At 39.6% G+C, this 144,179-nt stretch overlaps 6 protein-coding genes, 1 long non-coding RNA gene and 2 other non-coding genes across 16 annotated transcripts; 6 read left to right on the plus strand and 3 right to left on the minus strand.

The window, feature by feature from the left end:
- Positions 1-35,052: 35,052 nt before the first annotated feature.
- On the plus strand, positions 35,053-38,488 carry nppc (natriuretic peptide C). Its single transcript, XM_004561992.3, has 3 exons — positions 35,053-35,316; positions 36,394-36,691; positions 37,946-38,488. Exons 1-2 carry the CDS (start codon positions 35,224-35,226, stop codon positions 36,664-36,666), a joined length of 366 nt encoding a protein of 121 aa, XP_004562049.1. The 5' UTR covers positions 35,053-35,223; the 3' UTR covers positions 36,667-36,691; positions 37,946-38,488.
- Positions 36,563-44,595, minus strand: LOC143412722 (uncharacterized). The gene is made up of 3 exons (XR_013093266.1): positions 44,468-44,595; positions 37,287-37,424; positions 36,563-36,679 (listed from the first exon to the last, which is right to left on the minus strand). It is a non-coding gene; the product is annotated as an uncharacterized LOC143412722 (long non-coding RNA).
- On the plus strand, positions 43,618-50,985 carry ncl (nucleolin). Its single transcript, XM_004561988.5, has 16 exons — positions 43,618-43,777; positions 44,836-44,937; positions 45,035-45,137; positions 45,555-45,686; positions 46,050-46,292; positions 46,502-46,654; positions 46,875-46,952; positions 47,100-47,223; positions 47,627-47,763; positions 47,852-47,978; positions 48,144-48,280; positions 48,488-48,617; positions 48,956-49,089; positions 49,294-49,420; positions 49,748-50,028; positions 50,232-50,985. The coding sequence occupies exons 1-16, from the start codon at positions 43,760-43,762 to the stop codon at positions 50,294-50,296; spliced, it is 2,091 nt and encodes a 696-aa protein (XP_004562045.1). The 5' UTR covers positions 43,618-43,759; the 3' UTR covers positions 50,297-50,985.
- LOC111501601 (small nucleolar RNA SNORA57) lies at positions 45,823-45,962 on the plus strand. The gene has a single exon (XR_002721576.1). It is a non-coding gene; the product is annotated as a small nucleolar RNA SNORA57 (small nucleolar RNA).
- On the plus strand, positions 49,456-49,582 carry LOC111501600 (small nucleolar RNA SNORA75). Its single transcript, XR_002721575.1, has one exon. It is a non-coding gene; the product is annotated as a small nucleolar RNA SNORA75 (small nucleolar RNA).
- A 7,339-nt stretch (positions 50,986-58,324) lies between the features above and the next one.
- On the minus strand, positions 58,325-62,237 carry b3gnt7 (UDP-GlcNAc:betaGal beta-1,3-N-acetylglucosaminyltransferase 7). The gene is made up of 2 exons (XM_004561987.3): positions 61,999-62,237; positions 58,325-60,842 (listed from the first exon to the last, which is right to left on the minus strand). Coding segments are annotated over exons 1-2 (1,224 nt in total). The 5' UTR covers positions 62,001-62,237; the 3' UTR covers positions 58,325-59,620.
- Positions 62,238-69,843: 7,606 nt separating this feature from the next.
- On the minus strand, positions 69,844-101,353 carry armc9 (armadillo repeat containing 9). 4 transcript variants are annotated; one of them, XM_024805206.2, is made up of 26 exons: positions 101,146-101,353; positions 100,727-100,890; positions 100,398-100,523; positions 100,015-100,185; positions 94,992-95,147; positions 94,784-94,876; positions 93,361-93,385; positions 92,673-92,830; positions 92,264-92,362; positions 91,523-91,558; positions 86,813-86,847; positions 86,600-86,711; positions 86,207-86,299; positions 85,091-85,181; positions 84,752-84,875; positions 84,479-84,618; positions 82,947-83,023; positions 82,373-82,447; positions 81,632-81,722; positions 81,334-81,386; positions 80,541-80,639; positions 79,737-79,852; positions 78,875-79,035; positions 78,024-78,129; positions 74,938-75,125; positions 69,844-71,039 (listed from the first exon to the last, which is right to left on the minus strand). In XM_024805206.2, exons 2-26 carry the CDS (start codon positions 100,799-100,801, stop codon positions 71,017-71,019), a joined length of 2,523 nt encoding a protein of 840 aa, XP_024660974.1. In that variant the 5' UTR covers positions 100,802-100,890; positions 101,146-101,353; the 3' UTR covers positions 69,844-71,016. The 4 variants fall into 4 exon arrangements, with proteins under 4 accessions (XP_024660974.1, XP_024660973.1, XP_024660975.1 ...); XM_024805205.2 differs by having other exon boundaries at positions 100,727-100,924; XM_024805207.2 differs by having other exon boundaries at positions 74,938-75,122; positions 100,727-100,924; positions 101,146-101,352.
- On the plus strand, positions 100,687-104,122 carry polr2h (RNA polymerase II, I and III subunit H). Of its 2 annotated transcripts, none has more exons than XM_004561985.2 (6): positions 100,687-100,801; positions 102,272-102,364; positions 102,694-102,777; positions 103,233-103,326; positions 103,492-103,575; positions 103,798-104,122. In XM_004561985.2, exons 2-6 carry the CDS (start codon positions 102,292-102,294, stop codon positions 103,913-103,915), a joined length of 453 nt encoding a protein of 150 aa, XP_004562042.1. In that variant the 5' UTR covers positions 100,687-100,801; positions 102,272-102,291; the 3' UTR covers positions 103,916-104,122. The 2 variants fall into 2 exon arrangements, with proteins under 2 accessions (XP_004562042.1, XP_004562041.1); XM_004561984.2 differs by lacking the exon at positions 100,687-100,801 and adding an exon at positions 101,648-101,841.
- Positions 104,123-105,557: 1,435 nt separating this feature from the next.
- On the plus strand, positions 105,558-117,711 carry mfsd8l1 (major facilitator superfamily domain containing 8-like 1). 4 transcript variants are annotated; one of them, XM_004561981.5, is made up of 12 exons: positions 105,558-105,995; positions 109,891-110,076; positions 110,258-110,320; positions 111,487-111,606; positions 111,717-111,796; positions 111,909-112,239; positions 112,541-112,614; positions 112,778-112,991; positions 113,260-113,382; positions 113,553-113,683; positions 115,520-115,634; positions 115,772-117,711. In XM_004561981.5, exons 1-11 carry the CDS (start codon positions 105,920-105,922, stop codon positions 115,598-115,600), a joined length of 1,479 nt encoding a protein of 492 aa, XP_004562038.1. In that variant the 5' UTR covers positions 105,558-105,919; the 3' UTR covers positions 115,601-115,634; positions 115,772-117,711. The 4 variants fall into 4 exon arrangements, with proteins under 4 accessions (XP_004562038.1, XP_004562039.1, XP_076730501.1 ...); XM_004561982.5 differs by having other exon boundaries at positions 115,777-117,711; XM_076874386.1 differs by lacking the exon at positions 115,772-117,711 and having other exon boundaries at positions 115,520-115,744.
- The last annotated feature ends 26,468 nt before the right edge of the window (positions 117,712-144,179 follow it).

Here is a 144,179-nt window from a genome sequence, read left to right on the forward strand (position 1 = left end):
ATGCAACAGATTTGTACATGCAACCCCCCCACATCACATCACAACCCCCTCACTCCCCTACATGCAGGGTTTTGCCAGTTCAACAGCACCAGGCTTTATTTCTTCATAGAAAATTCTGTAATGGAGAAAGTGTTGATATGGATTTACTTCTTCTCAAATGTGGTTCGTGTACATGACAGTCTGTATGACTATTTATGTGGTTTGACTTGTAAACATGCGGCCAAGCCCCAAAATGAAACAATATGTATACTGCACAAGGGTGGCGGTTTGGTTTGAGACAGTTAAACAGTCATCTGGAGTGAAGGACCAGTTGTACCTACAGTCCTGCAGGTGCTGCAGAACTCAGAGCACAGTCCAAGGTTTATTTTGATAGGGTTAAAACTCTTGAATGGAGACCCCAGACCAACAAAACCACCAGGGAAAATGTGACGCAGAGGTTGTCACTGTTGCATACTGCGAGCTTATGAACTTGGGTTTACTTCAGCGCTCTTATATGTTTTTAACGTTTCTCTGTAAGATGCAAAGACTTGTTGGATCTCTTGATAAGACACCCTGATTTCTGTGTGTTTAAGTCAAATGCTAAAACAGTTAAATACAAAGACATTTTGCATCTATTGGTGAGCCAAAGAAGGGTTATTGCTCTCTGAATTAATATGACTCATATCGCAAGTGCTTTACTCAGAGAAGCTTATCTAAAGATGCAAAAACTTTAGTGAAGCAAACTGGGAAGGAGTGAGAAAAGGGGTTATTCCTTTGGGTGGGGGTTATCAGGGAGGCCCCTGGTCTCCACCTACTCAACATTGTTAATGTTCCTGATGTGTAAGGATTTGGTGGAGTTTTTCCTGTCCTCTATCTTTCAAGAAAGGAAGCTGATTTGTTCTTACTCAGGCATTACTCAGGCCGTGATAAAGAGCCTCCATGCACCCAAAATATCAAACGGCCTTGGTTCATTGGTAGCTGAATTCTAGATGAGGGTCAGCACTGTGCAACTGTGCTGCTCCTAGGTCAAAAAATAGAGTTGATGTCTGAAGCTAAATGGAAATCAAATGACTTAAAATATATGACCTTACCAGATAAGAGTCATCAAACACAGGTATCGTTCTGAAACAAAACAATCATATCCTTGAAAGGAATGATTATGATACAATATCTAGCAAGAGAGTTTACCGTACAGGAAAATGCTCATGCTGACATTTCCCTCCATTATAATGCTGCATTTAGGATCTAACAGGAACACAGCCCGTGCCCTTTGTTTTCGGAAATGAAATCCTTAATACAACCAACAGTAAGAACACACCCTCTTATCTTAGATTCAAATGTTTACCTTGTCACTTTTCCGGAGGATTTGCAACCGCAGTGCAATTTCCTCTCGGTCATTTGTGAGGTGGCAGACAAACAACTGTCATCATTATTTTCTACACAACGTGCAGCAGCTCTTCAATTTGTCATGGTCCTGGGTCGAGCGACCCAGTGTTTGAGTTTTATGTATCTTTTGTATTCATTTATGCCCTAGTTTAGTTCATCTAGTTTATTTTGAGGTTGCTGTTTAGTCCTTTGTTTCTTAGTGTTTGTCATCTCCTGTACGCAGTCTCCCTGGTTCGTGTGTCTACCTGTCATGCGTCATATCTGTGTGGTTATGTTCAGTTCTAGGTTCTAGGTTCTAGGTTCTTTATTATTTGTCACATGCATAGTTATACAAGTATAACACACAGTGAAATGTAGCCTGACACGCTCCTCGACATGTGCAAAAATTGGGGGGGGTGTAGAGGAAGAACATTATATATATATATATATATATATATATATATATATATATATATATATATATATATATATATATATATATATATATATATATATATATATATATACATACATATACACTGGGTGAATGTGCAGTAGTAGCAGCAAGCAGGTGAATTCTGTACATTAATATGAATAGATATCTGACTATTTTACAGGATGGACAATATAAACATATTTAAAATTAAAGGAATTGAAATGTACATTGTGCCTTGGTTTAGTGTCTGGAAGAGTCCTGACTCAGTCAGTTATAGATGATGTGAGAGGGCGGGTGTGTGTGTTTAGGGCCCGGATGGCTTGGGGATAGAAGCTCCTCTTGAGTCTCTCTGTCCTTGCCCGGAAGATGCGGAACCTTCTACCAGATTGCAGAAGTTGGAACAGTTTGTTGCCAGGATGGGACGGGTCCTTCAGTATCTGCGCTGCTCTAGTCCGGCATCTCCTGGTGTAGGTGTCCTGAAGCGGGGGGAGAGCAATCCTGCAGCAGCGTTCTGCTGTACGGATCACTCTCTGGAGAGCTTTTTGGTCCTTCACACAGCTGTTCCCGAACCACGATGTCATGTTCTGTGTGAGGATGCTCTCCACAGCGCCTGTATAGAAAATCCTGAGGATCTTTGGAGAGACCCTGAACTTCCTCAGTTGTCGTAGGTGATACAGGCGCTGCCTAGCCTTTTTGGTCTGGACCTGAATGTGGGCAGCCCATGTCAGGTCTGAGGAGATGTGGACACCAAGATACTTGAAGGACTGCACCCTCTCCACTGGAGCTCCATTGATGATAATGGGCTTGTAGTCTCTGTGCTGACCCCTTCTGAAGTCCACCACCAGCTCTTTGGTCTTCAGTTCAGGTCACGTCTAATCTCCATGTTTCCTGTTTTACTTTGGAAGTCTGTGTCTAATGTCAGTGTTTGTAGTTTCACTTTCCCTGTCCTGTCATTAGGTTCATGCGTATCAGCTGTTCCCCCCTCATGTGTTTCCACTTCCCTTGATCATCCCTCATGTGTATTTAGTCTGTGTGTTTCATTCAGTCTGTGTCACGTCGTTTGTGTTCCCACCCTCCATGTCCTCACGGCCAGTCTTTACAGTCATCGTCATGGTTTTCTGAGTCTTCATAGCTTATCAGTATCTGCTTTCCAGTTTAGTTTAAGTTCAGTTTAGTCACGGTATTTCTGCTTTGTGTGAGACCTGTCATCAGCCATAATAAAGGCTCGCTTTCAGTTTAAGTTTACTCCGGTCTAATAATAATAATAATAATAGATTGCATTTATATAGCGCTTTTCAGGGCCATCAAAGCGCTTCACAATTCCACTATTCATTCACTCTCACATTCATACACTGGTGGAGGCAGCTATAGTTGTAGCCACAGCTGCCCTGGGGCAGACTGACAGAAGCGAGGCTGCCATATTGCGCCATCGGCCCCTCACCAGTAGGCGAAGTGTCTTGCCCAAGGACACAACGACCAAGACTGTCTGAGCCGGGGCTCGAACCGGCAACCTTCCGGTTACAAGACGAACTGCCAACTCTTTGAGCCACGATCGCCCCAAGTCTACTCTCTTGTGTTCGCACCTGGGTCCACCACACACACCACCGCACGGTCTGTCTCCTCAGATCGTGACACAATTGAGTACTATTATTTGGTTACACAATTTAGGATGACTAATTGTGTGCATGTCATGTCTCACAGCTTAGAAACAAGTAGCAATTGTTGTCTTAAGGCCAAGAAAGATGCCAACCGGATTTATTTTACCAAGTGGATCATCATGGCCATATTGGTCCATTTGATTGACCTTTATTATAATTATGAATTTATTTTATTTTCAGTTGCTACAAACGGGACAGACATGACTGGGGCATAGGACAGGGAGAAAGAATGAAAGAAAGAGAGGGAGAGAAAGAAAACCAAAGGGGAGAAGAGACGGTGAGAGGGGAGGGAAGAAAGAAAAAACAAACAAACAAACAAACAAACAAAACACCTGGATCACCTGTATGGAGAAAAAAAAACAGAAGAGAAAACAATTCTGATGGCTAAAGATCCAAACGGGACACAAAAAAAAAAAAAAAAAAAAAGAAACAAGTAGCAATGTTCTTTAACAAGTTTAACCAGCTTTATGTATATCAAGTGTTTACAGTATTCGATCATTCGTGTGTCTTCAAATTTCTGCCTTTGTGGTTATTTTCCATTCAACATGCAGTTATTCTGTATCAATATGCTTTGACCTACCAATATATCTGTAATTTCGTTCCATTAGTGCATTAATTAAATCATGAAAACTGATTTTTGACATTTGAGTTGACTGGATAATTATTATTTCACATTGAGGTGTGATGCCGTTGTGAAAACTGCCATCAAATGGTAAAATAAAAATAGTAAAGGCACCGTGTGGATAGTGAGCTTTTATAATCAATCATCTGTTTCAAAAATCAGGCTGTTTATTGTATACATATTTAATCCTGTATACTTTTTACCCAATAAAAGCAGCAGATTTATAAGATTGTAGTGACCTGCTATAATGTAAGATTTGAAGGTGGTTGCACTAAAAAGAGACAGAAGGCTGAACTGGAGGTGACAGAGCTGAAGATGTTAAGATTTTCATTGGGAGAGACCAAAATAAACAGGATTATGAATGAGTACGTCAGCAGGACAGCTCAGGTTAAGCCGTTTACAGACAAAGGATGAGGTGGTTTAGACTTGAAATTGAGCTCATTCTTGATCTGATCCAATACCGATACCTTGACTATGGGTTGCTGCTGATACTTCGAACCAATCTATTACCAGTGTTAAACTAATAATCTGTATCCCTCACTCAAAGGAAGAGCCTGAGAAGCATTCTCACATCAAGCTGGACTGAAGTAGCTTTCCCATTAGGAAAGTGAAAGTACACAAGTGTCGCCAAGTGTTTTGACTCATGTCAGCTCATTTTGACCACAGTTTACACTTCAGTAAAACACTTTTGCACAACTGCACAACACTGTGACAAAAACAACAACAACGTGCACATAGAAGTTGTTGGTGTAGCTGCATGAAATACCCCCATACCGCTGCATTATTACAACTAGCTGCTGTGGCATGATGACCATGAATTAACAAATTATCACTGATATCCAATTGAATTCAGGATCCGTTTTAAAGTCCTTTTATTGGCTTTTAAATCTCTAAATGGTCTGGCACCTGTTTATTTGTCTGATTTTTTGAAGCCCCACGTCCCCACTCGTTCCCTTCGGTCAGCTGAGTAGTTGCTGCTTTCGGTCCCAAAGTCACAGCTGAAACTTAGAGGAGACCGAGCGTTCTCTGTTGCCGCGCCGATGCTTTGGAATAACCTTCCTCTCCATATTAGACAGGCTACATCAGTGCCAGTTTTTAAGTCTTTATTAAAAACCTATTTTTATTCCCTGGCTTTTAACTCTGTGGGTAACTGACATTTTTATTTTATTTTATTTATTTATTTATTTATTTATTTATTTATTTTTTCATTTTTTTATTGTTTTTTAACTTTATTGCTATGTCTGGTTTTATTACCATGTGCATATTAGTATTGTACAGCACTTTGGTCTACCAGGTGTGTTTTTAAAGTGCTATATAAATAAATAAATGATGATGATGATGATATCCAATCCAGTGATTTGGGTCAGTATCGGACCGATATGTGAGCCAAAACATCCCTAGTTTGGAGAGTTTGGGTTGGTGAGACAGAGGAGGATGGATAGGGTGAGATAGAGCCAGATGATCCTTAGTGCAAACCCTAGAGAGCAGCCAAAACAAAAAAGAAGACTCACGACACACTACATTTAAAATTAAAGAGACAATTAACTAAAACAATGTTTCCCAGAGGTTGCTGTATTTGACTCATTTAACTTAATCCAAACAATCATAAGAATATTATATGGAATTAAATAATTTAAGGAGATAGCACAAAATAGCATTTTGTGCTGATCTAAAGTTGTTGTGAACTCCTATCCAGACAAACCTTGCTCAGTGCACTCACACATATATGCCACTCATGCAAGAATCACTACAGCCACGGTATATTTTGCGTGTGAGTGGGGGGTGAACACGAGTGTAATTGCAGGTTAGCACAGAGCCCTGAGTACGCCGCTGCCGCAGCTGCATAAGATCAGATACATGGAAACCCAAGCTGATACAAAACAGAAACGTCTTAACAGAACAACAAACAGCGGTGGTGGGTGTAAGTTGAGGGCGCCTATTCATGAGTGGAGAGCAACTCCAAATGGATCCACACGACCAAGTTTGAAGAAAAGTTGATCTTCAGCCAGTATGCTACAGAATTTGTGTTTTGTCCTGTACAGGGGGATTGTTACAGCATGCTAGTAGCAAAACAAAAGATCCATCTTGATTTGAGGCTTTGACGAGATGAGGATGAGAAATGGTGACAGGCTGACAAAACGTTGTTTTCTTTGCCTGAAGGTGTGCAGCATGTCGCCATTTAGACCAGCTTGATTTGATTTTCATTTGGAATTAGCCGTTAAGAGGAAGAAAGTTGTGCTTTCATTGGAATCATAGCTCATTGTAGACGCATTTGTCATTCAGGCTTCATCTATAAGACATGTGGCAATTACAAGCAATCAGGGCTCTGGTTAATCAGATGAAAGGCTCCACTGTTTATCATTAAATGCAGGGTATTCAATAATACTTTGTCACCATGGTTATTGTTTGATTAGAAAAGATCAGGGCTAGGGTAAAATGAGTCATTAAGATAGACACAGTTAGAGTTCGGGACATTGTGGTTCTGTAAAAAAAAATCTTTTTCTCTACTCCTGACCATCATTCCACATTTTTCAGGTTTACAGTTCTAAACGTGTTTTATTTTAACCCAAATTTAGACAAGTTACACATAAAGTGGGTCTGTGAAAGACTTTGAAATACCTATACTTAACAAACAAACCTATACTCTATCCATATATTAGTTAAGCAAACCATTACAAATGCAAAAAGTGGAAAACCACATGTGTAATACTTGCACCGGGTAGAAAGGAACCCCATTATTCCAGTGCTGTCACAGCAGATGCTTTGGGCTACATCTACACTAAACCAGATAAATTTGAAAACGGCGTATACATCTGAAAACGCTCCACGTCCACACGATTGTTTTCATTTGTTTTCACAGAGTTGTTCATCCACATTGAAATGGCCGAAAATGCTTACGTTCCAGTATTGCACAAGACGATTCGACCTGCCTCATTTCTGTCTGCCATTTATTTACTTTCCGGCTCTTTGAAACGTCGTGGCAAAATGTCAAGGACAAAAAAACGCGTTTTTTAAATGGACTGACAATGAGGTGGAGTTGTTGCTGCGAGTAACACAAAAGTGCAAAGCTGCAAAAGCAAGTGAGCGTTAAAGAATTTGAAGAAAAGCTATCTGGAGCATGTACAGGCTGATATTAATCTTTAATAGGACTGTCAAAATCGAGCGCAAACAAAACAACTGACCTCTGTTTTCAACCTGCTCCACTCTCAGCATCCTTTTTTGTCACACCGCGAAGGACTGAGACAGGTAACTGAAAAGACAGGAAAAAGTAATGAAGAACAACTTTTACGAAATCTGCACGCCACAGTGTAGATCATGACATATATGAGTGTGAAACCATTAGATTAGAGCTTAAAGCGCATGAATATTGCTATACAATTGCTATTTCATTACGTGGTTGTGGATACAGCCATCTTACAGACCTTCATCAGCATTTCTTTTAAATCAGCCAAACGTTGTAGCTCTGGAATCAACCTTTGACATGCCAGATGGTGCACAGGAAGTGACGTTCATGTTTCTGAACATCAGCAGTGTTTTTTGTTTGAAAATGACAGAAGAAAATGGGAAGTTCTGTAGGACCAAAGCTCTGGAGTGCTATAGCCACCTATAGAATGGCATCAACAGAGTCCAAGGAAAATACATTACAGCACAGGCCACAATATTTGACTGGCAGGTGAACTCTGGTAAGTGCTGAGCCGGACTGCTACAGCAATGAATAGTTCACACCAAAGGTGCTGCCAGAACGTCAGAAATAATGATCTTGGGGTTTATCGCTTGAACTTTAAACCAGCTGAGCATAAAGAGATTGCCAAAAGGAAGTGTATTTCTAACAGGATTTTGAATCATCACTGCTACCATAACCATGTGCTCATGAAAGCAGAGTTTAACTCCACAGTTTAGGTTTACACACATATGGTAGCATTTAAGCTCATACCAGTCGGGGTAGCCTCTTGTGGCTAGAACTTGTGGTAGTCACACCAGTTTCACTGAAGTCATAATGCCAAGTATGGTTAGTGTCACTGCGAATGATTTGAACCTAACGGAGCCATCTCTTTGCAGAACGAGCGCTGAAGCCATCTGGTAAGCTGTATGGTTATGTGCTGGATGATGGTGAAGTCGGATTAGTCTAATATAATTGTCTGAGTAACAGTTTCCAAAGATGTTGAGCGCAGTTTGATGAGCTTTTTCCTGCTGTCGATATTCCTGTCTAAAGGCTGTGGTTCACCGAGGAGGGTGGGCCCCGAGAGTTCGATTTCTTTGCGACAGGCACTGAGTCAAGTGAAGTGATGCAGACTGGTGTATTCATCCAAGAGTGCGGTGGCTAACTACGTGATGATTTGCAGAGGCACACTAACATTTCCTTTCCTAATAGTCCCTTCTCAAATAAGACATTTATAGACTTTCTTTTCCAATAAGTTTTAAACCATTTTCAAAATAAAAATACCCATCCGCAGTGTTTCTAAAGACCCATAAAGTGGTAGAAAAGACCATCCACTCCCACATTTCATATGGAGTAGAAAAGTGATGGCCATACACTGTGATGTGAAAGATTTCACCAGTGTAAGAATCTGTGTAAATACAAGTTGAAAAGGCATCTAAAACAGAGAAACATCCGTAGCTTTTGTGGTTCTCACAGAAATAAAACTTTTTTTATTTGCTCCAATCAACGTCAAAAGATAAAAGTTTGTTGAACCTCTATATACACAAATCAAGTTAACCTGCACAGAGCCATTTCTAGTAAACACAGCTTTGCTTTTGTGGGTCACATGCACATATAAAGTTTGGGAATCACAACCATAAACTGCAGAAAAACAATGATATCACACATATGTGATATCACACAAACATGAGGGGCTTTTGTGAAGACCTGACGGTGTTTTACAAACTTTTCACCATGATGGTGAAATGTTTCACCCCAAAAAATCCAAAGTTGTGCAAGAAGTGTGGATGAGCCTTGATGACCGCAATTAAAACCGTCTGGGATGGCAAATTTTTTACAAGCTGGTTCCACACTTTTCAGTGCTGGTGTTTCTGAAATGTGGCCTGATATCAGTGAGTATGTCTAGTACATGCAGTGGCAATTGCTTATTGTTTCAGGAGGTGGTTTGACTAATTGGATGACTACCATTTCTATGTACTATAACCAATGGTGACACCTTAGAAACTCAAAATTGCCTAAAATTAACAAACTACCAGAATGTAGAATGTATCTTATAAACAGATGATGTCACTCTCATTAAAGACAACCAGATTTACAGTAATCCTTTTTAAAACAGCAGGGGCCCAGAGTCAGGGTGCTTAACTAAAGGCCACATTAACACCAACGGTAAAGACTTCCTGGCAGTGTTGTTAGTTTCAATAAGACACACCTCGCAAATTCTTAAAGAAAAAAGGAATGGAAAGAGCAAAACAGAATTAAAGGTAATTAAACTCAACGGACAACAACACAAATGGCCGCAAGGGAAGTGGCTTGCTTTGAACGTGGAGTTTTGTTTGTACTTGGTTATTATTTTGTTATATACATTGTTTTTCTCTCCGTGAACCTCCTTTCCTCTCTCTCTCTCTGACAGAGGCACACAGTCTAGCTATAGCTTGTTTTTTGCTTTGACTGTTTTTAATCTTTCTACCAAGCTCTTGCTCAGCGCTCCCAGTAATTATTGTCACGAGGCACCATAGGATGAGTGTTGTTGTAAATAAATGTGAATGAAATCGAGAGTTGTCATGTTTCTTGAATCCGAGGCCCTTGCCTCAAACCTCCAAATGCTCTCAGCTGCTAAACACAAAGTTTGTTTTGATGCCGTGTAGTGTTAATAGTTGACTCATGTGCCAACGTCTCAGCTGCAAAAAATGCTGCAGAGCCCTCGAACTCCCATTCGTTTAATTTTGTTTGTGTGGAAAGTCTTGGTGTCTCAAATTTCCACTTTCACATTCAAAGAACAAATGAGAAAATTTGTTCCAATATTAGATGGGCCCCATCTGAACTCTTTTATCGTCTTCTGCTTTTCATTCACACTTACGCTTGACTAAAAATGAAAAAGTCAGATAATGTGCTTGAGCATTGTTTAAGGATACAGTGCTACTTTCAAGGTCTCTTTTTGTTTTTTATTGTAAAGATATACAAGAATATGGATATAGTTACAAAAGTTACAAATGTTTCTCCACCCAAGAGAAGCACCTTATTTAGAAGATGGAGGAGTCGGTAAAATTCCATTAACTGTTTTGGTTAAGATGGGTGAGATTAATATAATGACTCTTCTTTGGCAAAAACATATTGGAAACAAAAGAGTGCCATCAGTGCACATGGACTTGCCGGCTTGAGCTGATTCGATTTTGGTCGCACCAAATGCAAAAATCAGTAAAACCATTATATTACCCAGAACTTTCTATGGATTGTCTTCAAACTTCACAACAATGCACGAGGCCTTGGTGGGCATGAACACCTGAGTCAGCTGAGTGTTTTTTATTCACCACCACTATTTGCGCCCAAGGTCAAAGTTGAGCTTGAAAAAAAGATTTAAGAAACTGTATTGAGTAATCTATGAAAGGTCATGGGCATTTTTCCAGGACGACGCCCTATGTCACAATCACACTTGCATAATCACACTACATGAATATATCTTAAAATGTCAAGTTTTTACAGCTTATAGAAGCCAAAGTTTTAGTATGGGAGGTCCTAGGTCAAAGGTCATGGACACACGAATTAGGTAAAAGCTTTTTTTATGTTGACATCAGCATAAAACGCCAAAGCTTTAATGCTCTTGTTTGTAATTTTATAGTTAATATTTCTCTTTGTTTTCAGATGACAAAGTGTAAATAAACTTATTAAAGTCTCATTTCTTTGTCATTCATTTGTTTTATTTTCAAAGCGACCATATGTCCATCATCTCGTGCTTTCATAAATTCAAGTGTACCATCTTTTTCATTTGTTTGTTGCCAATAAATGAATAATTCGGTCATTTCATCTTCCACAGCAAGTTTTTTTCTCTTTTTTCTTTTTTCTCTTTACTAATGCCCTTCAAAATGGGTGTTGATGAAGAATAGTCCAGAAACCCATTATCACTCTTAATTTGACAAAGCCTTTTATTCATTCCTATACTGCAGAAGCCTTTTGGGTGTTTCTCCCAACTCGAGGCACCACTATTGGGTTTCAAGCCCTTTATTTAGTTCAAATCAACATCCACACCCAGAACAAATGGTCTACCTCAGATGACTTTGAAAACAGATTACACAGGATGAGCCTCGGACTCCAACCGTGTCGCCTATAATCTTTGATAACGCTCCAAGTAGCCTCTTCATATCGTACGTAACAGCAGATCAAAAGTTTTCTTTTCATTTAGCTTTTCTTTTTTTCTTCTTTTTTTGCTGTAGGTCTCCTGTCCAGTCATCTTAGCAAATGAAATGAAAATAGAAATATAAAATGTATTAATGTGGTACTGTAGGGGGGTTTACAATCGAGATTTTAAGTGAATACAAGACATATGACCTCTAATTTTTAGAAGAGCTAGTAATATCAAATGCATGAGTTAGCTAGTTAATTAGAGGCTCAGGTTTTTTGTTAAGCATTTCTCTCTAGATGCCAGTGCACTTCTTTGGCTTACACACTTTGTGTAGACTTAACTTTATATTAAAAGGCTTGTATTGTGTACTTGTATCTGAACAATGGTGATTGTGCAAAAGTGTGCCGCTCCAAGGGGCTGTCAGTCAGACACAGAGAGAGAAGAGGAGGAACGCGGAGGAGGTGAAGAATCACCCTCAGGGAGGATACAGCGCGGCAGGAGACAACATGGTAAAGGCAGCAGGAACACTCCAAAAACGTGGTCGACTGCCAGGAGAAGTTTAGCGGCTCTCGGCTGACACAGCACTTTACTGTTACGGCCACACAAGCACACAAGCTCTCTCTGGTTGCGGCTTACACGGCTTTGCACTGAAATAGGCTCTTCCAGCCTTGTGCCTGTGCACTGCGCACACACATCAAGATCAGATGCAGTCAGACTTGAGACTATCCTTAAAAAAACCAATATGTGCGCACTTGAACTGTCTAAATAGAGCTTGTCAGGTACTATGCAAACAGCCAGTGTTAGACAGACAACACAAAAACCCTTATATGAATGTGTTGCATTCATATAAACATCCTCTTCCTTCTTAAGAGTCCATATATTGGATTGCAATTACCTGCCACACAAGTTCAAGCATATATGTATATGGCTCAACTCACTATGATTCTTTTGGTTTGTTTCAAAGTGTCATACCTTATACTAATACCTTGTATGTCATTTCTTCTGAGAGACATAAAAGGTTTAAGCAAAAACAACAGCTTAGATAGCCTAAGTCGACATTCAACAGGCCAACCCCATGAAATGGTTTATGAGTTGCCAGGGTATGGTTGGATGGAAATTGCATGTATAGTATGAATTGTTTGTAGACTGTGATTGATTGATGATCTGGCAACTTTGGTAACAAAACTTTGATTAAGAAAGCAAAGAAAACTTAGGAATGGATAAAGATTACTGAAGAGTTCAAGGAGAAGTAGCAAAAGAAGAAGGGACCAGAAGATAACCTTAAATTACATCATTTCCTTAGGGATTATTAAAGTATTTTGATTCTGATTTTGATTAAAATTGATCAAAAACTGTAGAGTTGGCACATATGCAGGTTATCACAATGATTTATTTTTGTTTTTTCATATATAATGCAGTGAGTGACATCTGGAACACGTGGAGCTAGAAGCTGTCTGCTGATTCTGTGATTAGCATGTTGACCCCAGCAACTCCTGTTAGCATTGTCCTATCACAGCAAGAGCGCTTTGGTCTTTTTCCTGCACTGGATTTCCTCCCACAGTCCAAAAACATGCATGCTAGCTTACCTGGTGATTCAGCAGGTGTGGAGCCAAGTGTGCAGTTTCTTTGTTAGTCTTTTGAAGGACTGTTGACGTGTCCATAGTGTACCCTGCCTTTTGCCCAATGGCAGGTGGGATCACTTCCAGCACCCTTGCCACCCAAAGATAGTTAAGTGATTATGAAAATGAATGGATGGAGTGATTACAGACACTTAACGCACTCAAATTTTGTAGAGTTGTTTTAAGACAACTCTAAAGTAAATACTAGCTTTCCAAGTAATTTATCACCAATCTGACAATGCTGACAAGAGTTTTAAATGAGCCGTCAAAAATACATTCGACGTTTCCTAATACATTTTCCCTTGCTGCCTGAAGATCATATTTTCATTACCTTTTTTCAAATCATAATTGCAACATTAATAGCTTAAGGGTGAAAGCCCCTGCTTCTTAGCAGGAGCTTTCAGAGGATTTGGATGACTACACAGAAATTGTCAGTTTTTAAGCTCTGACTACAAAAGTTCAAAAGAATCACTTTTACCAAAGACCAGCATCGACAACATCAAAACATACAGCACTGTGCAAAAGTCTTAAACCACCTTTGATTTCTTTATGTTAGAAAATAGTTGTAGTGATTTATTGAAATGTGCAAACGTAGATGGAAATACACTATGTAAGGCAAAAACAGTTTGTGCAATTAGCTTGAGATTCACTATTTGGTTTGACTACCTTTATCCTTCTACAAGCTTTAATGCAAGCTCCTGTCAATTCTTTAATCGGTCCTCAGAAATAGTTCCACAGGCTTCTTCTCTCCAGGACATTCAAAGCTCTTCATTGGATGTTGGCTGCTTTTACTTCACTTCTCTCCCTCTCGAGATTTTCCCACACTGCTTTAATAATACTGAGGTCCGGGCACTGGGGAGGCCAATCCATGACGGTGTTTAATTGTATGTTTTTCTATCCAGGTGTGATTTTACTGCACTGGCAGTGGGTTTATGATCACTATGATTCTGAAAAATGAAGTTGCTAATCAAAGACTTTCCAGGTGATATTGCATGGTGGCTCAAAATCTGATGGCATGTTCTGTGTTCATAAGTCTATTAATTTTGACAAACAATGACACTGCACTGTGTTTTAGACATTCACTGTTGTATCTCTCCCGACCTTTGACATGGCTATTGATGATGATTTGCTTTTTCAATTCAGTCCTTGTGTAATTTGGCATACCTCAGCCTGTTTCCCTTAATTAAGAATGGCTTCTTGACATATTTCTACTGAGAGCATTTTTAATGAGGTTGCAGTGAACAATGCATGAATTGACAGAAAGAGCCCAAAGAATCTCTCAGGTTCTGTATCAAGTCTTTGCTGAATTTGTTAATTTGTTACAATTTCTTACAGACATGACTTTCACATGCTGTTCATCTACTGTGCATAGTTTTTTTTACACCCGCCACTTTTTTCTTTTTTCCTCCACTTGTCGAGTTTCCTCCATTTGTTTTAAGATCACTGTACATTACACACAGTGCTGACATGCACTGAGTTTTTCCCTAGTAGATCTTTGGGAATCACCTCGTTGGTGCCAAAAAAACAATTTAATACCTGCCAAAATCTGTTATCTGTTCATGTATTTAACTGAAGAAAAGCAAACAAATTATGTGTTTTGGAAGTGGGTGCTAATAACAAAATGCCTAAAAATTTAATTTAAAATTTGTTCTTTGCCAAGTTGTCTAATATGTGCGCACTGGTTTAACCCTCGAGTTAGAAAATTAGATGAATGTTAAGTAGCTTAAAAGACCATTTTTTAAAAAGCCCTTTCTCTGGTAAATAGTTGAGGACTGGACTGAAAATGAGTGAAAAAGCAGCGAATGTCCAAAGAAAAAAAGAGCAAGAGAGTCTGGTTCCTTGGAAACAGAATATAAAGAAATGAGGGGTGGCTCAAGACTTTTTCACAGTACTTCATTAGTTACTTCATATTTATTTTTGATGGAAATTGTCCACAGTGGCAAGTTAGTGTATAGAGGACGAATAGAAGTGTCCTACTAGCCTATAACTTTAGAGTTCACGTAACCAAAGTTGCTGCAGACTAACCTCATTCTAAAGTGAACTCAGTCAAAGGTGATATGGTTTTCTTGCCAGTGAGGTAACGTAAGCTAATATTAGCTTGGAGAGACAAAGGAGAAATACTGTCACATAACTGGCTGATTACATGCCAAAGAAACCTGATTTCCACAGTGCTTAGAACTACCATCCGGTGATGTACTGTTTTAGGAAAGTCTACTTCCAGTGCTCCCTGCCAGCTGCTGGTACAGGGACAATAATTTTAGGGAAAGTGTCTCACAAATGTGAGGGCAGCTTCAGGTCATATCAAGAAAAGAGGTCTTGCTTTTACAATCACACATTCAGCATCGACTAAAATGTTTCCCTTCCGCTCCACTAGTATAATACTTATTTGCAGAACCTAATAATGATGATTCAGGGCGACAGGGTGATCTTGTGGTTACAGTGACCCGCACATCATGTAAAGGACAAGGGTTCAATTGCACTAACAGCTGTACATCCTGGCCGAAAGCCCTCTGGTAAGATGGTGAAACTGCTCACTCAGTCACTGAAAGTCACTCTTAATATGACTGCTTGACACATGCTAGCGTGTCCTGAATTAAGTGTGGGCTTTTTAGCATTCTTACAGAAAATCTAAAATGTTGGTCCCTAAAGAAACATTGGGAATCACAGAGCTAAAAGAAATGCTGATAGAATTTATCACAACGCATTTGTTCACTAGTTGTAAATAGCACATCTCATTAGTGAGAATGGTACATTTTATACAATTGCTTACCGGTAGTTAAGAAGTAGGTGAAGGGTGATGTGAAAGAAACTGGGATGGAGGGTGATGATGTCTCGGTGATAGGCCACACAGCTGAAGGTCGCAGTGGAGCATAATGAAACCAGACATGGTCTTGCCTGACATTTAATGTAAATGCTTTCACCTTTGTTTCTGAATAAGATGATGAATCCAATTAAAATCAGTATAATCAAACAATCACTTCTGGCTAGAATTGCAGTGTAGTTTACAATGTACCAAATAATGAAAAGAAAGTCCTGGAGCTACTTTGCAGATGTTAGGATTCATGCTCGAGCCATAAAGTTTTATTTTTACGACGATAAGTAGGATGTCCAAGTGGTCTGGCTGTTCTAATCTCCTGCAAGGCGCATGGTATGTAACTGCGGATGGGTATGTGTCTTGTCTAGTTATTAGTTCTGATAAAATGCTATGTGATAAATAACGTATCTCTAATATTATATCCTGTGTTTGTTGTCATTTACCCCTATGACATCTATAGGCTCCAGCTCCCTGCAACCCTGAACTGAAGAGAATGAATGGGTGAATTGTTATGTGATGTTTCCTGGTCAAAGCGTCTTCTGCTTTAGATGAGGCTCTTTCTAACATGTCACAGTGATTCACCCTTCTGTGTTCATTTTAGGTTCTTCTTCATAAGCAAGTTAACAGATATTTTATATACAGCCTGTCATTTTAACAAAATATTCTGTGCCCTCTGGCCAAGAGTTTGTGATCTTTACCTTTTCACCATTAATCCAAATACAGGAGCAACATATGTTGCGAGGGATCGTGTCAGAAATTCTTGTTTTCTTGTATTTTCTTTGTCTCTGTTGCTCAGGAACAATCAGTGTTACAGCAAATATTTAAGCCTCATTTTACCGGTGCTAATTAGCGATAGCTTTGTAGCTAACTACAAGGTAACAGATAGTTATCTGGACACTAGGCCAGCTTCATTAACCTTACAAACATCACGGGTATTTAGTTCTCTGTCTCTGTATATCAAAAGCTAAAGAAGTGCTGCATGTTTTTTGTTTCTTTATTTTTTTTCTTAAAAATAAATACAGTCAGTACAGTCAGTATTTGTCCCCTTTCAGATTTGTTAATTTTCACATATTTGTCACACAAATGTTTCAGGTGTTTCAGTTCATCAAACAAATGTATTTTATTTCGTTTTCAAATAATGAATGAAGAACTAATGTGAAAAAATAATTACCCCCTTGTTTTTTGGAAAGCTGAGTTCCCTTTCACTGACCACACTGGGGGCAATTTGGATAGGTTTTTTTCCTTAATGAATTAAATCATAATTTAAAAACTGCAATTTGTAATGACCCAAGTTATCTCTGTCTAATATTAAAATTTGTTTGATGATCTGAAACACAAGGAGGCAAATACTTTTTTTATTATTGTTTATTTTTTTATAACTTAACATCACTTAAAAAAAAATTTTTTAACTGTCATCATTATAAAGATGTCTGTAAACCCAAGGTATCCTAACAAAATAACTGATTTGCTTGTACCTTTGCTGAGCAATGTCTGTAGAATTTGTTTTTTATTTACATTTTTACATTTCCCATGTTTTATTTCCATGTGCCAATTCATGCAAAACACAACACAAAGAAAATTAAAAGCCAGGAAGAACTTGATCAGCTTAAACTGTTCTCAAATCACAGTAATTTCTTTAAAGCAACAATGTAACAAATCAGGCCGATGTGTAACATTCTGAAAGAATTAAATATAAGACACCATTTTGAGCCTTTAAATTATTTTAAAGCTTTAAAATTGTGTCTTATTTTAAAACTTTAAAAGAATTTTACCATTAAAATGTTTATGAATTGCTTAATGAGAGTGATATAAGAGCAGCATCCCAGGAGATTTTGAAAGACTGTTTGATTGAAGTAATACCTTAAGAAAGGCATGTACGAGCAGATATACTGACTCAGCTATAGCAAAATAAACAGAGATCATATCTGTTTTTACTTCCAAGCGATTTCTGCAAGTCAGAATATGCAGGAACCTAGATTGGCAGATGTTGCGCAACAAGGTAATCATTACTGTACTGATCTTACACATCAAAAGCCAAGCAAAGAGTGGGGAATAGATTTTTTTTAAGATGCAAGATTGATATCTACCTGTTATCATCGCGCCAGCAAAATGCCACATTTTAATTTCAAGGCCTAGGGGTCCTGCAAAGGAGAAAAAAAATTATATATAAAAAGTAATGATAACAAGAGTGGAGTCTGGAAGCAGTTCAAAGGATGCTGGCACTTTTTTAGTGTGTTATTTAAAGCAAACAATAAGTTAGTGTTCATATGCCCACGGAAGAGTTTACGTGAGGCTAAAAGTAACCAACAATAGCCACAGTCAAAAGCTGGTAATTAGTTATAGCATGTTAGCTACTGTTTACATATTTAAACTGTTTGGATAGCAAGTGCCTGTGTTATTAGGAGAGAAAACCATTGTATGTTTTTGGTACAGTGACGAAAGCTTTGAAGTGGGTAAATGCTGTATTGCCAGTATTTGCTGAAACACACACACATATGACTAAGTACCATTGCACCTTGAACACACAATCATGTACTGTATTTATAAGCAACACCAAAACATGGGAACTGCTCATGAAAGAAGAAGCATGATGTATAAGTTGGCCGATAACAAATGTCAACTTTTGGAACTCCACCCACTGATTGATTTGTGCGTTTTGATTATCTGTTTGGTGTTTTATTAACAAATCCTTCAGATTAGCTGGTAATGAAACAAAGATGAATCACGAAAGGAATGAAAAGGAAATGTGGACGGGAAATGTGAGGTGGGCCAACGCCCTTCAGGACTTTATGGTCATTACTAGTCCCTAATTTGATTCTGCCTTACGGAACAATCAGGACCAGGCTTGACTCTAAGGATGGCGGCTAAGGCCTAGCCAAAGCAAAAGGTCGTCTGCATAGCAACAGGGAGACCGTGCAAAAACAAGCTCACCCAGACCCCTCACAGACCAGCTGACACATCGAGAGGAAAGAGATGTAAAAATTATTCTCCAGTTTCTTGAACAGATCAGACAATAAAGGGGTCTATATAAAAATACAGTATGTTAATCTTCTAGCGTTAACAGCTCTAACTTGTTAGAACATGATGGAAACCAAACTAAGCAAAATCATGAGACACAGTGTCTTTGAGAGAGATGGCAAAGAACTGATGCTCACTGTGGCAAAGCCTGAGAGATGTTGCAGATTTCTGCCACAGTAGAGATGGGAGAAACGACACATCAGTGCAACTTCATGACATTTAAAAGAGCTATGAAATATGTTATGCTGACAATGTTTCTCATCAGTACCCTGGCCAGTTTAACAGCTTTTCCATGAAAATGGTTTTGCAGTATACCCTAGCTGCTGGAGGTGCAGGGATTGAGTGTGGGCAAAGCACCATAAACTGCTAAACTCGGGATCCCAGTATGGTGATAAACCTTGGTGTGCTTCACTCCTTCCTACCGTAAAAGCCTGGTTAGGGTGTCACACCCAGCCAGACAAAGACTGTGCTCTGCCCCTTCTCAAGCAATTATAGTACCTCCATTCAGACAAACCTTTTTTTTTTATCGTATATTATACTACTGGTGTTTTTGACAGTGCTTGCAAAAGTATCTTTAACCAAAGATAGCTTGTATATGGCAGAGTTCAGATTCCTTTTACTTTTTCATAAATACCTCATACAGCATAAAGTTTGATCATCTTTAAGATATTTTCAGACCTGATATGATTGCACTTGAGGGCAATTACAGTGATTTGATTTAACAGAAAATTGTGGTCAGAAGTTTGTCTACACTCAACATGGGCATGAGTGTATCACCATAATTTGGGGCTTTTAATGGTTTCTTTTGAACTGTTCTTTTTCCAGGGTGAAGTGATTGTATGGCCATCTAGTAATGACTTTAAAAAGCAAGAACTGTGTGCACAAGTTTGACACAAAGTCAAAAGTATATACACAGACTCACATTTATACACATACTCCCACTAATATTTGATTAAATCCCCCTTAGCAAGTTGCACCTCAACCTTGTAATAGCAATCGACAAGCTTCTAGCATAATTCTATTGTCGTTCATCTGTAGCGAGTGTAAGCTGTTCCACCGCTGTGTCCCTCAGCTGTTGTCCATGTTCTGGAGGCGGCCGTGAAATTTGCAAAGCAACTGATATGAATCAATGAGAATGTAAAGCTCACTTCTGACTAATGGAAGCAATGCTGGGGTGAGTTGTTGAGGATATCCTGAACTTTGTTGTCGGTAAGGGCTGCTGTTTCTGTCACTGTTAGCTGCTGTTAGCCTCTGTTAGCTGCTGATTTTGCTGTTGTTAGCTGGCTTTAGTGCAACTTTCTTTGAAGAGAATCTAACATTTAATAAACATTTGATAAACTCTCACACGATATGAGAATGTGATCAACCTGTTTATCATGGGGAAAGTAATGCGTTTTTTTAGGACACTCAAGCCCAATGTTCCCTCTAATTTTTCATGTGTCTGAGCGAACGCACAAACTCCCTGAGCGGTCCCTTGGACCACTGTGAGCAACAGCAGACATGTGCACTGTCGTCACGCCAGCATCGAATCCATCCAAGTTACACGGGTTTATTAAAATAAGCAAATTACAGCATTTACATTTATGTTAGACCACCTTTAATTAACTGCTTTAGCCCACTTACAATGAAAATTAAAAACAAAAATCCTGTTCATGACCTGTGTAGTATGTTAGCACTATTGGAAGTAAAAAATAACTTGAACTCCAATTTTGAAAACACAACTTTCTTTTTTTTTGTTATGAAGCTCTGACTTGTATTATGATATGAGTCTGTGGTCTGGGAGAGAGTCCTGTAACTCTCTGTCTGCAAAATACAGTAATGACCAATGTTGGACATTTAATTATATAGTTACTTCTTCAAAAAAGTAACTGAGTTATGCAAACAACAAAATTTTTTGCAGCTGTTTACCTAAAAATGCAGCCAAGGTGTTTGTTTGTTTTAAATAAACATTTGAAACTATTTACAGAACAATCAGGTGTTCTCCATGAAATTTGATGCCACACAAATTATTTGTGCCACTCCAAAAAATAATTTCTGTCCACTATGAGATAAAGGAGAACAACAGCCTGATACCTGCAGGCCTGACAACACAAGATGTATCACTGCTGTAACACCTGTAATATTCAGCAGTCGCCTCATTGTTCTGACACACACAACAAAACTATTGACTACACTACACACTAACTACACAAGATTTGCGCTAAATGTCGCAAATCTCTCACATCTCAAAACACCGCCGTCACTCCTAAAACTTCCTCCACCCTAAACAACTAAATGCCATGTTGCCATATCATTTTTTGATTGGTCCGCATGGTAAATTTTTCAACCAATAGGAAAGGGTGGGGGTTTTTTTGGTTTTGGTTTTGCTCACAGGCGGAGAGTGAGCGTTTTCCTTATAAAACGCCGTTTTTACCGTTTCTTCAGGAAGAAAACCAAACATTGCATATATTGTTATCATAACTCTGGTTTTACGTGGCCTATCAACAAAATTGAAAAAACTGGCATAAAGTCCACACTTTTTCCGTCAATTGTTCCGTCTGTCCTGCTCACATCTCCAATGGTTGTACACATTGCCATTGACGTGGCTTCACTCCACAGCCGCTTTGCTAGCTAAAACACCGGTGTTGGCACATAAGGACGCTGTCATAGCCTGTCAGCGTCGTTGATTATCTGTGCGCAGAGACCGTGCCAGCAGTGCGCAATTGTGCACGCGTGCAGCTTAGAGGGAACATTGCTCAAGCCTAACATTAGCTGGCATAACGTTAGCTTGTAACCAGCTGTTGCTGTTGTTTAGCTCATTCATTGTCAGCTGTCTGAAAACAAGAAGGCCACATGTCTAATCTGCTGAAAATAAGCAAGTGGGACAATATTTGGAATATATATAAGCATTTCTATCCACATTTTCATATAACAGAGCCCTGACCTCTGTTCAGGAGATACTTTGCCTGTAAAAATTCGTTTAACTACTGTTGAATTGAGAAAGAAACTTTATAAATTAACAATATGAATTCAGTGACCTTCAAATGCCTTTGCTTCTGGATCAGCTATTAATTTACCTCAAGGCAGAATTAAATACCAAAACCTCAGTTTAGTAAAGTCGACCGTGTTGTTTTTCGGTCACTGAAATAAGTCATTTTTTTTCTGGTGCTATGCAACATTAAATATGTTGTAACTTTACTTGCAAGTGCTTTGATTCTACTTATTGATTTTGGGGATTTAATTATAATTCTTGGGATTTTTAACATATATAGTGCTTATGGCTAATCTGGATATGGAAAAACTGATGATTCAGTTCCAGTCAGACATAATGTTCAAAACTGTTCAAAAGGGTCTCCAAAGGTCACGGCGCAACTCACTCATGGCCAGTATAGTATGTGACCAGGGGTTGAGAGAAGATTGTTTAACACTGTTTGACGGCAGTCTGAGTATGCCTTTAATGTGGCAGGTCAGACACCCTTTCCCAGCTCTTGGGTTACTGTCTTCCTATCCGCTCTCATTTTAGGCTCAGCTATAGAGTACTGGATGAAAAAGATCTTTATTGAATTAGCTTCTGACTGTAAAGTTAACTGCCGTCAGACTAGGAACTTTTCTCAGGTCTTTGGCCAACAGCTTTCTCTTGATGGATAAGGATCGCAGACCTCACTGCCTTCTCTTTTCAGCAGTATACACTCATTCAAGGGTCGGTCATGTAATTAAATAAAATATACAAGATCAAACAAGATTATATCTAGCAGGTCATACATATGCACTTTAAATGAATAGTGAGGCAAAGCAAGTTTATAAGCCAGATCCAGACTCCTAAACACACTGAATGTGTTGCGTTCACCAAGGCATTCACACTTACTCTTCCAAAGAACACAGAAGTCACTCTAGATGCAAATCAGACACATACTGTAAATATAAAGAGCCTGTATTTTGATCTACATTATATTTCTCATTATAGACTTGTGTGGCCTCTGCGCACGTCTATCTAACTTGACGTCAGAGATCACCAACTGAATAGACGACACATGAAAGGTAGGAGCAAAGGTTATTTTGAAAACCCCACTGCCAGACTGGCTTTGGTTTGTCTGACTTGGGCTGGACCTCACATGGTCACCACGTCACTTGTCAAATGTTTCATCTGGTTTGAAATTGGTCTGGTGTGCAAGTGGCTATAACAGCTCCAAGCTGCAGTTAGACTTGTAAATGCAGGTTTCAGTGAAAAGCAAAGCCATAATGGCACCTCATTTCCAGTCAGCCAGAACATTCTCTCACTTTTCCAGCTGAGTTTTTCACTGGAATCTGGCAATCTAGGTTAACATGGAAAGAAGTTCAGTGGTATGATCGATGAAAAGCAAAAACAAGCTCTTTGGCTTTTGACATATTTGTACAGAGAACATATATCTGAGAACTGAGGACTTACAAGAAATATGTAATTTTTTACAGCATATAACAAGGAAAATCCATACTGATAAATCTCTGCGAAACCCATGAAATCCAGCTGTATCAGGGGCTACCGCAAGGTAATCTATGCTAATGCCCGTTTTATCTGCAGGTCTTAAGTAAATGCTTTTCACTCAGTTTGTGGATACTGATCAGCACACCCAAGTTATACATCAGCAATCCACATACTTGATCCCTTCAGCTTTTTTAAGATTCCATCATACACAAGTGTTGTTCTCTGCAGTAGCAGCCACAAAGCTTAGGTTATTGTTTAAGGATATGTATGCCAAAATGGCCACCGATAGGTAATTAAACCAGCTGCCAGATTCTGGACCATTAAAGCAAAAACCGGCTGAAATTAGTGAAAACACTGTCTGAGCTTCTTACGTCAAACTAGGATTGACGTAAGACTTTCAGTATTTAATTTTTTAATAAATACTGTAAAAGAGCAAATTACTAGTTTTCGAAGTTCATTTTGCAAATTGAAATAATTACAGCGTCGTTTTGGGCCAAGTTTACGCAGAAGCCTTTAACATCTCAGCAAATGCATTATTAATAATAGGACTGGCACAATAATCAAATATAAATGCTAATCTTTTCTGTAGATTTCCCTTTAGACACTAATGAGGTTATTCTACTGTTGCCCTAGCATTTTTAAAACAGAGGACAAAATGGTTTGTGAAAGCTTTTATGGAGTCTGATAGGCTTTTATACTCATTTTCTTATTTTATTCAACCTTTATTTATATAGGATTTATTTTTCCCATTGACACCTGTTCATTGACCTATGGCTTTGAAAATGGCCATTAAGTAATTTCTGCACATACATCTGGACATTATGGATGAGAATTAGGGCCGCTGAAAAAAAAGTACTTTGGAGGTATGACATTTCTGTTCAGGATTCTGGGAGCAAAAGTTTGAATTCTGACTTTAATAAAGTAAGACTTCAAACTTTATTCTTACATTAGTTTATGAGCATACCTGTCATTCTATTATCCTGTGAAATCACTGGGAAATTGTGCAGTTTGAGTCTTTTTTTTCCTTTTTTTTTTTTTTGCCTGTCCCATTTGGTTCTTTAGCCATCAGAATTGTTGTCTGAAGACCAACAAGGATACCCAATGGATTTACTTTGCCAAATGGATCATCGTGGCATTGCCGTATTGGTCCATTTGATCGACCTTTGTTTTTATTATTTATTATATTTTATTTTCAGATGATACAGACAGGACAGACATGAGTGAGGGATAGGAAAGGGAGAAAGAAAGAGGAAGGAAAAGAAAAACAGAAGGGGAGAGGGACAGTGAGAAAGGGGGGGAGAAAGAAAGAAAAAAATCTCCTGGATCACCTGTTGAGAGAAGAAGAATAGAAAACAAGCAAAAAAAAACCAAAGCAACATACTAGACACAACACCATTGCATTAATCTAGCTAAGTGTAAACAGCAGTAAATACTAAATATTCAATGTTGTTGTGCAGCACGCAGGACAGACAGCGCACAATGTGCTTTGAAGTAGCAGCCAAGAAAGGTGTAATTTAAGTCTACGAGCAGTGAACACCCGTGTGCACACCTGTGTGGATCAGCGCGCTTGTATTCAAATGGTTTCCACATGTAATGGTCTGCAAGAGGATGTAGCGAGCCATAGCCCCGTCCCCCAGGGCATGAAGCAGGCATGGAGGAGATCCAGGCCCCAGACATCCAGAGGCCTCAGAGTGCGAGAGCCCAAGGAGGACCACCGGAGGGGCATCCGTGCCACCCTCATGGGAAGGGCTGAGGATCCCCAGATGAGGCATCACCCAATAGCCACCAAGCAGAAGCTAGAGGGGGCTGCACCGGCGTGCCCACCGGCTCTGCCGGCAGCCAGCTGTGCCAGAGTGAACCGAGCCGCAGGCCCAGAGGCCGGAGGCCCGAGGGCCCCCTGCACCCCGGAGGAGGCCTGACCGAGCAACAGGCGCCAGGCCCCGCCAGGTAGCCACCGGGAGTGAGCTGGTACATACCTGAGTGCCCAGCCCCGGACACCAAGAACCACCAATGCACCGACCCCTGAGGGCATCAGTCACTGGCAGGGAGTGTGGTGAGGTGGAGTCTAAGACCCGACCTGACATATAGACACAGACAAACAGGCACACACAGACACAAACATGCGTTCCCACCCTCATGCACACATATACAAACACTCAGCACTCACCCAACGTAAGGATTGACATAAATGGACATGTACACACAATCACACTCCCCAAACATACTCTATACCCCGGGTCCAGGTACCCTCGCCCCCAGAGGGGGAAACAGAACCCAGACCCAAGAGATGTTACCCTTCCCCCCGGGGTGGAGGCAAGCAGACCGTCCCAGGCTCCGCAGCAGCAGGGAGGCCAATCGGACAGCCAACATCTCCTCCCAGCCCCCCGCCCTGATGGCTAGCAGAGAACGGGGGTGTGTGAAGACCCCATACCTCCCTCCTCCCGCTCATGCGTAGTGTTGCTGTGTGTTGTTCTAAAGTGCATTTAAAACAAGGGAGAGCATGGTGCTGCTGCCAGAGAGCAGCAGGTGTTAGCACGGCCCTTCCCGAGAACCCTCAATGTCTACATGGATTTAAAATTGAGAGGTGGGCACCGGCGCCAGAGGTCGGTTTGAGAACACAGACCGTCCACTGGACGCCGTTAACGTGCCCACCCTCAAGGCCCTATATATATGTGTGTGTTATGAGAGTGTAAGTAATGTGGATGTCTAAGTTGTGAGATAAAATTGAGGCACAGGTGGCCAGAAGGGGACAGAGGGGGGGGAATGTCTCCCCTGCACCCTGGTGACACACCCGCACCCCAAGGCCCTACCTGTGTGGGTGAGTGTGGTGGAGCGGGAAGAGGGAGGTAGCTGGGGATGGGGAGGAAAAGGAGGAAGGGGAGGATGCCCCTCCCTAGGGCCAGCTCCCCCGCTGACCCCAGTAGACACCCCCGTCCTCTGGTACCCACCAAGGCAAGGGAGCCCAGGTCCATCCAGACCGGGGCCTACGGTAGCACTGCCAAGCCCCACAAGACCCAGGGCAGCCCACCCTACCCCACCGCAGAGGAAACTGTACCCACCCCAACATTCAATCATCTCCCAGAGTTTGAGAGTCTTTGACAAATCATTTAAAGTGGTAAAAAACATCCTCTAGATGTCGTAAAATGTTTTTCCAAGCCTTTGAATTTCCTTTGTGGTTATCCCGAAACACATTCCTTGTTGTTTTTCAAGTAGAGTAAAGTAGTGATCTCACGTGAAGCTTCTGCAGATGTGGATTTTTAATTTAGCTGATGTTCGGTGACATCACCCCAGGGATGTGTTATGGCCTTTTAGAATAATTTATATATTTATTTTGTTGTTTGTTTTTTAGTTGTACGTGAGTTCAACATTTTTTTGGTCCTTTTTTTGTCATCAAGTGAGCAGTGTTGAACAATCAGTCCAAAGTTTATATTACTGATGGATATTTTAAAGATTCCCTTTCTTTAATTCCACTAAAATCATCAAGGTAGGTAGCACACAGATGGACCCAACACATTAGTGCACAAAAACAAATAATGGCTTGTAAATTGGATTTTTGTTAACAAAGCACTGGATTTTGTGGTTGATGTTTCACCTGGACATTTTATTTTGAAAGTTTAGACAATCAGTATTCTGGGATGTTTCCAGAAGTGTGTAGCGCTTACTAATGGTGTAAGCAGCAGTTATCTTGCTTATGCAACATAATGATGCTAATGTGTGTACGCTGCTTGCACCCTTTCATTTGTATTAAGCTGCAGCCCTTCAATAAGGTGGCCTCTCTTTGTCCTGTGACAGCTTCGATAGGTTCCAGCCCCACCTGTGACCCTGATAAGCAGTTCTGAAAATGAATGGATGGTGTGGTGCAGCTGAGCACTGCAGCAACATGTTCCGTTGGGTTAAGAAAAAAAAAACGGCTGTTAAAAACCACATTCCTCATGACTCACTATAAGTTTTAAAAGCAATCACTAATAAATGAGATATTGGGGAAATATTGGTCTCGAATAAAAAAAATTCATTAGGGAAACAGTGTTTTTGTGCAGTGGCATTTGTCTGGCAATAGGCAAGTCCATTTACAGTCAAGCAAAAAAATTGTAACGTCGAGCCAAGATTATATATCTGTTTTAAAATGCCCTGTTTCCATGTGGTTTTGTCGCAGCTTGTGCAACCCAAACCCCAAACACGTATTTTTCCACATGGTTTGAAAAAGTGACACACCAGAGCTTTGAAATAACATGTCTGCCACCAAGTATGTGTGGTAATGCTGTGAACACTGGAATAAATGCTTCTCCAACAGCCTGTATATTATTCACTTTTATGGTTTTAATGGTAATAGTAACCTTGGCGATGGCATTAATAATAATAAGGGGATTATAAAACGTGAATAATTAATGAATTATGATTGTAGCCACTTATAACACGATGTCATGAGCATTTACATCTTTCCACGCTGAAATCATTGGCTCAGTATCTGGCCATGTTAGCAATTTGTGCATGTCCATTTACAGACTTTTCAACGGCTAAACACAAACCCAGTAAATTAAAACCCAGACAGCATCTTTTGTGGTCCAGAAAACAAAAATCTGGGTAAGAATAGCTTTTGACCTAAGAGCATTTTCATATGTTCTGTCTTCTTGCCTCCAGATTGGAATGTTTTTCTGACTGAGGCAATATGCCATGAGAGCAAAAAATTACACACAGTATTTTTGGCACACAACATAAATATACAAATAGTAGGCCAAATGGCTGGCAGCGTCATTCTGTTACAAGAACTGCACTATTTCTGCATTTAAACCTTCACAAGGAACTTGACCTGTGTCTCTTAGGAATGCTTGGAATTGAGCGAAAATCTAAATTATAATGCCACGGTGGCTCCCCTGTGATATCACGAGATGCTAAATCTGAATCTGAAGTGACTGAAATTTTTTTCCCCTATTAGTCACCTCAATGTCTGCTCAAAACACATCAGTATATTTTGGTTATGGAATTGCAATAAAGTAAAAGCACAAGTGCATGCTTTGGAATAGGCAATAAAACTCTATTGTTCATATGACTGTATTCCACTTGTGGTTTCTTTATGCCTTGTGTTTGGCTTCATGCATGAACAGCAGTACACAATATGATGGAGGGCTTCCACCATTCTCAGGAAAACTCATCTCACATGCTGTGACACCTGCATTAGCTTACAAAAAGTTTGTCTTTGGTTGGGACATATAATGTGCATGTTGATGTGACTGCTAAGGGTGCGTTTTTACATTTTTATTTAGGTTATAAGTTTTCCACAAAAATATCAGGACTAAAAAAATATTCCATGCAACAAATTCACCTGATCCAGCCGGAAATATAAGTTTTATCAAACAAAAGAGTTTCAAGTGTAAGTACAGAGTGGCTCTGTCTGCTGGACCCAAACTGGAAGTTGGTTCCAAAGCACAGAGGTCTAACAGCTGATGTCACCACCTTCCACTGCACTTTTCAAAAGTAAAGCCCTTTTACTCAGATTCTCTACTGGGATAGTGTCGTTACCTTCTATAAGGTCTTCAGGCTATGATGATTTGGGTGCCGTGTCATCTGCTGGTGGAGGTGGCGGTTGGTCTGACCGTTAATCAGCTGTCATCTAGGAGTACTTCATGCTGACAAGCTTTAATGGAGATGCTGACTTCCTTTCCCTGCAGAATTCATCACCTGCCCACAGTGCCAATACTACCAAATGCTTGGCTGATCATGCTACTACTATGACTGACCAGCCAGCCAATCCATGCGACCCGAACCCCACAGACTGTCAAGAAGAAGACAATAAACACCTGACCCAAAAATACAGACGAACTAAAGGCTAAGAAAGCAACCTGATCACCTGCATGCCACGCCGCATGATGGAGTATTTTGCATATTAGTATATAAATTATAAATTGAGTATATAAATTAACACACTTTTGATCATTACAGATGGGCATTTTTACTCTAATGATTTGAGAAACTGGATTTCTGATTTGATGAGCTATAGGCTATAGTCACTTTACACTTTACTTGTACTAAAGTACAAAAATTTACTTTTTTCACAGTATTAAGATATTTATGATGATGCACTAGTGAGTTTGCTCCACAGTAAAACAAGTGTTAACATTTTTGAAATTAGTACCTACCCCTATAATATCAAAAACATCGAGACAGGAGACCCTACCTCCTCTAAAACTAGTTCATTCCAAAACATGTGTGTTTACACAGTCATCATACGCATTTTGTGTACATTAGTCAAGTAGCCCTGTGTTGCCAATAAAGGCAAGCGTGTTGTTGGCACATGCAAAAGGCTTCAGAGCACTTGTGTAAAAAGCATTAAAATTCCACACGCAATAAAACCTTTATTTATAGGACCATAACAGCCTTGTAGTTTGTCTTACATAAACCCAGAGGAGGAATCAAGACACTCAACCCTCCCATAGACACTCAGTGCAACGGCTACTGCAACACATGGTCTCTCCATACGTTTGCATAGCTTCCTGGTGCAAGTAAGTTAGGCTGCTTCATTTTCATTCAGCCACATCAAAGCTTAAAAAATTACTGAAAATTGAGCGGATAAGAGTTTGTGGGAAAGGCAGGGAGAAAAAGGGGAAGTACAAAAGGACATAGCAAAATAGGTGCTCTCAGTAACCCATGTGATGTCATTGGGAAAAGTGTGTAACATTGTTAAACTGTACAAAAAAAGGCAAACTTGTGACACAACACTTGCGACATGAAGAAAGAATGTGTCATACACTTGTTAAAATTCAAAATAAAGGGATTAGCAATCAGTGAAAAATGTTTTGCAAAACCCAAAGATGTCATCATGGACACAAGGTCAGCAGAGTTCAGCTGCACCATATTGCTGTTGTAAAAGCGGATTAGTAAAATAGCTTTCCATGCAATTGAACATCTTTACTGCAGTTACCTTGGAGTGTGAGTGGCCTTTTTAGCAGCAGTAGCTGCTAAAAACATATTTTACATCACATATGCAATGTGATGTGATGCACCTGTGTTGATTATTTTCAGCTTAAATTATTTTTTGCACTAAAGAGTAACATGTTTCAATATAAATGCCATCAACACTGTGAAAAAAAACAAAAACAAAAAAAACCAGCAATAAAAGTTCAGACGTAACAGTATGACTCATGTCAGACAAGTACATCCTGTTGATGATTTTAAAAGCCTTCTTTATTTCAACATTTTTTTATATGAAAGGAACAACCTTCAACTATTTTAGTTAGTTTTTGGACTACATGAGTACAAATGTTGTGATGACAAATTTCATCTACATTTTTTTCTGTTACTCTCACTAACTTATTCTATTCAACATGGACCAGCAGTAAAACAACTTTTGGGCAGGGTGCAAGGGGTGACCTGTGATGACACGGGTTTTCCTGATACAGCAGGATCTGGCAGTGGCCTCCAGGGGTGGTGTTAATAACCCTCTACACAGCCTTCCTGTTCTCAGGTGTGGCCCCTGCCTACCAAACACCCAGGCAGTAGGTGGGTGCCCAGAAACCTGAAGGTGGAGAAAGATTCCAACCGTTCTCCGTTTATAATAAGAGGGGAGTGGACCGATGTGTGCCTCCTGAAGTCCATCATGGGCTCTTTTGTTTTAAGGATGTTCAGCTTCAGGTTATTTTTTGAGTCACAGGTGTGCAGGGCATTCAGTGGGCTGAGAACACAGGCCTGTGGGGATCCAGTGCTGGAGAGAGGTAGGGCCAAGTTGGGCTGATTGAGGCAAAATTAAGAGCTATTTATCATCACCACAGCTTACCTTACTCCGGCAGATTTTATTACTGTCATTTCAGAAAGTAAATATAATGTCAAAACTAAGAACACCCTGTAATTTTAATAACTTGTAGAACCACCTTCAGCAACAATAACTTAAGGAACAGAAGTTTTCTGTATGTCTTTATCAGCCTTTTATGTTTTTGTGGAAGTGTTTTTGTGTCACTCTTCTTTACAACATTACATTAGTTCATTTAGGTTTTTTTGGGATTCATTTATGCACAGGTCTCTTAAGGTCTCGCCGCAGCATCTCAATCAGGTTGAGATCTGGATTTTGACTATGGCAAAGTCCAAACCTCAACCTGATTCCTTTCTTTTTGAGCCATTCTGTTGTAGATTTGCTGCTGTGCTTGGGATCATTGTCCTGTTCCAAACCCCAATTTGGCCCAAGCCTTAGCTGTCAAACAGATGGCATCACTTTTGATTAGAACACTTTGGTATACAGAAGAGCTCGACTCTAATGACTCCAAGGTGCCCAACTCCCACAGTTGGGCACCCCTTCACCACCATGCTTGACAGTTGGTATAAGGTTTTTGTGTTGATATGCTGTGAGCTGCCAAGTGTGATGCTGTGCATTATGGTCAGACATCTGCACTTTGGTCTCATCTGTCCAAAAGACATTGTTCCTGAAGTCTTGTGGTTTGTTCAGATGCAACTTTGCAAACCTAAGCTGTGCTGGCATGTGCCTTTTAGAGAGAAGAAGTTTTCTCCCATCAGCTCTTCCAAACTTGTCTCTACTCTTTTTCTAATTGTACTATCGTCTACACAGTCCGATATTTAGCCCTTGTTTTTTAATTTTTATTTATTTTAATTTTTTGCACTGCTCCGACTTCAGAGTCCAATAAAAACTTTCATTATATTTTTCTTTTTATAGCTTTATATAGCCAAAACAAGTCCATTACTTTCATTTCAAGCAATTAAGAGAACTTCTGCATGTAGTGACAGTGATGAGTCTAGTAAGTTTGTTAGACTGAAGGAAAATGTGACATTGTAATGTTTGTGTCCTGTCTTTGAAGAGAAGCAAAGTCTGGATGCATGTTGCTCTGTTATTACATCATATATCACAGGCCAGTCATCTTGTTCATCTGTTCAGTTTATCAACATCTCTGTTTTATGAGTTTATAGGGCAAAACCATATACTTTATATGCTTTATCAGAGTAATGTTGTCTAATTATACACACAGTATTTTATTTAGCCTTCAAAGTCATAATCTTTAACACACACCATAAGTGATTATTATTATTAACGATCATTTTTTATGGTGTGCAACCAAAAAGAAAGCAGAGTATTGGTTGAAACATGGACACCTAATGATGACACTGCAGCTGGCTGCCATCCAAACATCGTTTTTGCTGCACGATTCAATGCAAATCCAACACACGTTCTGATTGACATTTTTTGGCAGGTATGCCAGCACTGCTACAATAAATATGACATATGTTCTGCAAAAAAATGCAGGTATACACTTTCCATATGCCAAATCTGCTCTAAAAAGCCTTTATAGGACTTTCAAATGCTGGCGATCTGCTGATTAATGACTTAGTTTTACAGTATAGTATTGATCCAGTAACATGTGACTTTGAGGGGTATTCGCTTTTCGGCATAGCAAATACTGCCACTCTGTGTTCCAAAACAGATGGTGCTGCCTGAGATTTCTGCTCCACTATGTGGGGCCTCGACTGCTCCAGAAACACTCCACACTGCAAAAAGTATCTTTTTTTTTTTTTACAAGGGTTTTTGTATTGTCTCAAAATGTGCGCATATCTTTAAATTGGTCAATTATTCTCAGTGAGGTGACTTTTTAATTTAAACTTCCCTTGACAACATGCCGTTTAAGTGTTTTAGTGATTGATTGCAACTTATTTTAAAACATTTTTAGATCATCATTGTTCTAACTGCATATCACCAATTAATAGTGACAGTTCTATGTATATCTTAAAGCAGGTCACACAGCATATGTAACCAACCGTGGGTGAGCTTACGAGTGTTAGGCAACTATACATCAATGTCAGGCTGTTTGCAGTATCAAAAACGCTTCTTTAAAGTTGAACTTTCTTGGTTTACACTGTTTGAAACATGTGTGGTCAAACTTTAAGATTTAACAAGAAACTACTCTCTCAACCCTGGAAGTGAAGCAACTCATGCATGTGTCACACTTCTACAGAAGGGTTACTCTCTTACAGAGTTCCTTTTTAAAAAAATCCTGAGCATCAGAAACTTTTCTTGGACACTTCCAAGGTGTTTCCACCAAGGTGTTTCCACCATATTCCCAGCCCCTATAGCCATCTCCTTTATTCAGTTCTGGCAAACCAGTCATTACTGGTTGACATAAAACAGGTGCAGCAGTGCTGGACACTAAATTAAAAACTCTGGTTTTCTGCCAAAAGTAGACAAACCTGGTGCAAATTGCTTAAATACAACTACATTCATTTATATGTTAAAAAAAAGAATCCCCAGCTGCAGATTAAAGCTAAATTTGTTACACACTTTAGTGCTACAGTAGTTTTTTCCGGTAAGACTTACTTGTAACACTTTAAAAATGAAAAAGCATTCATTTATAGATATGATGTATAGAAGTATATAGCTTGAGAGTGCTCTTTGTTGATTGGCATTCTCTAAACCAGTAAGAGGGGTTGAAAGGCTGCGAGCCATAAAGGCTTTTTCTTACACTAGATTTTATACCGACACCCATTCAACTGTTCTTCTCTGGACTTGTGGTAAAGTAACATAGTCTGTATGAAAACCCATCGTCACTCATTGGTTGGAGTCAGCAGCTAATGCCAATTTTTAAGCCTAAAGTAAGTATAAACATATTGACTTCTGTATAGTTTCACTCATTTGTGCAGAGTCACCCTCCTCCTGGTTTATAGAAGTATCGCTGGTTAAATATCCTGCATATTGACGGCACTCTGCAGACTCACAGGCTAAAATTTAAGAAAGCAGCAGCTTTTCTTAGTGACATACCAACTTTGATTCAAGAATAACAGTATAAATTATTTCTGGACACTGGTGTGGTAATCATTGCTTAGGGTTCATGTCTGTGCCTCCTTTCTGAGTTGGGGGTGACTGTCTGAACAGTCCCACACATCCAGTGTGTGTTGGAGTAGCCACAGTAGTTCTGAGATTCTTCTCTGTAAGTGGACTACCTGATCTAAAGACAGAAAACAAACTGTAAGATACCGCCATGAAACACAAAACCATCTAATTAAAAGGTTTATGGGGAATTGCCATTTACATCCAGACACATGACATGACTTATAATGAGTGTCTCTGTTTTTTTATGAATCAGCATGAACCGTCTGAGGTTTTTTCGGTGTGAATCCCCCTTAGCTGATGTCATGCTCTGATGTGAATAACGTCGAGCAAATGACTTAATGGGGTTGTTTAATAATTCCATCTCTGTATGTTTGCATTCCTCTGTATAATAATAATAATAATAATAATAATAATAATAATAATAATAATAATAATAAGTTTTACCCTTTAAAAAAATAAATGAAAAACACGGGGCTTGAGTGGCGCAGTAACACATCAAATTATTTCTGGTAAAATTCCGCTTTGTGCCTTCCAAAAAAGTGATTAGATGAAGAAAATCACATTTGAATTTCTGGAAGGTATCTAAAAAATGACCTAATTCCTTTAATTCCAGCAGCAGACTCTGAATTTTCGCTTAAAGAAAACAGGATATGTCATCCACGCGCAGCATATTGTATGTCTTTTTAAGATGTTCCGCAGCACAGACGGTTGGCATCCTAGAATTCATTTCACTGCCAAAGTCGCTCTTCAGCTCTTGACGCGCAGCCTTTGAAACCACCTTTGGTTTCAGCTGTTGCATCTCAGCCAGAGGTCTAAAAGCTTAAAGTCTGTGCCTTTTGATAGCTTATAGCCTATATCATTTTCTCTAACACAGCGATGACCGGAGCTTGTGTCATTTGCATTTAATTAATCCCTGGCATGACGTGCTTAGAGGCAGGTACAAAAAACAGTGAATAGGCGAGGAAGGAGAACCATTACGCAGGTTTTCATGACATCACCATGGGCTGGCTATAAAGCGGCGAGGATTAATACACAGAGTTAGAGAAGCACTTGAGGAGCTTTGGAGTAAAAAACGGACTCTCCTTGTGTTTAGAAGCTGATTGGCTGAAGCTAACGTCCTTCGATCTGAACTGCAGCGCAGAGGAATCCCCGAACAACTGCTAGACTTGTCAAAATGAACTTGTCATACTTTGTAGCGTGTGGACTTATGGTCACCTTACTTTCAGTGAGGATGGGGGCAAAACCTTTAACTCAAGCGCAGCAGAAGGTAAGAAAAAGTCACTTGTATTGTTATTACTGACCAGGAGAACCTTTTGATTGGTTTGGACTGAAGCTGCTGGAAGCTGAATACTGAAGAAGCAGCAGCAGCTGTTCTGTGGCACAGGTCCTCCAGGACAGTAGCTTTGCGCATCATATTTCACAATTTGGTTCTTGTTAAGCTGTTGGGGAAAATCTCTCTTTTTCCACACTCAGAGTGTAACACCCCTGTCCACTTGCACTTTATTTACAAACAGACGGCATGTTCAGTGACATGCAACCAAAACAGCCGGTGAAAGTTTGTTTCCGAGCATCCCTGTGATATTTTTAGACTTTAAATCGCCCATATGCGATTTTTTTAAATGAAACCACATATGGGGAAAACATTAAAATTCTTAGTTTACAATAACTCTGAAAAGCTATTATACTGACTATCAACATCATTTTTGGAATTTTATGTATTTATTACTTGTACTCAAAATAAGATTTACCAAACCAAAACAAAATTGTGCGTAAAATCGCAATTACGCATAGAATTGAATAAAGCTGACCCTTTAAAACAATACTCGTTTGAAATAATGTTGTAATTATTTTCTAAGCTCAGTAAAATTTGGAGTGTTGGAGGTCTTCGTTACAGTCTACTTTACGAACAGATAAGTAAGCTACAGGCACCTGTTTTAAGTTTGTTTATTTTTTGTCTTCACTTTGAGAGCGAGGTGTCAGAGTCGGTAACTTAATAAAACAGAAGTACTGCACTCTTCTTCAGGGGTTTCCTTCGAGGTTTGAACCTCATGACTGGAGCCTCTCGTGGATCTTTTCCAAAGTTGTTTTTGGTTAGATGATACAAGTTAATGGATTCTTGAGTGCCGTGCTGTGAGAAAAATGCCAACGCGTCCCCCCGGCCATTACGTTTGTGAAAGCGTTAGAATATATGCCAAGCTGAGGTTTACCTCAAACATTTAGCATATAATGACTACTCTGTTGAAACGGGCACAAACCATAGATTTCACTTTCATCAAAAGCATTTGTCTTTGCACAATTTATTTGCCTGAGGGAGAGATTGTTTATTTATTTTCTTATCTTTCAGTCTCTTAGAAGTTTGCTGGGCGAGGAGCTGACGGAGTTTCTGGAGTCGGAGGAGAGAGAGAGACGGCTCGACGCTGTGCGCACTCGGATACGGTTACTGCGCGATTTACGGGTGGACACCCGGGCCAGAGGCATGTGGGCTCGTCTCCTCAACGATCAACCCCAAAACAGGAAACACAAATCGGGAAGCAAGAAGGCTGGCTCCTCGTCACGGAGTGGCTGCTTCGGACACAAGATGGACAGGATAGGCACCATCAGCGGCATGGGATGCTAGGGTTGGAGCAGCGCTGCAATGAATGGTGAGTGGTCGCTCATATCAGTCCCACTTTAACATTATGCAACATTAACTGTAGCAGCAAACAGTGACATGTAAACAGAGCCCAAAAGCAACAGGGTGAAATGAAATGAAAGAATGAATGCTGAAAGATAAAAGGGAGACAAATTACAATCAGGGATTTTAAAAAAGAATGGCCTAGTTAATTAAATGGACATAATAATCAATTTTTTAATATTGTATTTATTATAATTTCCTGTTGGTATTCCTCGCAGTTAAATGATGATTTTACAGGATTATCTGTCATATACATAAGACACATGTATTTATGCAGCATTGCATGGTTCAGCTATGGAAAATATTGTGGTTCACTACTGCCTTTGACTTAGAAATATTCAATCTAGGGAAATAATCAAGCCTAAACCTTCTAGCATTAGAATCAGAATCAGAATCAGAAAGGGTTTTATTGCCAAATGTTGAGCGGGTTTACAACATTAGGAAATTGCTGCGGTGCTTCAGTGCAAACATACTGTTATAAATACTGTTATAAATTAAGCTTAAATAGACATGAAAATAAAAATGAGAATAAGAATTAAAAGTGCTAAGTAGATAGATATTACCTCCTAGAACAGGATAGTCTTAGTCATCAGTTTAAGTGGATAGCCCGCTTAAGCTGATGTATGGGAAAGAAACCAGTGAGCATTTAGGAAGTCCACTCTTGTATCTGTGCACATCATTATGAATGATCCCATCTGCTTCTATAACACAAGAACAATATATCACATTTAAGAAAAAGGGCAGGGAGATATCGAGGACGGAAGTGGGGTTGCAGAGACACATTCACACACATATTTGGTTGTCAAGATGTTTCTTGGAAACACATTTGTTTCACTAAGTGTTTTTAACATAAACTGAAAAGGGGGCTGTGTGGGTTAATTAAGTACTGGGGAATCTAAGTGACACACGATTAGTCCTGAGGCTTCACACCTTTTTTCGATTTTATGGTAAACTCTGACATCCCTATGGGGGAGTGTTAGTGACTAACAATGGGTGAGTGTGTTTTTCATTGGTTAACACCATACGGGTGAGTTAATCTAAAGTAAAGTGGTTAGATGAGAAGTGAGTTAATGAGTAAAGAACCAACAAGTAAATTTGGAGATTCCCTGACTGATACATGTATTACGTTAACAAAAGATCGAATAAATGAACATGTGTTTATGAGGCTGACCTTGAAAGACTCTGTCTAACCTTTTGCTTTTGTTTTCCTCTCTTTTTCTAGATCTCTGGACGACGTGTTTGTTTGGATGACAAAAGTTGAGTTTGTTCTTACCAGAAGGGGAAAATAAAGAAAAACTCATCATGATTGTTCTATGGTACGAAAGTCACCATGACCAGCATAAACAAAGACTTGGATGACAATACTACAAAATCCTAATATAGACATATATATACAATAAATATGCAGGTATATATACATATATACAGTACATATATGTATAACATACAACATGGTCAACAGATACAAACACAGATGGGTAGTACAACATGGCGGACAATGGTGTAAAAAAAACTACATACCGCAAAGCTGTATATTGTTGCTGCTGCTGCTGTACATTCATGTACTTCATCGTTCCCTGCATAAATGTATTTATGTTTAAAATCTATTTATATGTTTATAAAAAAAAGAGATATTTATAAATATGGATTTTTATTTATGTAACATTTTGGAAATGGATGCAAACTGTAGGTCAGTTCTGTTTGTTGCCTTTTTTCCCCATTTGTCTCAAATAGTTGTAAATGTTTTCGAAAACGATAAAACAGACATTCCATGTGCACTTACATCTTTGATCTGTGCGTCTTTGTGTGTTCCGTGAAACTAGTCAATTCTAGTTTGTGAGCATTTTCTGCCTGGCTTCTGGAGGTTTTGTCAGAAGAGAAACAAAGACTGCCCTGCTGTTAGATGGAGCGCCATTCATTTTTATTCAGTTCAATTCAGTTTCATTTCTATGGCACCAATTCACATAAAACAGTGACCTCGAAGCGGTTTATGTTGTAAAGACCCTACAATATTAGAAAGAAAAGAAAAACCAAGCAATCATTTGACCCCCTTTGAGCAAGCTCTTGTTGATGGTGGGAAGAAAAAACTCCCTTTTAATAGGAAGAAACCTTCACAACCAGGCTCATGAGGGGCAGCCATCTGCTGTAGCCGGTTGGGTTGGTGTTACAAAAGGCACACTTTGGTACAGAGAGCCAAAGTTTAACATTTACTAAAGATTTTATCCTGCTTGGATATTGAAAAAATGTTTCAAACATTAGCAAATATCTGAAACTCTGTGTTATCAGATAACATATTTATATGAAACAATAAAGATTTGTTGGGTGCTGCATCTATACTCCTGCATTCAACCTGGCATGATTGTACCCACACCGTCGAAAGCTCTTGCACAAATTTGCTGCACAAATAGAAGAAAACACTGAAAACTTAAATTTTGACTTAGAGCGATCTTTAGAATTCAGGCAATAACGCTGTAATCCCCAAATAACCCATCATGTTGACCACTAATTAAAAAGATGATAGGAAGCCACATGTTCCTCTAATTCTTCCACACATTACATCCGGTTACCAGTTGGTAAATTTAAATATTATTTAAAATAAGCAGTAAAATCACCTTATAATTATCCATCCATCCATTCTCTTATGCTTCTCCAATTCATCATAGGGAGGAAGGAACAGGATACATCCTGCACAGACAGCCAAACTGTTGCAGGAATAACATACTTTAACATTATATAAAGATGATATATAAGCAAAATGGCTTTTTTATCTCGTAGTTTCCAAACTAAAAGGCTTAAAACAAGACAACAAGCATATAGAGAAAAGCCCATATATGTGCGATATTAAAAAGGAAAACAAACACACCCAGATTATAATAATGAAGCATAAAAAAGACAACAAATTGTGCTCAGTTGTGAAACCGTAAAAAGGTCCATTGCTCAAAGGTTTCATGGTGTAATTACACTAAAGGGGGTGAGAGCCACAAAAATACAGAGAGAACACTTTACAAGCTAATGAATACAGTGAAGTCAATGTAAAAGTCTTTTCAAAGATTTCCTTTCCAATACCGTGAAACATGATATTTATGGTGTGATTGTTGTGAATGTGTGCATCTGACTTTGAGGTTGCTACTGATTTGCAAACTGGAGAGATGCACAGCTGACAGAAGCAAACTGAGAGTACTCGTTTACTGTGAAAACACATTTACAATCATAAATTAGATGTGTTTGTCTCTTTTTTGTGAACCTATATTATTGACTGTAGGAAGGTCATACTCATAGTAATAGAACTTTAAACACACACACATACAAAACAGGCCTTGAGGTGGCCGGTGCTATAGAACTAAAGCCGAATTAAAGTCAATAATTAATTCACTGAAAAGAAAAGAACGTAATATCCAGTACTTGTTCAGAACAGCCTGCCTACCTAGCTGTTACACTACACACTAAGTGTAAACGCTACTCTGGAAAACACAAAGGCAACATGCCCACCTCATGTACCTGGTGTTCAAGAAACATGAGTCACATAAGTCTAAAAAAAAATAAAGGATAAAATAATAAAATGAATGTAGTGTTTGGGGATCGTTATAACACCTTTTGCACCCACCAACAACAAAATAGAACATACACTGAACAACAGCAAGAAATATATCAACACTGCTGTGTTAAATCCAGTGTGTTCAGTGGCAGAGCTTCCAGTTAATAAAAGCTTTCATCAAAGGCCAGCATATAGCCGTACACGGTCACATTGCCATGTGAATTTGTTTACTAGTTTCAATGTTGTTATATTTGATCTTTAACCATTCTAAAATACAGCCACTGAATTAGACACACGTGTTCAGCTGCACGATTAAGCAATTAATTTAATGGTCCAATGACATGACAACAACTCAGTGCATTCAAGCATGTAGATATGTTAAAGATGTTCTGCTGAAATTCAAAGTGAGCATCAGAATGAGGAAGAAAGGGGGTTTAAGTGACTTTGAATGAGACATGGCTGCCGGTGCCAGACAGGTCTGAGTATTTCAGACACTGTTGATCTGCTGGGGTTATCCCACAACACCATTTCTAGGGTTTAAAGAGAAGTTTCTAAAAACAAAAACAAAAAAACAAACATCCAGTGAGCAGCTCTCTAGATGAAAATGTCTTCTTGATGACAAGGGTAAAAGCAGAATTGGAGACTGTTTTGAGCTGACAGGAAGGCAAGAGTACCTCCAATAAACATTTGTTACAACTAGGGTATGCAGAAGAGTATGCACAACATGTTGAACTTTGAAGAAGATGTGCTGCAGCAGCAGAAGACCGCAAAAGCTGCCACTCTTGTCAGCTAAGAACAGGAAACTGAGGCTATAGTTCACACGGGCTCAACAAAAATGGACGACAGCAGACTGAAAAAATGTAAACTGGTCTGATCGGTCATCATTTGGATGTGAGGATCAAAATCTGGCATGCAAGCATGCATCCATCCTGCTTTGTATCAGTGATTCAGCTTGCTGCAATGGTGAGAGGGATATTTTCTTGGAACACTTTGGGCCCCTTGTGTCCACCTGTGTATTGTTGCTGACCATGTGCATTCCTTTATGACCATCTTCTGAAGGTTGCTTCCAAGAGGATAACGAGTCACAAAGCTCAGATCACCCAAATCTGTTTTTCTCAACATGAGTTCATCGTATTGAGATAGTCTGTGCATTCATCAAATCTCAGCCCAGTAGAACACATTTGGGATGTGATGGATTGGAAAATTCACATCATGGATGTGATGCTGACAAGCTGCAACAACTGTGTGACGCTATCATGTGTGACGCTTTTAGTACCATATCACCCCATTAGGGCTCTTTGCTCTCAGACTGCTGGTTTACTTGTTGTTCCTAGAGTATTTAAAAGTAGAATGGGAGGCAGAGCCTTCAGCTTTCAGGCCCTTCTTCAGCTTCCAATTTGGATTTGGAAGACAGACACTATCTCTGCTTTTAAGATTAGGCTTCAAACTTTCTTTTTGATAAAGCATATCAGGTGGATCAGGTGACCCTGAATCCTCCCTTAGTTATGCTGCAATAGGTGTAGGCTGCCGGGGGATTCCCATGATGCACTGAGTGTTTCTTTTTCAGTCACCTTTTTCACTCACTGTGTTTAAACACATCTTTCTATTCAATTATTATTAATCTCTGGCTCTTTTCTACATCATGTCTTTGTCCTGTCTTCATCCATTTACCTTCAACCGGTCGCAGCAGATTGCACCCCTCCTTGAGCCTGGTTCTACTGGAGGTTTCTTCCTGATAAAAGGGAGTTTTTCCTTCCCACTGTTGCCAAAGCACTTGCTCATAAGGGGTCATATGATTGTTGCTGAAAGACAGCAGTGAATAATTGAACAAGAGACAGAGTGACAGGAGGGTTTTTGCAAAGAGGCACACCTATTCATTCTGCAAATTCAGCATAGACACTGCTGTGTAGTTGTATGTACCTTTGTTATTTCAATGTGGCAATTTCAGTAGCTCTTTTTCTTTTGTAGTTGTTGTTGTTGTTTTTTGTGGGGTTTTTTTACACAAAACAGTTTTTTCAGTTATACTGATATGCTTTAAAACCACCAACAGTGGGACGACTGTAATAATTAAACACAGTCAACTACAGTTGTGATCACAAGTCCAGAATGTCACAGAAAGACTAAGAAAAGGGGCAAAAGTTGGACAGAATGCAACATTTTGTACAGGTAGACAGGTAGAACAATGGCTACTCTGTGAGCTTTCTGACTACAAAAGATATTGAAGTTCAAGAGAATGGTTAGATTATCATTATTATCATTATTATTACAAAGAAGAAGGGACCAATAAAGTTACATTATCTTTCTCAAATCAAAGGTAGTTGTAATTCACTGAGACTAGTCCGTAAGACCGAGTGATGTTAAATGCAATGCTGCCTCTGTGTGGTGTTGAGGGTTAATTACTCAAATGTGCTCTTCATGTTGCCCTGGGAATCAGCTGGTTGGCTCCAGGATTCAATTGTGCAACAGAAAAACAATGTATGAATATTTATATTTAAAATTATCTACAATGTAAAAGTAACTTAATGGCAATTAAAAAGAGGTTCCTCCACTGAGGGAAAAAAAAAGCCTAAATATTATTATTATCATTTTAAATGCACGCATCTACCAAAAAGGCAACAAATATCTATTGCTTACATCCTTCCTGTGTGTAGTCATCCTTGCAAAGGCAAACTCCGAGCATGGAAAAACCTTATGTAGAGGTTTTTTTTTTTAAGTTTTATTTTAATGTATACAGTTACATGAAAAACATGTACTAAAACTGGACTGAACTACTATGTATACCCCACTTTGAAGTATTTAGATTATACTATACTATACTAGTTGGGAACTATCGCTGTTTAATAGTGTAGCGTGTACCTCGTGGTGGACTACACGTGGTTGATCGTTTGGCAACCGTGCCGAACCACGTGGCCATGTAAACAGCTGCATGGGATATGTGACAATAAGCTGTATATGGTTTCTGTAGCGTTAAGTCCGGGAAATTGCAGAAAATAGTTTTCTTTAATATTTTAACTGTAAACATCTATAACTATACGTATATTAAAAACTAAACCATGATAATAATAATAATGATATAATAGCAATGTAATTAATACATGTTCATATTAAATACAGACTGTCATAACATTGACTTTAAAGGTTAAACACGGTAGATTTGACAGTGCTGCCTCGTGTTTTTGTCATGTATTTAGTGATATAGTGAGACGAGAATAGTTATACAGTATTTCCTTAGAGTAGTAAAATTCAATGTTTCCTGTATGTGGGGTGAGGCGCGGGCACGACGCAAATACATTAGCTTGTGATTGGTAGAGATAGTCATGTGGGCGGGTCGGCGAGAGCGCGCGAAGAAGGGGAGTACCGAGCGCGTCTTCGTCGTCTCTGTCTTTCCTGTCCAATGTCCCATCGAGTAGGCAGGTCCACGTGCATACATTAGCTATTCTTTTTTAAATTCATCTTCAGACGTCCAGCTTCTCGTGTTTTATTGAAACACACAACAGCACAATGGTGAAGTTAGCAAAGGTAAGATTACGTCATTCTATTTTAAAAAAAATAGTGCGTGCGTTTGTAATAGAAAGAAGGCTTGTGTTTACGCACGAGGCCTTTAAGCAGAAATTGGTGCGTTTGTTTAAAAAAAAGGGGGTGAATTCGCGGAAAAAGAAAATGTCCGCTCAGGTAAAGCAGCGATTGTCGCCTTTTTTCTTTTTTTTTTTTTTTAAATGAATCAACATGGTGGTGGTGTTGCCGCATTTACTACGCCTTTTTCGTTTGCGATCAGCCATGTTTGTGCCTCGCTTTTGGCTCTCTGGCCTGCTAAGCTAAACCGCTGCTTAGTGTGGATTTCGTGCGCGCTCTCGATTTAAGTATGGCGTATAGAAAGACTAAAACAAAATCAATTTATGGCCAGCCTGCCAACCTGTACCAACATTTGTTAGAAAACTGTTGTAAAAACCGAAAATTTGAGCACGCGGCTAGCTTAACCACTAGCATTAGCGCATTCATACCCGGACTTGATTCTAATTTACTTCATTTTGTGGAAATATTGGTAGTTCTCGGTGTGAAGTTTAAATTGCCCCACTTAAAAACTTTGTCACGTAACGGACTTTCTAGATAACTGTTCGGCATATATTTTTATATATATATATATATAAATATAATTTTTTAATGCTTGTCAGCAAATGGTAAAATTACCCAGCATGCTAGCTGACCGACCTCTAGAGCTCCACGTGGGTTCTGTGCCTGCTCTGAGTGACACACGAGGCAAGCAACCAAAACCGAGAAACCCCATCGGCGCGCACAGTTATCATTTGAGTGGCTTATTTTAAACTCACGTAACCGTTTGCCGTTGATGATTTAATTATTGAACAAGCGGCACGGCTCTCCTGTTTTATATTTTAACCGTGGAATTCCACGTGGCCTAAAGCCCCCTCATGTTTGCGGACATGCTGCAGCGGGTGCCATGATTGTTAGACCCTCTTCTTTACCGGAATCTATGCTTGGCTACTTGTAGGGCTCCATTATTGTTGGGTTTTAAAAACATTGGTAATAACAATTTTTGCATTCCGGGATTTCTTTTGAAGGCAGCAAATAAGCAAGCAGCTCAGAAGAAAAAAGCCCCTCCACCCCCTAAAGAAGTTGAGGAGGAATCCAGCGAAGAGGACAGCAGTGATGAGGAAGAAGAGGTACAAAGACGTTGTCTCAAGTATTTTATGGCTAAAATGTAAAATGTGGTATTAAGTGTTTTTTATTATTATTATAATTTTTTTTTAAAAACTGCAGGCTCCTCCACCTAAAGCGGTGAAGAAAGCCACACCAGCCAAAGGCACCAAAGTTGGAAATGGCACTCCTGCCAAAAAAGCAGAAAGTGAAGATGATGATTCTGGTAAGTAATAAAGGTCCAAAATGAAACTACTTGAATGATACTCATATCTCACGTATCTCACATAACCAGTATGTAGGTGAAATTTAGTCTGGACTTTAATATATAGAGATTGACCTACTTTGTTTGTTTTGATGTTTAAGGATCATCCAGATGTTAGAAAGTGAGTCCCTCTAACGTTATTAAATGCATCAGGCATCGCTCAGTTAAGAAAATCGTTGTTTTTGACATTTAGTTACAACAGTGAAACAGATGGTCTTTAGAAAGAAAACCTTCAGTTATGAAAACTGCTGTTTCCACTCAACTGGTGAATGTGTCGTGTTGTCTAAATTCATAATATACATTCTTGATCTAAACAAGATAAAATCTTAAAATGAGCATAATATTGTCTAAGACGATTTTGCTATTTATTATATATAGACGAATCAGAGGAGGAGGAGGCCCCCCCACCAAAGAAGACACCTGCAAAAGCAACTCCGGCTAAAAAAGCACCAGCCAAGGCAGCTGCTGCAAAAGCAGAGGAGTCAGATGATGATGATGAGGAGGAGGATGGTATGGCTTTTGGTATTGTGTGACTGATAGTAATTACCGTTGTACTGTGTTTTTAATAAAACTGTCAATGGCTTCATTTTAATCTGATCCAAGTATTTGTGCTAACAGTCTGGTGATGTAATGCATCACAAAACATCCTCCATTTCTTGGCATGCATGTGGTTGTTTAGTACTCATGTGTGTAATGTACGGAGGAAAAACAAAGACAGCGCTATGTCTTCGGTACCGGTGTGTATTTTGCTGTCTGCCGGTCCTATCCTCAATCGCTGTTACAACCTAATGCCCTTTTTTGAACTCTAAAGAGGTTTTGTTGAAAATTTCTGCAATGAAATGAACAAACTCGTTTTTTTTTTTTCTTGTCTAGATGAATCTGAAGAAGAGGCCCCACCACCCAAGAAGGCAGCTAAGCCTGCAGCAAAGCCCCCAGTAAAGGCTCAGCCTGCAAAGGAGTCCTCTGATGATGATGATGATGACGAGTCAGAAGAGGAAGCCCCTCCCCCCAAGAAGGCTACTCCAGCAAAGCCTGCAGCCAAGGCTGCAAAGGCTCAGCCTGCTAAAGAAGAGTCATCTGAAGAAGACGATGATGAAGACGATGATGATGATGATGGTAAGACTGATCCTCACATTTTTTTGTTTTTAACAGGAGCCATTGAAATAGTTAACATTGTATGATGATCAACAAGGGACTTAATACTGATCACGTATGATGTCACCTTTTGAACTATCTGACACACAGTAATACTCGTTTTCAATGCACTTGAATTCGGCCACAGTTACTGTGAGATTTACGTCTTCGGCTTTGATTCTGCTTTTTAGACTCTGAAGAGGAAATGGACACTACTCCTGCTCCAGCAGCCACCAAGGCAAAGAAAGCAGGCATGGTTAAAGCCAAGGAAGAGTCTGAAGATGATGAGGAGGATGACGAAGATGATGACGATGAGGAGGACGACGATGAGGAGGAAGAAGAAAGTAAGTTTGGGAGTTTAAAAAAATAAATAAATAAAAATTAAGTGAAAGTGTTATTCTCCCAGTTCTTATAAAGTCACTCAAAAGTGATCACCACCCTATAATAAAGATGTGTGTGTGCTGTAAGATGGCTTATGTACTGTACTTTGTTGATGATGTGTACAATGAAGACTCACTGCCCCACTCACTTTCTCTTTTTGTCGTCATTCTCCTTTCTGACTAGAACCCACAGCTGCGAAGAGGAAGGCTGAGAGCAAAAAGGACACTCCACCTGCCAAGAAAGCAAAGTCAGAAGGACAGGGTAAGAATAAATATATTCTGCCTGTTTTAATAAGCTTTCTTTACGTTTATCAACAAGAGGCTTAATGCTAATCCCAAAATGTCAACATAAATATCAATAATGCATTTTTACACCAAAAGTAATTGAAGTGTTTTCCCTGTTTGCCAGTGTTTTCTCTGTTTGTTGGAAACTTGAACTCAAGCAAAGATTTTGATGAGATCAAAGCTTCACTGAGGAAATTCTTCTCCAAGAACGGCCTTGAGATCACAGACGTCCGGTTAGGAGGAAACAAGTAAGAATTACATTTAAAACAAATCATAGTTAATCCCTTCTGGTTGGCTTATTCTTGCCTATCAAAATGCACTCGTTGGGTATAAGTGATTGATTTTGAGTGTATCACAAATATCAGATGTGTTTGACTGGTTCTGTTTGTATCACCATGTAGTTGAGATTAACATCTGAAGACAGTTTGGCCATAGCCGGTTGATAGAAACAAGTTAATGGTTTACTTGGCTTGTTAATATTTAACAGTTAACAAGTTAAATTTATGGTAAAATATTAAAGTATCCTGTCATTGTAACTGGCATGACAGCGCCCTTGTTTTATTTGTAAAGTTAAAAAAAGAAGCTGGTCTGTGACACTTAAATTCATTGAAGGTGGCATGTCTGATGTTGCTTGCATTTTTAACTCTACAGGAAATTTGGCTATGTGGACTTTGCATCTGAGGAGGACCTGCAGAAGGGCCTGGAGCTCAATGGTAAAAAGGTCATGGGCCAGGAAGTGAAACTGGAAAAGGCCCGCAGCAAAGAAGGCTCGCAAGACACCAAAAAAGGTAATGGATGTCATGAATTGAAACATTTCTTTGTGGATGGAAAATAATTTTGTTCCTGTACTCGCTGACACTGACATATGGCCCACAGAGAAGGACGCACGGACACTGTTTGTGAAGAACCTTCCCTTCTCCGCAACGGCAGATGACCTGAAAGAGATCTTTAAAGACGCAGTAGAAATCCGGGTGCCTCCTGGCCAGAATACTTCAAACAAAGGGTAAGAACAAGCTAGATTGTAAATTTTTTTCAGCATAGTAAACAGTTGAAGTTATGGGCAGTAGTTGTAGAACATGATCTGCTGATTAAATTTCATCATTATCACTCAGTTCCTTTTTTTTTTTTTTTAAGAGTATGTTCCATGTTTTTGTTTTGTTTTTTACAGTATTGCTTACGTAGAGTTCAAAACTGAGGCTGATGCAGAGAGAACGATGGAGGAGACCCAGGGCTCTGAAGTACAGGGGAGATCCATCATCATTGACTACACTGGAGAGAAGAGCCACATGGGAGCCAGAGCATCAGGTAAGCTTGAGATATTTTGTAGAACTGTGAGACAAGCTACTTGTAACAAGCAGTTCCAATAATTTCAATTATTAGAATGCATAAGTATCTATACTCTTAATGAAAGTGTCTGTGTTTGTATGGCCAATGCCAGTTCTGCAAATGTACTGATCTATAGTGAACATAACATAAGACAGCTGAAGAATGTTTCATCTTTTCTTTTTGTAGCATCTGAAGCGGCCAGCAAGACCCTGGTCGTGAACAATCTCTCCTTCAACGCAACAGAGGAAGTGCTGCAGTCCACATTTGAGAAAGCTGTTTCTATTAGGATTCCACAGAGAGATGGCAGACCCAAAGGGTGAGTGTCTGTGTGGCCACGGGTAACCCCAACGAGGGCTTTCAATCTTTCAAATGTAGTCATGGTGTGTAAAACACCTGCGCCTTCTCTTGAGCTCCTGTAAATCTTCCTCGTGATAGTACTTGGAGTCGCACGAGAAGTAGAGCCAGTGCACAGTTAGAACAGGCCTGCCCACCTACATGGGTGTTGCCTATGTCTGCTGTGCAACAATTACAGTAAACTTTCTAAAATGACAAAATGAAAACATTTTAACCCTAATAGCCCTCAGCGAGACATTCAGATGAAGCATTTCAAAACAGATGTTGACTCTTTTTCTATCGTTGTTCTTCTCTCCTTAGTTTTGCTTTTCTGGAGTTTGAGAGCACAGATGATGCTAAAGATGCTCTAGAAAATTTCAACAACACAGAAATTGAAGGCCGATCAATTCGACTGGAGTACAGCCAGAGCAGAGATTGGAACAGGGGAAACTCAGGTAGGTCATGAAACCAATCGGTTGTCTTTTTAGTTGAGACTCTTCCAGCTGTGATGAAATCTTTATCTCCTGAAACTCTGTGAAGATTCAAAGATAGTCAAGTCCTGAGCTGATCTTTCCATGAATTTTAATTTGTTTAATTGTTTAGATTTGCCCAGATGGGTATTATTTTGCTTATTTACATGATGCCATCTTCTCTACCAGGTCCAACTAAAACCCTGTTTGTCAAGGGTCTCTCTGAGGACACAACAGAAGAGACCCTCAAGGATGCCTTTGAGGGTGCTGTAGCAGCCAGGATAGTGACAGACAGAGATACAGGGTCATCAAAGGGGTAAGTTTGAACAGGTGCAAACACTCCTTCTCCAGCACTTCTCTTGAGCACCGCTCTGTCTAACAATGACAGTGTACGGTTTCGTATGAGAAGGAGAGCAAAGTCGCAGTTAAACAGGCAGCTGCCTTAGTGGCAGTTGCCCATGTCTGATGTGAAACAGACTCGATGTGGTTTGAATTGGATGACTTTGCTCAGATGAGTTATTTAAAAACCAATACTTCACCCGACAAAGTAAAATAGTTTAATTCATGGCACTGCATTAGAATTACATTTATTTATTAGAATCATTTTCCATTATCTCGTCCCCTAACCTGTCTGGCTCTATAGCTTCGGCTTTGTGGACTTCAGCAATGAGGATGACTGCAAAGCAGCTAAGGAGGCAATGGAGGATGGCGAGATTGACGGCAGCAAGGTGACTCTGGACTACGCCAAGCCCAAGGGTGAAGGTGGCTTCCGTGGAGGCCGAGGTGGCGGCGGCGGCGGCTTCGGCGGTCGAGGTGGCGGCAGAGGAGGCCGTGGTGGCTTTGGCGGTTTTGGTGGTCGTGGTGGCGGTGGAAGAGGACGAGGAGGACCTCGTGGAGGTGGACGCGGACGCGGTGGTTTCGGAGGTAAGGGATTAAACTCCTAAACCTGTGGCTACAATGGTCATCTTTTAACTGACTTGCAGCTTTAAGCTGGTAGATTTTTACATTTGTTGTTCCAAGAGTTAACTGAAACAGAGCGATGTCTAAGTGTGCCTCTTTATCTTTGTTTTGTAAAATAGCTAAACATGCTGCCTTGTAGATTAAGTTGCCCGTCTTTCTTGTTTCAGGTGGAAGAGGTGGCGGTGGCTTTGGAGGCAAACCCCAGGGGAAGAAAATAAAGTTTGATGACTAAAGTCTTAGTCTATTTTACTTTTTGAAAGGACTCTGGTTGCATCAGTTTTCAGAGCTTTTGGACATTCCACAAAGCGTCATTGGTATATATTTAACTGTTAATGGGCATTTTAGCCCTTTATTTAGACCCCTCAGACCTTCCATCCCCCTTCTGTGCCAGAATGGTACTTCTGACCTTTTCAGCTTAATCAAGACGTGAATACTGAATGTCCTAAATGCAAACCTGCACCTCACGCCCCTGAAGCACACTTGCTTTTCTGGAGGAATAAAATGGAATAGATCAGGTTCGCTGTGAAAAATGTTTGGTTTTGTCAGATACATTGTGTAAATTTAAACCGTTTGTATGATTTCGTTTTACCTTTTGTAAAAAGAAATACACTTGTATCCATATGTTTTGTTCTTATTTTGTCACTTAGTTTACTTTAGAAGCTAATTTTTACTGTAATGTGCAAAGCATATTTTGATAAGAGTTGAGTCCTTCCTCATGAGTTGGATGTTGAGAATGACAAATGTTCACATTTTTGCTTGTTTTGTGGGATGCTGTCGATGTCTGAGTTGCAAATGAAAGACCTCTAATCTATGTAACATAAAATATTTGTAGTGCATTGACTAATTTTTTTTTTTTTTTTTTTTTTTCCCCCATCTGACGATTTTCAGACGATTAAAACCTTGTATGTGGTGATTTTTAAATGACTCTTGCAATAATTTGTCTTCAAAGTCATGTCCTTTAGACAGGGTCCACTTTCACTAGTGCTGATCAGTTTCTCTGTCAATGGGATATGTGCAGACTTAAAGTTGTCTCTAATTAAACCACTACTCAAAAAAAACATCAGTTCCAGCTAAAGTTATCAAACTATTTACCAGTCTTCCTCTAATTTCAAAGGTTTGTGAAAAACTAACATAGTTTGAGAAGGAAATGATCTCGTTGATGTTTCAGTCAGGGTTTACTGACAGAAACAGACCATAGCACAGAAACCGTACTGGTGAAGGTTATAAATATCTTCTGGCCTCTGAAAGTGCACTGTGTACTTGTTCTGTTGCACCTCAGAGCAGTGTTAGATAATATTAATCACAATAGTCTACTACAGAGATCCTGTTAGTATTAAAAGATGCACTCCTGTGGTTGTGGTCACATATCTGATAGACAGTTGTGTATTTAAATTGGGAGTAATCTTATTTAACATAAGTTGGTCACAGTGTTCTGTGCTAGTATCAGTTCTATTGACATTATACATGCTTTTCTTTTATAAGGTAATATTAGAAAACAATGCATATAGTTTGATTGCTGTGCGGATGATACTTTTATAGTTTTATGTATCCATGAAGTGAACTAAAGGCTTATCTGAAAGGCCTGAATCACCCATAAGTTCACAAGAAATTGAGGTTATTGTAATCAGCCCTAGAAATCGTAGAAACAGTTTCTAATTAGAATTACTGAATGCATGCATCATTATAAACAGGCTGTTCTGAAAGTGCTGAAATCCCAAGATGAGAAAGAGATCCTATTTGTTCAATGTTGGTTTCTTTTTATTGGCCCCTCATAATATGGAAATATCATAATCAAGCAATTCAGGCTCAGACTGCTGGTTTACTTGTGGGCCTCCTTGTGGAAGAATCTCCAAGTTTGTATTCAGGAAACAAACCTTCCTGCTTTAAAGATTAGTACATCAATGCAGATGGCTGTCCGTCCCCAAGCCTGCTTCTACTCCAGGTTTCCTCCTATTACAAGGAATTTTTCCTTCCCACCATTGCAAATTGCTCGCTCATAGAGGCTTGCTCCATTATTGGTATTCTCTCCAAAACCTTAATGCGAATTGACGCTATTCACAATTTGTTACATTATTTTGGATGTTTGTGATCTGTAGGCCAGCAGTTTTTTTTTATTTCTTGTTTAACTATGAAATTTCATAAACCTAAAACCTCTGGAATTTATGTATGGTGTTCATATTGAATATACAGAATAAGAAAGATCTGAATAGAAAAATGGGGTTTGTTGTGAGAGGATCTGGAGGACTGCGGAGCTAAGAGCCCTGACATCATGGCGTCAGGACAATAATCTGCCTCTTAACATCAGCAAGAACAAGGATCCAGGACCTCTACTGACAGCGCTGTAGGAGGAAGGCCCCACAGATCCTCTCTTATCCCACCCACCACAGCCATACACCTCTCACACTCCTTCCATCAGGTAGGAGGTGCAGGAGCATCCAGACTCGCAGCAGCAGATTCAGGGACAGTTTCTACCCACAATCTATCAGTTCTACTGAACTACTGAAATATTAGACAGTTGGTGCAATCACTGCACACACTGTACATGTAAATACATTACCTCTGCACTACAGCCACCACAGTATTTTTAGTAATTTGTATTTATATATTTCTTTATGTTACGTATGTGTAATCAGTTTGTTTTTTTTTTGTTTTTTTTTTTTTTTTTAAGGGGCTTTGACCTAAGAATTTCATTGCTGGTAGTGACATGCCATTGTTACCTGTATATAACTAATTAAACTTGGACTTGATTTGATTGAGCTTTATCCCAAGAAACTATAGCCTACGCATGATGACACAGTGTCACTAGATTATCCTCTCAGCTCTTAAAAGTCATTCAGGCTCCAAAGCAAAGTTTGCTAATCGTCATGAAAGTTAAGCGTTAAAGATTTCATCTCATAAAAGCAGATTTGTTTAAACAGGATTTCTTTCTTTAATAATACAACACAACAGAGCATACAAACTGAACACACTGGGGCCAAGTTACTTAATAAATGTTTGTCTCCTAATGACCTGCGAGTATGAACTCTGCTGCTTTAAGCACGGAGCAAGGGAATTAAAACGTGGATACCTGTCCCTCAGGATACAAAAACTCTTATTGTTATCTTTACACACTTGATACCTGTGAAAAATGTATCGAAAGACTTGAACTGTGACATTCTTTCAAATTAAATCAAATACACCTGTGGCTGTGGCAACCTCCCTTCTGAATCAGGGAGCAGCCAAAGGTAGCTCTAAAAGTCAATAAAATGCTTGTTGGGAACACCATCCATCCATCCTCATCCGCTTTGTCCGGGGCCGGGTCGCGGGGGCAGCAGCCTAAGCAAAGAGGCCCAGACCTCCCTCTCCCCAGCCACCTCCTCCAGCTTATCCGGGGGAACACCAAGGCGTTCCCAGGCCAGCCAAGAGATATAATCTCTCCAGCGTGTCCTGGGTCTGCCCCGGGGCCTCCTCCCGGTGGGACATGCCTGGAACACCTTACCCAGGAGGCGCCCAGGGGGCATCCTTGTCAGATGCCCGAACCACCTCAGCTGGCTCCTTTCGATGTGGAGCAGCAGCTGCTCTACTCTGAGCCCCTCCCGGATGGCCGAACTTCTCACCCTATCTCTAAGGGAGAGGCCAGCCACCCTTCGGAGGAAGCTCATTTCTGCCGCTTGTATCTGCGATCTCGTTCTTTCGGTCACTACCCACAGCTCGTGGCCATAGGTGAGGGTAGGGACGTAGATCGACCGGTAAATTGAGAGCTTCGCTTTTACACTCAGCTCCCTCTTCACCACGACGGACCGGTGCAGCGTCCGCATCACTGCAGCTGCAGCCCCAATCCGTCTGTCGATCTCCGGCTCCCTTCTCCCATCACTCGCGAACAAGACCCCGAGATACTTGAACTCCTCCACTTGGGGCAGGAACTCATCCCTGACCCGGAGTGGGCACTCCACCCTTTTCCGGCTGAGAACCATGGCCTCAGATTTGGAGGTGCTGATCCTCATTCCCGCTGCTTCACACTCGGCTGCGAACCGTTCCAGTGCAAGCTGGAGGCCCTCACCCGATGGAGCCAACAGAACCACATCATCTGCAAAAATCAGAGATGAGATTCTGAGGCCACCAAAGCGAAAGCCCTCCGCCACTTGGCTGCGCCTAGAAATCCTGTCCATAAAAATTATGAACAGAACCGGAGACAAAGGGCAGCCCTGGCGGAGCCCATCACCCACCGGGAACGAGTCCGACTTATTGCCGGCAATGCGAACCAAGCTCTTGCAACGGTTGTATAGGGATCGAATGGCCCGTAGCAATGGGCCAGACACCCCATATTCCCGCAACACCTCCCACAGGACACCCCGAGGGACACGGTCGAATGCCTTCTCCAAGTCCACAAAACACATGTAGACTGGTTGGGCAAACTCCCATGCACCCTCAAGTATCCTGGAGAGGATAAAGAGCTTTGTTGGGAACACTTGCGGTTTATTTTACCACATACAAAGTGGACAACAAGCACTATGGGAATAGCAGGCTCTGATATTAAAATAAAACACCATAAAAAGATTCCAAAGATTAGACAAGAAGGGGATTATTTTGTCTGAGGATCACGAGTGCTTTGAATACATGTTGAGATACTGCTGTACTAAATAAGTCAACCACATGGTGCCGCTAGAGGGCAAGCCGACTGAAACTGAGGCGCAAATAAGCCTGAGAGATTTGCACTCAGTACGAATCAACTCGTCTTAACACGCTTTACCACAGATGTAATGGATGTCTGATAGAAAGCAGTTCTTTATGCAGATTGCCAAAATCATAAAATACAGCAGCCAGCTTCGAAACTGACCCAGGGGTTAGGCACAAAAAGTGATTGCTTGTATTCAAACAGTGAGACAGTTAGCCTATGTCAAACAAATCTCATGAATGATGTTAAACCACTTTGAGCAAACAACACAAACAGCATTCCTGTCACAAGCCAGAAGCTGCAGTCAGAGTTTAGCAAAGTGACTCCTGTGTATGCTTTATTTATCTAAAAGGCAAAAGGTGTGAGTGACATTAAAAATGTATTTTTGTTAAGGGCAGAAGAGGTTCTAACACATATAATATAATCGTTCTATTTTCTCTCTCCCCATCATCTTGTGTATCTTCAATGATCAATTATCACATAAAGGCAAAAATGCTAAAAAAAAAAAAAGTCATCTTAAGAAGCAAAAAAGTTATGTAATCCAGGCAAGTAGGTGACAAAAACTATCAGCAAACAGCACTTCTATAAAGGACGGGCTGTTACTGTAACTCTGATCTCTGATTGTTCACATGTAAGAGGACTCGGTGCGACCTGACTCGGAGTTCCTGTGGCAGGCGTGTCTTTTGTCAGTGACACCAGCAGACAGGAGACAGCGCCATGCTGCCATCAGATGGCTCTCCCAGCTGAACAGGGATCTTTGTTCCTGTAGGTTCCTGGGCAGGAGGCACTGATGATGGCACCACTGAATACCTCCATTGAGAGGTTTGTTGTACCACCCCCAACCCCTCCCTGCCTTCAACACTGACAGAGGTCACGCTAGCGTTTCTCTGTGGCCTTGTGACGGTCGTCTGCAGTGACTGCCGTGCTTTCTTTTCTGTTTCAGGACTCTGTTGAAAGCTTATGTGGACAGACAAGAAGACACATAAATAAACACTGAGTGTTATCTCATCTGATAATCAGCTAATCTAAATAATCTCACTCTAGTTCTCTTCACTTATGTACAGCACTTACGTACAGCACAGATAATGATTGTAAAGATTGTGGGGGTTTTTGTATGCCACTTTATCCATCCAAAACACATATTTTTGAAAGAAAAGGTACAAGCTTTATTAACTTTATTGTTTTTGTATAGTGTTTTTTGTCTTAATGTCTATAGTAGTTATCTCAAATATTAGGCCCAGGGACCAGAATCGGCCAGGCAAAGGCTTCAATCTGGCCCACCGGAAGGCTTTGGGAAATGTGAAGGAGTGAATAGAATTTGAACTTTAAATTACATTTTCATAAGTTGGACAGCTTTTTCTATTGACAAACACCTCCCCAACTGCCATTCATACTACACCAAAAAGTTAAGAAATACAGGAGGATTACAAGCCAAATCCTAGCCTACCCCAATCCTAACCCAGTATCAATAGTGTTCCACAGTACTACCCTACAAACATCTATGACTTTTTCACTACAATAGTATCATTTTTACATTTCCTGGATGCTTGTAATACTGAAAAAAAATGTGCTTGGTTTTTCATTTGTGGGTATTACGATGACTCTGTAAAGTTTTACTGCTGCTTTTACACACTGGGATCACCTCCGGTGTCATGTCTTACAGGAAAAATGTAAAAAGTCTCTGTAACAGGGTTTATAGGGCACTACTGTGGAACAATAATAGTGACACTGACTGATCAGCACCATGATATCTGTATCTGCTCTCATGCCTGAGTGCAAACAGTTTCTGTGTGTGCCAAGGATACATCAGTTTACATATCTGACTCACTGGTATGCTGGATAGCAGTTTCGATTAATAAACACTGGGATACTGTTACATAGCAGTGTGATTTTCTGTCTTGGGCCAGTGACAAACAAATATGCAGTTTATTTCCAACTTCTCAGCCTGTAGACGGCTCTTAATCTAAGTCTATGCAAAGACATTCCCATCTTTTGTTATGTCAGTGCTGCTGCTGTAAAGGTCTTTGAAGAAAATAGAGGGTTGGTGTGAAGGTTTGCATCCCTGTCCACCTCACCCATTGGCCACGCTGACATCAAAAGCTTCCTCCAATTAGTGTTAGCAAATATTCGGCTCCTGGTCTACAGGCTGGTTGGGAAACTGGCTGTGGACTGACCATACAGCACTAGTTTCCCACACAGTGATAACAGTCACCGTGGTGAGAAATTCACTTTAGATTAAAGTAAATGTCGGCCAGTAGTTGATAAGCCTGTGTTTTCTTTTCTTGTCACTTTGGTTGGGAAAATCTCGGAATGTGTGTTGGAAGTTCAGCAGAGCGTACTGGGTTTCATGAATGTTTACTTCCTTTAGCGTTCCTCTCAGTGTAGAGGTTACAAAGGTAGTGAAGTAAGAATTGGTTGCTCTGCTGTGGCTGTTTTACTTGCTTGGGTGCTTGCGTTTGGGACGGTTTAACAGCTGAAAAATAGGAACACAATTAAGGCAGAGGAGATACCTTTGACTCTCACCATTTCCATTGTACATTGCAGTACAGTCACTATTTACTGACCTCTGTGTAAACTAGTTGTCACTCCCTGTTCGCTATATGCAGTGTGGAAAATTAAAACTCAGCTATTGCTCAGTCCTATTGTCAGCTCATACTCAATAAAACACACCGATAGAGCAAATTCACAATGGGGAGATTTCGGTTCCGATCCTTTGTGGGTTTGACTTCCGATCACTCTGTTTAACAAAGGGGAAAGAGATAAAACTTAAGCTATGGTTTTTGTGCCGGTGAGTGTGTCCTGGTGAAATACAATACAGAGAAGGCAAATTCCATTTCTACATGGCTTCTGTTGTCCTGAAAGAGATTGTGGAAAACAAGGGGGTATTTGTTTCCTTTTGCGATGCCCTCGTTATCTTTTTGTGAGATAGGTTCACTGCGGTGTGACACGTGACAGAAAAAGTGGGAAATGCCACAAGTAGCCAGCGCATTTCTGAAGACAAATACAAAAGAGGAAAAAGGGGCACAAAGTTCAGTGAAAACCTGAAGTGTTTGTAGTTTTTTGAGATCCTTTCCACCTTCTGTCAAAGATAGATCCTTTGGGGGTTGCATCAGGAAAAGCATCCTGCGTAGGAATCTGCCAAATCAGATAGGCAGGGTGTTACCTGCAGTGGCACACCCGTGTCATCAAGGGAGCAGCTAAAAGTCGTTTTTTAACAGGCTATAATCCAACCTGCTGGATTATACAGCACACATATTACGCTAGTAGAAATGGATTGGGATTCATGTAGGTTTTTTTAGTCTAACTTACTACTTCAAGAGCTTTGAGCTTTGGCACAGAATACTATATATTTTATGCCATTTTTAAGCACTTTATCTTTCACACATTTATTAATTTTTATTGAGCATATCTTTGGATCGGCCCTTAATCCCAACTCCCCTCCCAAGCGAGAATTCTCTACTGTAGGCACATTGAACGTCTATCTGTTAAAGTATACCACAATTCCTTGGTTTTTACTTCCACGTAGTTTCTTTGGGAAGATCAATCCACTGTTGTTGGATTTATCTTATTTTCAGACATTTGATGTAGATAAAGTCAAACACAGTGTCAATTGTCATGATATTTATTTACAGATGGCATTCTCTGTACATGACGATTTTTACGTATATTTACATTATGCAGACACAACCACCACCAACCACAATCGGTCATTTACATTCCTTTATCGTCCGTTGCCTTAAGTTAAAAGTAAAAGGCAAGCCCCCCCTTTTCTCGGGAGACGATTAAATTAACATGTCATAATGGTCGTACCAGCAAGAATTTAAGTTCACAGTGTCATTGTAAACCCCTCAACCAAATTCACGTCAAGTATATCAGCACATTCAAATCAAAAGAAAACATGTATGTAACAAGTCGTTTTCCCCCCCAGATAGTTAGCATATATGTAAAAGAGCTCCAGATCAAGTCAGCGAGTGTAGGGAATTCAACAGTACAGACAGTATCAATCTTACTTTAGGAGCAGGTACTGCATAGGAAGGAATTGACATGATATAGTGACCAAACGTGATCAAAGACAAAAGAGTTTTTGTCCAAATCATTGAGGTAGAGAGAGTTGTTTGTTTCTCTGCATGACATCCTTGTCCACATGAATGCAATGTGCAACACTTTGAAGACTGCTAGCATAACTGCAGGCTGTACCCTGGCTGCTAGGGCGTCCCACTAATACTAGCTGCCTCTATATTTTTGATATTCACCCAAGAAAACATGATTTCCCACGATTAATCCAAAATAAGACATAATATATAAAATAAAAGGCATTTGGGATTTTGTTCACCACCACAATTAATTGTTTTCACATTAGTGGGTTCAGTGTGATTTGGTGATGTTGTGATTCATGACACAGAACCCAAGACTTGGGTTCTGTGTCGGGACAATTCTAGATCATGTCGGAAGGATAAAGAGGAATAAGTCTCTGTCATTATTTTTTTTTTTAAAAAGACACAAGAGAATAAAATACCCACCAACTTAATGACAACTTAATCAACTTAGTATGCCCATTGATTTAGCAGCACAGTTTGGTTTTCTCTGAATCTGTGTGCCGACGGGGGTTGGTCCTTAAAAATGCCAACGTAAGCACACAATTCTAATTGAACTTAAAAAAATAATAAAAAATAAAATAAGCTCTGTATAATTTACTTTTGATAATCCTCTTCAAGAAATTGCACAACTGCTCACAAACAGAAAATTCAAATATTGTCCTGGTTTCACTCCACATACAGCTTCTGATAAACTATACCAGGAAGTTTGGCTCCTGCCTTACAGTGCGATGCACTTCCTCATAGCAGTCACCGAGGCAAGGCTGAGCTCGCTCGGTGCCGCTGTTCACCCGGTGTTCTCGCCAAGCTATAGGAGCTCCACCTTTTGTGAACAGACTAGTTCGCTGTTGACCAGATTCCACATGTGCTGGAGGTCCGACGGGAGCAGCTTGTGCACCACAATCATGTTCTTAAAAAAACAAGGTTCTCGGTTCAACTTGCTGTTCTTATTTTTCACCAAGCCAAACGTCTTAAAGGCGTTGTGTTTGACAGGCGTGACCTGAAGTACCTCCAGGCACATGCCCAAGAAGACATCGTCGATGGGGTAAAGCTCCAGCGTGTCTGCGGCCCAGTGAAGCCTACTCACGAGACTTCCATCCATTAGAAAACCGCCTCCACCTGCGTATGGAGGGTAGTGCGTCTTGTTATACAAAGCCTGGGGGATGTGATATTTGTTGTCCTTTTTACGAATAGGCTTCGCTTTGAAAATCACATCCCCAACAAACAGGTTCTTTCTGTGTCTGCTGTTTTCCAGGTATTCAAAAATATTTTTCACGCTGACAAAGACGTCATCATCCCCCTTGAAGACATATTGCACGTTGTAGCAGTAAGTATGGAACCACTTGAGGAAATGGGTCTCCTTGAGAGTCAGGTTGAAGAAGCTATCTAAGAAGTCCCACTGAAGAATATCGTTGTAAATCTGGTCTTCATACTCCACAAGTTTCTGATGATTTGCCCTTTCTGCCTCATTGGAGGACTTACCAAGAAGAAAGAGGGTCTTTATCCTTTTGCCGTCCACCACCTGCTCTCTGCCCCATGTTTTTCGGATGACCTCCCTGCGGTCATACTGAGTGGCCACTGATTTAATCACCATCAGCAGATACACCTCCCCTGTGCACTTCTCAGGGTGGTTGAGGGTCATGGGGAAATATCTGCAATGCCGATAAAGCAAAAACTGCTTGAAACTGTCCTCGAGGTTCTTGAACCACTCGTGTTTAGAAAAGTTGACATTGGCGCTACAGTTGGAACTCTTTACATCCCAAGTTGTGGGCCTGCCGTCCTCAGGGATTCTGGGCTTCTCTGTGGTGGTTGGAGCTTTTGGCTTTGACTGGTAGCTGCCAGACTTCCAGAAACTTTTTATCTGCAGGTATGAGTCAGCTCCAGATCCTGCTTCCTGAGCAGCATCCAAACGAGCGTGCCTCTCCAGCTCGAAGCTGATGCTCCCTCTCTGGACGGCCAATGCAACCACGGCTAGGAGAAACATGACACTCACCCTCTTGTACACTCTCCAACGATCTCTGCTATTCTTCCTGGGGGAAGATAAAAATCATGGGATTCCAGTTAGACACGGCAACATTATACCTTGTAATAGAGGGAAAGTTGATTATATAAACATTGTTAGTGAAAGGCATATGTGTGCAGTGTATACAAAGATTACCTCCAGGTCTTTATATCAAACAATGAGAGCTTATTTATTTATTTTTGCAGAGATTTGTGTATTGCAAAGTGACAAATGTTCATTTAGGATTAATTATTTAAAGAAAATTTAAGAAAAAAACACATAAGGGCGAAAATCATCAAAACTATAACACAACACCCTCGGAGGGTACCTACATAACAAACATGTTGCTGTATAGACAGAGAAAAGACATACGGATTGTCAGCATACCCACACGTCTCCAGAGATTCATTTGTAGTTTTGTGTATGGCCTAAAATGTAGTTGGGAAAGTCCTATGACACCTGGACAATTTTCACTTGAAACGTCATTTATAGATTACACAACCTATAGAGCCTTCACTATTACCATGTTTCTAGAGAAAAAAAACGCCCACCATAGATATATAACTTTCTATAGAAGAATAGTCATGAAATACGACTTATTTAACCAGCATCTGTGCTGTCTGTGGATTTTAAAAACATGGATTGTACTTCAGATTTTCTTCTATGCCAGGCTATATGGCTCTTTATTGCATTCATGATCAATAAGACACTCCTCTATTCCTGCATGGGCCCCTCTACTTCTGAAGATCACTATCTCCCCCCATCCCCATCCTCAAACAAAGTCCCTCCTGAAGCCACACAGTGGACATACAGCTACAAGTTACAGACAGGTGTATTTGTTCTCAACAACATCAGTAATAATAATAACAATAATAATGTGGTTAAGTCCTTAAAACTCTATAAGAGATCGATTCATTTTGCTTCTCACTAAATATTGTGGTTTTTCTTTGTTTGGTTATTTCAAAAGCTAATTCTCAACGTTCAATTGTTGCTTTCTCCTTGTCTTTTCCTTTTTCTTTCTTTTTTCTTTTTTACTTATCTGACAAGCCTACTTTCTAATAGACTTTAAAGATACAGAAAATCAGTTGAAATAAGTGAAAAAGAGGTTACGGTCAGATCAGACGAAAAAAAAAGAGAGGATAAACTATCCGTAATTAAATCTTTTAATAAAATACGCCACTTACATTTTTCCTTGTGCGTCAGATTCTTTGTGATGATGTGCCGGCGATGATCGATTAGTTTTGAGTGTTTTTGTTGTTGTTGTTTTTTTTAAAGGTAGAATGACTTTGCTTTATGTAATTTCCGCTTCTTGGAAAAAAGCTAAATATTCCTTTCCATCGAAACAGTCTTAAAGCATCAAGCGTCCCGTTTAAGAGAGAGTTTAAAGGTTTTCAGGGACTGTGGTGCGAATGTGCGCTGTATGGTCTGCGCCTCGGAGAGTGCGCTCAGGCGCAGAGATCCGCCTTTAAAAGCTCAGCCGCCGTTACGTAGCCTAGACTACACACACAACAGTTAATGAATGAACAGAGAGGGATGCATAGTGTCCACGACAGGCCAATTAATCATCAGCCGACTACCCTTAAACCTGCGACAAAGCAAATATTGAACTTCTTGTCATTTTATTTACTTACGTAGACGTATGTCGTCTGTATGAGGCGGATGAAGAGTGGAAAGGTGGCTTGTCCTGATCACATATCTGTGAGGGTATGGAGAGAAGGCAGAGGAGTTTTTCACCAATATTCAACAAAATTGTGGATTCCTGAGGAATGGAGAAGAAGCCTGTGGGCGACTTTCAAGAGCAAGGATCATGTACAGAGCTGTAGTCGACTACAGGGGGATGAAACTTATGATCCATGCCATCACGTTATGGGAAAGGGTTGCTAAAGCTAGGATAAGAAGAGAGGTGATCATCAGTGAGGAGCAATATGGCTATAAGCTGAGAAAGAGGTCCACAGATGCAATGTTGGCTTTGAGAATGTGGATGTAGAAGCATAAATAAGTCAAGAGGAGCTGCATGGTGTCTTTGTGGCGCTATGGAAAGCATGCGATAGGGAAATGTGGTATCTGGAGAAAGTCTGGAGAGGTAGATGTATGCACTGGAGAGAAGAGGAATGACATGGCGACAGAGAGATAGCAGCAAGACTAAAAGAGAGGGTAGCAATGCTATGATGAATGCTTTTGAGGAATCGTGTGAGGGTTTATATTGTCCCTTTCCTGATCACTCACGACTCACAACAGTAGAAACGAGTACATCAGAGGGACAGCTCAGGTTGAGAGGCTTGGAGACAAAATTAGGCTGGCGGTTGGACATGGATATGTTGAATATGGAGCTGTCAGGCAGGAAGAAAAGAGGAAGACCACAGAGACAGTTATGGAGGAGGAAGGAAGACCCATATCTTTTGTAACAAGAAAGATTTATCCAACTAAACTGTATATATAGTTTGGATTATTTATCTAAAGAAACATAAAGTGGTAGCTCGCGCTTTGCTCTCCTCTGCATTTTCATATTCCACTTGTTTGTACCTCATGCCCTATAAAGACCGCGGCGTGCTATAGCAACATAAGCCCTCTATACAGAATAGTAACCATTAACTTTGTCAGATAAATGCAGTAGATTGAAGTCAAGTACAATACATAAGTCCCATGAAATGTCACACAGCTGAAAGAAGAAAGAATTCCTTTGTTTTTTTAAGGCAGGTATTTGAATATAATTGTTGGAACCAGTGTTTTTGTTAACATCCGGTGTAAGTCCTGTAGAAATGTTTGCAAATAAGAATCAATCAGCGATATTACATTACAGGAAGTCTTCCTCATTTCTCCTCATTTTTACAGTCTTTTGAACAGCCAGAGAACTCAGTTGTTAAGGTCCAACCTCCACTTGCGTTAATCTAATGAAACTCCCAAGATATCAGTTATCAGACTATTTTTAAGTAAATCTGACACTAAGCCCCATTAGTTTAGGTTCAGTGTGTTTTTTTTTACTGATATTCTTGTTCTTTTCTATGGCTGTAGCCACTACAGAAGAAAAAAGCAAGTGATACACTCTGTCCTCAGTATTTTTGCATTGTGATGTGGCCGAAAGCAGCTGGTTATCCCAAATTATTTATTCTAAACTGTGAATTACTGTTAATAATTGATTAGATATCCCACACGTTTGAACTTTTACCTTTTAAGTAAGCGTTTCTTTACTTGCCGTATGATTAAATCTGATTTACTCTCCAAAAAAACAACCCTCTCACTTCTTAGTGTACATCTCTTTTCTGTGGGATAGTGTGGATGGGATTTTTTTGTATAAGCAGAAAAGGCTTTTTTTTAAGCATTCCCACTTTAAAATCGATTATTTCAGGTGTATACAGTGGGGCAAAAAAGTATTTAGTCAGCCACCGATGTGCAAGTTCCCCCCACTTAAAATGATGACAGAGGTCAGTAATTTGCACCAGAGGTACACTTCAACTGTGAGAGACAGAATATGAAAAAAAAATCCATGAATTCACATGGTAGGATTTGTAAAGAATTTATTCGTAAATCAGGGTGGAAAATAAGTATTTGGTCACCTCAAACAAGGAAAATCTCTGGCTCTCACAGACCTGTAACGTCTTCTGTAAGAAGCTTTTCTGTCCCCCACTCGTTACCTGTATGAATGGCACCTGTTTGAACTCATCATCTGTATAAAAGACACCTGTCCACAGCCTCAAACAGTCAGACTCCAAACGCCGCCATGGCCAAGACCAAAGAGCTTTCGAAGGACACCAGGAAAAGTATTGTAGACCTGCACCAGACTGGGAAGAGTGAATCTACAATAGGCAAGCAGCTTGGTGTGAAAAAATCAACTGTGGGAGCAATCATCAGAAAATGGAAGACATACAAGACCACTGATAATCTCCCTCGATCTGGGGCTCCACGCAAGATCTCATCCCGTGGGGTCAAAATGATCATGAGAACGGTGAGCAAAGATCCCAGAACCACACGGGGGGACCTGGTGAATGACCTGCAGAGAGCTGGGACCAAAGTAACAAAGGTCACCATCAGTAACACACTACAACGGCAGGGAATCAAATCCCGCAGTGCCAGACGTGTTCCGCTGCTGAAGCCAGTGCATGTCCAGGCCCGTCTGAAGTTTGCCAGAGAGCACATGGATGATACAGCAGAGGATTGGGAGAATGTCATGTGGTCAGATGAAACCAAAGTAGAACTTTTTGGTATAAACTCAACTCGTCGTGTTTGGAGGAAGAAGAATACTGAGTTGCATCCCAAGAACACCATACCTACTGTGAAGCGTGGGGGTGGAAACATCATGCTATGGGGCTGTTTTTCTGCCAAGGGGACAGGACGACTGATCCGTGTTAAGGACAGAATGAATGGGGCCATGTATCGTGAGATTTTGAGCCAAAACCTCCTTCCATCAGTGAGAACTTTGAAGATGAAACGAGGCTGGGTCTTCCAACATGACAATGATCCAAAACACACCGCCCGGGCAACAAAGGAGTGGCTCCGTAAGAAGCATTTGAAAGTCCTGGAGTGGCCTAGCCAGTCTCCAGACCTCAACCCCATAGAAAATCTGTGGCGGGAGTTGAAAGTCCGCGTTGCTCGGCGACAGCCCCAAAACATCACTGCTCTCGAGAAGATCTGCATGGAGGAATGGGCCAAAATACCAGCTACTGTGTGTGCAAACCTGGTAAAGACCTATAGTAAACGTTTGACCTCTGTTATTGCCAACAAAGGTTATGTTACAAAGTATTGAGTTGTATTTTTGTTATTGACCAAATACTTATTTTCCACCCTGATTTACCAATAAATTCTTTACAAATCCTACCATGTGGATTCATGGATTTTTTTTTTCACATTCTGTCTCTCACAGTTGAAGTGTACCTCTGGTGCAAATTACTGACCTCTGTCATCATTTTAGGTGGGGGAACTTGCACAATCGGTGGCTGACTAAATACTTTTTTGCCCCACTGTATAAATCTTTGGCCTGTCACATTATTCTCTAGGAAGGGCAAAATAAATAACAGAGCAACAATGATTTGCTAAAGTATTGTAATATTGCTTTATGGTTGTCCACTGATGTCAGAGGAGGTGCTGGGGTCAATGAGGCAATGCAGAGCAAACTACACAGTTTTTTTTAATCAGGTCTGTGGCCATTGACAGCCATTGTATGACAAAGAATTCCTTTTTCTTTTGACATCGCATACAAGGGATGCCTTTGATCCATTCTCAAGGAAGGTTTGTTTTTTGGATAAAAGCATAACTTTAATGTGAGTCACAAATCTTACTTACTCTGAAACAAAGGGAAAAATCCCAAATCAATCATTACAATGGGTGAACGCAATATCACGATGGTGAGGGCATGTACGATACTGGGGTTTGTGCAATATAATTGATGTGTTTCCGTTATTGTTATCTATACTGTCCTCTGTGTCCACTCTCCTTGTCATTGTTTGTTCTAGTATAATGTGATCACTGTTTTTGTCCTTGTCACGTGACCTGTAAATAGTGTCTCTGTATGTTTTTACTAACTTGTGTTTAACACCAACCTGCCAGAGGGTCTGCAGATGGAAATTAGCCCAAGGCTATAATCTGGCATATTTACATTTGTTAAAATGTTCATTAATATGTATTGCCCCTCTTTCTAAAAAAATAAATAAATAAATGTTTAATCAATAGATTAAATTAAATTAAATTAAATAGTGGCTGAAACTCTTGCTTGCAGAGCTGCCTTAACCAAAGCTGCTCTTAACCCTCGCTGTGGCAAACCGTGTGTTTCCGCCTCCTCGTTTTCTGGAGAAAGAACAACAAAATGTCTGTCTGCGCTTCAAAACAGGAATTTTTTAATACGAGCACAGCTGCGATCCAAAACCTCTCCTTCCTCTGCTTTTCTCCCCATTTCCTGAATCCAACCAGTCATCCTTCTCGGGGCCATGTGCATCCTGTTGCCTGCTGGCTGTTTTTTTCCGTTTTGATTTTTTTTTCAGCCCCCCCCCCCCCTATCTTATGTGGATTTAGTCTGTAGCAGTTCTGCAGACGAGTGAGTTGGATATGGACATCACAGTACCTGATCTTTTCCCCTGGCCACTTCGCTGACAACATAAGGACTGTCAGCTGAAGAATGAAAATAGAAGAATCAAATCTGCAATGCATATATATATATATTTTTTTATTTCAATCGTGGATCACATCATAGAGTTATGGATCCACAGAAAGTTATCAAAGAACTCTAACACGATCCCTTTTCATATCTGTCCCTCACGTCGACAACCACCAACGACGGTATCAAAAATCTTTGCCGACTCCTTTATGACTTCAGTCTAATTCTGCTTATGGAGGAATTAGAGAGTTGAGCTGAAAGGCCTGAGAAGTTGAGTGGATGAGAAAAGGATATTCTTAATACAAAATAAAGGAAAAAAAAAACTGCCAGTACTTTTTAGGGTTTGGGGAAGAAGTTTAACACCTGAGGGACTTTGGTCGTTACTTTGTCAACTAACTAACACCAGTGAACATGCTTAGGAAAATATGTCTTCTTCCTCTTAAATACAACTCCAAGCTCCTCGGTCACCATGAAAGAATTTACTGCTGGACAAGAAAAAGGTATCCTAAGGAGATTGTTTCTTTTCTTTCCTTCTTTTTTGCACTCAAGTCATCACTTGAGGACCTTTCTCTCTAAGAAAGGATAGAACAAAGGAGGTGTCACCAAGCCATGTTATAAATGCCACTTTCAGCCATGGCTACAAGTAAACACCGGGCTCCCCTTTAGCCAACCAGACTTCATTAGGCTCAGTAAACACTAAAATAAGGTCAGATTCGTCTCACTCTACGGTTTTTTCCATGCTTTGCTGATTTTGCTGACAAAAGTTTCCACTAATACCATATTAGTGCTGATGCACTTCCTGTTTTGGTTAAAATACATGACTCATTTAGACCTCCGGAAGCATACCAAAGAGAAAGCTGACTGAATGATATTAATTATATACTTGGCGTGATTTCTTTTAAACTGCTGTTTTCAAGGTGAAAGATTGAGCTGAGCCTATAGCTTTACCCCACCTCGACTCTGCCTCGCTGTAATCTTAGCGTGATGGGTTTATTACTCTAGCCAAACTGTGAAAAAACACTCAGTGGTAGTTTTCAGCTGGTATGAGTCACTAATCCCGTGCCTACCTCCTTCTTGATAAAGACACTCCGTAAACTCAAGACCCTCTCAATGGTAGGCCAGCACCTCGAGCTGCCTCTTATCTGGCATTGGTGTTTGTAAATGGGTAAATGAGTAAACCATTGAAAAAGATTTGTCGAAAGGTTAAGAAGGTGAAATTTTTTTGTGTGTCAAATACTGTTTGCAATCTTAAAAAATAGACCCTCATGCACAAATCCAGAAATGCTAAAGTCACCAATAGACAGGTCTTTCTGGGTGACTGCAGATATCAGAGAGTGAGATTTAAAGCGTCCTTGAAAACCTGCAGCAGGGATTTGATCCTGTGTATACACAATAACAAAAGTTTAACTGGTTTCACAGGAATTTCCCAAAGGTTAAACATGTCACAAAAAGGAGGAATTCATTTTTTAGTCTGTTTGATTCACACTTTGTCCTTTGGACATTACAATGTTTGGTATGAATGTTTCTGTTAATATCTCATCTCTTCCAATCCTGTGTCAAATAAATCGAATACAACAAGAACAGAGAGCTTCATGTCTTTAGCAGAGCAGCTGCGGGGCTCGACTTCACGCATGTGTTCAAAGGAATGGTCTGTGAAGGTTCTCAGTCATCCAGGTCATCGTAGTTCAAAGGAATGGGACAGGAGGAAGCAGGAGGTGGGGGAGACACTGGGATGCAGTCCCTTCTTGGCTGGCGTCACTCCTTTATCAGCAGTGCACATGGCTCCCTGCTGATAAACACAACTAAAGAGGGTGCCGGTGATCCTGATGACATATAGGGCCGTTTAGAAGCAGAAGTGGGACTTTTTGAGCACAAATTTAAAAAAAAACAACTTTGTCTATATATATATATGTTTTTTTTTAAAGTACACTATTCATTATTATGACTGAACCTGTTGTGAACAACCTTAGCTGTTAGTCCCCCCCCCCCCCCCCCCCTTTTTTTTAAATCCATGCTTTTGTTATGATAAGGAGCAGCAGCTTCCACTCTGTTGCAATTGCAGCTGGTCGGTTCCAGCAGGAGTGAAGCTTTCGGGGTTACACCTGGCAGCGACAGTGCGTCAGTCTGTCATGTGCGGTCCATTTCCTTGCATTGTGCTCCCCCTCGCTGGCAGCATTCGCAGCTGAATCGGTCAACTCTCAGGAGACAGCATGGAAGGGGTGTAAGGAATTCCCATCCAAATCTATCTTTCAACAGCCTTTATATTCCAGAGGTGGACTGACCATCTGTGTTATTAAATAAAGTCCTGCCAATATCTTGACAAAAGTGGACTTCATTCTGTGTTATTTGTCATGTACTCTAGTAAGTTGTGTAGCTCAGGGGCAGGAATGACATGTTCCCTAGAGGGCAAGGACCCATCCCATTGTACCGTTTTCCCATACTTCTTCCCTGTGCTGTCGTCACAACAGTGTATGACAACAATAACGCCATCAGTCAATACTTCACTTAAGTACGGGCACGGATACAAGGCTTAAAAATCGGGTTTGGAGAGGACAGCAGCTCAGGAGGCAACAGAACACTGTCTGGCAGGAATGACTCACAAGAGCTCTTACAGTCACATGTTTGATATAAATGACTGCCAATAACAGCAGCCCGATGGGAAGCAATTTCCCCATATGCCTCCCCTTAACCCTCAACCAGTCATGGTAGATCTCTGGAGGTTTCTTCCTGTTAAAAGGGTTTTTTTTCCTTCCCACTGTCACCAAGTGCTTGCTCATAGGGGGTCTGTCTCATTGTTGGGGTTTCTCTCTATTACTGTAGCATCTTTACCTTACACAATAAAGCACATTGAGGTGACTGCTGCTGTGAGCTGATGCTGTTTAAATAAACTGAACTGAATTTAAAGCAATGGAGAAAAAAATGGCAAGTAAAAGAAGCACTGGAGTGATTTTGCAAACTACTGACTCGTCACACATTTATTTATAACTGCTTGAAAGAATATTAACAGTAAAAATGCACTGCAACAGAAATGTCTCACCATAAATACACATAACCACACCTGCAAACGGTGCAAATAGACAAGCAACTAAAGCTGAATTTACGACATTAACACAAATTCAAGTTGTTTTTTCCCCCCTCAATTATAGTGTACATGCTACCTGTGTGTTGAAAGTAAAAAGTTCTGGATATCATTTAAAAACATGCACAGTCATACTAGGGCTCTAGCTCTTTCTTGTACAATCTTTTTTCGCATCTGCGAAACAGGAGCTGCCACAAAGAGCTATGCATTTGTGGCAATGTTTTACATTTGAAATACAGCTCGTATAATAATTTATTCATGTGGACAGACATCTTCCACCATAGTTAAAAATCAATACAGCACATTGTGAAATTCACGACGATTATTGATTTACAAATTCGAGATGAGAACTTTCAGTACCGGCTCTTGTACTGCTCTTTGCAATCGCGTTTAAGAGATAAAAATGTCTCTGCTGTAATTTTTAAGCTCCAATCCTCCTCCCTCTCACAGCCCTGGCTGTGTTTGATCTAAAATCTTGAGCTCATGTCCGAAATGATGAAAGTTATCCACAAAAAGAGGCATCTTGGGCAATCCCCACTCAAGTAATGAACATGCCAAGTAAGCAAGTAGGATTGAGTGAGAGCAAGAGAGAGGAGCGTTATCATATTCTGCCCCAACTCAGAGCGATACTAGACTTCGGAGTTAAAACACCTGAATCTTGTTACAAATAAATTCTGCCGTAGTTGGAGGGTGTCGCACACATTTTGTATCACCTTGAGTAGAAACTGCAGAAACTCAGGGCCAACAGAGACTGTCAGGTGCCCAGAGTCGCATGACTGTGGGTTGTGTTTATTGTCTAACGTCATATCAGGTTACAGAAGTAGTCTGCGCTGAAGCCGAAGGGCGAAAAGAGAGAAAAAAAAACCCCTAAATGCAGAACCACAATCATAGACATTGTTCCACCCAGTCCTGCTCCTCCTCTTGCCACTAAGCCTCGACCGTCTCTGTTTGACCCTGATCGTAACCTGGTTGGATGATGTTACAGGAAGCCCGATGCTCCTGGGAAGATAGTGCTACCTCGTGGTGACAGCTCCCTCCTCACCTCCTCTTTGATTGCCTGCCTGAAGACAGAGGGAGAGGGGAAGGAAGAAAGGTTGATAGGTTGATGAAAGGGGGTAAGAGGGAGAGAAAGCGGAGGACAATCAGACTTAATTCATCAATAAAATGAGAACAAAATTAAGCTGCTTTGTCACCAATGTATACAAAACGTAGTTGTTAAGCTCCTGTCACAGATTTAATCCAGACCTATTTAAAAAATAAAAAGGACAGTGCTGCTTCTTCAGCTTCTCTGGTTCTCAATTGGCTAGGACATTTTCCAAACACGTAACCGAGGTTATTATGGTTAACTAAAAATAAACACTTTATTTGAGTTAACCAAAATGAAAGGGACACAGTGGACGTTTTAGTTGTTAGTTTAATATCATTTTGTTACAACTTGCCTGATGAGGCTTTGATGGACACACTTACTGAGACTCAAAGACTGTGAGTCAACTGCTTTCAAAACGTTCAAGGTTTTTATTGTATTATCTACTGTGATTGCTCTAAATATTTCCTCTGACACCTGCCGGTCATACAACAGTAATTAAAAAGACTAAAACCAATAAAAACTGAACTGAAATGGACAAACCGGCTCTGGAAACCAACTGAAACTAAAGTGAATTAAAAATAAAAATCCCAAACTAAGCAAAAATAAAAACTTATTAGAAATCATAAAATTGTAAGAACTCTGCTCTTAACATTATGGCTCAGCAGAAACTCCTATCCTTGTCTCTACTTGCTAAGTGGGTGGCCTGTTAAGCCACACAAACATCTTTTCTTTACCCAAGGGAGCCTTTCACTCAGTCACAGCAGATATGTATGCTAGAAAAAACAAAACAAACAAAAAAGCCATTAGCCTGAGGGGAATCTTGCTCAAATGTGTGCTTGTTATTACACAGATCACTGAACCACCCCCCCCCCCCGACAATAGCTTGAAACATGCCAAAAAGCTTACTATACAATACAGGTTATTTTATATAGCATGTCTGTTTGCTTATTGCCCTTCAAGATGAGATGTGATTAAGTGACAAACATCTGATATTCGCCAGACCTCAGAAGTACAACACACTCACAGAAGGATGCGGTGGCTTTGAGTAGCTAATAGGTGCCATTACAAACTTCGTGGTAAGGGCACCCATCGGAAGAGCCGGAGGTAATCGCTCATGAAATGCAATTAGGATGCATGAGAGCATGGAGAGATGTTATCGGCCAACTAAGAGCACCAGATCATCTCTGCGCTGACTCCAGTTCTGTGTGTAAGACATGAAGTTGACAGCAAATAAAAATGGACCCAATATCAGGCCTGACAGTGCAGTGCCTCCAATAAAAGCTAACTCAATTAGATTTTCCCAATTTTCATTTTCCCAATAAGTGCTTACTGTGTTTTTTGTTTATAGCCATTGTTACGTTCTGCATGATAAGCCGACTTATGATTCAGACTACTTTGTGTCGCTGGCCATAACGGGAAAAACATTAATGCAGATTTATAAGGAAAGTCTTAAAAAAGGGGCATATTTTATTATATAGAGACTTCTGGCAGAGACTGGTAAGAAATGAAAGAGTGGCAAGTGAATATCCTTAGTGGAACTGAAGCAAAAGTTGCTGGGAACCAGTGCAACATTTTTACAGTTAATTTCCTTTAGCCATTGTGTTGCTGTTGTCTTGGTAAGTAAGTACGGCATGAAAAACTGGATTTTCAGGCCTGGGAACACCCACACACCCAGGAGTTTCCTGACATGCATGGTTGTGTTGATATATGAAATGTAAAACTGATGTTACACAAATATTTGGTGATTGTGTGGCAGAGATTTAATCAAGCAGTAAATAATTCACAATGCTCTACATGTTTGGTTGTGTGGGGTGCTACAACTCCATGACAGTCACCGGTTAATGCTTTCATCATTTATATAAGGCACAAATAACGTGTTTTTTACGAATAATTATTTCGAACAAATACTTTAAAAAATATTTGTATTCGGAAACAAGGAAAAACTTTAAATCAAAAAGCTGAGTTTCCTTATGAGACCGCAGAACATGACCGGATGAGTGAGTGACGTGTCGAAGAGGTGAGTGACACAGGCTGCTCCACACAGCAACAGAGACGGCTCTGCTGAGCCAAAAAACAGTGAACTGCATCAGGATTTTGTTGAATCGATTTTTTTGCACCTCCAAATCTGAGGCCATGGTTCTCAGCCGGAAAAGGGTGGAGTGCCCACTCCGGGTCGGGGATGAGTTCCTGCTCCAAGTGGAGGAGTTCAAGTATCTCGGGTTCTTGTTCGCGAGTGATGGGAGAAGGGAGCCGGAGATCGACAGACGGATTGGTGCTGCAGCCGCAGTGATGCGGACGCTGCACCGGTCCGTTGTGGTGAAGAGGGAGCCGAGTGTAAAAGCGAAGCTCTCAATTTACCAGTCGATCTACGTCCCTACCCTCACCTATGGCCACGAGCTGTGGGTAGTGACCGAAAGAACGAGATCGCAGATACAAGCAGCGGAAATGAGCTTCCTCCGAAGGGTGGCTGGCCTCTCCCTTAGAGATAGATGGTGAGAAGTTCAGCCATCCGGGAGGGGCTCAGAGTAGAGCCGCTGCTGCTCCACATTGAAGGGAGCCAGCCGAGGTGGTTCGGGCATCTGACAAGGATGCCTCCTGGGCGCCTCCTGGGTGAGGTGTTCCGGGCATGTCCCAGGGCAGACCCAGGACACGCTGGAGAGATTATATCTCTCGGCTGCCCTGGGAACACCTTGGTGTTCCTCCGGCTAAGCTGGAGGAGGTGACTGGGGAGAGGGAGGTCTGGGCTTCTCTGCTTAGGCTGCTGCCCCCGCGACCCGGCCCCGATAAAGCAGAAGAAGATGGATGGATGGATGGATTTTTTTTGTACCTTAACTGAGTTCCAGAGGCAGTATATAACTTTTGTGAAGATCGTTAAAAGGTTAAAACAATCCTTGTGTAGTTGTCACTTATTAACGTAGCTGAAACTCCCCACATGGATTTGCGGAACCGAATAAAAGAGTATTGCTGCTGCTGAGCCATCTGGCAATAACATAAATAACATAACAGCCAATGGCTCTTATGTTATTTTCTTTTCAATGACGTTCCTTGTGACATGTTTATTGCTGGATTTATGGTAAAACATCAACTAATATTGCATATCCATAATTATTATAATGTATATAATTAAAGAATACTTACACTATAACGTTTGTTAGAAGTGTAACGCAAAAAAAATGGATTTTTACGCTTATTTTGAATTTTACTCGAATAAAAATACAAATGCTTTTCCCTCCTCAACAAATACAAATACAGATACAAATTCCGGCTGCTTTGCACATCTCCAAGTACTGTTTTCCATCATAAACTGAAAATGCATGCTCAATAAGACTCAAATAAGTAGTGTTGTGCTGATATACTGGTCGATATCAGCCATCTGCAAGTATACTGGTATTGATATTTATAACAGCCGATAAGTAAACATTTTAGTAATAAAGAGAAGACAGGAACACCATTCAACCATGCTGTAAGTATTGATGTTGGGAATTTGTTTCAGATTGCACTGCAGGGTTAGGACTGCAGATTGGCTAACAAAAACTGACCGATTCTTTTTGTCAGCTTATCTTACTAAGGGTGGAAAATAAGTACAGATAATAAATGTTAGGGAAATATGGTTATGATTCCTGTGTTTGCAAGAAAAAAAAAATCTGGGCTGATATGTCAGATTTTTTAATCGCCACATATCTGCATCGGTTTTAAAAATGCAATATACTATTGCTTAAAGTGCATCTACAGCAACTCTTTTCTGAGAGTCACTGAACATTCAAATCAGTGCTGGCCACCATCTAGAGTGGTTGGCAGAGTAGATGAAGTAACCAGATGGGGCCAAAATCTGCCAGACTGGTGTTGATTTCCCGCTCTTAGCATACGCTTACTTCCATTCCCGCCTCCTCCTGTGGAGCTGGCAGAGACAGGCCGGCTGCTCTGCTGCGGCTCAGACTGTGAGAACTGGGGAGCCAGGGCCAGGCCTCTACCCCGGTGAGCACTGTTCTGGTTGGTTGCTGTGTCAGGTGAACGGGGAATCTTGGGCTTACTTGCAATTGCAGGGATATAATCATTTCTGCTGACAGGGACAAAAACAAAAACAAAAAAGAATATAATCTGTTTTTGGTAAAAAAAAAGAAAGAAAGAAAGCATTAACAACAATCTGCCAATTAAATGAGTCACTATAAATACCATGATAATCATACAAAGAAGGATAAAACAGAAAAAAACCCTGAAACTGGTAGGATGGGAATATTTAACAGTTAAGTTAGGAACGTGATCTGTAAGACTGTGCAAAAGTCTTGCAACCCCTCATTTCTGTATATTTTGCAAGGAAAATGGGAGATAGGCACAGCAATAAAGTCACACATGGCATGACAGAGTTTTTCTCTGTCATACTTTATATGTATGAATATTACAACAGGGCACGTTCTGACTGGACATGCATCAGTAAATCCTCATTAGTGTTAACTTTCCTGTTTTCCCTTTCTCTAAAGCCTAAACACACGTAGGGTCACGGTGGTTTCCATAAAAATAAGAAAAGTTTTTAATAATTGAGGAGCAATTATTAATTTTTAGGTCTATTTGGACAACAGACAAGACAATCGTTTAGTCATTTTTAGACAATCAGTGTTAAACACTAATATAACATTAGAACATATTTAAAATGCCTTCCTTCCATTCAAATTAGACATTTTCTTTTTTTTTTTATACCTAATTTTCTTTGTGCACCTTCTTTATGGTGTCTGAGAAACAGGGTCACGAGTGAATAAATGTCTTCAGCGTCCAGTCACAACCTCCTCTAATGTTCTTATCAGGAAAGAGCTAAGCGACCTACATCCTGTTGAGCAAGCTCACACTTATCAAATGGATCGATTTCATTCTGGTTTCTGTTCAGGGTAGTCACATTGGCTCCAATATCTCTGATAAAATCTGGTATAACTAAGCGTTACTGTCACGGTTCTGGGTCGGTGACCCAGTGTTTTGAGTTTCTTGTGCCTAATCATGACAGTTACAGTGTATTGTATTCCCGTAAAAATGGGTGGAGGTGCTATCCTTGCATGTTGAGCTCTGTTCAGAAGCAAAATGAAATGGGTACACATTTTACATAACTTTTCATCAGTCCCTAAAATTCTTTTTAACAAGTCTCGAGTCTGAGTCCCGATTTCTGACAAAGTGTGAGTGGAAGACAGCCTGACTCTCCAGCAGGTGTTACTCTGTCTTAGGGAATCAGTTCATTAGTCTAAAAACAATTGCAAACACACACATCTGCTCTTTTGGCATTTGCCAAACCACCGTGTTGCTAAGATTCTCTTCAGCTCAATATGAATGGCCATTTCATCTCACTATAAAAGTCTTGCTTTCCAAACTGGGGTGAAACGAGGCTACCGAAGTCAGACTCAACCAGGCTGTATTGTAGAGGTGTTTTACGTTCCTGGGGGGTGAGGTGTGGGGGAGGCGAGGGACTACTGAAGCAGTTTCCTGGGACTCATTATTGTGGGTGGGTTTCAGGAGTCAAGTTCCTCTGGGATTTAAAGGAGAAGAGAAGCAGGGGAGGTTCGATTGAATGGGTCTCTTTGTGGGCACTGCTCGTTTAAACGCATGTCACAGTCTCACAGACCAGCTTGGCAGTGCTGAGTCACCTATCGGTGTTCAGCAACATTCTTGCCAAATCTTTACACACACACACACACACACACACACACACACACACACACACACACACACACACACACACACACACACACACACACACACACACACACACACACACTCTTACAGGAATCTCTGCAGTTATGTGGTGGTTGTTTTTTGTGCTCATTCCTTAACAGCATCAGATCAGGTCTGGTTCTAGTTCTCAGGAAAAATTAAGCCAAGAATATTTTAACATGTTATTGTTGGCTCAATAACTTTTTTTTAAATGTAAATTTAGTTTGTATATATTTAGTACATATATAGTATATATTTCTCTATAAATACAGAGAGTGTGAAGTGCCCAAATGTTTGCTTTTTGAGTGATTTTTTTTTGTTATGTTGAAACTGCAAAAGTTTAAATGTTTTTTGTTTTTTTTTAATCATCTTGTTATCTGTTATTTTATTGGCTGCTCTTTCTGTCATTTTCAATCGATCAATCAAAGAGAATAAAAAGTAAAATATTAAAAATAGGATTTTAGCAGCACAAACATCATCTGCAGAGAGCTAACAGCTTTTTGGGAAAAATCAGTGTAAACAAATCTGATAGAGTGAAAATCCAAAGTGAAACTGTTCATATTTCCATCGATATGTGCAGAGGAGGTCAGAAGAAAGGAACAACAGTGAACATCTTCTGCTTGGCTGCGCCATGGTTTGGGGTTCATCCAGCTGTGTTGGATGATCTTATTAAAACAGATGGAATTATGAACTCAGAAAAGCACAGTCAGATTTTACCATCTAGAAAGCATCCGATTAGCAACAGCTTCATTTTTTAGCATGACAATAATAATAAAAACACTGCCAAAATGTTAAAAGCACATCTGGATAGAAAAAACACATAACAGAAATGAATATTAAGTCATGGATTGGCCTCCTCAGAGATCGAAACTCAACATTAATGAAGCAGTCTGGGATTATCCCGAGAAGAGCTTTGAAATGTCCTTTCGGATGCTTGGACAACTATTCCTGAAGTCTGCTTAGAGCGATTACAAAAAGGAGAGTTCACTCTCAGTTGAAGAAGAAAGATGGTCTGTTTTTGCCTTTCATACTGTATTTCCATGTATGATTGCACTAGAAAAAAAATGAGTCTAAACAGTTTTTATAGTCTCTCTGTGACTGTTTACATTCAAACTCTGATCAAAAACCTCAACCTGATTAACTTTGACTGTCGTTAAACTGTTGCCTTTTTATTCAAAGAACTGCAGTAAAATTCAACACAAACAGCCATGTTATACATAAAATATGAACATGAGCGCGCTCAGTTTACATTTGTGTGTCAGTATACCTGGCAGAGTGTCCGTTGTGGTCCTCCTGGGAACATCCTTTTCTGGCTCTACCTTCATACTGCCTGTCCAATTCTGACTCCTGGGACAACTGCCCACACTCTGAGTCTGAGTGGGAATAAATTAAGAGTGTCAAAAGACCAATTTTAGAATCAACCAAAATGTCAGACCTTCAAATGGAAACAAAGGTCATAACTTTAAAAAACTAAAAAAAAAGTAGATGGACAGCTGAACACTATCAAACACACAACCATCAAACTAAGGTCATTAGCCTTCTGGTGCCTACCCACCGATCTGAGCCATGGTCTGAGTAACTCTCATCACTCCGGCCACTCACACACATACTCAGACTGAGCACTTTGCAATCTGTCCTCTAATGTGTGCCTCCCTCCTGTTTTGTATATACTCCTCTTGTCTACTATTCATTCCTGCTGTCGTACTATTTATATTTGTATTTCAAGCACCCACAGTTTCACTGTACATGTACAGTGACAATAAAAGGCTATTCTATTCTATTCTATCCTATTCTATTCTGCTAAGTCTTTATCCCTTATGGTTTGTGAGGAAGTTGCAGGAACTTCATTCTCTGGAACTATCTTTTGTTGCTTGTGGACACTGGGCACCACATCAAATACATCTAACACACCAAATAAAAAGCAGCAGGTAGAAGGGAAATTAAAGATTTTTCCACAAAAATGCACAGAGCTTCTACTAAGTGTGAGTAATCTGAGCGCAAACATCTGATTTACAGCCACGGCTGTTAGACACGGTCAAAGAGTTATTATTTTACTCTTTTGAAATTCTACCGCTACTCCTAAATTACATCTGAAACTCTGAAAGTTGAGTCACCCACCGATGCTTTGGCGTAGGGAGTCTGTGGTGCTCGGCCGACTGCCGGAGCGTGTAGGAGGTCGTGAGTTGTATCGAGAGTGTGGCAGGCTTCCTTCCCCGCTCTTCTGTCTGTATTCTGTGTCTCTGCTGGTCTCGCCTCCCCGACTGGCGGGTCGATAATCACTACACATAACACGAACACAATCTCACATTAAGAACTTCCATGAGGATGTTGGTGTAAGCAAGATGGCTTTTAACTTGAAAAAACAATTTATTTTGATGATTCCACTGACTTTCATCAGTGCTAGTTCTCCATATTTGTACAGCTCTCTAACAGTTAATTATTTAAACTGTTAAATACAAGGTTAGGCCTGTTTCTCTAGGTTGGTGCTCAGAACAAGGAAATTACCTTGTCAAGACCAAACAAGATGCTTTACAGCAATGGTATTCAGGCACTCCAGTTCTAGTCTACTGCGGCTGACTCATCTCTTCAAAGTTTACGCTTTGCAAAGAAAAACATCAAAATACATTTGAAACATTTTTGTATTTTCAGAGTTTTAGCGGCAAGAGGAACGTCGTTATCTATGTATCCTAAACAAATGGTGGCACAATTATCTACACAAGCTACAGATTAGTCAGCTCATAAAATCTATGGACTACTGTGAAGTGATCAGCCTTTAAAGAAATGAGGCCTGAAGACCGGTATCTGAGATCTAAGGACCAATGTTTATGGTGGTTTGTAAATCACTTAAAGAGAGGCTGCCGCTGCACAGTTTCTCATGTCTTACACATTTTATGGTCCCACAGACACCACAAAGAACTGTTTTAGCTTAAGAGTGAACTTCAGTTTGGATCTTATGACACCGTTTGGTAATTTAACTTACCCCACGCCGATATTACGATGAGAACTAGGGGTGACTGGCCGCTGTAGCGGCTCATCAGCAGCTGGCTGTGGTAGAGGGGTTGGCTTCCTTTTCACTTTTGTCATGTTGGTCATGATCTACACAGCCACACACACAATAAAACAGTAACATACCAAACAAATTTCCATCATGGAAAAAAGTGTTAACAGGGAAAAGAGAGATTACACGTAACTTTTTCTCACTGTAAACCTGACTGTGTTCTGTCCGGCGTATTGGCCGGTCATGAACTCATAGCCACATAAAACAGTTCCCTAAAAAACTAACAGGCCAGCACCTGAGATATCAAAAGCCATCACCACAAAGAGGCAGCGATGTGTGCGGTACCTTATCTAATCATGAGGTAAAATATATTTCATGCTAGCATTTATGAACTAAATAGCCAAATAATTACAATTCTGTGAATGCACAGACCTATGCACCGTCTAAAGTTCAGTGCACGCTGTGATAATGTCATATCCTGTTATTGGTGCAATAAACAAAATTTACAAGCTACTTTGCAACTTGCCCGTAATACATTCAAATTCAAATTCAAATTCAAATTCAAATTTTATTTGTCACGTACACAGTCATACACAGTACGATATGTAGTGAAATGCTTGGACAACTGCTCGTGACCTAAAGAGAACAAAAAAGGAAAAGGCTATGAATAAGATAGGAAATAAATATGAAAATTATATTATTCTTGATTAGTGTCAAAATTTGAACTCTGCGTCTTCTTAGCTACAAACAATATGTTTATGGTGAAAATGTGTGTTTTGCTCTTACTCCCAGGTACTCAGTGGTGAGCAGGCTTTCCCCAGACAGTTCCCTGTGCTGTGGCTGAAGAACTTCCTCTTTATCAATGTCGATCTCCATTAAATCTTCCTGTCACAATGCAAAGACAATAAATCACTTGAGAAAGAATTTGTGTGCAGTGTCAAAAATGCATATTGTCCGCACATGCACTTAATTTATGTTTAAGCATTAAGCAGCATTATATAAAACACCCACAGGGTTGCTGCAGGTCGATTTTTACCGGGTTACATTGGCAAAGCGTAACTTCCTCAGACTGACTAAAAATTAACTCTCACCCATTAAGTTTTAATTTTAAAAATTAATACAATGCTTGGTACCATTCCACAAGGCTCTGACAAGGGACCAGTGTATTCTGTAGTTTTGAGACTGCCACTCAGAAACAGGTATGTACAGTACGTATCAGTTCACCATTGTGGGCAGGGAAACGGATAGCAGCTATAAAAAAAAACAAAAAATATAAACAAAAAAACACCTAATTCGAGATTACAGGGCAAGGGCACTCACACTCAAGGAACTCTCATGGGAACAGGAAGAGAATGGAATATGTGCTTATACACACACACCCCAGGAAACTCCTGTAATTCATTTACATTTTAACTTTTTAAGTCCATCATTCCCCCTCATACTTTATTTTCTTTGTTTAGTTCTTTTGATATGAGCCAGTTATTTATGGTTCAGTGGTTTTGTTGAATTAATTTGTAAACAGGCATTTAATATGATGATGGAAAACACCAGCACATTGATGTTTATCAGGCGGCCTTACGTCATTGTCATCCTCTTCCTCCTCATCATCAGACTCTGGTCCTTCCTCTTCAGCTGGGGGGGGGGGGGGGGGGGGGGGGGGGAGGATTAAAAAGCCAGCAGATTTTCCAAAATTATACTTCATAAAAAAACTATAGTTTCAAATGATAACTAATGTTATGAAAACTGGGGATCTGAAACAGGAAATGTAAGATATCAAGTTTCATATTTACATATTTTGTTTTTACTGCATTGCTTGAGTCGCTTACTTTTGGACTACAAGTTTATCATCTACGTGTTTAACAGTAAATTTCACTAACCTGAGTTTAGCTGTTTAATGATGAATTCAATCTGTCTGTTAAGGTTTGGGTTCTCCTCTTTGATGTAGCAGCGGAGAATCTCTTCAACGCTCTTCACACATGAGGGAAAGACACACAAAACATTCAAAAAATTTGTATGCAAGTATAAAATTACAGTATATATATATATATATATACATATATATATATATATATATATATATATATATATATATATATATATATATATATATATATATATATATATATATATAAATAAATAACAATATTTGGCCAAGGCATGTGAAAGATGAACATACCTAGGTGACACTGTGATGTCACTCGTTGCTTTCTGAAAACTAATTTAAAAACACTGAGACTGCATCCGTGTCCATTTTGGCCTTTTATAATTGGTTCTGATGAAAAAAATGGCTAACTAATTAGCTAAAATTTGTTAGTCAATACACTAGATAATCCTCATTTTTGAAATGATAAAACGATTAAGGTTGATTAAGGTGTGCTGACCCAGGGTTCCCCACTTTAAAAGAAAGTATGTTTTAAAGGTCTCGCTGATCGCATTGACTTCAGTTTGCAGACCTGGAAGCTGCGTCCATCTTTTATACTTTTTGTGATTGCAACTCCACATTTTAACTACACTTCCATTTACAACTTTCTCTGCCTATTAAATGAACACCTGTTCTTTACCGAGGAAAGTGAAGAGGAAGAGACATGCAAACTGCAAAATGCAAACTGCTATCTCACCATCTCTCTTGCTTCCTGTCGCACAGAGGGAATGCACAGGATGCTGTAAAGAGCTCCATTCACATATGGCCAAATCTGAAAGTGACACAGACAAACACAACCTCTATCTCTATGGTCTCAAATACAGCAATTAGAGATGTGTGCCCACAAAGAGGAACTAATGTTTGTGCTGTGGATAAGCTTTTTTTTTTTTTTTTAACAACCTGACCGCTAACATAAGTAAAATCAATGAACTCTGTGCTTTCTATGTTTTATTGATGTTCCTGCAGTCATGGCTCACTCATGCCAAGACTGCAAGACATTTCAAGGGACATAATTACACAGTGTAACATAACAGTAGAGAGACTGTTAATTTATGAATGTTGGCGGTTTTAGTTTATGATATGCTAGCAACTCGTGTCATTTTCTATCCTTTAATGGCATTAATTCTGCACTTTCCACCTATTGCATGCAGTACACACTGTTTGTTGTGTAGCCTGTATCAGTTTCAACCACGAGAAATCTGTTTTGCTTGCACACTGCAACCACTGTGCATGCAACTTCTGTGCTGTGTGTTGGTAGATGTGTATATCACCTCGTGGTTCTCATGTCCAAGGAGATCAGTCAAAACTTTTAGCACATGCTTGGCGTTTTCTGCACACTTCCTTTTTCCTGTAAAAAGACAACCATCCAGCACACAAATTTAGCAACGCTTTTTCTGTGTGCAATATGATGGGACTCTTATTTGATTTAATACATATAAATCCGGTTAATGACTTCCCAGTACTTATCCGTGTAAGACAATACAATTACTGATAAATCAAATGTGGGACAGTATTTCATTGTGGCATTCTACATTGAACAGAAGTACAGCATATAATAAAAACATGTTTTGGGAAAAAAGAAAAGGAAAGAGGGAGCGTCTGAAAGCGATACATCCTAGATATGACGTAAATGGAAGACAAATAATTGTAAAAACAAGAGTGCAGTGAAAACATGTATTCAGAAGGACCGAAAAGCTAAACGTTTGCTTTCAATGCAAACTTAGGCAATAATTAACCTTAGTGTATCAGCAAAAAAAAGAAAAAGAAAAGAAAGAAAGAACAGGAACAAACCTAGACCTTGACTCGTTGTGGCGTGAAACAAGGTCGTTCTGATTTTCATGATAGCATGGACTATTAATAAGCTCTATGAATGAACGTTATAGTATAACCCATGGTGTGTTTGAGAAGACTTATTTGACTTGGAAATTATTCACGGACAGTGAAAAAAAACAAAGACACAAAAAAGCACACAGAAAATCAACACCAGTCTTAAAGTAAATATAGCATAGTAGCATAGCGTAGTAAATAAAATAAAGCCAATTATTGTTTAACATGGATGAAAGACAATAAGGAAATTGTAAGCCTGGGTCAAAAGTCAACTGATCAGAAAAAGGTTTCCTACAGTAAGGCTTAAAAAGAAAGGTGTTTATTCTTTAATGCCCTGTAAAAGCCTTGAGCCAGCTCTCCCTCTCACCTTCCTTTATTTGTTTATCACATTTTTGCTTCCACAGAGTGAGATTGTTATTTTATTTACTTTATAGTAAGGTATAAAGACCAGTCTTTATACCTTGCGATTTTTTGATTTGTTGGTGAAGCCACTTAAACACTGACCTATGAACCATTCACGCATAAAGACAACTTGGCAACTGTAAATTCTACTTTGAGGGATTTAGTTATTAGCATAATTTGTTCCTATTTCTTCAGTTCAGTCTTTAGTTGGTTACTGATGTCATTCACAAACAGTACCCATTTCCCATTTTCTTGGCAAAATAAAAATATATTTGCCAATGGCCAGAGCTGCCTCTCAGCCTCCTAGCAGACACACCTATCAATTTCAAAATCCTACATCTCCATGTTCTCAAGTTATCACGTTCACAAGATTTTTACAGAACGTGATGCGGTCACTGAAAGTGGAACTTGTTGATACATCGGATTTTTAGTAAGTGCATCTGTGGTATCAGTTTGAAGCTCCTAAGTCACCTCATTCTTGTGTTATCGCATTCACAAACGCCGGTGTCCATGCCGCCCGTCTGGTGTTCGCATTATTGAGCTACATTTATGTTCTGCATGTTTTTATGTTTACCCTTTGTTCGCAAACACAGGTTCATAAGCAAAGCTGCAGAATACTCCAGGTTGTAGTCACTGAGGCAGTCTGAGTCCTGGAGCTCATCCACTAGCCAGCCAATCAGATCATCTGCAATCATGGCTGTCTGCTGACTCCTCCTAACAGGCGAGACATGATGTAAGGTCAAATATTCATGCTTGTCAAAAGGACAAAAATTGTGACATATTCATTTAAAAAACATTAATCGAGATAAGAAAGGATTTAGAAAACCCTAGTAATTTTAAAAACTACCTGAGGCTGAGTTTCTGCAGAGCCACAAGGACATTTTCGCGAGTAAGAGATTCTTTTTCTTCCTTTCTGAGTGTTTCTGTCAGATGTTTCAGAAGAATGGGGATTTGGGAGAGGTAAACACGACCTGTAATAAATATCAAAGGAACATCTTGAAAGCATTCACAGCCATTCTAAAGTCTCCTTTTTACAAAATGCTGTCTACAGTTACTGTTTAGCTTTGTGGAGCATCATTAATAGTTTTTCCTCAAAACGGAAAGCCAGTAAGGTCAAACCATCAGGAATCAACTTACAAAGTAAATGATGATGCCTAATGAGCTCTAATGGCAGCTTTAAACTTACCCTCTGCAAGGGAAGCAAATGCATTGATGAGACGAGCCATGTATTGACGGACAATCTCGTTTGTTGATCTCATTAAATGAAGCACAGTTTTCTAAGGAAACAAACAAATGTAGGGCAAGTTGTGCACTGTGAGTTTTTCCACTCACCATTTTTTGAAGAGTGAAATTTCTTAGAGACAAGGACTATGAATTTAAAAAAACATAATGTAACTTATTTGAGAAGTAGCATCTTTTTAAATGTGTCCTTCCTTAATGTTCATTTTTGCAACACTTTAAAATGAAAGGAATCATATTTATGTACGCTGACCAACACCTCAGTTAAATGCAGAGTCTTCCAGCGTTGCTATAGAATTTAATTTTATTTATATAGCACTAAATCTCAACAACAGTCACCTTAAATGATTGCAGAGTCACTTAGATATACCTAGAAAACCTTGAAACATACACAGGAGTACAAAGATTGAAAGCATTTATGAAAGGGTTATTCACTCTAAAGAGATTGTATTCAGCATAGCACCTGAAGCTAAAGGATAGGTGAAAAGAAAATGACGAGAGAAAAGAAAAAAAAGAACAAAGTGTGTCAAAAGTCTTTCACGAGGGTAAAGTTTGGGACACAATCTGAGCTTCTCAGAGGAAAGTGCTTATTCTGAGACTGGGAACCATTTCTAAATGACTCACCATTGGGTTCAAATGATCTCTTAATATAAAATAATTACTAAATATTTGATAATGTTAAGATCATAAACAATGATTTTCTTCCTCTAAATTTAAATATATGACCTACAGAGCTAAACAAATTGACAGATTAGACAGTCTAGAATAAAAACAAGAAGACTGTGATATTTTAGAAATCTGTCAAAAAATGTGTTTACAACTTTGATTGCCTTTTCCCTATCCTCCAGCTTTGTCATGAAAGTCACCTTGTAAGGATAACATAACCTTTTTGGGAGCGAGTTATGTTCTAAGTGTTGGTTTAAAATTGTCTGGAAGCACCACATTTCTACGATTCTTTTATTTACGGCGTGTTTTTCAATTTGCACGTTCACAAGTTAATTAACAGGCCCTCTGAATGAATTTTGTAGTGTTAACATGCATGATAGTGAAGCTATAACCCCACCTCTTTAGTACTGTAGCACTCCAGAAGATCATTGCTGATGTAAGCCTGAAGCACAGTATCTCTCTGTTCACCAGGGAGTGAGCGGGTGAGTCTCTAAAAAGACATTAGAAACAGATCCAACAATCAGCACTCAAAAGTCTAGTCCAAGTAAATATAAGTGCCACTCTTCTTTTGTCCAGGTTCACAAACTGCCCAAGTTTCTGGACGCCCCAAATTAAAACTGTACTTAACGCATTCTACTCTCTGAGGATGAAGACGGATAAATACACTGATCTTAAGTTATAAGCGAGTGTTGGAGCCAAACAAAGTCACAAGGAAGGCTGATGATCAGATAAATACGAGACATCTTATCACTAAGGAGAAGGCTGGAGATAATAAACAGAATACTCTCACCCATCGCATTGCCTGAAGTAGCAGAGACTGAAGTCTCTCTGAGCCTTCGATGAGGTCTTTCTTAAGCTTCTCATAGTCTAACGAGGGCAACATTGGCACATCCTTTGGTCTCCTGGTGATTTAAAGAGAAATGAGATAGCAGCCTTGTTTTATTTGGGTTTAATGAAACTGTATGATTGGTACAAAAATGATTTCTTCCAAACGAAGACTTACTGTGGTGCAATGGACGCTCGTAGCATAGAGGAAGCCTACAAGAGAAGGCAGAGGAAAAAAAACAGAGATAATGAGAAGAAAAAAAGGAGGATCTTTAATGCAGGGTATTTTTTTACAATCTGACTTTATTTATCACTTTAAAGTGTGCAAAACATACCACATGCAACATTAACCATATGTTACTCTTACCATCTGGTCCATCCAATCTAAGATAATCAAGTTAGCTAATGTGTAAATATGTCATTAGTAGTTTTTAAGACATGCATACATCACCATGCGTGTGGTACATGCTGAGTACTGGGACATACAGTATTACAGTGTTTGGCAATATTATCTATGCAGTAAGAGGCCAAGAAACAGTACCAGAAAGGGTAGGCTAATACTTCTGCATTTGTCACACATTAGTCCATCTGTGGTTTTTTTTAGATGGCTCCAGAGTGTAGCGACTGATATCTAACAAGTGAAAGACCCCCACTTTGACCCAGGAGAAGAAACAAAAACTTGATCACCGAGGTGTTGTTGTTGTGTGTAAAGTAAGGTGAAACTGACTATTAAAGTTTTTACTCTGAGGGTATTTTGAAAACCCCTGAAATCAAATCTAAGGAGGAGGAGGAGGAGGAGGAGGCGGCTGGACCTATGGTGGGAGAACCATAAGGTCAGAACACTGATCCGTGTAAACAGAGGTATCGCCTTGTCTGGCACACTAAAACAAACAAAGAAAAAGAACAGAACAGTGATACCTGGCTTCTTTCCCAAGTTCCTTTCCCCCTAAACATTTGGTGCCCATGTACGCATGATAATATGTTGTTCTGGGACATTTGACACTGGCGCACCAAGCAACCAGAAGGTCATATTTAAAGCGACAATCAAATATGCTGCTTAGTAAGAAGAGAACCATAAAGCTAAACAAAGGTACTTCTGACAACAGCAGACGGCTGACTGTTGTCAGGGCAGGGATAGCTCAGTAGGTAGAGTGGTGGCCCCATGATCGGAAGGTCGGGGGTTCGATTCCCCTGAACAACTACCCTGAGGTACCCCTGAGCAAGGTACCGTCCCTACACACTGCTCCCCGGGCGCCCAGTGGCTGCCCACTGCTTCACTGAGTGAATGGGTTAAATGCAGAGAGGGATTTTCCCCACGGGGACCAATAAAGTACACTTTCTTTCTTTCTTTCTGACAGAACAGAAATCCAGGTTTCTGCAAAGACAAAGATGGAGGTGTTCAGTCAATCCCACCAAAGAGCCAATTATATGTTGAACCTGAAATCTAGTGTTTGCATTGAAGCGCATACAAGCTAAATTTTAAAACGACTAATTTCGACTGTGTGGTGGCAGGAAAGTCAACTACAGGGTGGGCCATTTATATGGATACACCGTAATAAAATGGGAATGGTTGGTGATGTTAACGTCCTGTTTGTGGCACATTAGTATATGTGAGGGGCAATTGTCTATGGTGTGAAGATACGAGATGTGCAGCACCTGAAACTACGGATACTGGATGCCTGTGCTGACATTTCTTCTGCGGTGTTGCTATCAGTGTGTGAAGAGTGGGAGAGGGTTGCATTGACAATCCAACACAATGGGCAGAACATTGAACACATTTTATAAGTGGTCAGAAACTTGTAAATAACTCATGAAAGAATAAAGTTACGTTGAATCCAAGCACACCATTGTTTTTCTTGTGACATTACCAATAAGTTTTATGTGTCACATGACCCTCTTCCTATTGGAAAAATAAAAGATCTAAGATGGCCGACTTCTAAATGGCCACCATGGTCACCACCCATCTTGAGGAGTTTGCCCCCTCAAATATACTGATGTGCCACAAACAGGACTTTAATATCACCAACCATTCCCATGTTATTATGGTGTATCCATATAAATGGCCCACCCTGTATATTTAAACCAACAATGTAAGCTGCGACCCTAAACTGAATTAGCACAGTTTTTAGATGTTCTTTTTTGATCCTTGAAAATAAAAATGACTCTCTCCCCCTTCATTTAGTCATTCAACCTGCCCAAATAACTGGCTGGAGTCTTTACCAAGATAGCTGCAGAATGGGGAGACTTGCTTGCAGCAAGACTTTATGTCCAAGTTTTATCTAAATTTTGAGTCCTGATTAGTTTTTATATTCTTTGAATAAAAGTGAAATGCTTTTTATGTTTTTTCATCTTTTCAATCTGTTTTTACACTGTGGTTACAACCAAAATCATGGACTGTTGATGCTATTGTCTAACTACAAGGCTTTATGCCTTGGTCCAAACAGCAATAAAAGAAAGATTGATAATGTACAAAGACAAAGACTCTGATACTGAGGATAAATTATGGCCTTGCACTCACTTACATTAAACTAGCAAGCCTAAATGAGAAAAAATACTATCCTCAAAAATAATTTATGAAGCTAAGCAGGTATGTCTGGCCACCGGACCAGATGGGGTAACCGCAAAGGTCCTAAAAGAGTGTGCAGACCAGCTGGCTGGGGTCTTCACTAAGATCTTCAACACTTCACTGTCCCAGTCCTGCATCCCGCCGTGCCTAAAGTCAGCCACAATTGTCCCACTGCCAAAGCGTACTAACATTAGCAGCCTCAACGACTACCGACCAGTTGCTCTAACACCTGTTATAATGAAGTGCTTTGAGAAACTGGTCCGACGTCACATCATGTCCTGCCTGCCACCCACACTCGACCCGCTCCAGTTTGCATACAGAGCTAACAGATCAACTGAAGATGCCATTGCTACAACGCTCCACACCACCATCTCTCACCTGGAAGTGCAGGGCCGTTACGCCAGGCTGCTCTTTGTTGACTTTAGCTCTGCTTTCAATACGATACTCCCGGACAGACTAATAGATAAACTGCTGGAAATTGGACTTCCTTCCACCACCTGCCGCTGGATCAGAGACTTCCTCTCAGACCGTGTACAGAGAGTTAGAGTGGGGCCTCATCTTTCCTCAGCCCTCAGCCTCAACACCGGCTCTCCACAAGGCTGTGTACTGAGTCCCCTACTGTACACTCTGTACACACATGACTGTGTTAGTTCCCACCCAGACAACACAGTCATCAAGTTTGCAGATGATACCACTGTGGTGGGGCTCATCTCAGGGGGACATGAGACTGCATACAGAGCTGAAGTTCAGAGGCTGTCAGATTGGTGTGCAGACAACAACCTGGACCTCAATACCAGCAAAACAAAAGAACTGGTAGTTGACTTCAGAAGGAGGAAGTCCGAGCTGCAGCCTGTCAGCATCAACGGGGAGTGCGTGGAAAGGGTCTCCAGTTTCAAGTTTCTGGGTGTGCACATAGACACAGACCTCCAATGGAGCTCTAACACCTCTGCGGTCTTAAAGAAGGCCCAACAGCGTCTCCACTTTCTGAGAATCCTCAGAAAAATGGACCTGAAGAAGGAGCTGCTGACCGTCTTCTACCGCTGCTCCATTGAAAGTGTGCTGACATATTGCATCGGTGTGTGGTTCTCCAGCTGCACCACAGCACACAGAAAGGCACTCCAGAGGGTCATCAACATGGCCCAAAAAATCATTGGACATCCTCTTCCCTCCCTGAAGGACCTGTACAGCACTCGCTGTCTCAAGAGGGCACGCAGCATCCTACGGGACTGCACACACCCAGGACACCGGGTGTTTAAGCTGCTGCCGTCTGGCAGGAGGTTCAGGCTGCTGAGGTCCCGAACAAATAGACTCAAGGACAGCTTTTACAACAGGGCAATAGCCCTGATCAATGCAAATAGCTGACCTGACTGGATACCTCCCTGGACTTTTTAGGGGGAGGTAACAATGTTTAAAACGATAACAATAATATTTATATTTATAACAAGGTGCAATAATAATTAATGTGCAATAATAACAGTGTGCAATACACATACACTTATTCTTCTTTTTTATACTAAGTTAATATACTGTGTTGTGTTGTTTGTTACGTTGTGATGTGTCATATCGTGTCGTGTTGTGTTATATGTAGTGCCGACGTAGGACAGTTTTTCCAATTTCATTGTACTACTGTACTATGTATGACTGTGCAATGACAATAAAGAGTTATCTTATCTTATCTTATCTTGTTATCTTATGTTGACCTGCTTAGCTTTAAACTGCTACGTAACAGTGGTTTAAAGTAAAGTTTACTAGCTATGGCTGCTCATTTTTTAATGTTTAACTATACCTAAAAACAGCAAATTTGATATGTTGACCCTGGGTGCCTGTTTTTAAGGTTGTTAAGAATCCTACATGAAGTGTTCTTGTTGCTGCCTTTCAAATAGCTGTAATATAACCTGTCCTGTTTGAGAACCCGAGCATGCGAGTAATTCTTTTAAATCAAAGCACCCTGTGATGGCCATTCTTGTTCTGTCATTTTATATGGCTATAATCTAAAAAACAAAACAAAAAATAACAATAAGCATAAGAGAAGAAAAATGAAACTGAGAGATAAGTTGAGAGCTAAAGGCTAAAATGAGAGTTGAGGAACAATGACTGTCATCGTCCTTACTGCAAATAAAGCCAAACATACGTTTAAACTGGGACAATCTAGCGGGAATGCACATATAGTCAGGAGGGTGTGATGAAGAAATATGTTAGGAGGTCATGAAGGACATAAAGACAACAACAGGAGGGAAAAAGGAGACACCGAGGCAGAAGCTAGATGAGAACTGGGGACCTGAGCAATAAGAAAATGTAAAGATGAAAATATATGAAACTTACATAGCCATCATCATAGGGACTCATAGAGTAATATCCCTTTGGGGACAAAAGCATCACACAAGCAAAAAAAAAAAAAAAAACCACACACACAAAACACAGAAAAAAATGTTGTTCAGTTCAAATAGAAAGAAACAAGATTTCACAAGCCAGAGGTCAAAACCACAATGAAGGCCGCTAACAGCAAGCATGATTGTCAAGCTGTGGACAGTTTTTTAGGTCGGTTGGGAGCTTTTCTACAGCCTTTTGATTATCGGTGGCACAAAAGAGGCAGAAAAAGAGGCTTAATAACAGCAGCAAGGATTTAAGATTTAATGTAACTCTGACCCATCTCGACACCTTTAAATGTCGTCTTTATGGGAGAAACACAGTTACATTTCCAAGGCAGATGATTACGTAAATGTCTGTGACTGCTTATTGGAAATTTGTGTTGTGTACACTTGACTTTCCAACAATGACTGTATTGATTCAACTCCAGGATCCAGGAAGCACTCATTCTAGGATGCACACAACAGAATGACTAGACAGCTTACATAAAAGGAACAAAGATGTCTTTTTGTACATAATGTAAACACTCCTTAAGTGCACTTTTCCCCGATTGTGGCTCTTATCTCCTCACCGTCTGCTATGCATACTCTATGCTTCAATAAAATCACATTAAGTTGGGGCCTGGTGTTGTTGTTACTATTCTGAGGCGTGAAGAAGAGGGAAGGAATAGAGCTAAGACTGTGTGCTGCAACTCACAGTGCCTGGCCTGGTGAAGTCTGTGCTCTGCATCACACTCTGTCTCATCTGGCTGCTGAACAGGCGAACACACACATTCTGCAGGTACTCTGGGGAGATCTGCAAAAACAAGGCACGTTCCCCTGAGCTTTAAAATACTGTTTGTGCGAGAAGAGCAGGGTACTACAAGTGTATTCTAGTTTTCCAAATATTAAAATCTTTTCATATATATTTTCAATCCATTTTGCGCATCAAAAGATTTCTTGTTGGCGCTCGCATGCACACCACTGGACTTTGAATATGCAAATTTGGGGGTTTTTGTCCTGTGTGCACACATTCTTTTCTAACTTGTGCCACACTTATGGACTCCGTATCTGTTGCATGTCTGACAGAATGTGTGCTTGTTTGTCCCACAATTAGCCTGCCCTACCATCTTTCCGCTGACTGTGGCCTCCAATGAGTCGACCAACTCAGCAGTGATTCCAATCAGGTTATGGTAGTCAGCTTGCATCTTGTTGAACTTCCGTACGTAGCTGGTGATGCGGCGATCTGATTCAGCCAGCTGGAGCTGTAACTGCTGCGTGGCCTCTGTGCATTCACCCAAACAAACAGAAAAAGACGGAGACTGCAGAAACCAACACTGGCTTACATGCATTAGGTGAAAATGCCTGTTATCCTTTCAGATGTCAAGAAATTCATTTAAAAATTAAACAATATTCTGAAATGCCATTTTTAATCAACCTCTCCAACACCAATCTCATCATTGACTTTTCTACTAACCTTTATCAATATTTAACATAACGTTTTTTATCCATTAGTGAGAGTTCTGTAAGTGTTATTACGTAAATAATACTTTCCACATTATACAAATGAATCAAGCAAAAAACCCTTGGCAAACAGATGTATAATGGGTGACGCTGATATGACTTCTTTATCTGTAGTATTAGTTGACCACTACTGATTAATGAGCAGGTGTGGCCGTGAGCCTTTGTTCCCTTTGAGATTATGAAAAGTTGAAAGAAAGAAAACTGAATAACTGGCAATAAGAAACAGCTGTTGGGGTGAAGAACTGCAAACTGCAGTGCACGAAAAGGTAGACTCTGTGATGGGGTAATTACCTTTAGTACTCCTTCCACCCTCCTTCTGCATGAAGCTGGTTAAAGATCACATACTTAGAGACAAATCAAACATTTCTCCTGTATTTATTCCCTTGTTAATGGTTTCATCAGGAATTACATACAAATGAAATAATTAGTAAAAGGACTGCAGATGGAACTAATTAATATCTGAAGCCTCAGTTATGCTTTCTCTGTCGGTTTGAGTCCAAGTCACGCAAATTTCATCATGAGATGCTGAGCGTGGTCCACGCGGACATCTGTTTTCCTGAAAGCAGCACAGACTTTACATTACAACATACCAGATGTGCATGCACCCCAGGTAGCAGACAACAAACAACGACAATTGGTTGTGTTCCTACTTTCACTTAAGTACCCTATAAATGTCATGTAAGCACATGTAAATGTTATTAATTGGCTGAGCCAAAAAACACTGATGCTCAAATGTTCCCACTTTTGGTAACCGTGTTAATTTTGTATACACTAGAAACATTTTTTTTCAGCCCATAGCGTTTTATTTTACAAAGCTTTGAAAGTTGGCTAGTTTAGTTTCACAAATATATACTGAGCAAAGTCTATGTGGTGGGTTTCCAGTATCCCAATAATTCCATTACCTTTGCCTGCCCTTCTACTCTGAGGAGGTTAGGATAACTTTGTTTCTTTCTGTGCATTAGCTAACCTGATAAAATCTAAAACCCCAGTTGGGGACAATGGTTGTCATGACGGTTGTTATCAACTTTCTCTTTTAGGCTGGGTTTTGTGTTTCCGACTGTGCTCTCAAAAAAGTTCACAGGTTGAATTACTGGAACTTTACAGTAAGTAGTAAGTAAGTAAAATTTTGGCAATTCCAGAATATTTTTTAATCGAAACTGACTTTTAATTCAACATAACTCACTATCCCGTCAATCTCTCTTCGTGGTACGTCTCTCAGGTTGTCACATGATCAAACATGTTACAAGAGACTGGTTGTTAAAGAATTCCTTATTCACCTACAGAACATATATGTATTCTACATTTAAATGTGCAGTCCAGCTAAAGAAGGCAAGTTTTTTTGCTCCTCAGTGGGTTTATTTTCTACACATCATACCTTGCCTTCAACGAAATTGCTAGATTTTTACTGTTTGCTAAGTTTTATAAGTTTCACTGAAGGCTGTTAAACTACCTAACCTAGTAATCTGTTAATGTAAAAAGCTGGAATTGAGAATTTAATTGACAAAAGTTATGTTTTACTTGACAACCGTTTACCTGTCACGTGGGTTTGTGCAATGAATGAAAATATGAATTGTGTTAATTTTCTATTAGTTTCAGATTTGTCGCTAATGCCATCTCACTGAAATCAAAACAAGACAGACAAATCCATTTGTACATCTGTACTCTGATGGTTTTCCCAGCAACGGCTCATTAGTGAGGCACAGTAGAAGGATACATATAAAGTCATCAGCCTTGGGCTGTTAGATGGCTTAAGTATCACTGACAGGAACTGCTCCAGCTTATCTCTCAATTTTGGCATCCAGGAATCCTAAAAACATGAAACAGAAGTTAAATATGAAGTATGGTGATGTTCATTCTCACAGTGTGACTTAGTAACTGTACTAGATGGTTAAAAGCAAGGTAATATTCTATAAGTGTAATACCTGGAACAGTTCTTTGAAAGAAGGGTGGACAGTGGGGTTGGGAACAAAAGGCAAAGCGTAGTAAGGCAGAAACTCTGTGGTCTGGCTCAGAGCTCCTCCTCGAGTTTCCAGGTACTGCCTGAAGAAGGAAACCCTCTCTTCAAACTCAGCACGGTCCTTGAGGTAGATTTGAGATGTCCATCAAAAACAATTCATGAACAAAATTTAAAAAAATAAATAACTAAATCAGGTAAGCTTAAGGCTGGGGTGTCCAAACTCGGTCCATTTTTAATTGGCCCGCAAGTAATTTTATGATTTAATCACTGAGCACAGCCTTGATTTTATGTTTTTAACTGAAACTTGGTTGGACCAAAGTAACAGTGGAGCTGTTCTCATCGAGACGACCCCTCCTAACTACAGTTTTATCAGTGAGGTCAGGGCGAGCAGGAGAGGAGGAGGGGTTGCTGTCTTATTTAATGAATCATTTCAATGTAAGCAGCTATCTCCTGGAAGTTTTCAGTCTTTTGAATATGTGGCTTTACAGCTGAAGGCCCCATCCAAAGTTGTGTTTCTTAATGTTTACAGGCCTCCCAAATACTGCACAGACTTTTTTAATGACCTCAGTGAACTGCTGTCTGTGATCTGTGTTGATTTTGACTGTGTAATTATTGCTGGGGATTTTAACATTCATGTGGACAACCCTCAGGACAAAGGGACTAAAGACCTGAGTAACACTCTGGGCAACTTTGGGCTGACTCAGCATGTAACAGAGGCCACACATAATAGAGGACACACTCTTGACCTACTGATCTCCAAAGGCCTGAGCATTTCAAAGGTTACTGTGTCTGATGTGGGCCTGTCTGATCATTACTGTGTTTTCTTTGAAAGTAAAATCTCAGCCCACACAAATATATCAACAACAGTGATCACAAAACGGTGTATAACTGAACACAGTAGTGCAATTTTTAACCAGGTCTTCCCATTAACACCTGACCTGCCCAGAGGGTCAGTCAATGAGCTCGTCAATAGCTTCAATGCTAACATGTTAAATGTAATGGACACTATTGCTCCCATTAAGGTGAAGGTTATCTCTGGAAGGAAAAAGTCTCCATGGAGAAACTCCACACTGGTGAAAAATGAAAAAAGAGAGTGTAGGAAAGCTGAGCGCAGATGGAGAAAAACAAACCTCCAGGTTCATTATGACATTTATAAAGAGAAACTTCACAATTATAATTTACAACTGAGGAATGCAAGGAGGTCCTACTTCTCTGACATCATCACTAAAAACAGCCATAATGCTCGGGTCTTATTTTCTACAGTTGACAGGCTAACAAACCCCCCTGTGTCAGTGGCAGCTGAACTTCATTCGACCATGGCCTGACTTTGCCAAATTCTTCACTGAAAAAATCCAAAAAATTAGACAAGCAATTGGTACATCAACAGCAGATCCAGGATATGTACTGTGTCCACCAAAAAACTGTTTAAACACCATGAAACAGTTTAAACCTATTAACAGCAAAGACCTGGAGGACATCTTAGGTAAACTGAACTCCTCCTCCTGCTGTTTAGATGTCCTGCCAACAAGTTTTTTCAAAAAGGTCTCAAAGACTTTAGAGTCAGACCTGTTACAGATCGTCAACTTTTCTTTATTATCAGGTGTGTTTCCAGAATCACTAAAAACTGCTGTAATCAAACCTATACTGAAAAAGGACAATCTTGACAAGACACAAATGAACAACTACAGGCCGATCTCAAATCTCCCGTTTTTAAGTAAGATCATTGAAAAAGCAGTTTCTCAACAGCTCAGTTACTTCTTAAAACAGAATAATTGCTACGATGCCTTCCAGTCAGGTTTTAGACAGAACCACAGCACTGAAACCGCTCTGACCAAAGTGTTTAATGACATATGTCTGAATACAGACAGTGGAAAAATGTCAGTCCTAGTTTTACTGGATCTCAGTGCAGCATTTGATACAGTTGACCACAACATATTACTCAAACGACTGGAGAACTGGACAGGTCTTTCAGGAACTGTACTAAACTGGTTCAAAACATACGTAGAAAACAGGAAATACTTTGTATCAATAGGTAACTTCACATCTGAGCAGACAAGTATCACATGTGGAGTTCCCCAAGGTTCCATCTTGGGACCCCTTCTGTTTAACATCTACATGCTCCCACTGGCACAGATTATAAACAACAACAAAATAAACTACCACAGCTATGCAGATGACACACAAATATATATCACAATGTCACCAGGAGACCGAGGCCCTGTACAGGCTCTTGGTAAATGCATTGAGGAAATCAATGACTGGTTGTGCCACAATTTTCTCCAGCTAAACAAAAACAAAACTGAGGTAATAGTCCTTGGCGCCAAAGAAAAACGATTACAGGTCACCAGAGAACTTCAATCTATACATCTAAAAACCACAAACCAGGCGAGAAATTTGGGTGTAGTGATGGATGCAGACCTAAACTTAGAAAAACACATTAAGACAATAACAAAGTCAGCTTACTATCACCTCAAGAATATATCAAGGATAAAAGATCTGATGTCTCAACAGGACCTGGAAAAACTAGTCCATGCATTCATCTTTAGTAGGCTTGATTACTGTAACAGCATCTTTACAGGTCTACCTAAAAAATCAGTCAGACAACTACAGCTCATTCAGAACTCTGCTGCTCGAGTCCTCACTAAGACCAAAAAAGTGGACCACATCAGTCCAGCTCTGAGGTTCTTACACTGGCTGCCTGTCCGTCAGAGGATAGACTTTAAAGTTCTGATGCTGGCCTATAAAGCTCTGAATGGTTTAGGACCAAAATACATCAATGACCTCCTGACCCAGTATGAACCATCCAGATCCCTCAGGTCATCTGGATCCGGTCTTTTATCAGTTCCCAGAGTCAGAACCAGACACGGAGAAGCTGCATTCAGCTTTTATGCTCCTTATATCTGGAACAAACTCCCAGAAAGCCTCAGATCAGCTGAAACACTCAGTTTATTTAAATCCAGGTTGAAGACTCACCTGTTCTCAGCTGCATTTGAATAAAGCACCAAATCCACACTTTAAGCTTAAATTTCAAAACTTACATTTAACTACTGATTTTATCTACTGTTCTGATTTTATCTGTTTTGATTTTATATACTGTTTTGTTTGTTTGTTTGTTTGTTTGTTAATTAGTTAGTTAGGTTATTTGCTTGTTTTAATCAATTTTAAATCATGCTTTTTATTTGTTCTTGTTTCTAATGTCTCTGTAAAGCACTTTGAATCACCTTGTTGTTGAATTGTGCTATACAAATAAACTTGCCTTGCCTTGCCTTGCCTAAATAGAATAGAATATGGCCCGCACTTCTTGAGTGTATTGCACTTCTTAGTTTTAACACCAGGGGGAGCTGCTGTTGATCAAGGCAGTTGCTCCACCAAAAAGGCAAATCACAGAAAAACTTATCCCCAAGTTACTAAACATGGCAGAACCAAAGAAGCAAAAGGTAGAAAGTGAGTGCAGAAAATTTCAGACACGGTGGGAGAGTGAATATTTCTTCAAAGAATTCAAGGGGAAGTATGTCTGTTTGATCTGCACTGAAACTGTGGCAGTTATGAAAGAGTATAATGTACGACGTCATTATGAAACCAAACATCAGGCCTATGCAGCTTACACTGGTGCTGAGCGAGAGCAGAAATTAAAGCAAATGGTAGCTATGCTGCAGGGACAGCAACAGTATTTTTTTGCGTGCTCAAATTGTCCAGGAAAAGGCTCCAATAGCCAGCTATGAGGTCGCCCAAGACATGGCAAGCCTTTTTCAGATGGAGACCTCATAAAACACGGCCTCGTTAAAGTCACCGAAATAATGTAGGCCTATCCGGAAAAAGTGCAGAACTTCAACAACGTCAGCATGTCCAGAAATACAGTTGTGCGACAAATTGAAGACTCGCCAGCCAACATTAAACTGCAACTGTCTGATAAAGCTGTGCTTTTGATTTTTACACCGATGCCACAGACACCGCACAGCTGCTAATTTTTTTGCGGGGAGTGGACGAGAGCACGAGCGCTTTATGTGAATAAAAATATATTCCACAGTACCCGTGTGTTAATAAGCATGCATGTGTAGGTACACATGCTTCAAATATCAATAATGCGCATCAATTATGTCACTACCCTGCTTTTGCGCACCACTTTCTTTATATGCACAGCGCACGCAGACGTAGTCAGCTGATCTCATCTGATGCAGATTTGCTCCTTGATCAAGTGACATTTGTCTGGATTTTTGCCAGGAGTGGCGTACGATCAGCACTGCAGCTGGATGGCCCGATTTACATACCCAGCGCAGCTGATACTCACCAGAATAATTTACTAAAATTATATGGACTCCTGTTATTAAGTCCAGTCCATCGTCCATCGTTTCAAACGGACGTTAATAGATGTTTTGCTAAGCCTAATAACTTAAATAATAAACTTGAAATGTACCCGTCCCATTTTCCCCTTTATTGTTTTTTCTCTGGACTGTAAATCTTCTGTCTAAGAAGAAATCTAAGGCTGCTGTTCTGAGAATGAGCTACCAAAGCTTTTTCTGAATAAATCAATAAACATCAATTTATGGAAAGCTGTGATGAAGGCAGTTTTGTCTTTAATTATATTCAACAATATAACACATTTGACCACTTTTAAGTGATTTTTCTAACTTTAATACAGTAAAGTTAAGGTTATATACCTAATTTCTAGTAAGTGGCCCAGCCCCTCCTATATTTTTATGAATGTGGCCCTCAGTGAAAAAAGTTTGGACACCCCTGGCTTAAGGGGTCACTTAAGAAGACGCAATACATCTTCAATTATGATTGCATGTTTTGCTAAAAGAAGCATAAGGTTTTTTACAAATCTGTATAAATAAATGAACTCAAACTCCAATTGACTCACAAAATTGTTGCCACAGAAGGGCGAAAATAAGACTCTGGCGCAGCTTAGTGGACATATGAAAAATAGCACATAATGAAACAAGTATTAACAGACACATACACTTGTAAATACACATGTAAATACATACATGTCCTACAGGGTGCCTCCTCAGTGGGTAGATTGTAAAGTGGATGTAAAGGTAGAACTCCAGTCCCTGGGCCTCAGCATCAGTGTCTTTAACTCTGTGGGGAATATTCTCTGTCCACAGTTCAAAGAACACCCTGTGGTCTCCATCATCAAATGAGCTGAGAAGGTCTTTCTACAAAAGTCACATTTTTTGTGGTTTATCACACAGTAATAATTGAGTCTCAATGTACATGACTATTACAGATCTTTACAATTAATACAGACAAATACATCAATTTGAACTTTGCTTTGAGGTTGCAATATTTACATGTTAATTAGCATTTTCTAATCAAATAGTCTTTTGCACTTTTTACCATCACTCCTCCATGAAAAATCAAAATGTACCTGAATTACACGTGTCTTTGAGTCTTTGAGAGTATTCCCTCGAGGCTTTGAGAGGAGTCTGCCTTTGCTTTTGCACTCCTTCTCAAAACTGTGAAGAGTTTCTTCAAATTCTTCAAATTTGAGGTACTACAAAGAAACGAACAAAAAAATACAAATAAACACACGTGACATACCACCTCAATCAGAGCAGAATGTAAGTATGCTTTCAATCATCTATGCATAATTTATTGTAGAAACGCTATATATGAAAGTTGTGCATTGCGATTACTTCATTTCTATTAATGCTCACTGCGATTTGCATATGGCAGTTTACAGAAGAAACGTGCTACCTCCTTAATCATCCCAAGAAGATCGGTTTCATTTGCCGAGATGTCCCCCATATTGGCTGCCTCCTTGGAACTCATGTGAGTACCGAAAAGCTTTAAAATATCCGGCAGCAAAGAGTCCCACTTTCATTCAATAACGTTTTCGCTCCGAGTTAGTATTTTGCGGTCTGTTTGAATTGGACAGCACAATGGTTTGAGCAACTAACACACACACACACACAGAAAGAGAAAAACATCAACAAAGATACAACTGATGGCGATTTTACTTTATAATCTAAAATTCAAGCACATTTGCCTTAAAAGTGAATTATTTTCATCACAGTAAGACATCAGAGACAGCGTCAAGATGTCACAAGCTAGCTAATAAGCTAACTCATCAATTAACGTTATGCGACATAAAGAGAGCGCATTAACATCATTACCTCGTTCGTATATCAGGTACTTGGTGAATACATTTCATTGACACTTCCGAGGCGCTCACGCGTAGAACCGTCCATTTTTGTGAGGATTTGTGGTCTTCAGTTGCAACTTATATTAGTTAGATAGCCATTAGCTAGCAACAGTACACAGACAGGACGCTAAAAAACACCTAGCAACCGAATAGACTGGAAAGTAGAGGCAAATGTCGTAAAGATTGCCGAAAGGATGCTATTTGGTTCTTACGTATTCTTTGCAGATTATTGTGATTTTCTTTTGCTCTTTTTAACTTTATAACAACAATAAGGTATCTCATGAGACCATTTATTTTTTAAACTAGCTGGAAAACCTATATATTTGTTTCGAATATTAACGTAGAGAAAGAGCAGATAGGCAGGTATTTTTTTTTATTATACGTTTTTTTTTTGTCTGTGGCTGAAAAAATTCGTCTATCTGTCTTTATCTAATTTCGTTATATATTTACGTTTATATTCTTTCTTTCCGTATTTCAAACCGGAAGCACTTTCTATGTCAAAGGTTGAGCACATTGTTCCTGCGCGGTACAGTCTGTTTGGGATAATAATGAATGAAATTTTGACTAACTAAGACATCTAGCGCAAAATTAAATACTCCCCGTCGCAGAGTGAAAACCCAAGTGAGCGCGACGCCATTGAACTTACAGTATAATATCAAAACTTGAGGTACGTTTTTGGAATCGTTTGGCCAATATGCTAAGGCTAGCAATTAGCATGAATGAGAGATGCTAAAGTTGAAAAAGCTTTGCCAAGACCTTAATACTTTCGCTAACTGATTCGGCAACAACGGGTGTTAGATTACTGTTAAATGGTCAAAAACAAAAGCACGAATTATTAAGGTTTGAAGTTTTTTTTTTACGTTGTGATACACAGTTGTTTCATTAATGTATGATTAGTGGTTAAGATTTTTCAGCTGCAGTTGTGCACAGAATAGACGGGGGGAAACAATAAGACAAGCAAACACAAGTTTCTGTGAATTTCAGTGAAGTGTGTTTCTTGTACTGGCAGGGTGTGTTTTAAGTTTCAGTAATGGTTTCAGTCTAATAAAAGTGGCTTCATTTTGTGTTTTTGTCTTTATTTTCCCTTATTTTTACAGACTGACAGACTCGGAGAGAGATGGCTGGAATTCTTTTTGAGGATATTTTTGATGTAAAAGATATCGATCCAGATGGCAAGAAGTTTGACAGAGGTGTGTGAAATATTATCATTAAAAAAGTGAAATTATAACACCAACCAACAGATAATTGCATGTTTGATCTCTAATTTGATCTCGATATAGATAAAGTTTAATTTATAACCCAAGTGCAGTTCTTCTTAGTGAAAGGGATCTGATATTAAGTATTAAACCTTTCAAGTATCCAAACACACAACTTCTGGCCAATCATGAACCAGTCTAACTTTGATTATCAACAAGAGGCATTATTTTAGTTATTGTTGATCTTCGTTAACACCATTTAATTAAAAAAACAAACAAACAATAAATTATCTAATAGAAACTCTTCAACTGTTAATCTGCAGTATCTCGTCTGCATTGTGAAAGTGAATCGTTCAAGATGGACCTCATCTTGGATGTGAACATTCAGATCTATCCTGTTGATCTTGGTAAGAAAAAACATTCTTTTTTTGTCCCTGTGTGTCTTTGTGTTTTTGTTTTGTTTTGTTTTAAATTGGAAGTCATTTGTTAGTTAATATGTATCAAATACAATGGTGTAAACCGGTCCTATATACAGCATAATTATAGCAAATGACTATGTCAGCTATTTAGAATATTTTATCAGAATAAACTGGCACTCTTCAAAAGTAAAGATTATACTGTAATACATAAAAAAATATGATTGCTCGTTAATGTATCCCCTGACTCCCTCAATATTTGACTTGTTCACGTGCAGGTGAGTCGTGTAATAGCTGTATAATAACATTTACTCAACCCAAAGGAACCCAGCTCTATGAGTAAAAAGCCTTGAAGAACCATGTGTCAGAATTGTATCTGTAACCCAAAGTGTCCAAATGCACAATATGATAAAGCTAGTTTGTTGTAATATATCTCTTTCATTAAGGTGACAAGTTTAGACTGGTAATTGCCAGCACGTTATATGAAGATGGAACACCAGACGATGGAGAGTACAATCCTCAGGATGACAGACCGTCTAGGTAAGACAGCTGCTTCCAATTTAAAGTTGTAATTTGTGGAACTTTAGCAAAAAGAAAATTGCTGTTTTATTGGCATATTTAACAATAATAACATTGTTAATACTTCTTACGCTTTTAATTTACAAAATGACTTTCACACTCATTCCACTTTGTTTAAATTTCCAGAGCAGACCAGTTTGATTATGTGATGTATGGGAAAGTTTACAAGATTGAGGGCGATGAAACTTCAACAGAAGCTGCCACACGTCTGTAAGTGAAGTGCTTAGTTTTCTCAAAATGACTATATGTCATATATTTACTGAAATTAATAATCCGCTGGAACAAAACTGTGTTTCTAACAGAGAAGATGACCTTTCTGTGAAACTATTTATGGAAATGAGATCACATTTGAATCTGCCTGTGTGATAACTTTTCCAGACTCTGCCGTTGGTTTGTGCTATTCCAATTTCTTGTGTGTTTTTCTTGTTTCAGCTCTGCTTATGTGTCTTATGGAGGCCTCCTCATGAGGCTACAGGGAGATGCCAACAATCTTCACGGCTTTGAAGTGGACTCTAGGGTCTACCTGCTCATGAAGAAGCTGGCCTTCTAAAACAAACCTGTGGTCACCCACCCATGGTTCACCAGTCAACCTTAAATTTATATGGAGCATCTACAAGGAGGCTGTCGGAAACTTTTTTATTTTGATGATTCTCATTCCTCCATCAGGATGGACTAAAGACTAAACACTGTGGCACATAAGAACTGCTACCGACTCCACCTGCAGACAAACTGTAAATAAAGACTTCTTTTATACACATTGGCATGTTTATTCTTCCTTATATCTTAGCAACTGCTCTCAAACAAACATTTAATTATCCTTGTACTCTGCAAGAAGGGTGAGTCTAACATTATTACACAGGCATCATGTGTGCTGCTATAATTAGGATGGAAGATGGTTCTATAAAGAAACAGTGCTAATTGAATAAAGTAGTTCAGAACGGTGAACTTTCAGGTTTGTAATTACAGTTCCAATAAATCTGTTTGCAGTTTTTGGCTCCATTTATTCCTCCTGCAGACCCCAAATGGGCCATTTATCCTCAGCCTACTCACAACCGCAACAATGCATGTTAGCTGATGTCATTCTGACTCTGCACATGAGGCAACAAGGGATCCACAACCACAAGCAAAACCTTAAGCATGTGTAAAAGCAGCAACACACATGATTAATGCCCAAAGATTAAATCTCTCCCTAAAAGGAAGATTTAGCAACAAACATGAGGTAATCCTACCTCATGTGTGGGACTTCACAGTGTGATGGGAAATGTTCTACATGCCAACAAACTAAAATGTGAACACACGAGAGACAGAAAATTTAATCAAGTGTACACAGGCAGCTTTTTGTATGGAAAGCGGGTTTTTCTTCTAATGGAAGTCACAAGATGGGGAACATTTTTGTCTGACTCAGACTAGAGTTTAGTGATGCAATAAAGGAACGATGTAACTTCTCTGAGGTCTTCCGCTTTTCCTCCTGCTTGGTATCTCCATTTTCAACATCCTTTGTCCAACAAATCCACTATTCCTCATCATCATCCCTTGTCTCTCCAACTTTATCTCCAAAACACTTGACGTGAGCTCTCCCTCTGATACACTCATTTTCTAGCTTGTCCACTTTCTATGAAAATTTTAGCATTTCCAGCTCCAGGTTTAGGGTTTTTAGTTTAGTCTTACTGTCCAAATTATACATCATAGCAGGTCTCACTCTCGTCTTATAAACCTTCTTTTTCACCCTTGCTGCTAACCTCCTGTCACAAATCACCCCTGACACTCATCTCCACCCACTTCACCCTGCCTATGCTCTCTCCTACTCCTAAACTGCATTAATCAGCATGATTGAATCCACACTCATTAGCGAATATCCAGATTCAGTCCAAGGGGTTCAAAAGGTTTTATTTTTTTGCAATAGTGACGCTTGTCTAATAAAGCACGTATAAACAAGAAGTGCAGTTCTTTGTATCAAATCGATACCAAAATTTGCAGTATCGCACAGCACTACCATCGTGTATCTTGTTAAATGGTCTTGCAACAGAAAGAAGAAGAAAAAAAACCCTTATACTCCAATGTGTGCGTATATTATTCAATCTATGAAAGCAGTTGAAGTTTCAGCGGTTGCGACTGTCAATGTGCGGGCAACCGGAAGTTGTGTAGGATGGCTTTAAACTGCGCGCTGCTGTGATTGGTTGTTTCCCCTCTGCCTCGCTTTTGGCAGTTTGAGGGCGAGTGTTTAGTAAGCTACGGCTAGCATCAATCATTGCGGAGCATTTACCCGGCTGGTTTAATTACAGACATTTTATATATGCATGGACTGGACTCGTGTTTTCACGACGAAAACACGAGTTTTCCATACGATATGAGATAACGCGTAGTGATAAGTGATATTAGCCTTGCAAACGCTGTTCAGGTAGTGGGAACAGTGTGCTCTTGAAGCATTCTGCAGCTGTTCTCTGTAATTGGAAGCACTGCACTCGGGATTATGTCGGCTGTGTTTGGTAGGGAGACGAAAAGGGACATGTATGTTTAAAGTCTTACAGAGAGAAGAATTCAGCAGTGAGGCGTAATGGATAGCAGACGGGAAAAGAAGCTGACATATATCACCATTGGACTTATTTTTCTTCTCAGCGGGGTGGAATATGGTAAGACTTGTTATTGGGGTAAACATGGGTAGATGACAATGACAAAGAAATTGTAACAAGTACAACAAAACTGTTCTATAAAGATATTTTAAGTGGACAAAATGGACTGTTTTAATTATAACGCTGTGGCACAACACCGGTGCAATGACGCATGAGTATAAAGAGTAAAAAAGATTTTTAAAAATAGGTCATTTCTTTATTTTATATATATCCATATCCCCTTCATATCATGTTTACTATAGTCTATTTAACAATATGCAAATATAATAAACATTAAAAAGAAAAAACATCGGAAATAATTCATTTCACATAATCATTTTCAATGAAGGTCATCTCTACAGTGCATTTAAAGCGCATTTGTGATAACATAAATGTTTATAAGTATCCCAATATATAAGATGTATATGTATTGCATAGAATATATAAAAATCTAATTATTATAAGAGGTGGAGATGATGATAATAATAATAATATGTTACATTGTGTTTATTTACCGCATTGGCATTTAACAAACAAAAAAATCTGTTCTGTGTTACACACTGCATTATAAGTACCATAAGCTTAACCGGTTATAAAGACACACACAGAAAACTGTAAAAGAATAGATTATAAATCCAGGCTTCAATCAATACAATTGTGAGCTTTAAATGAAGTGAAATTAAGTACAAATTTAAGGTTTGTTTCAATTTTATGATTCTGTAACAGCAAATTGTTTTCACTATTTGCTGGTGACGAGTGTAAATCAGAAAATAGGAAATTCAGCATCCACAGATGCAAGATTGAGGTAGAATTGGGCAAACTCAAAGGTAAGGCGATAATACCAGTGTAAATCTTTATGTGGTGTAAAAATATTGCGATATCATTGCATCACCGTACATTTATGTTCCCTTGTGTGCGCAGTAATGAGAGAACCCCAGGCTGATCTGTGAGTAAGATCAACGTGTGTCAGCCTCCATTGATGAGTTAGTTCCTAAAAATTGAACTACTTGAACAATCTCCAACAAAGCACAGGACTTAGCAAAATGTGTAAGAAAACTGTTCCTGTGGAAATAATAACTGTGTTTCACCTGATAAGACCATAGCACAGAACCATTGAGTACAACCAGGCTAAGCGTGGGAGGACCTGTGACCCAAATGTATATAAGTGACTCAGTCCAGCATGATTGGAGCGCTTGATAGCACCCCACGTGACAGTGAAAACAAACAAGGAAATTAGTGATTAAAGGAAAATCTCAGGTAGAAAAGATTTTTGTTTTACTTTGTAACAATATTGGGCAACTCCCAAAGAGTTACAAGGTTAAGTTAACCTAAAATCTTAAGCAGTTATTTTACACTTGGACTTCAAATTTTCAAGGGAAACACTAGCTAGGTTTGCTTGATCACAGGAAACTGAACAGTACTTAAAACACAGTTGGTTCATCTTTTAACATGAGTGGTTTTACTTGTAGTTGAATTAATGTTTTAGATCTAAGAGTGCAGATTTCCAGTACAACCCACCTGTGTTTATTTAAGAGTGAGTAATGTAAAATAGGGTCATCTACACTACAGTTTGACACTGTATATTCAACTGCACGTCTTCTTCCCCTCACCCCCAACTGGTCTCGGCACCTTGCCACCCCTCCCTAAGGCTGATGCTTCTGGAGAAATCTTCTTGTTAAAAGGAAGTTTTTATGCTTGCTCATACAGGGTCACCTGATTTTAAGGGTTTTCCATTATGTATTATTACTGCAATATAAAGTGTATTGAGTTGACTGTTTTGTTTTTTAAATTTCGTGCTATATAAAGAAAAATCAAACTGAATTTAACTGGTTGGACATCACTGTCTTTATGCAAACATTGCTTAAGCCATTATCACAACTCGGTAACAGTCACTTTAAAAATACAGTCAAAAGAACAACTGACAACAGACATGAATGCAGGTGTGCCTTGTGAAACCATTGCATAATCCAAATGTGTTTAAAAATGTCCGCCTTTAAGACGTGTATACATAAGAACAGGTTAGGAGCAATGTGGCAACCACAAATCAAAGTCAATGAACTTAACTAAACTCTTGCAAAAAGGGTGAATTAACACATAGCTGATGTGAAATAACTGCCATGTAGAGTAAATAATTCTCAAATTTGGGACAAATAATTAAAGCAACTACACCAATGTGAGCAAAGAATGCCGCTAACTAACCGGATGAGTAGTTGTGAAGAGCCTGGAAAACCGACCAGCCAACCAGGTATCAGCTATAAAGCATTGTGCATCAAGCAAATCGCTTTACACAATTAGGTCAATACGTTTTTGGTCTCTGCTCCACTGTAGTGGATTTTAAATCAAACATTCATGATGTGACTGAAGTGCATACTTTAATTCAAGGGTTTTACCAAAATAATTCATTAACCTTTTAAGAATTACAGCCATGTTTAGTCATCTGTTTTCAAAGGCTAATGATTAATTGAGAAGAGAAACATTATTTTTAACATCACGTAATCATACATATATTTGAATGAAAATGCTTCCTGGAGTGTAGAAACCATACACATCACAAAACGCTGTGTTTCCTTCCTCAAGATGCTCTGACAGGCCTTGTTGTGGATCTTTCTACCTCCAGTTTTGTACAACCATGCTCCGTTGGGGTGAGATCAGATGACTGACTTGGCCACTGAGGAATATGGCATTTCTTTCCCTTCAGAAGCTCTTGGTTTGGTATTGCAGTATGCTTTGTTTCACTATCCATTTGCACTGTCAGCCGCTGTCCAATCAGTTTTGCGACATTTTGCTGAATGTGCTACTGCTACTTCTATCAGCAGTCACATCATCAGTAAGCACGACTGACCTAGTTCCACATGCTATAATATTGCCTCCACCATGATTTACAGATAATGTCATATGCTTTGGACCTTGAGCTCTTTCTCTCCTTCATCTTTTTTCTTCCCATGATTCTATTACAAGTTAGAAGACATTTTTTTCAGAAATGTGTAGGCCCCTTTAAATGTTTTCTGGTAAAGTCTAATCTGACCTTCTTGTTTTTGAACATAACCACTGGTTTGTTGTACATTTGTATTTGTATTAACAATCAGAAAGTGTCTCTTGATTGTAGACTTTAACAAACACCGACCTACCTCCCCTTCTGTGGTCTTTCAGGCCTTTTTGGTGTTTTTTGAGCTAATCAATTCATTCATTCTTTTAAAGAATGAACCAGATTTTTATTTTATCAGCTTAGTTTGTCCTGATGTAACGAGGGTACAGGCCTCACCTGGCCGTGAAACTGCTTATCAGTCAATCAGTTTCTATTTACCTTTTTGCATCTAAAAATGGTACATTAGGTACATAAATTGGCTGTAATTGTTAAAAAGTTAATTCAGTGGGTTTTTTTTAATACCTTGAACTAAATTAAGTCTGTACTTCAATCAAATCTTGTTTATTTGACTCCACTGTGGTGCTCTATAGAGGCTGTTTATAGACAAGGTCAATGAAAAAGAGAGATTATTGAATTATCTACAGATACAGAGGTTTTGCTCTTTCCTAATGAGCAATATATAAATATACAAATAAATGATAAATTCCTAAAGTTTATGAAAAAGAAACATTCAGTTTTGGAGCTTTTAGTTTTGTCACTTCCACACACAGTTGTCTGTCAGGGCCATATCCCTGAACGACAAAAATTTGAGTAGTAATTTTCTCTGGAATTCTCAGAGAGCGTGCTTTATTGTGTGCCATCTGACCCAGTAATTGAATTTTGGATTACATTTGGTCAGCATTATCCTTTGCCTGTGTGATAAATAAAGCTGTAAGCAATAACAGCGTGCTGTATCCATCTTTTGTCTTTTAGTTTTCAGACTGTGATGAATCGAATATGTATGATTTCTTAATAGTAAAATAAAAAACAAACTCTCTTCTCTATCCACAGCTGTAATTTTGCCCACAATATGGCGTTTCTTGCAGACTCTGGATGCAGCACCTTACTTTCTGGGATTGGTCCTGTCAGCATTCAGTCTGAGTGGCCTACTGTCTGGACCACTGTTTGGCCACTGGTCTGACAGAACCCGATCAACAAAGAAGATCATATTGTTTGCCAACATCTTTGAGATAGTTGGTGAGTCCACAGGTCTTGCATATTTTCTAACACTCAGCAATCCTTCAAATAGGATTCACGTTTGAACCCCAGTTATACTGGGTACTTCTTTTGTACAAGAAACCAAACATTTTTTTTTTATTCAAATCTTATGACAATTGTTTAAGTCGATTCCATATTTACTTTTTATCTTTTTTTACAGGTAATTTTATGTACTTGATGGGATACTCAAAGTGGCTTCTGCTGTCAAGCAGACTGGTAGCAGGTGAGTCTATAATAAGTAAACGTAGAACTGAGAATCATTTTGTGGATTTAATGACTACAAATATGTTAGTCATACTGAAAAGCATGTTAGTTTAGAACAGTTTAAAAAACTTGATTATAAAAGTTTCAGACTGAAAGTACTTCAGTGATTAGAAAATACTGGGATACATTATTTACTGCAAAATATAGTCCCTGCCTTTGTGATAGTTTCCATTGACACTCATAAATCCTTAACTTGTAGGTCACTAATAGTGTTTCAAAGTTCAACCTGCGATCGGTTTACAAGCTACTTTAAATTGAGTCTTAAGGTATGTTTGGTGAAATATACTGCTGAGTTTGCAGCAACTGAGTGTGTTATGAACTGGATATGAGACATTGTTAAGACTTTGTCGAGGTTGGACATAATAGTTGCATAACTGCTGTCACTTTGTTGGAGTAATCTGGAGAAATTTCAAGAATGCCAACTGTTTCCTTCTTGTCTAAATAGTTCATGTTCACAGTTCTTATTTGGAGCTGTGTTTTGGGTCATTGTTCCATTGTTGGAGGAAATTGGCTCCATGTGGCTCCAATAAATGAACATTCAATGGCACGGCTTGTACTGCAAAAAGTGATAGCATTCCTTTATCCCATACAAATCCCTCACTTAACATCACCAAGACATTCGTGGGAGTCACTTAATAGAGCTGTTAAGATAAGATGAAGACGTGTAAGGTGTCTGTTTGTCAGAGTAGAAACTTGTTGTCTGGTTTATCGTTTTTTGCTGTTTTATCTTCATTTCTTGCAGTTCCTCAAAGCCTTCAAAAAAAATTTTCTTGGCCAGTTTGAGGCTGAAACACCCAAAGTTCTGATTACTCAATAAGCCAAATACATTTCACCTGTCCCAACAGAAGTGAAAAAGACAAAACATTTTTTTCCCAATTAATTATGCTTTTAACATTTAAAACTTGCAACTGTTAACACAATATGCCATCTGTGACCATTTAGGATAACTGAATGCCATCTTAAATAAAAAACACGTGTTTTTCTTTGTTGTTTCTAAATCACTCCTGTCACTTGACTGTTAGTGAAACATGATATCTTATCTTTTTTCCCACTTTACAAAAAACAGTTTTACCTGGAAAAGAGAAGCCAAAGTTGATGTTTTTAGTTGGTTTGTTTGTTTCCCAGGCATCGGTGCAGGCGTTAGCTCGTCTATCTTTGGCTTCTTAACCAGAAGCACGGCCCCAGAGGACCGTGCCACTGTATTTGCTGCTTTCATGGCATGTCGGCAGGCTGGACTTGTGATTGGTCAGTGCTTGTTTGCTTTCTTGCGACAAATATTAAAGATTGTTTAGTTATTATAAATCTTAATGGTTTTAGGTGGATAATGTTCATGTAGTATCCTTTGTTTAACACAGGTCCAGCATTTAACATCTTTCTGAGGTTGTGTGATTTCCACCTGGGTCCTTTTGTAATCAATAAATACACTGCACCCGGGGTAAGATTTATAACATGTCAGTATGCATTATAATAAGGTGTTTTACATTTTTTATGCATTTCTTTGCGGCCATCTGTGGAGAGCAGTGATCTTGTTCATCCATCCCTTGCAGCTGTTTATGTGTCTGCTGTGGATTCTCCTTCAATTCGTGGTTGTTTTCCTGACTGTGGACCTACCACCCGTTGAGAAAAGGAAAGCCAGGGATAGTATGATGCGAAAGAACCAAGAGGAAGAGAATGAGAAAAGCCTTGTGGAAGACGTAGAAGAGAGCGATGAAGAGGGAAAGCCCCTAATAGTGTCTCAGGAGCTGATGGGGTCCTACGGCTCTGTCGTGGCTTCCAGTCCACCCAGGAACACTACGCTGAATCCGAATCCTTCACCTCATTCTCCTGTTTCACCAGCAGAGTCTTCAGGTGTCTTTAAGAATTTCAGCATATCTCGAGGTCAGTGATTCACATGATTATTGCTGGGTGCCTTGCCTGTTTGTTCATCTCTTCTTCTATCCTCTTCTTAAACAGATTGGATTGCCTTCTTGCTACAAAGCGTCTTAGTTTTATGAGCCTTGGAATGTGCAAAATATATCTCTTACAAGTGAAGTAGCACAGTTTGTTTGTTGTTGTTGTTTCTGAACTTCCTGGTTATGAAATAGATTTTTGTCCCCTTTCTTTCTGACTTTGCTGTTGACCAATGTCTCTTTCCAGTGTTTTCATGTTTTGTCTACATGTTTCGGTTTCTTTGTATCAGAGTTCCTGAGAGAAGAGGTGATTGTGCTGCTGGCTGCCCAGTTTGTCACCTTTTTCAATCAGACAGCCCTGGAGGTGCAGATTGAAACTCTCATACAAATTAAATGATCTGTTTTCAGTATATCATTTCTTGATTTTTTTTTTAAATCATTTTAAACCCTGTGAGAGCATACAAACTAAGTTTTATCTTGCCAACAAACATAATGAGACTAAAGGATTTAACGGGCTGTGTCCTCAGACCATGGTGACCCCTCTGACGCAGAAATATTTCAGCTTTGGGGAGCTGGAGAACAGCGTGATGTACTTTCTTGGTGGTGTAGTGGTGATTGCCGGCTTCCTGTTTGTGCGCTGGCTGAGCCGCCATGTGACGGAACGGGTGATCCTCGCCATTGGTCTGTGCATGTGCAACATCTCCTGTATCTGGTGCCTCATCTTCTTGGCTAAGCCGCTAGGTTAGACTCAACTTGAAATTATAATTTTTTTTGATTGTTTTTTTGCTTTAGCATCTAACTCTCATGAATGCTGTTCATCTGGACGGAGCATTTTCACATATAGAACTAGGTCCTTGATCTCTCACTGAGACACAGTCAAAGTAATGCTTTCTTTTTACACATATGTAATATTTAATCCTTAAAAAAGCTTTCCTGAAATCCATCTTCGAAATGTGTCATATATATTATTCACCTTTTTCCTTCCTTTGGCGTTTTGTGTTTTCTCTAGGTGGCTTTGCATGGCAGCTGACAGAGTTCATCATTGGGGTATTTCTGCAGATTTTGGGTTTGCCGTTTGTGTCTGTTGCGCAGGTTTCTCTGTTTTCCAAAATTACAGCTGAGAAAACACAAGGTGAGAAACTGCACCATCTACTGGACAAGCAAAGGCATGACAGGGTTCTGGGGTCGTTTCGAGGGAAAAAATTAGTATATCAGTGAAACTGACTGCACATTTTAAGGCCTTATAATAACCATAGAAGTAAGCCCTTTGATGTGTTTTGTGCTGTGTGGGGCATTTTACAGGTTTCAGTCAGGGAATACGTCGTTCAGTGGGGGGTCTAGCCACCATTCTGGGCCCACTATGGGCTGGAGGCCTTACCGAGAACATGTATGTCATGATGGGGATGATGACTGTACTGCTGGTCCTGCTAACGGTAAGCAACAATTACAATGACAAAACCATAAGGCATCCTGTCAGAGGTTAAGTGTAAACGGACCTTTGTTGGCTGAGAGGAATCATATTTATATCGAGGGCATAACCTGAAAAAATAAAATGAAAACTCATTTGCAGTATTTTTGCTTTTGAAATTTTCTTTATACAGTGTAAATAGTACATTTGGGTAGATTTAGGTTATGTACTTCTCTTCTTTTCCTACATAAAATATTACAAATAAAAATAATACATAATACGCATTTGTGCTTTTGTATTGCTTTATTTTGCCTAAATACTTCTCTCTACTTTTCATTTGTTAGGAATGAATATTGCTACCTACTTGAGAACATAATGATTAATCACCACATTCCCTTTTTACGCAAACCTTTGTTCTTGCACTAATGTGTATAAAATAAACCAGTTTCTAAAATTGGGACTCACAAAGTGTGCAAATGTGCATTTCTGTTTTATGTCAAAAAGTGATGTTTCTCATCAGTGAGTATCTGTTTAGAACAAATAAAAACCTAAAAATAGGTTTTATGTTAAGAAAAGGAGATGCATGTTGACATGTCTAGCCAGCAGCAACTGGATTAGCTAACAAGCAAGCACAACAATATCCTTTTAATGAAGTACAGGCTCACTTGTTATGAAACCCAAATGTTTAGAAGCAAACAAGACAAAACAAGGCAAAAACAACCAAATTTACTCCATCAGTTCTTCACAGACCTTTCTTTCATTATTTTCTCTGTAAAAAAAAAACAACAAAAAACGTGGAGCTCTACCTCCCTGACACATCCGATGTAGTTTCTCAGTTATCACAGCATCAAATGTTCAGTTCTTAAAAATATTTAAACTTTTACAGATACTACCAAATGAACCCGAATGAAACATTCCCGCTTCAAATCACGTCTGTAAAACTCCAGACGTGTCTGTGTCCAATTCAGGACACAGACACTATCTCTACTTTTAAGATTAGGCTTCAAACTTTCCTTTTTGATAAAGAATATAGTTAGGGCTGGATCAGGTGACCCTGAACCCTCCCTTAGTTATGCTGCAATATGCTGCTGGGGGATTCCCATGATGCATTGAGTATTTCTTCTTCTGTCACCTTTCTCACTCACTATGTGTTAATCAACCTCTGTGCATTAAATCATACTTGTGATTAATCTCTGGCTCTCCTCCACAGCATGTCTTCTATCCTGTCTTCCTTCTCTTATCCCAACCGGTCTCAGCACCTCCCTGAGCCTGGTTCTGCTGGAGGTTTCTTCCTGTTAAAAGGGAGTTTTTCCTTCCCACTGACGCCAAAGTGCTTGCTCATAGGGGGTCATATGATTGTTGGGTTTTTCTCTGTATGTATTATTGTAGGGTCTTTAACTTACAATGTAAAGCGCCTTGAGGCGACTGTTGTGATTTGGCGCTGTATAAAAAAAATTGAATTGAACTAAATATTGAACTCAGCTTAGCAACTGCTAAATGATAATGACACGTGTAGCGTTGGACCCGTTAAGCATAGACAGGACACGGACGTAATGACAGCACTACTTTATTTTCGAATGTGATTACACTGTGGTTTTTGTTTTCACTGGGACACAGACACTCCCCCTCTGCCTGTCACTGACAACATATAAAGAGACATAATCACACTCACATCCCAACACACCTGTTCACCCCACCCCTGCGCCGCCCCGGGAGCTCACTGCGTCACCCCTCCTCTGCACCCGGCCAGAGACCACACCCACGCCACAACACCAACTAACAGACAATCTTTCTCTCAGTCACCTTCCACTTCAACATGAGAATAAACGTTTCTTTAACAAACGTTTTTTGTCCATTGCAGATGATGCTGGTCTACTCATACAGCCGACTGGTGGAACCTGCTGCACAGGAGCAAATGGACAATTCGGAAAACTTTAATTAGCAAGTGGCTGTTAGAGGAAAAGTGGTTGAAGGAGGTACAGTTTTATTTACAACCATAATGTATGTCTTGATGCGATTAATTTCAATTCACTTTGGTAGTATAGTAATCAGATGTTAGAAAGTAAATAAAAGTCTTACATATTGTCTTCTTCTGTCTCTCTCTCTTTTTAAGAACAGTGTGAGCTTCGCGATCTGTACTTTCTGTCCCTCATCAGTCTCACTTTCTGCAGACCATCATTTAGAGTAGTGTCACGCACCAGAAGCACAAAGCTCATTCTGTAGGGGTTGGATTTGTCTGTGCAGAGGCTGATCTGATGCTGTTTAGTTCACTATATTTCCTATGGAAATATACAGAGTTCTGCTGTTCATGCAAGAGTTGGATAAAGAGGTTTGTACCAACATCCTACCTGTGCTGAAGCACAGGTAGGATGTTGGTACATGTTGGATCCTACCTGTGCTGTGATCACACATCATGCTAACTGTTAATTTGATGAATATTCCAAATGTTTTACATTTGCATCAGAGGACATATATGAATATATATTAAGCACTGACATGATTTGCATTATTCAAGGTGTTTAAAGTTTTGTGACCATTGTGGGATTAATTCGCTGACTCCCTGAATTTTTTTGAGGGTGTTTTTAGGGTTTAGGAATTACAGCTTCTTAAGCTTTTGCCCCCTTTTTTGTTTTTTCCGGGGGACTAAAGGTAATTTGCTCAATTGACCTTTTTCATGGACAGGTGTAAACTATTCTTTCATTATTTTTTGCATCAGTTAAACAGTTAAAAGCTCCTAAGTTGATTTCAAATGCAGCATTTGGATTTTGAACTATGCATGTGAACTTGGAATCAACAGAGATAAATGTTGGATAGGCTGCAAAAACAACTCTATTGTAGAGATAACAGCAACATTAGGATTTGCGAAATCAACAGTATGATGGATATATGAAAATAAAGATACTGGTGAGCCACAGAAGACATTGGCGGTAGATCAGCGCACGTGTGTCACTGTCATTGACTGGCTAGTCTGTAAGTGGAAGACTTCACAAGGGTAGACTTTATCGGCTTCAAGAATAGAAAGGCCAAAATCTAAAATGATGATTTTTATTTTAATTATGATTACAACAATTTTTACAATTATGTGGTGCCTCTGAAGACAGGGGACTGTAAATGAAAATCGCTGTAATTACTCAAAAAAATAAAAGCTTTAAAGGCTTCAATTTCATTTCAAATCTGTTGTAAAAAATTATAACTGAAAAAATATCACTGTCTAAATGTTTCCTACTGAAACATAATGATACCTTGACCTATTGACCTTCTGTTGTGATAAAGAATATTAATATGTTATTAATACCAAAACAGTACAGTACAGAGATTTTAAAGGCAGGCCCTTTTGTCTGAAATAGCAGAAGGATTTAGAACTTTATTTTTATTTTATTTTATTTTTTTTAAATTTACAGTAATTTAATTACAGTTGATCAAATGAAATATTCAGCTTTTGATGACACTGTTTTACATTCTTCTCATATTGTATTTATTAATTTAACAAGCGCTTAAACACATTGCCGATATGTTTTTTTTTTAAATGTCACAGTAAGTGAGACAATAATTAAACACTAAATAATCAGAAATAATTACAACAACTAATACAAAGAATCTTTTTTTCATTGGAAAGAACTACGAAGTACACATTGCTAATATCATGATGCTGATTTCATATATATTTTCAACACTGGTGGGCGCTCTTAGTCTTTGAAATATTTCATTCTTATTGCTGCATGACTGGTATGTGATCACAAGGAGTTGAGTCCACTGTTAGAAGCTGGGTTTTTTTTTGTGTGTGTGTGTTTTAATGAACATCAGCACTGTTAGAGTTGCTTTAGGTACAAGGCAGTGCTAAAACAGGCACTACACTTTTTGCAAGCATTTATGTTGTTTGTCTCGTAATAATTTCTTCACATTTTACACTAAACTCACCAAAGCGATGTTATGAACCGAGTATTCTTTATTTCATATTTATTTTTCATTATTTATTTATTTTGTTTTGTTGCCTCGCAAAATGTACATGACCTAATTTGTACCATTGTCTTTAAATAAAAAAGATGAACTTCACTATGTGAGCTTGTGTTTATAATTCTCCTAATAAGTGATGAGTTTGGGTATAGTCACACAGTCATTTTGAGAGTAGATCAAAAGAATTGGTTTTATAAGACATTACTTATGTTTGCAATATAATATATGACAAGAAAATAATGTTTATATACATATTTATTTAGTTTTCTATTATTTAAAATGTACATTAATTGCAATAACAGTATTTTGTCAAGGTCATTTGTTTTCTATCGTTTAAAAGTCAAAGAAAGATTTTTTTAAAAATAGTATCTTGTAGTTTAATCTCTATATTTTAATTAAACAGTTTCACTGAATTTTAGTAGGTTACATCATCATCATCATTTGGAGGCAATGAAGCCAACAGTGTTGGTATCTCAAATTAATGGTTTAGTGGAAAATGCTTGAGTTGATTTCTAATTGGAAGCACTGTTTTAAAAAAAAAAAAAAAAAAAATCTGTGAGGTTGTTAAAATTACATTATTCTGTAAAAAACCTATTGAATATTACTTGTTTGACTTCTTTATAAATTGACTTTCTGATTAAATAATACTGCGTAAAATATAATTTTATCTGCATTTTTATTTCAGCTTGTCAGGTTTCAGAACAAATAAGTCTACTAATAAAAAAATATTTGAGGTTCATATGAAATTAATCTTTTTTTAAATTTAAACATTTGTATCAATTTTATTTATTTATTTACCCTTGAAATTAAAATGTTTTTTTTATAGTTGTCCTGGTCAAGAAGGCACACCATTACAAAGACAAAAACATATACAAATCAAAACTAATATTAAATACACATATGCCAAAAATAAGTTGTAATGAAACAAAAATAAATTAAAAGACATGAGATTAGAAGGTCATGTAATACAAAATAAATAGTACATTAAGATTCTACTTTCTTCACACCATTTATTTTCTTGTGCATTTAATATACTATAAAATTATTTTACCAGTACATTTAATTTGTAAATGTTAAATAAAAAATTATTCATATAGTTTTGTAACAGTTTTAAAAAATAATGTAAAATATATATGACATTTACCCTATTTCCTTGTCATTCCTAAATCTGTGCCTATAATGAAGGCACATATTTAGAAATGTACATTAACTGATAATAAAATGGTGATATTATTCATCTTCCTGTCCATATTTTTGGTATTATAATTTGAGTGTGTGTGTTTTAGTGAGAAAACTGTAATACATATTTCACAACTCTTTTGTTGCCTTCATATTTCCGTAGAATTTTGCAGTTTATGAAATATTTGTATTTATTTATTAATTTACTTTTTAATAATTATTTAAAATTACTGCAAACAAATTCATTTTGTTGTAAACTAATAGCAGGCCTTCTTTGTTGGTCCATTCAAGACAAAACTTGCTCTAAATCAGGACATTTTACACTGTTGATATGACGCGAATGTCACCCCACTGGGGGCTGCTGTGACCTTGGCACAAGAAGAACCAAGAAACAAGCGTGTAGGTGAGGCCTTGCTCATGACGACAACTAGAGTTCACAACATATGGCCACACCTCCTCGCCATCGCGTCATCAAGCAGAAGGTTGATGACGCGATGGCGAGGAGGTGTGGCCATATGTTGTGAACTCTAGTTGAACCCATTTTGATGTTGGGCGGGGCTGGCTCGGAAATGTTACGACACAGCGCCAGTAACAGAGATATTTTAGGGTTATCCTTTTTTTTTTCCAACTCCACTCACCACACACACAATCCCCAAACACAGTTAGCCTGCAGCGGCACACTGACCGAGCAACGACCCTGCATATCAGGGTCAGAAGTGTAGAGCACGTCGTGTGTCGTATCAACAATTGTCGGGGTAAATTTGGCTTGCCCGCTCCTCCTCTTTCACTACCAGTCGCAGACATATAACCAAATTCACAGATGATAATGGACACATGAACTTTTGGTGAACTGTATTTTCTTGACTGGGGCAACGAGGGCATGTAAAGTTTGGTAGGACTTTGTCTGTGTTGTTCTTTTTTGTTGTTGTTCTTAGTACAATTCCACAGGCTTGATCACTAATCGACATCCACAAACTGAGTGAAGATGGTGTAGGGATGATGCTCTGTGACTCTGGGGGCCTTGCGAGACCCTGGCATACATATTTTACATGTGTGAGAGCGGACAAAGCATTACCGCCGTATCACCATCCACTTTCCCGCCACATCTTCTTTTTCTTGTCGTTTCACTTGCACTTTACACGACTTTCAAGAATAATACCTTCGACGAGATTTTAAGACTTTCATGAAGCGAGGTGACATGGGTAATAAATGAAGAGAAGTGCTTTAAAGCTTAAACTTAGCCTTTGAGTTGCCAAGTGCATGAAATATTGACTTTGTGCACTGGTGTCACAGATTCCTAATGTTTGTGAAAAAAAATAAGTTGGAGCCACAGTTAAATCAAAATGATGGCACTGACAGAAACCTGTGAAAGTCTCTGAGTGTCCCTGCAGGGATAGCACTTGAATCCCGTTTTAATAATACATGTGTCCTTCCGAAGAGGTGCGATGTTGCAAACGCAAGACAGTTTGTGGAAAAAAGTGAGCGGCTTGAAAGGGCTCGAGTTGTGGGTAAAAAGGATGGGCTGTGACAAGAGTCTTCCATAACAAAGGGTAAAATGCGCATAAAATCTCATGCCGGAGCTGGGCTTTAGAGTCGCTTCTTTAGTTCAAAAGGTTATGCGAGGAGTAGAGTTGTGTTTAGTTGCTGTCTGAAATTGAACTCCTGGAGAAGATTTAACTCCAGATCCGTCACCCGGGGCCGTCTGACAGGCAGACTTTTTCTTCCCCACTGGTTTTATCAGGGATGCAGGGTTGTGTAATGCTCCTTCTAAGTGAATGAATAATTAAGTCTGCGTAGCCTATAGCGGGGGCACCCAGGGATGTGTTGTGCAAGGGAGCCAGCTGCTATTGCCAAATAGGTCACGCTTCAGTCATCCTCAGTTCTGAGATTTTTATTCTCCCCCCTCTCTTTGATCTTAAAGCATCATACACTTACTTTGGATTTGGTCTTTTTTGACCTCTGACATCCCACTAGTCTTGACCTATGTGGCTGATGAGAATAAAGTAGCACACGTGGGATTAAGAATACTTGTGTTACATTTTGCACCGTTTGAGAGGGGTGAGTTTTCACAATCTATGAAAAGAATGTTAATGTTGCCTTGCCATTGAAGCGCTGTGCTCCTCACTTTTATTTCCAGGATGCATGTCATTGAATTTCAAGTTCTCACGTGCAAATTTTAGTTTTAAATTAATTTTGTTGACAGCTCTATTCTGGAGGAATATAAATTAGCTTATTTGTTGAAGGGAGACATTGGTAAATGGACCTTTAAAGTTGTTTTTGCTGGCAAAGCACCAGTGCACAGAGATGAAATACCTTGGGGACAAAAGGAGCTGCCTAACAGAGAGAGAACAAAATGTCTTTGCCTATTATTATGTTCTGAAATATTTTGTTTTATTTCAAATTTAGAAAGCTAGCTTACATTATTATAGAGATTGTTATCTGTTCAGTAACCCCATTACTCAGATTTTACATACCTGCTTTTAGGAGATATTTTCATATCTTAAAGTCACAAAATTTTTATCTCTAATTTTATCTAACACGTGTTACTGTCTTAATTTTGTTCTAGCCCACATCCGCACTCAGCCGTCCAGCTGCCTCCGCCCTCATGTGTCCCCTCTGCCTTGAGAGGAGAGAGATTACTAGCCCATCTGTATCTCCAGAGCCAGGCCACGCTAAGCCGATGGGAGCCCTGCTCAGCAAGGCACCGCCACAATTGTTAACCCTGATTAACTTGATGTGGTGTTCAGTAGAGAGAACAGTGTGAAAATCCAGCGAGTACCATGACCTAGTGCCCTGCCGTTGAACCTAGAGGGAATTGAGCAAACTTTGGGGAGGGTGGATGAGAACTGGAGCCAGGAAAAAGGATGAAGAGCAAAAAAACAGCGATTGTAGAGATGGAACTGGCTGGAAACCTTTAGATTTCAGATAGAACAGATATATGCCTATGAATATCTTTCTGTTTCAGTGCAATTGAGTATCAGTTACAATACAGACTCCAGCAATAAAGCATGTATTGGTGTGACGTTCTGTGCCCCTGCGACGGTCTACTGTAAAGGCACTGTTTACTGTAGAACACCCACTCAGATCATGATTTCACAGAGAAGGCAGTTTAGATTTATGCTACAGAGCATGAAATGGTGCATAATTTAAAGATGGGGACATACATATAGAATAGAAATAAACAGAGAAATACATGCCTTGTTTGCTTTTCTACATAAATTAGTTTGCTCAAGTCTCCAAGGCAAAACAGACTTATGCTTGGACCTTTAACATACTTGAAATTCAGATGAACCCTGTTCTCAAGCAACATTATCATCATCCCTCATTTCATTTAACATATTTGTATATAGCATGTCAAATAATTATTTCATTCAGAGCCCGGTCAGATTTGAACTTTAGCACGAACCTTTCTTATTTGTTCATTTCTGACTCATGGATAATGGCCTATTATATGCTTTTCAGCTGAATAGCCTTTGAAGAATTTCTCATAAATGAGCCTGAAATTATTACTTTGCATATCCAGATGCATTTGCACATCATTTTTTCTGTATACAGAAATGCACCAGTGCCAGTGGCAGTTCAAACAGTCAAGGCACATTAAACAATATACGTTCAAAGGAGGTTACATTGTGGTATTCACTGTGTTGTGATGGGGATGCTTTAAGAAAATAATAACATGTTGAAACCCATACCAGCCTCTGCAGAAGCCTGCGTTGCTTAGCTCGTGGCCCTTTCCCCTTTGACCCAATGATTAAGCTGCTTTTGGCAATTTAAGTTGAGAAGCAGCTTTGCAGCTGCAGTGACAAATCTGTCCTAAATGAACCTCTGCTTTCACGGAGGCTCCTATTGTCTTATCTGCAACGCATGGACGCTTCCTAGTTCCCCAGTGTCTTTTACCACACTACTTAAATCAGAGGTGTCAAATATACAGCCCCAGGGCCCATTTTGGCCCTGGGGCTGACACCCAGCAAAGACACCAGTCTGATCTACTGGATGGCAAATATGAAGGGGGCAAAATTTTAGGACATACTGTTGGGATGTGTAGTTAAACCTCTTTACAGTAAGTTTCACTGTTCAACATATTGTAAATATTCTTACAGGAAAACTATGTTTTCAGAGAGGATTTTGTGGATTTGTGTCAGTTTAAATTTTCAGTTGACGTGATAGAGGTAAATAAATGGAGGGATTGCAAACTCATATAACAAATATTTAAGTTGTCCGTTTATTACCCATGAAACCAAAAGAAACAAAGTCTGGATTATTGCTCATATTAAGCAATGTTTAAAAAGCGCTCACAAAATAGTGCAGAGCTGATCAAAGATAACTGTGGCTACATCTACACTAGCCCGGATAAATTTGAAAACGGTGTTTTCGTCTGAAAACACTCCGTGTCCACACCATCATTTTCAGTCGTTCTCACAGAGTTGTGCGTCCACATTGAAACGGGCGAAAACGCTTACGTTCCAGTACTGCGCATGCGTGAAACACAAGACGATTCGACCTGCCTCATTTCTGTCTGCCGTCTATTTACTTACCGGTTCTTTGAAACATCGCCGCAAAATGTCGAGGAAAAGTTTATTTAAATGGACTAACAATGAGGTGGAGTTGTTGCTGCGAGTAACACAAAGGTACAAAGTTGCAAAAGTGAGTGAGAGTTAAAGAATTTGAAGAAAAGCTATCTGAAGCATGTATAAACTGATATTAATCTTTAATAGGGCTGTCAAAATTGAGCGCAGACAAAACAACTGCTGTATAATGTCCTCTGCTATCTTAGTTTAATTGGTCACATGACTGCATCACATGACTAAAACGTGTCATCGTTTTCTAAAAGGCTCCGGGTTCGATGTCCACACTGTAACGCGAAAACGGCGTTTTCAAATGTATCCGCTTTGGTGAGTGTTTTAAAAATGCTGTGTTTTGCTTGGCCAAAACAGAGAGGAAAAAGATGCGTTTTCAAACGAAAATGTATTCGTGTGGACATGGTCAAAGCCCTAAACTGCAGTTGCAAGGCCAGAGATCAGATTCTTTTTGACCTGCAGGTGTGATCGCACCCTGAGCTCAAGAGCAAACTGTCAAGCACATCACTTTCAAAATGCAACCAAGTCTTGTGAGATCTTTGTTGGAGCTGTTTTTTAACAAGGGAGGTTTCTCAGCCTTTTCCGTGTTAGACTGGGTGGGTGTTAAGAGAAAGAGACAGGACGGGGACAGAGAGAGAATGTGTGAGGCAGGAGGCAGCAGAAAGGAGGGTCTTGGAAACAAGCTTGACAAAGGAGTGACCCAGGATTAAGCACGGTAGACAGTAGCAGTTTGATTTGATTGGGCAGTGCTGCGCTGTTAAATCGCTCATTAAATCCAATTAGTGGAGGGTAGTTGGAGACAGATTTGGGGGTTTGTAGGGGACGGTGGAGCTTTAGACTTTTCCTGAGCAGGATTGCATGCCAGGGAGAGCAGGTGACAAACTCCAGCTCTGAACTCCTGACCTAGCCATGGGACTCCCTCCTTCTTTCTCTCCTTTTCACCCCCTTCCCTTGTTTTTTTCTCGGCTGTCCACTCACAGCTTTCGTCCACCTTCATACCACTACGCTGAGGTGTGATGGTGATGGGCATATTTGTGACACGGCTGATGTCAAAGAGCAGTCAGTCCTGCTAGATTTACATGTCACTGTAAAGCCAATTAATGTCCGATCAAATCAAAAACAATTAAAGCCAGAGTGTTGCTCTCAAGTGTTGCCAAGAGTCACATCAGAGCAGTGCCAAGACAAATGCCACACAATCGCACGGTATAACACCACCCGGCTGTGGCCTCTCAAAAACCTCTCTTCAACATCAGACATGGATAAATGCCTCTACCCCTCCTGAATTTAATAATTCCTGAAACTTGATTCCCAACTTAATCTTTTTCTCCAATTTTCATGGTCCATAATGATTTTGCCCCAGAAATTGAGTGCAGTGGTTTGAGACACAAACAAACAAGTAGGGATTCAGAGAGACTTTGACATAAAGTCTCATTTAGTTGGCTGATCTGTGAAGTCATTGATGCTTTCCACCCAAACTGTCACAACACTGCTTTTGTGATTCACATTGTTTTTCCAACTTTCACTCCACTCCACTGTTTGGCCCTTGATGTGTGATTCATGTGCTGCATCTCTGCGTTGTCTGTCCTTTGCAATCCAAATCTTCTTCCACCATGTCAAAGGTTTTTAATATCTTTGGAAGGTTCCTGCTTTCTTGATTTGTTTGTGTAACTGAATTAACAATGGGTAAAATAATAATAATAATAATTATAACAATATATGTATGTATATGTATATATATATATATATATATATATATATATATATATATATGTATATATATATATATATGTACATGTATACATATATATACACACATATACATATGTACATATATATATATATATGTATACATATATATATATATATATACATATATATATATATATATATATATATATATATATGTGTATATATATATGTACATATGTATATATGTGTATATATATATGTACATATGTATATATGTGTATATATATATGTACATATGTATATATGTGTATATATATATGTACATATGTATATGTGTGTATATATATATATATGTATATGTATATATAATATGTGTGTGACATGGTGCTATAGCTTTATTCCACTTTGCTTGTGTAATTTTAATTTTCAGATTTTTTACACTCTTCAGTGAAATCCAAACAACACTAACATTTTGAGTGTGACACCTGTTATGTAAAAATTATCCTGTGGTTGTTTTTATTATAATTATTGATAATATAGAGTCATTCAAGGTGCTTTCCAAGATCAAATTAAAACCCAAAATAAAAGAAGAAATAAAAAGGACAAATAAACCAGTGGTAATAAAAACCCTTATTAAATTACAAATTACAACAATGGCAACATAACAACAAATTAATGATGTTACAGCTACCATAAAAGCAATCGTGAATAAGGGTGTTTTTATCTTTTTAAAAATAGCTCGGGCTGATGACGATCTAACCTCAGTTTGTATATACGTTCTAGCTATGGTATTTACATCTGTGCACTACCAGGTGATCAGACTGTGCAGACATACTGGATCCTTTACACATCTCTGATTTTTATATTTAGGGTCCAATTTATTTAATGGTTGAGAAACAAACAGAAATAATTCTCTTTTTTACTGTTTTTGCTAAAATTGTAGCAGTGGCATTTTTAATTAACTTTAATTGTCTAATAGTGTTTTAGGAAGGCCAATAAAAGGAGCATTGGAATAGTCAGCTCTGCAAGAAAGAAAGACATAAATGAGCTTCTGCAGATCTTGCCGGGGTGCATAATCTCTCGGTTTAGCTATATTTCTGAGATACCCAAAAGGCTGATATAATCGCAGCTTTAATGTATATATAGTTAGTGAAACTAAGGTCCTCATCCATCATTACACACATATATATCACACACACAAGTTGCACATGAGCATCTTTGTTTCTAAACAGCAAAATCTCAGTTTTGTGTCTTTTTAACTGAAGGATTTACTTATTTATTTGTACAGGCAGGTTAATGTAGGTGGAATTTCTGGAAATCTTGTAGATGTCTAAACAGATATATTTCCATATTTAAATAATTGATCTTTTATCCATTTAGAAGGAGTTATGTGTCCCAGCAGTCTCCAAACTGACTCTGCTCTAACAGTGGGAAGATGGATGGGCTATTCATTGATATATTTAGTAATTAATGTTAGGTTAAAAAATGTGGCTTATACGTCGTCACATAAAGACGGTGAATAAATACAAGAATGGTTAAAACTAAGGATTATTCCTAAAATAAAGTTGGAGAGTTGATACGTGAGGCCTGTTTGAGTGCTAAAATAGGCTGCAGTGCATCACGGCTAACAGACTAGCTAGCTATGAACCATGAGGGTTTTCAGTTAAGTCAGACTGTGTCAATTACTGTTGTCAAAAGACTCTCTAAATAAGATTTTACTGCTATCAGCTGCACAGTCTCTTCCCAGCTGTCTTATTGGCCTTGGGCTTAAGGAAGGGTGAGGTTGCGTTGCACCATTTGAGAATTAAAAGTTATTAAAAAAAACATCTGTGCTTTAAACTCCCCCTCTTTTTGTCAGTCTACCAAAGTGTTACATGGAATTTTTACAAAAACATATTGTGTAGCGTTTGGTATCTGTGTTATTGATACTACAGTTTAACTACAAGCAGTGTCAGAAGTGCAATTAAAAGTACACTGATAATAAATCCACAATGTTGGGGAAAATACATTTCTTCTGTAGAGCAACATGCAATTCTTGCTTCTTGGAAATATTTAGATTCAGTTGTGTCTTCATCAGCTAAATGCAGATGAATGGAGACGAGGTGTCCTCCAGTAAAGCAGCACATCTCTGAAACTGACGATATCTTTTTACTGACAGGATAAATTGTTTATATGTTAAATTAATGCAATTTAATTTAATTTGGTCGAGGTTATTACTTCCTCTCGAGAAGCAATAGCAAAGTTACAAGTTTTTGGTTTATTTTGATGAGTTTTGAACATTTTAAAAAACCTATTTACAAATATAAGAAACAATGGGCATGTGTACTTTTGAACATTATATCTTCTATCCTTTCTGTATAATTAAATCCACTAATTAAATTGCAAATATTTAAATTACTGATCTAGTATCCAGTTATTTACATATAAAAAAATAATAGCAGTAGTCTTTAAATAAAATAGCATATTGGACATTAGAATTAGCAAGGTTTCTGAGCATACACTTCTTTTTTTAAATGGTTTTGATAGTAAGTAGGCAGTGAGTGGACACTGGATCAAGTGATTTTTTTGTTTAATATCACACAAAGTTTAATAGTTTTAAAATTAAAAGTACAAAGAATGAATTTGAGTTAATATCAAGGTTTAAAAGAAAAAACAATACAGTATAAGTAGTTATGGTCTAATATTCCTAAAGGAATATTAGTGCAGTTATGCCAAATATAATGTGTGTTGAAACTAAAATTTCTAAAATTTCTTCTTGTACATCATATCAATATTTTAATATTTTAACATCAAACTGTTCAAGCTCCAATTTGCTGTGCATTTTTCATGACACCTGACCCTTTATACACATAAAGAAATTCATAACAGCCACAGCAAATTATTAAATAACAGTAATTTCTCTGATTGACCTGATGCTGTATAGCCTTTCTAGTTAAATGTAAAACACATGGAGCTAAACCCTTACATGCCAAAATGAATAAAAATGGATGCCAGCATTTAGGTCTGGGATCAGTGGGCAGCAGTGCCAAGGTGAAAGTGGCAACTCAGGACACACACTCACACACAAACCCCCACAAAACTGGGCTCACTGTGCCTCTAATGCATGACTGTGTGCCCCAGTTACATCTGGATGTCCACCGAGGAACTCCTCCGGGCCTTCAGACTCACAGTAAAAGTCAGCAGAGCCTGTGCAACCTTTTCCTGACCTCTGCCATTCTGCTCGCTGGGCTCTTGAGCTTCTGCCCGGCTGTCTCTTACTTTTTTCAGCACATAACACAGATCAACACAAGATCTGACAAACTCCTGCTTATGTGCAGCATCACAAACGACCAAGTGAGTTGGCTTGGTTTCGCAGCACATTCACCGCGCTGTTGCGCCTTGATGTATATTCCTTTTCTCAGTACGTACAAAGATGGCTAAGGGGGGCAGTTATGCCAAATCTATTTGTCAGTCCCTCAAGACAAGCAGAGACAGCTTCCCTAACAGGCTCTTAGAGCCCAGAATAGATGACAACTTTGACACTGTTGTATGATGTTTCAGTAGCACAGACGTGGAAGGCGGACTGCCTAGACTTGATGTACTGGAGGGTATAAGCCAACAGACGTATAAGAGGGACGGGGGTGGGGGTGGGGATCTATTTAAAAACAATCGTAGCTGTGTATCCACTGTGGGCTAAACAAAGGATTTGGTCTCATTAACTTACAAGTGTATACAAAAGCAGGCTAGTTCTTAAGTGAACATGCTGTCAAGGAGGCCGCTGAGAGGCAATGGCCCATTTTTTTTTGTTTTTTTCCCCAGTGCGTGCCCCTCCACTGCATTATATGCATGTACTGAGCATGCTCATCAGCATCTTCCCTCCATTCCCCTTCATCAAGTCCATCTTGCTGGCGGTCATGTGGATATGTCAAGAGAAAGAAAACAATAATCAACATTGACAAACAGCCCAGGCTGATGTTCCACAGAGCAGAAGTGATACCAGGAGGCTGGACACAGCAAATTATATTCCAAAAATACATTTTCCTGCAAATTCAACGATAGTAAAAATGAAAATTTTGTGTTCTGGCTCAGCTCAAGCATCACAACAATAATAAAAAAAGAATAACATTGCAGCGTGCTGATTTAAAACATCAACAGACTTCTGTTTTCTTGTGACGTTTCTATATTTTATTTGAACCAAAGTGTTTAGTTTGAATCATTATTCTTTTTGTTTATGTTCAATATATTTGTTTATTTATTTTAAGGGCAGCAGGGAACACAGTTGCAATTTCTGTTAAATGACTCCCTTTTAAAATAAAATGATAAAAAAATGAATAACAAATGCTCTCTCAAAATAAAGCATTCGCATGGTTTAAAAAAACACTTTCTAATAAATAAAAAAGGCAAAAGAAGAAGAAAAAAAGCATAGACAACACATAAAATCTCCAAATATAATAACTCTAAAAACCTTATTTGAATAAGACCGCTTTGCTTGTTTTACTGCTGGCATGAAAAACACAAATTAAAAAGTTATGCTGACTAAGACCCACAAATCAAACTGATCTCTAGACTTGTTAATTAAAGTTTCAAGGAAGATTTAAAAGGAGAAATTTCTCTGTAAAAAGTGACAAAATAATTCATGACCTTCAGTAGAAAGTCGTGTATTCCCTAAAGTAAAGTTCTTCAGACTGCTTTCAGTCTTCTTTCTGTTACATTTTACAAGCTGACAGCTGCACTTTGCCACGGTCAGCCTTTAGGAAGTAAAAAAAAATAGAAGCAAATTTACCACCAGATATTTTCAAGTTGAGATTATTTTTCTTTTCTGCACTTTCGAAGACCTGTTCAGAGTCTCTGTTGTATATTTTATACAGTTTACTTCTTAAACCTCAGCGCTGGTAAAATCCGTGACCGGAGGCTTTAGACTATATTTTTTTGTCCGTTTCATTTCCCTGAATGTGGTGTCTCAGGGACACTTTGAGGGAATTTCTTCAAATTAGATTATGATGGTCAAAAATAAAGGTCGCTGGAATCTCTCAAAACACACTTTTGCTCATAGCTCAAGAATCCATGTGCTCGTTATGTGCTTTCCAAACTTTCCAGCAAACATTAAATAAAATCATGATGTGATATTTTTACATTATATTCCATTTACATTTTGCATCCATAGGTCAATATTCAACTTCATATTGTAATAAAATAATGTAAAATGTACTTCAGGCTTTGTATTCCACAAATATTTGAAGCAAACAGTTTTCCCTAATAATAATAATCCATAAATTAAATATAGGTAAATAGATTTTCTTAATTTCGTGGACTATGTTTACATTAATAAAAAATAATGCTGTTAAGAATTAAGCAGTAATTACAGTCCCTAAACAAAGGCTTGTGCATGGGTCTACTCTCCCTGTCCCCACTTGACACAAATATACGAATATTAATTTATTTAGTTTATTATAATCTATCATGAATTTACTGGTAGCGGTTCACATGTAGACAGTATGTAGACATTTATCTTGACTGGACAAAAGCAGTCACTTTTTATTTTTATGTTAAAGGAGTAAAGAAACAGTAAACGTCTCTTTACGATTATGAAAAAACCCCCATTTCAGCTGTACTGTTGGTGGAAATGAGAGAGGACACCCAGAATGACCACTGAGGTTAGAAAGTAGATAAGGAAACAATTACTCCCTTACATTTTCCTCACATAGATAAAATAGCTTTTATTTTTCTCTGAGCTTCAACCCTTCAGCTAAGAAAACACCGTCCACTGACATCACCACCAACTGGATAGGATGCTTCAAGCTAACAAACAGAAACTCTCGTCTCATTTAGAGTGTTCAAGCTTTGTTATCAGGGAATAAAAAAGAAGTTAGCTGTTAACGCAGACACTATGAACTCTGAGTGACATCGAGTTCACAGAGAGGTTATTGGTTCAAATTAGCTGAAAGATTTGCAGGGCAAACTGATGCTATTTTTTTTTAAATGTGACAGACAACTTCCACTAGGGGGCAGTATATTACCTCAGTTTAGCAGAAGCTGCTGTTAAGAGCAGAGTAATGAATGAATAGAGCAGAGAGTGAGAGAGATATGACCCTCTGATGAACTGCAAATCTGCTGGGAGCTCAGCGGGGCATTGCTGACTGGTTAAATGCCAACACTCCACCTGCAAGAAGAGAACAATGACAATGATGCATCTGTATGCGTGTGAGCGCCGCGAGCCTCTGTCTCTGAGTGTGTGTTTGCATGAGTCGGCCGGCGCTTACACAAGTGTTTGGTGAGATTTTGGGTGTGGCTAATCATGCTAACATGCCGCCAGCAGTGCAGCAAACACAAAGTCCCCCACATCCCCCACATTTCAGATGTGTCCACCGTGATATCTCTACTCATTCCTAGACGTGAAGGCCAGGGAACATTTCCCTCACAGATTAAATTAAGACTATTGAAGCCTTTTTGCTGCCAGATCACTTCTCTAAACAATTCCTTGGCCCCTCTTTTCTCTGTTCACTTTATGGAGGGGATTCTGTCTTTTGCATCTCACTTTTGGCTCTCTCCTGTACTTTTCTTCCATCATTTTATTTCGTATCCTAACAAAAGCCAGGACTGCGAGGCACATGATTAGACCCCCACTAATTGGTATCAGATTCACAGGTTTGGATTGGCGCTGTGCTGGCTGGAGTCGATGTATTGCTTACATCTGCACAGAGAGCGGGTCGCTGAGAACCTGAGTGTGTCAAGCTGTTTGGCCAACCATCAGTTTCCCCTCAGAGTCATAGGCCTGCCATCGCGCACAGCGCTAGGGGCCAGCGCGAGTTCCAAGCACACACGTATGGGAGCTTTCATGTGCAAGCCAAACTCTGATCAGAGGACCTCCATATTGACACCTTTCATGGTCTGTTAGCACCTTGACAGTGAAGAAACAGGACAGCTGAGATAGCTGCAGTGTGACGGGAAGAAACCAACCGGTGTGGAGGGAAAGCTGTGGTTAACGGAGGCGGGGTGGACATGGGGATTAGGGAGCAGGGGGTCTGCCATATTTCCTGCATTCATAGCCCCCAGACATAGAAACCCGCATACACAGACTCTCACAAAATATAAACATAAAATTCAGGCACGCACACTCGTACTTGTTGGCACTAATGCGCTCTGTAAGTGTGCCTCATGTTTTCGGTGTGTTTTTGTGAAATGAAGGACGACTTCGTGCCACCGAATTTGCTTTGGCAAGGCACTGCAGTTTGTTTTGACTTTATCGCCTCGGCATGAGCTGGCAGACAGTGGAGGGCAGTGGCTGGGGCCTGGGGTGGACTGCAATGTTGCGCAGAAGTGATGGCAGTAGCAAGGAAACGAGAATGAAGAGGGGAAAAAGAACAGAACATGGGGACATGTGTATGCTCACGTAACGCATCTGTCTTCCCCGAGAGACGTCCTTGACCCACAAAACACTTACCTAGCGTGTTGTCAGTGGCTAAAGGATGATTTGTGACCATTAAGCTAGTGGAGTGATAGTATGCTCACGACAGCACACGGTAAACTCCTGGGACCCTGCCATTGGATATGAGCAAGCCACAAGGGGTTTCCTGCCAATAGTCTGACAGCTTCTGCCCACCCCTCTTTGGTTAACCCCTTATTTAACCTGACAAGTTCACCAGGAATCCATGTTTGTTTATCATAAGGGGCCTGTGAAGGTGAGTGCAGGGCTCAGGACTGGACACACAGCTGTGCTATTATACCAAATCTTGTCAAGTAGCATGAAAGTAGCAGCAGATCCAGGGCAAGCCCAAAGTCTATTTGCACTAGTTCTGATTTCCAGTGCTTGGTCCATGACTGGTTGGTTGGGGAGAGTGCTACGCTGATATCTAAGGGATAATAGTGAAAGGTTTTCAGTGAAGTTTTAGTAAATTTGTGATATAATACTGTATGGAGAGGCCCATAACATAATCAACATGCGCTTGCCTTTGTATTGTTTCAATGTAAGCATATCCCATTGGTGCCATAAATAATAAAGGTCATTATAGTTAAATAAAACTAAAACTAAAAACTAAAATTGGATGTGACAAAAACATTTTAGTTAATCTAAATAAAAATAAAAACTACTGTCTTGTAAGACATTAAAACCAACTGAAATGAACTTGGGAAACCTAAAATAAAATTAAAATATAGTAGAAATGTTATTTCTTTATGTGGATGTTTTTGTTAGGTTAATACAGTTTTATCACATCTTGCCTGCAAAGGCTTTGATTAATGTGTTTGTTGAGACTCCAGATGTCTACAAGACTGAGAATCAACTGCTTTCAAAAAATTATGTTTTTTTTTTATTGTAATACTTGTTTTCCTAAACATTAGCTCTCACATATTCCCTCCATACACTAAAAACTAAAAAAGACTAAAAAAAAGGAATAAATAAACTGAAATGGGGAAGGCTGCTCTGGAAACTAACTGAAACCGAACTGAATTAAATACAAAATGTCAAAATAAAATAGAAAACTAATTAGAAAATAGAAAACCTGACAACAATTTAAAACTAAAAAAATACTGAGGCAAAAAGAGAGTCTACATTATATCAAAATACTTTGCAGGTCATGAAAAGTTCTAGCAGTGTTGCAGTCCATGCTGGCTGATAGCAGTCATAAATAACTTAGCATTCATTCGTGAGAGCAGAGCGCAATACTTATTCATTCTGCAGAGCTCTCGAGTTAGTTGGATGAGTAGACCTGACAACTTTCTTGTTAACTATCTCATCTCAGATTTCGCTCATTACACCCCCTGCTAGTATTCTCCAGGCATCTTCCTATCAATGTGGAGACCTCTTACTGCTTTCCTGCAGCTTTGCTGCTGTTTCCCACTACTTCCCCTAACTCAGTTTTCACTGAGTTTCCTGTTGCTCCGCCTCCGTTTACTTATCGTTCCACTGTCAGTAGGTGATGGCAGCCACCACCCTGGGGAGCAGAATGTGAAGCTCCAAGTAATGGGAGAGGACTTGAAAGTGATTTACAGTTGAACTGGGAAGGGCTGAGATGGGCTGACGTATGCTTCAAGACAGATGTAAAAATTTAAGGAGCAGAAGACTTTTTGGACAAACAGGATGGGGAACCCACGCATCCAAAAACTAAAGACAGAAAACAGACAAAAGATTTCTTCTTGTTCAAAGTCAGATAGAGATCTTTTGTTCCATTAAATTTATTCCAAACTGTAGCGTTTGGATGTTTTGTCAGATTTTTTGTTGTAATGTCTTATGATTTTTTCCCAACCATTTCAAAAGAGTTGAAGAGAGAGAGAAAACCAACTCTGTTGGTGATTCAATATCGACTGAGATGGTGACTGTTGCCCAGTGCAACACTATATCTGCCTCGTCACTGCACGCAGAAACACCCTTGCTGAAGAAAAGCAACTGGGATTTGTTTTAATGTTACATTTTGCTCCTAATATCTGCAATCGAACAGTTTTAAAGAGCTATGAGCTATATGGTTATTTGCAACAGTGACTGGCCCCAACTGATTTGGCCAGCTTTTAATTCTAGCCCACTATCAGATAACCGAAAAGTACGAGTCTTTAACTTTAATTTGAATGGACATTTTCCCCACTCCATGGCAGACAAGTAGGAAAAAGGGGACTTGTGGAAATGTATCGTTTTCATTTGTTTTGACCGACGTTCATTTCACTTGCTCTTTAATTAAACCATAGTCTTGTAAGAGTAATTGCAGTGCCACTTTTTAAAAGCTTTCGCGTGAAATACAATCCTGCAGCCATTTTGGTTAGCCTGAGTCGTCTTTCCTTTTTGTCACGTACCCCATGGCAGTCCTCTTGCACTCTGAGTCTCTTCCAAGTACAACAACCAGGGACTGGTTGAGGGACCATGAAGGTAATAATGGTATAACCTGATCTTTCTGTTTTTCTTGTCACTTCTTCTCCCCCCCCACCCCCCAGTGTAAGTCTCTCCCTCTTCCCTGCTAGCACATCCAATTCAATTATAACTGCATGGAGGTGAGGAGAACTGCTGTTATGAGGCCCTGCGTCTCTAAATTCAACGAAAGAGAAAGAGCGGAGTTGGGGGTTTATAGCCATCCCTTCACCCCCATTACTTCCAGTAATCCCCAGTAGAAACCGAAGAGAAGAAGAAAGGGCAGCGCCTGGTGCCCAAAGATGTTATAATAACAGAGAAAAAGAAGGGCTTTGGAAGTGACTGGTGTGCATTTGCATTTGTGTATGTGGACAGCTCACCAGTTACACTCATGGGTAACAGATGGCGCCTTATCATTGGCCAGGATCGGTCGTGCACCACACATTCCTAGACATGCCGGTAATGCCTTTTGTGATGTTCAGTTAATGCTAACTTCACGTAGAATTACACACCAAATTGCACTTGGAGCGTGCTTATTACTCCATACATTATCAATGTTGAGCTTGTCAAACAAAACACACCGGGGTGGGGGTGGGGTTGAGATAATTGCTGTCTAATTATTGAACAAGCTCTGGTACCTTCTTGTGTACCACAATCCAAGCCAGCGCACGATGCTACGAGGTTGACCCATGTGCACCGTCGAATGAGTGCCCATCGTGCAAACACGCTTGCTCACCTGGCCGCCCTACAAACTGGCCTTTTAGCAGCCCCCTCCCCCTTCACCCTTTTAATAATGCCCTTTTATTCTTGAACATGTTATTAAACACTGTCACTCAGGTTAAATACCAGAAATAGTTGGATAAGAGCCTACACAAGGATGAGGGGATGCTGTACGGTGGGGGCATTAAGAGCGGGGGGTGCGGGTACATAAAGTACCCTGAGTGATGGACCTGGGAGTCCATAAATGCTGGTGTTGTGAATAGAGAGCGAAAGGTAAAAGCTGGGAGGGCGAAGGGAGGCTGGAGGGAGGCCAAGTGCATTATGGTTAGGGTGAGGAGTTCAGGCTGGAGTGCAGCAGGGGGGCCAGTATTCGTTCTGACTGCACACAGTGATGGCTGGTCAGCAAGGATGGTGATTGACACCTGGTAGAGTTGACTGGATGACTGACAAATGCAGTGGGCATGTTAAAGTCTGTGAGTGGAAAGATATTGTTGGTGTCCTGGGCATTTCTACGAGAGCAAAATGAACAGATGTGTGTGTGAGCTTGCTGGAGTATGAACATATGTTCTAGCGCATGTATTTCACCCAATACATTCATGAATCACAGCTTCTCCAATCCACATCTGGACTTGTTTTTGAAAGGGAGAAACCTCAGGTAATGCTGCACGTTCTGCTTGATGCAACAGTGATACTGAGTGTTAGTCAGTTTTAATTTGATTTATTAGTGCTGCAGCATATTGGCAAATATGCTTATTTGTTTTCTTTTTGAAATTCTGAAGAAAAAATACCGCCTATGAGTGTAAAAACAAAATATGCAACAAACTCAAAACTGAAAATGTATTGGGTTTCGACAGTCGGTCAAATAAGCCCTGTAATGTGACTGTCAGTAGACTGCAGTCAGCTGAATTTTGTTTAATATCCCCTCGCATTCAAGTGCATAATACTAGCTATGGTGGCTGCTGTAGGACAAATGACTCTGGCTGTCATTCATCTGTAATTATCATACAGAGCGAAAGTAGAGAATTTGTCTCGCTGGTGCTCAGAAAATAACCTGAAGCTGAACGTCCTTAAAACAAAAGAGCCCATAATGGACTTCAGGAGGCACACACAGTTTCACTCCCCTCTCCTTAGAAATGGAGAACGGGTGGAATCTGTCTCCACCTTCAGGTTTCTGGGCACCCATGTCTCCGCCTATCTCGCCTGAACCCACGACACCAACACCCAGAAGCTGCTGCTGGCCTTCTGCCACTCCTCAGTGTTCTCCTACTGCCTGGGTGTTTGGTACACAGGGGCCACTACTGAGAACAAGAAGGCTGTGCAGAGGGTAATTAACACCGCCCAAAAAATCATTGGCTGCCCTCTGCCACCCCTAGAGACAGTCGTCTGATCCTCCTGTCTCAGGAAAACCAGTGCCATCATAGGTAACCTCTTGCAGCCTGCCCACCACCTGTTTGACCCGCTGCACTCTGTAAGACACCTCAGGTCAATCAGGTCCCTCAGCTCCAGACTGACAAACGGCTTCTTCCTCTGGGCCATTCGGGGAGCTGTCCAGAGATGGGAAAATCACATTTCCAATCTGCTGACAATAACTCTTCTGTTGATTTAGTTTATGCTGGTTTTCATATGTTAGAGCTCTGACTTTAGGTCATCAGATGAGGCTTGAGGTGAGGAGGAAGTGGATGAGGTGGAAGTAAGGGTGGAGAGAGCAGTGGTGGAAGATGCAGATGAAGAGAAGGAGGAGAAATGCATAATGATAAAGAGATGATGAAACTGTGCATGTAGAAATGTTAATCATATATAGTTTAAAAGAGCTATTTTGTGATCTTTAAAGTAAAAGTAACTTATAATGCATATTATATGTGGTCTTATATGGTGCTTTCCTACTCATTCACAGACACACGTGCTTTTATCTGTGCCTACACTAACATTTACATGCACACTCAGATAGATGCGTCGGGGCAACTCAGGTTTCAATATCTTGTCCAAGGATACTTTGACACGTAGACTGGAGGAGCTGGGGATCAATCCACGGATCATCCAACTGGCAGACGACAAGCCACACCGGTGGTGGAGTCAGGATGTACTCATTTAGGATGTACTCTGAAGTGATTTTTAGTGACGATCAGTAACAATATGCTGTTTATTTGACACAGTGGTATGTTTAAAAAAGGCTTAATGCATGTCTTCCATTAGACGTGACCACTATTAATTTGTGATAAATCTAACTTTAAGGTCAGCTGGGCCAAAACTGCAAGGACAAAGACATTTCGTCAATGGAAAAATCACACTTTGTCTAAAAAGTGCCTAATTACCCAAACAAAGTTATAGTTAGCAAGACATTTACAAAGTCTACATAGCAATACCGCCCTTGTAATACACTAAAAGCTGACAGATTGAGTGATGGTAGTACCAAAGTAGCCTTGTTTTGATATTTAATAGCCCTAATGATCCTCTGTGAAAGACAAAGGGTATGATAACGATCAACCAGGGCTATGACAGGCTTTGCCTGCTGGTTACTGGGAAGAGTGACAGACTGATGGGAAAATGAGTTTCCAAAGCATTAAGTAAGTAGCCACAGTTTGCTGTTGTCACCAGAGTGCCACTGGGAATGTACGGATGCACTCGCACTAAGACACACAGGGATCACCTGCCTGGAGACAGACTGGATTACGGAGGAATTAGGGGGCACTGTGTGTCTTGGCACCAAACTGTGGTCCTGTTGTCGTCGGCACAGTATCTAATCTTATGCCAAAATACACACACTTACACAGTCTCACAATGGAAAGCACACAGATGACCGAGGACACACTGGTATGCACACAGGCATAAGGTAGAAAGAGACACGCACAAGCATACACATATACAGCAGCTCCCAGCAGTACAAGTGTGTCCCCTATCCAACAGTAGCAACTGTAACAATGACAAGGCTTAGCGCTGCAACAGTAGCCCCCCTGAAGATTGACATATGAGACTACTGTTCATACAGTGCAACCATTCACAGCCTCAAAGCTTGATAACGCTCTTGTAGCCAACAGTAACCTGCAGCTGTACACTGTTATAATTAACAGCATGGCCTCAATATGAAAAGCAAATCTTTATTCAGCCTTCAAGTGACAAGCGTATCCAGCAGGTTTTCATTTGAAATATATAAACATTTGATTACAACGTGTGGTAGCCATGCTTGCAGATCAATCTCAATCAGATTTTGAAGAAACTGCAAATACATTCTCCTGAAGTGGTACATTAGGTAAATAAATCAGCAAATTAAGTTACAGAAACTTACAGTAAAATAATATCCCAGGCAAATTAAAGCAGTGTTCACAGAAATAATCTTAAATCACAGTTCACATGCTGGCTTTTTCCAGAGCTGTCAGAAAGCATTTCACGGTCTAACTGCAGATGGGCTATCTGTTATGGAGATTGCTCAGTTGTCATCACACAGTCTACAGTAAGGATGGAATGGTGGTCACATGATTATATGCTGTTATGTACTGGGGGTAACTGGTTTATTAACTTCCATTATTACTGGTTTTTTTATTTCTACTATTTTATTAATGACGTGTTGCCAATTTCTCAAAACTGTCTCTAACCTCCCTCAAATTGAAAATGAACATTTCACTCTGTGTGAGAAACTGTAATTCTACATGAGCTCCTTTGCCTGGCATCTCAATGCGAGCTGTAAAGCATACAAGGCATTCAACAAGGGCGACTTGCACTCTAGATTAATATGGTTATGCAGGAACGCTGCAGCTGGGTGTTAACCACTCATCATGCAAGTACACATTTAAATCATGTTCATGTATGGCTGAATGCTCATTCATACTCTGCAAATGCACATATCGATGCAACAGACACAGTAAATCAAATAGCATTCAGAGCTATGCCGAATCACCACACACACACTCACACTTGCAGACTTACAGTACACCGAGTCATGCATATCTCTCACACCCTCTGCCAGTTGTCAGTCATTGCCTTTGAGCGCAAGGCCTGAGGGACTAGATTAAATCCTTCTGGAGACAGGAAGACGGGTACGTGGCCTGGCCCCCCCACACACACACACTCATTCACACAGACTGAATGACTGCATGTCCTCTGCTAACTATCTCTAATTTTTCAAACTCAGCGTTGCTCTGACATTATAATTGTGTTTCTCTGTAAACAGCTACAAAATCCTCAATCTTTAATACCAATCAAACCAACTATTATTCAGCTGTTGGTGAAAAAAGGCTGGAGATGAAAAGGCCTCCAGTAAATATTTTTGTTGTGCTTGCCTGCAAATAAATAAAAGGCAAACTAATGTGCACTCGTAAAAAATTCATCTCCTCGACTTCCAGGAGGTAATATAATCAAACGGCCGATTCAGTCTTTATCTGTATAACGCAACAAATCACAGATTATAGGCTTGATGCTGCCATGCTTGACAGAGCCGTATATTCTCCATTAGATGCTCATAATACCAAAAGCAATATATATATATATATATATATATATATATTTTCCATCCTCTTAAATTGTATTTAGAGCGTCTGGAAATCAGTGTGAAAGACAATGTGGGCGCATTATTAGGTGACTCGAGTGACTAAATGTACGAAATTGCTCAGTTGCCGTGTTTGGATTTGCTCTGTGTTCCTTCACTGGCTGTCAACAAAGTCTTGGCAGCTGCGAAAAACACAAGAGCACATTTTGTTTTTGGTTGTGACATCGCAAAACCGTCGCAGCTAGGCAACCGCATGTTAAAAAGCCTTAAGTTTCCATGCTGGACAATCCGAGTTATGCAAGGGCAAAACAGATGGTGATGAGCTGGTGAAGTTGTTTGGCACCATACTTTGCAATTTTTTTAATGCACTCTTTCGTTGTTCTTGAACGCCAACATCAACTGTCCTCCTGGCTCTGCTGCGAGTGGCCGTAGCAGCTGAAATAATACGGCACTGACAGAATTATGAAGGGTTTATGGCCTAGTTCCTGCAGTGAACCCAGGGTGGGTAATTGTGGCCTAATGCAAGGCAAACCCGACTACACGATTGCAATGAGGATCTACAAATGAGCTTTTCTTTTTCTCACCAGACAGCAAACGCTGCTGTGTGTGCCTGTGCCTATCCTTCGTCTCCGTTAAACATAGCTGAAGTGACGTGTTCGCCACCACATACTTTTTGAATTATGGGAAAGACGATACACATTTCAATCTGCTGAAAACCGGATGGCGCTGCATGGTTGCTCTGGGAGCAAGAAAGTATTTTATTGACAGATGACATAACGTTATGGCTCCCCCCACCATCTCTTCTCTCAGATGAAAACTATGCTGTGGATTGATGGCAGCAACATCTGAAAAGTCCTCCTTTTTCTCGCCCAACAGGCATTAACTGAAGTGCTCCCAGAAGAGGGAACTTGCTGTCAAAAATACTTATGTGCCAATATATTTATGGCACTTACGGCAGTATGTTTCTCCCGGGGAGGAAAAACGGTGTGAACATTTAAAGTTGCATTTTTCTTCCGCGTTTAATGTGTAATTACCATCCAATTTCAGAACAGACCTCCAGACGCTCCTGTGTCCTTGGGTTTGGAACTCGTATGTGTGACTCTGCAACATCCACCTACTGTATTATTATGTTTTTGATGAACCGGCCATGTGGGCGCAGTCCAAACTCAAGGGCACAGCCCATCTATCCACCATCTGTCAGCAACTTGTCATCTGGCTTTAGTAATTACACCAGCATAAATATGGCCAGGAGACAGCAGTTTGACAGCTGTATGAGATCTGTGAGATCTCTGTGGAGTATATCCCCGAGTTAAAAACCTAACAAACTGTGGAAAAAAACCCAAAACAAACCCAAAAAATCCCACGTCAGGTCTTGAAGCTTTCCTCTCAGGAAATTGCTTTAGCTCTTCACTTAGAAAGTGCTCAAGCTTCTCACCTTCAACAGACCAAACAGATGCTACACTCTTGTAATTGTTGTATACATGCATTTGAATTTAATTAATTAATAACTGTGATTTAAAACTTTCAGATTTTTGTTCTCTATTGATTATAAAAAGAAACGAAAATGTATTTTATATTCCCTCTTTGGTTTTTCTGCTGGAGCAGAAGGGTGAACCCATCAAAAGAACACAGCACAATAGGACATTTTTTGAACAGGTTAAACAATTCTTTTCTTTACAAAGTCATGAAAATCTTTCCATTTTTTAAATTATACAGGTAGAAAGAAAAGAAAAGCCACTGTGTATAGGTCCCGAGTGTCTCGCTGAATGATGGTGCAGTATTATTTGTCAGGTCAAAGAGGAATGTTTTTACTTCACATTCCAATCTCAGATATTCGTGACTTTTTTGTGTGGGTGAAAAGCTTGTGTCTTTGAACCTTCAATTGCCACTGCATCTCAACGCATCAGTTGGAACCGTTTTCGTTGAAAGAAAACACGACTTCTTTGAAGAGGCATTTAAAGCCTCCACAAAGCAACCAAATAGTGAGACAGCCAATGAATAAAGATGACGAGGGGACAGTTTTATGCATGAACATCTCTGACCAGCTAACCTATTGGAAACAATTTGTGGAAGCAATAAAAAAAGGGGTCTATAAAGCACTTTAGGGAGATCAAGGAAACAGACATTTAACTCTGAACCTCAGCAGGGAGGATAAAACACCTTAAATCTTCTGTCCTGAACACTCCATTTTAGAGTCCAGATTGATTCTATCTTTATGTCTCGGTAGTAGTAAAAGATTAAAGTTGTCTGCATGCTGTGTGGGTCAGGCTCTAGGTGGTCTGGCTTTCTAGACCTCACAGACATTAAAGAACACAGATTCTTCTTCCTTGTGGTAAGAAACCCTCACAGTAGGAGCTTTGTTCATTCTATTGATTATTCTCTACCAGTGCAGGTCTTTGACAGCACAAACTACATCGACACAGGGGCTTTGGTGGTTCATCTGTGGAGAAGCTACTAGATTTTTACAGTCAAAATGTCAGGTGATACTGTGGGATTGAACAAAAGTAATTTATCAGTACAATATAATCTGCAGTATGATCATTGCCGTAACAATGTAACTGATAGCTTTAAGATGGCCTTAAAATGTTTATGCATACTGTTATCATATTAACCTTGTATTCCAGATGCAGTTATAACTATTTTTATACACCTTGCAGTTTGTGCATTTTAAAGAGTTGTGGCTAAGTCCATTAATTGAAGGTCAAGAGCTTTGGCCAGCGATATGTCTGGCCAATCCAGTGTGAGGTCGACTGGAGCTGTGGACGGAATTGCAATACATGCTTACAAAACACTTATATTTGGTCATTCTTTATTATCTTTTATTTGTTCATATTCTTTTATTAAGTTTTAAGTAGAACCATTTGATTAAAACATTTATTCAATATATTACACATATAGTTTCAGTGGTGTACGTGCTGGCCTTCTGTCTGGTGGAAAAGGTTACAAAGTTCAGCTGGTGAGGTGAGAGGTGAAACTGAGTGCATTTCATGCTGACACACACACACACACACACACACACACACACACACACACACACACACACACACACACACACACACACACACACACATACACAACCACACACACACAGTAGATAAATTCATTTATAGGTGAGAGGTTAATCATGTTTGCTTGCAACTGCATTTTTGTGCGTGCAGAATTGCTAGTTTGTTGCAGAGCATGGCCTGAGGTTTTGGAGAAGCGAGAATCAGAAGGTTGACAGGAAGCACCTGCCGTGGAGATGGAGACAATGTTCTTTTAAACTGTGTTAAAAGTCATTGTGGTTTTGAAACCTATGTATGTATTGTATTTGTTTGACGTTGAAGGGGCGTCATTAAATTTAAGCCCAATTGGTATAAAACATCTGCTTATGCATTGTTAGTCAGAGATCAATGCTTTCTGCGTACAGCGCTGGTCCCTCCACGCGTGTATTCCATTAAAATCATCGTTTGACTTCACCTGGCCGGATCAGTGTCGTTATTCTTCGATTACCTCCTGTATCCCTCCTTAATATTTGAACCCTTAACAATACACACACACGTACAGTTGTGTGCTGTTTGCAAAAATCTTGAGCCACCCCTCATTTCTTTATACCTTGCTTCTAAAAAGCCAGAATTTCTTTTTTCTTTTTCTTTTTCACTCATTTTCAGTTTTTATACCCGACTATTTTCACAGGAATTTGGCTCGTGAGCACTGAATTATGACTCCTTCAAGCATTAAAACAAAGCAAACACCCAACTCAAGGGATGAACCGGTGTTCTGACTACACAAAAAAGGCAACTTTGCAAAGAACCGATTTTAAATTGTATGTTTAGGTACTTTGTTACTAGCAGCCCGTCACAAAAACATTACTTGGTGGCATCAGCAACAGATGCCACCAAGCATGTCCTTAAAAAAATCTTTAGTACACTAGTGGATGACAAAGAAGACGTATCAGGCCTAAAAAATGATTTAAAGCAGATTAAATATATACATGCACACACACACACACACACACACACACACACACACACACACATATATCAAAAGAATGGATCCCTACGATAATTGACATAAAATGTCCTCTTTCCTCTTTAAGGCATCTGTATCTGCTGTATGTTTCAGTATTTCA

The sequence above is a fragment of the Maylandia zebra genome, linkage group LG15 (genome assembly GCF_041146795.1).
Source record: "Maylandia zebra isolate NMK-2024a linkage group LG15, Mzebra_GT3a, whole genome shotgun sequence".
Lineage (NCBI taxonomy): Eukaryota > Metazoa > Chordata > Actinopteri > Cichliformes > Cichlidae > Maylandia > Maylandia zebra.

Coding starts and splice junctions, on each gene's coding strand:
- mfsd8l1 (XM_004561981.5), top strand. CDS start 105,920: ATGGATAGCAGACGGGAAAAGAAGCTGACATATATCACCATTGGACTT. Junction 110,077..110,257: donor CAACATCTTTGAGATAGTTG/GTGAGTCCACAG, acceptor CTTTTTTTACAG/GTAATTTTATGTACTTGATG. Junction 113,383..113,552: donor TACAGCTGAGAAAACACAAG/GTGAGAAACTGC, acceptor GGCATTTTACAG/GTTTCAGTCAGGGAATACGT.
- ncl (XM_004561988.5), top strand. Junction 45,687..46,049: donor TGATGATGAGGAGGAGGATG/GTATGGCTTTTG, acceptor TTTCTTGTCTAG/ATGAATCTGAAGAAGAGGCC. Junction 46,655..46,874: donor CGATGAGGAGGAAGAAGAAA/GTAAGTTTGGGA, acceptor CTTTCTGACTAG/AACCCACAGCTGCGAAGAGG.
- armc9 (XM_024805206.2), bottom strand. CDS start 100,801: ATGAGTTCCAAGGAGGCAGCCAATATGGGGGACATCTCGGCAAATGAA. Junction 80,640..81,333: donor AGGAAGAGGATGACAATGAC/GTAAGGCCGCCT, acceptor GCATTGTGACAG/GAAGATTTAATGGAGATCGA. Junction 78,130..78,874: donor CTCCCTACGCCAAAGCATCG/GTGGGTGACTCA, acceptor ATTCCCACTCAG/ACTCAGAGTGTGGGCAGTTG.
- nppc (XM_004561992.3), top strand. CDS start 35,224: ATGAACTTGTCATACTTTGTAGCGTGTGGACTTATGGTCACCTTACTT. Junction 35,317..36,393: donor TAACTCAAGCGCAGCAGAAG/GTAAGAAAAAGT, acceptor CTTATCTTTCAG/TCTCTTAGAAGTTTGCTGGG.
- polr2h (XM_004561985.2), top strand. CDS start 102,292: ATGGCTGGAATTCTTTTTGAGGATATTTTTGATGTAAAAGATATCGAT. Junction 102,365..102,693: donor TGGCAAGAAGTTTGACAGAG/GTGTGTGAAATA, acceptor GTTAATCTGCAG/TATCTCGTCTGCATTGTGAA. Junction 102,778..103,232: donor GATCTATCCTGTTGATCTTG/GTAAGAAAAAAC, acceptor TCTTTCATTAAG/GTGACAAGTTTAGACTGGTA.